Source organism: Sinohyriopsis cumingii, chromosome 15, assembly GCF_028554795.1.
Source record: "Sinohyriopsis cumingii isolate HCF-2022 chromosome 15, ASM2855479v2, whole genome shotgun sequence".
Taxonomy (NCBI): domain Eukaryota; kingdom Metazoa; phylum Mollusca; class Bivalvia; order Unionida; family Unionidae; genus Sinohyriopsis; species Sinohyriopsis cumingii.
This window is the reverse complement of record NC_142975.1, coordinates 17,553,840-17,698,018: the sequence shown is the minus strand read 5'-3', so window position 1 is coordinate 17,698,018 and position 144,179 is coordinate 17,553,840. Positions and strand designations below refer to the sequence as shown.

The following is a 144,179-nucleotide window of genomic DNA, read 5'->3' as shown; positions in this document are numbered from 1 at the left end:
ATAGCAATTACGATTGTGTGGGAAGGGTCCTATATGCTTACCATAACTGGTAGCCAGTTTGGTTTGACCTGTATATATTTTATTATTTTATCTTTAGATCTTTACTTTGGAGTACGGGTGGTTTCCTGTTTCTTTTGACTTCATTAATGATGTTGCAAAGTTTCCTACCTTGGGCACTGTCATTCCATTTTTTGCTGCCATTTTTTTGTCATTAATGATGTTGTTAGGTTGTATATTTCGCTAACACTGTAGTCTAATTGGACGTGGCTGGGTTCGTTAAGTTTTTGTTTAGCTATTGAATCTGCTAGGTCATTGCCAGGTATATTTATATGGAATGGAATCCATAGGAATTATATGTGCTGTTTATTGTTGTTTAAGCTTTTTAGCGTTAAGTTGGTTTGTTTCAGAAAATTTTCTCCGTAGTTGGTATTGTTGTTAAGTATTGAAGAGATGACGCTAAGTGAGTCGCTTATAATTACTGTCATCGGAGTGTTGTTAGTCTCGACCCATTTAAGTGCTTCTTTTATGGCCCAGAATTCTGCCGTATATATTGAGCAGTTGTCGGGTAGTCTATGTCCTACTTTGATATTTAATTCAGGGATGACAAATGCGGCTGCCGTTTTGTCTAGTCCTTTAGTTTTTGATCCATCAGTGTATATCTTAAGGAAATTTGAGTAGTTGGTGTTAATTTCTTCTGTTGCGATGGTGTGTAATTAATGTTCTTGATCCTTTTTATTGCCATATTTGGTGAGGGAGATATTGATTTTTGGCTCTTCGTTGGTCCAAGGATCGGTTCCGAAGTGCTTGTTTGTTTTATGTTTGAGGTTTCCAATGTAGAGTTGTTCTATAAGTTCGTTCACTAATTTCCCTGTAGGGGTTAGGTGTTGCAGTTTATTGCTAAATGGTTTGTCACATTTTTCTATCGCTATTCTAGTGGGGTGGGAATTTGAGCGGGATGTTAATCTGGCTGCGTATCATAGAATCAGTTCTTGTCGTCGGAGAGCGGGAGTTCTCCGGTTAGTACTAGGAGTTCTGCTAGAGATGTTGATGGTAGCGTGCCAGTGATTGTAATGAGGGCTTTTCTTTGTATATTGTCTAGTTTTTTAAGATGCTGTTTAGGTGCTGAGTTGTATATTTGGCATCCGTGGTCTAGTTTGGATCTAATCAGTGCCCTGTATAGGGTTAGCAGTGTTTCTTGATTGGATCCCCAGTCGGTCCCTTTAATGTTGTTGAGGAGGTTGAGGTCCCTATTACATCTTTTAATTAATTCTTTGATTTGGTGTTCCCAGCTTAAGTGCTCATCGTAATACATTCACAGGAATCGTGCAAATGTTTCGTACTTAATTTCATGATTTTGTATTGTCAGTGTAGGGAGATGCTTGTTTATTTTACGTTTTGAGGTAAATATTACGGCTATAGTTTTTTCGTGTGCTAGTTTGAAACCCCGTTTGTCAGCCCACTTTCCTATGTTGTTTAAGCTATCTTGTAAGTATTTAATTATTTTGTGGTTGGAGGGGTTTCCTGCTCTCCATATTCCACTATCGTCCGCAAATTACGATATTTCAGTTAGGTTAGATGCCAAGTTCTTATCTAGGTCATTGATCATGAGGTTGAACAGAGTGGGACTGAGTACACTCCCTTGTGGAGTTCCGTTTTCTAAGGGTTGTAAATCAGAGTGAGTGTCACCGACTCTGGTTATTATCTTGCGGTTCGTTAGGAAGTATTCGATGAAGTTATACATTCGGCCTGTTATGGCGTAGTGATTTAATTTGGCTAATAAGCATATAGTCCACACTAGGTCGAATGCCTTTTCAAAGTCTATGAATACCGCTATGAGGTTTCTGTCTGATTTCCTTTTGGAATGTTGAATAAGTAATTATTAGTAGAAAAAAAGTGAGTGTATCATTTAGGGCCCAGCCTTTGTTTTTTTTTTTTTTTTTTTTTTTTTTTTTTTTTTTTTTTTTTTTTTATAATCATATAGGTAATGTAAGATTTGGGTCTTAGGGGATGTTTTCCTTCACGTCCGTGCTTCAATTATATATACAGAAACACTCGTCAGTCTGGCTACCCACTGTCGACGAGACATCAGTGAAGAATGAGTTGCAGAATAAGCAAACTGTTCGAACTCCAGATGCACCTGTAATATGCCAGGCGCCTCCTGAATGAGCTGGCAGCGGAGGCCATTGTAGAAGAATTAAGAATGAAAGAGGAGGAGGAGCAGAGAAGAAAGAAAGAAGATCAGGAAAAGAAGAGAGGGATCAGGTCTCACCCTATGATGAGACCTAAGTGTGAGGTGAAACCTGAGGCAAGGACGCCTCCACAAACAACAGTAACAGTACCACAACGTCAGCCACAGCCACAGACTCTTCCACCAGTAGCACAATTACCTGTGGTTCGCCCAACTGAAAGCTGGGAAGAAGAAATAAGGAGGCCACAACATCCTAGACTGCGACATAGAAGAATAGAGAGGGATGTTTATATTATCGCAGAGACAGAAGATTGGGATGCTGAGGCTAATCATCAAGCCTCTGCACTCCCATCTGCTACAGTCAACTGGGATAATTACTGGAGCAGAAGATGTGTTTGTGGAAGGTGCCATCACTAACAGGTGTATGTATCTGACTTGTTTAGCCAGTTGAAGGAGAGTTGGTATTGGACGATAGATCCGGAGTATGTAGTGGAAAGACTTGAAAGAGAATGGAAGTTCCCAGGCAGCCCATTTTGGCTTGGTATCCCTCCTAGATCAACTAATCTTACATCTGAATTGATCTGTTTTGGTACCGCTGTTTAAATTCTCACACTTACTCTTTTACCATGCGTTACTCAACTGCTATAAGTCGTTTAGACTTGACCGATTGGTTTTTAATTTCAATAAGTATGTACACTATGTACACTAAATTCAAACTTGTTCGGAAAAATTATTCAAAATTTATAACTCTTATGATTTGATTAATTGCATAGGTGGCTAACACATTATTAGTATATTTTGTCCCTTAGTAAAACTGGACATGATTTGGAATAAGTACGGGCTGGCGTTTTGGGGATTACATGACATCCATGGCTGGCTTTCCGAGTACCTTTCCTCCTTTACCACTTTCGGACAACGTACACGTGGCAGTATGTGGAACGATTTCCACCTGCCACAAGACCAGGTGTCCTAATGTGACGTCATCGCTGCCGACTAATCGTAGTGGGCGTCAGATACTGCTTGGGTTGACACCTGGGGCATTTCAATCCAACTAAAAAACATGAGTGTGTGGTGTGACTATTCCCACTCATGTTTATTAGCTTTTCAGTCAGGTTGTTAAGGACTAGTTAATCCTACACCTGAGTGGCTAAATTAAAAAGTACTCTGTGAATACATAAAAGCCTGGGGGATTACCCTCATTTTCCTTCCCCCAAGAGTAATTAAAAATCACGCAGTGCGTGAATAAACAAGTGGTACATGTTCGAAAGAACGAAAACCACTATAATCCAACTAACCAACCATCCCAGGCAGCTTGGACTTTGCAAAAAATCTGAAAATAGCCAGGGAAAACATTGAAGGGATGCTAGAAGAAGAGGTAAAGAAGTTGAGAGGTTTCATCTCGCCTGAATATGTAAGAGTCGGAACATTGAAGCAGTCTCTTGAAATTGTTATCTAAGTCAGGTGTTTTTGAATGATATCTTCAATTTTACAGAGTGGGCTTTTGTCAAAAGGGGACGGGACCAAGTCCATAAAGCAGAAGAAATTATGAAAAGGGTCTTGGAAGAAGAAGTCAAGAACGTTAAAGACACATGGGCGAAAGATAGGAAAGAACAAGAGAACAGAAAGAAAAAAGAAGCATCTGAGAGAATGAACAAAAACTGGACGAATGTCCAGGAGAAATGTAGAGCGATAGGTTATCCAGACTGGATTCCTGAGTCGGAACACAAAAAGAAAGGAATATTGGGAAAATTTAGGAGATGGATAAAGAAATGGAGAAAGTAGAAGAAAAAGCAGAAGAACCAAATGACTTTCATGCCTAACCCTCCCAAAAAAAATTATTTTTTAAATGTGGTATCAGTGTTTATAATCCACGATATATTCCCATGTTTATTTCCCCTTGACGCTAGGCAGGCCCATGATATATTCCTATGTAAATTTTCCCTTGACGCTATACAGGCCCAGGTTGTACTTCATAGTACTTGTAGCTATATCGTCCCAAGGGACCTTGTAATGGTAATTCCCATTGTCGCTATAACTCTTGTCGCCATATCGTCCCAGGGTGGTTTGTAATGCTAATTCCCATTATCGCCCTTTCGTCCCACTATACTACTCTGATGTCTTTCTTAAAATGTTGGTCTACATCTGAAAGTGCTCTACAGGCGTAGGCAATAATCTTTCCATTATTAGTTAATAATGTGTCTAGACCGACAGGAATTGCATTTACAAGTAATTGCGTTTCCTTATTAGGATCGAATTACGCTGTTATTGCGTTATTTTATTAAATTCTGTTTGAGTTTTTCAAACGCTTTATCGTTTTTCACTCCATTCCCATGGTTGATTTTGTTCCGTTAAGGCTCGAAGAGGGTCATTGATTGTTTGATGGAACGCAGCAGGCGAAGTACAAACAAAATTACATTATATCCATTTCAAATATGGAAGATAAATATATTCATAATTTCATTACTACACGTACTGCATTACATTGCTTTTGTTGATTTTATACATACTAAGCATTTCCTTATTGACGACTCATAAACCCATGTATGCATAACTTAAAACAATATCCGTTAAAAAATGACCCGGAAATCTGATCAAAATTCAACGCTGCGATCAGTTTTCAACAACTGTGAAAATCAAAATTCAACGTTAAGAACTGACCCTGGGTCAACTTTCAACGTTAAAAGCAGACCCGGAGGGTCAAAATTCAACGAGGGTCAAAATTTAACACTACACCGGATTACCAAAGAGGCAAAGCAGGCACCGGCCTAGGGGCCCCGCGACAACGGATCAAAATAATATTGAAAAAACGTATTTGGAGATAATTTGCGAGGGGGACCAAGATTTCGACTGCCTATGGGCCTCCACAGAGTATAAACCGTCATTGGCAGTATGATAGTTATTATAGGTGGGCCGAAATGGTGCTAGAGATGGACTGACCCATTTTTCCAGTTGGGTCTTAACTTTGCTCATTTGCGATGGAGAGTATTGATTCAGGAGGAAATAATCATAAATATGGGAATATGTTGTTTCTATAATTGAATTTCGTTCTTTGTACCAACAAAATTAGATGCGTACCTCTGCCCACCTTTTTATTTTTACTTGTAGTCATTCTTCTGTCATACAGAAATACTGTACACAAGCAGCAGGGAAGTTTAACAGACCAGTGCGTCCAGCCAAAATAAACGTTCCTACGCGAACTTTCTCTGTAGAAGCCTCGGATTTCATTTTTACAGCCTTCTACGGGAGCTAATTTTCATGCATTTCAGACCGAGTGCATCGGGTGGTCGCGCCGTGTGTGTTAGTAAATATAGCGTCCAGGACAGGAAAAATAAAAATCAGGGAATAATTTTTTTTGTTATATTTTTTGTTGCATGGTGGGGCTGCTTTTTCATGAATAAATTTGATCAAGACCAATTCGATACCGACTTCGTGGATCATGAAGATTTATCGTGATGAAACCATGCGGCGTTGCCTGAGCGCGGCTGAATAAATTTTTAAATTTGTTTATATCCATGTCACCGTTACACCAGGTCTGATGGATATTTCTCAGCGTGTGCGTGTCTACGCCATTGAATACCGATAAAATATTGCAATTGTCCCTGATCACCTTTGGAATTTGCGTATATCTCTGTGTTACGTAAATAACATCGGTGTTCTTGTGTCTGCCGCGCGAGAATATCCTAGCCGGGTTGGTCTGCTTGTCCAGCATAACGTCATCGAAAACAACAAGATTATTAATATCGCCGTCCAAATTCTCCACGGATGGAGCTTCATTGATGTCTGTGATGAATTCGATTGTGCCTTCGTCGGTATTGTCGCTAAATTCTTTTAACACTTGATAACAACGTTGATCGTCAACGGATGGTGCAACCAAGTACAATTTGTCCCATTTCAGCCATCGCATAATCAAATTCAGTAACAATTGTGTCTTACCAGATCCAGATGGACCGATGATTATCATTCTGATCGAATTCGGTAATACCGCATGATGTTTCACCTGCTCGCGTCGTTTCGTGGCTGAAAAATCAATTACATTCATGTTAATAAAATACATGGATCTATATTGTGTTAAGTGTCGCAAACACACAGCTACAATAAATCCAACCGAAATCGTCACACGCAACAACAGGAACGCAATTGCAGGAGAATGCGAAGTTTGTAAGACGCGCAAGTTCAGATTCGTAAAAAAAAAACTAGAACCGGAGGAGACATTACCGCCTCCATGAAAAATCTACCTGGGCTGCCCTGGGCGAAATATCCCGGAGAGAAGCATCTACCAGGGTACAATTATTGTGGACCCGGAACGAGACTCGATATCAGACTTGACGATAATAACCAACCATTTCAGGGTGAAGATCCGGTAAACGCAATCGATAAAGCTTGTTACTACCACGACCTCGCATATCGCAGTGGAGATTTACAACAAAGGCATCTCGCTGATATCAAGCTAATTCATGCACTAGACGCGATTCCTGATAAAAGTTTCAAAGAAAAATTGGCAACATGGGTGGTAAAAGGCGCGATGAAAGGTAAATTAGTATTCGGCGCTGGTAAATAATATGGAGCAGATATATTATTCTCCGCGAGGATTTTGGCGAGGAAAATCAGCAATTGCCAAACTCGCCAAAGCCGCTAAAGTAAAACAATCCGTCGCTGAATCGTGGTTATCGAAACAGGCAATTTGGCAAATATATCTTCCTCCGCCTAAAAAAATACCGTACGCGAGTTTCACCGTCAGTGTCCCTAATGAGGTCCATCAGGCGGATCTTATGTTTCTTCCTCACGATACCGTCGACGGAGTCACATATAAATATGTTCTGGCCATCGTCGATATCGCTAGCAGATATAAAGAAGCAGAGCCATTATCGAATAAAACAGCAACGGAAATTGCAAAGGCATTATACGAAATTTATTCACGATCCCCGTTAACATGGCCGAATCTTCTCCAGGTTGATCCAGGTCGAGAATTTCTTGGCGCGGTTACTTCATTGATGAAAAAGAATAATGTTAAAATCCGTCGCGGTATTGTAGGTGTTCATCACAATCAAGCTATCGTCGAAAGATTCAACAAAACGCTCGCAGAACGATTATTCGGATACCAATACGCGCGTGAATTTATTCAGGATAATCGGTCTCACGATTGGGTATCAAGATTGCCTCATGTGATTAACGCGTTAAATAACGAGACAACTCGAACAATAGCAATGAAACCTGCAATTGCAATCACAAAATCGAATATACCCCTAAAACGAGATTCCACAATTCAGCCTATACTAGGTAGCGTCACAGTCAGGTATTTATATAAAGAAGGTGAGGCCGAAGGAGGAAGAAAAAGAGCAACCGACCCAACCTGGAGTGTCACAACACATAAAATATCCGCCGTAACAAGATCGTCAGGAAGACCAGCAATTTATATTCTAGATTCACTAGCTCCACAACGCGGATTCACCAAGGAGGAATTACAGATAATCCCCGAAGATACTCAATTACCACCAGTATCACTAAGGTAATTTACTCGAATTCGTCCTAACTGGGATAATTTTCTAACTCTCGACACGGCCAAATACACCAAATTTGACCAAGAGATTCTATCATCGACGATCCAAACTTGACCATCTACGGTCAATCCCTGCGATGAATGTATCGTTGTTGCGTAACCTAATTTCCACGGTGATTTTTTTGCATTTAGCGCGTCATTGACAAGATTAATATCAACGAATATAATATCATTCAAGACCAAGTTTTTTTCCTCTCCGCTTGGCAGAGTAACTTTGATATTTTGTCGCCGAGTATCAGCGGGCCTATAACACAGCGGTACCTGTAATGTTGGAAATTTCTCACAATGTAGCTTGAATAACATTTCCTGGATAATATCGCGAATAATTTTTCTGCTAGCGATGATCAGATGATCAGGACGCCACAAATTTAGAAAATCACTCATCGGAGTCTCATTGATTATTCTTCTCATGACGTCACACTGAATCTTATTCGGTTGTAATCGAATTAATTTTTTAAATTCGGTTAGTAAATTATCTGTCGATCTATAATCGGCATCGATTTCCTCGTAATAGTCAACGAAACTTCTGAGCCATTCGTGAGGCGATTCACCATCGATAGGATTAGGTTGGCCAAGATCGCCGCACATTATTACGGCGGTATTTTTCCCTCCCAGCCAAGCTAATATCGATTTTAATATATCTAAATTCACCGTGCAAATCTCATCAAATATTATGATCTTGTTGATATATTTATCGCCCATGCGTGCCGAGTCCCATGATCCACCGCTGTATTTGAAATAGCTACGGTACGTGCAAGAATTAACACCGCGCTGCTTTATTTCTCGCGCTAATCTATGTGTCGGAGTCAATACGATCATATCGGAGTTCGCAAATAAGTTTATTACTCGCGTTGTTTTACCGCTACCTCCAGGCCCATTTAGGTAAACAAATTTGCTGCGCGAAATTGGATCGAACGCAGATGCGGCCGCCGAAGATTCTCTAAATTTACCTTGATGAAATTCATCGCAATCTTCAACATCGGCGTCTTCACAATAATCTAGGATATCCTCGTTTTTTATCCTCCAGGTTCCCCATGAGCTATCATCGATGATTAAATTTTCCAACCTATCTTGGTATTTTTTATCGATATAAAACGAATCCGTCGCGACCCTTACTGCGATATCAGAAAATTTATTTATCATCGAGAGTAAATTTATACTTACATAGGCGAGCATCGACGACCGCAAATGCGTATATTGCGCTGATTCTCCGTCAAGGTAGCTAATCACGGTACCTAATTTTGCTCCATCAATTATAATATTCTCTCTGTTACAAAATATTCCTCGTGATACCGTATCGGCGATTATAAAATCCATCTCGGCGTCGTTGATAAATAATCTAGCGTGTCAATATTTGTGATCAACGGATCCACCTTGAGTAAATTTACCGATTATTTTTCTTCCTATATCTTTCGCGTTGTCACAGTCTGTCGGCAACCACACCTCGATCTGTTTTTTGTAAGATATAATCGCCTCACTCACCGTCAACGACACTAACATCGACGAATCTAGCATATATCTCAATAACACCGTAGGAACCCAACGACGCTGGGAGAAATGCTTGCCAAACCAAATGTAGCAAATTTTATGCAAATTTTCGGCAAATTCAAACGACGTGACACAAGCAAATCCGGTCATGACAAAATCAGGCAACGGTCCGTTAATTGCTACCCTTGTCATCTCGCTGGTAGGATGGCCGAATTTAGCAAAATAATCTGCACAATCGCCATATCCAAGAAAACTTCCAGGATAACACGCGCTCATGTCAACGGAAATCATATCTTCGAAATCGTACTTGGTATTCCACAATCCGCCATGGCCATACTCGATACAACTAAGTTGAATATCAGCGAGGAATTCGTTCCTTGTAGGCTTCCACGAGTTTTTCTCTCGAGCGGCCACAGACGGAACTGTAAAGCAATTCGTTAGTAACTGATCGGGATTCGACGAATATTTCACCGCAAGTTTTTTCATTGACTCGTGTAATATTTCGTCTCTGTAAATATCACCGCATGGTAGGATAAATTGATCGTATCTTTCTTCACTCGAAAACAACCATATCGATATTGGATCGGATGCGCTTATTTTTTTGATAAATCTAAACATGGCATCGGAATTATCTTTCGCAACATCCGCCGTGGAAAATTCCACGGGATAAAATTTGACCATACGATCCCGCGGAAATATCATTACCGATGGGAATTGTGATCGACAATCTCGATTGGTGCTCCTCGGGATCTATACGGCGACGAGTATAATATTTCTCCCGATAACGTTTTCACCGTGATTGGAAATTTAAGTTTTTTGCTCAACGCAGCTACGTCGTCCACTGATGCACCATCAGCGACAGTCTTCGCCCACGCGTTAATTTTATCTAGCCTCAATTGAGTCAAACCAGATCCACGTCGAGCGTTTTTCATGTGTTCGATTACGCGCTCAGCCACGCAATTTATCATCGGTGATTCTTTCATCGCGGGTAGATTTTTCACATCCGGGTTGTTATTTAGCCGATAAATTCCATAAACAACAGCGCTGGCCGGGTAAGATCTAGCATAATAAGGGCCATCGATTCCCAGTAACAATCCGGGTTTAGAATTTTTATCAAAAACAACGTTTTTCTTACCACCACGCACAGGATCTCGTTTATCGCGAATAATCCAAGTATCATCAGGCATTTGTGCGATAAATTTTATTCCAAAGATAAATCGCTCTTCTTTGTGTTCGGTTTTTATATGCTCGATTATTTTCTTGGCTCGCTCCAGGTTCATCGTAGCATCGATAGAATTTGTTTTCCAAGTCGACCAAGTGTGAATCGCTCCATCGTCGAAGAACTCTTTCTTGGCTCGATCAACCTCAGGAATAATATATTCTGCGTCATCAAGATCAAATGCGTCCATGATTATATTTTAGACATATGTTTAAATTATAATGCATTGCAAATGGATACTAATCGGTTCAACAAATAATTGTGACAAATCCTGCAGAGGCGATTATTGTGGCGCTCACATACATGCGATTCGACGTGGCAGTAAAGGACCACAACGTTGCTTAGTTTGTCAAGTTGGCACGCGAGGGAAAACTCGATTGTGTCTGGCTTGTGGAGGAAAAAATTACCGAGAATTGCGGAGATATTACGAAAAAAGATCTTCGTCGGTCATAACATGCGAAGAAGATTATATTAATCGATTCAAAGCAAATAACGATTTAGACATATAGATTATCATATATGAATCCAAAATCAACGATTCCAGAATCAACAATTCCAGAGAAAATGATTTCCGAGTTTAAATCTCATCCTACGATCGAGGGATACGAGGCGTCGTCCGATGGTATCGTCAGACATATCAAAACGAAGAATCGTGTTGGTCATTTTAATAAATTTGGTTATCTCAAATTTACAATCAACGCGGGTAAAAGAAGACGTACGAGTTATTTTAATCATAGATTCGTGTACGAGTGTTTCCGCGGACCAATAAAAGTCGGCCTTGTTATCGACCACATTGACGGAGATAAACTAAATAATAAAATAATCAACCTTCGGGCGGTAACTCCGAGTGAAAATTCCAAATTTGGTAACGGCTGCGGATATCAATCAGCTAAGGCGGTCAAATCAGTAAATCAAGAAACAGATGAGGAAATTGTATTTACATCGATGAGTGCCGCGGGAAAATATTTTAGTATTCATCCATCATCGGTGCAATGTGCGGCAGAAAAAATAACTAACGCAGCATTTTCCTACAAAATTGGCGTGTGGATCAAATTTTATTATATTCCGATAATATCCGAAGAAAATTAATTAAATATTACAAAATTTATATAATGAATGAGGAAAACGTAAACAATATCATCGAAGCTATCGAGGATCTAAAAAAAACCATAAATTTATCTTCAGATTTGGACGCGGGTAAAATCCGGTCCGAATTTGAGACTATCGTCCAAGGGAAACTCGGATACAGGTACACGCTACCGTCAGAATACAAGTTTATAAAGAAAACCCATCGAGGATTTCGTTAAATTATCGACGCTGGTAGAAAAAGTTAGGTCGAGTTTGTCCGACGAGTACGAATCAAGAAAAATTACCAGCTCGCGCGTCAGGCAGCTAAAAAAGCTGGTCGATGAAAGCAGAATCAAAGATTCTTGAAGTAGCGTCGAAGATTCTTAAGATTCTTGAATTAAAATCGAAGATTCTTGATTCTTGCCACAAAAAAAAAAAAATTAAAATTTTTATTAATTTTGAAAAATTTCCCTGATTTTTATTTATTTTTTTGGCCATTTTTTTCTGGCGGACAGATTTTTCACGATCTCACAAGTAGATTGATACTCAGCGTTTCCCCGCGTATATCAAGTAAATTTCCGTTTTGATCCGTCAGTTTGAAATTTATCCTTGATAATAATCGATTGTGGCATCGCAGGTAAAACGGATTTACTGGCTCTTTTATTATCAAAAAACCCGGAGAGGCGCTAGGTGAAAACGAATATAAGATAAATCCCTGCTGCACCTGCTCTGACACAGACGCATCTGCGTTATAGCTACCTTCAACGACATCCGCGTGAAGATAAATCGCGATAACCTCCGTTATGTTAACGATACCTGGCGAGATATGCCGCCCTTGCCCGGCAGGATCATTATTATGTTTGAGAATCGATTCTGATTGTATTTTTTTAGTCCACGCGGCATGTAATTTCGGAAATAAATCATCGATGGTATCAGTAACAGATTTTCTCATTTTATCAACATCATAATCGGGAAATTTGAAATTTGGTAGCGTTTCCTCGGTTAATCCAAATACTCTCATGAATTTTTGTTTTCCTCCTGAATTTCTGATCAACGTGAAGCTGCTAATAGGAAGAACATAATCGGCAATTGATATATCATCGATTGTCGCCCGAATGAACATGTTGTGATAATATTCAACATCATTCGCGAGTTGATTTAAAATCTTCACGCGTCCGTTAATTTCGCTGCATGAACCTGATTTATTTAAGATGCATTCATGAAAGGATTCCCGCAATAAATTTAAATGTAATTTATGTTCTTGATTAAATTCGTTGATGGTTCTTCTTATCGAGATGCCTTCTATGGGGAATATTTGCCTGTTAATGTTGGTAGCGTCGAAGATTTTCACACCGGGGGGAATTTTGGGAAGAACCAACCACGAGAGAATTTTTTCGTCCCTAAAAGTAAAAGCGAACATTAACATGTTAAATTTGTGGATGTTCATGAGGCTGATGGCAGTGTGGATTAGAGACTTGTGTTTGATAGTTCCGTACCATCCTTAGTCGGTGATAAAATCTGATTTTTTTGGCTCCGGTAGTTCTGGAGGAGCTTCCTCGTGCCAACCTGGAATAATAAAATCAGATTTTTCTGGTTTTGCCAGAGGTGTGATTTCGGGCCAACCTAGAACTGTCCTGATCGATGACTGGTAAATATCGACGACATATGGCGATTTTACCTCGATTATCGATGACAGCGTTGGTTCGTGTGCTAATATTTTTATTCCTGGCTTAGCATCGCCGGTTATATTCGATATTCTACTGGTTATTTCCTTATCGATTTGCTCAATTTCGTAACTGCCTGTTGGTATGCCAACGACGATCCAATCGGGAGTTCCATCGGGTTTGTTTTTATTGGCAAAAATAAGCGAATTATTCGACGATAATCTACCAAATGATTTCGATCTAACATTGGGTCAGCTGTTATAGACGCGTAACTGTGACAGCGCAATTTCCTTGACGCTAATTGATATTGGAAAATCGATACTAAATTCTGGCCTGGTTGAGCTTGCCGATATCAGCGTTGTTATCGGCGGTGTCGTGTTTGTCACGATTTGAGCTAGTTCCGACATTATTGATATTCATTTGTTCAATCTTAGAATAGATATTTACCATCATGGAAAATTCTAGATCGGATATAACGCCGTCGTTGAGACTCTCAGAAAGCAACGACGATAATTTCGAATACGCCTCGTTGACCTGGGATAGTTTACTCGTGTACAGAGATAATTTTTCGTTTGTACATGAGGATATTTTTTTTGCGATAATATTAAGAACATCAGCGATTGTCGTTGTCGATGATATTATTATCGTTGCTATGATCGGCGCGATTGTTGTTACCGCGGATAAGATTATACCTGCGCCGGCAATTATTGCGCTTACCGCGTACACAGCAACATCGATGGCAACTAATCTGCGCTGATATTTTTTTATTTTTGTTTGATATTCGTCGAGGAGCTTTTTTAGCGAATCCTGCCATAAACGCGCCTGATTGTATCGGTAGTCCGATGCAGTCATTTATTAGTTAACTTGCCCAATCAATTGATTGTGAAAGTTCGGATAAATATTCGAAAATTACAATATATTCAACTGTCATCTGAAACGTTCTATCTGGCGGTTCTAATGTAAACGTTTCTGTATAGTTTTCGTATATCGGAAGAATTAAAAACCCGGGATGATACTCAGAAGAGTCACGAATTCTGGGTTTTACTTTGAATCTTACCGGGGAGATAAAATATATTCTATATACACCAGCAATCGAAAAAGTAAAACTAAATGTGTTATTCTCGGGAAACCATCTGTTTTTTTGTTTCATTAACACAAATGGCACATAACAATCAATTTTTTCTGTTTCTACCTCCGATGGTATAATAATACGCGCTAGTTTTTTAAGATTCACTGACGATATTTTTGTGCTAATATCGCTAATTTTTGTAGCTGCGTCATTAAGTTTCGTGTTAAAATCTCGAATTTCTCCGTCGTACACCGATATGTCGATCTTTTGACGCGCCAATTCACGTACCACGTTAATATCATCGTTGATTTTAGTAATATCCTCGTTAATTTTTTTAGTTTTCTCGCTGAGATCGTCGTGTGATGTTTTATCGACCTTTTGACGCGCCAATTCACGTACCACGTTAATATCCTCGTTAATTTTGGCAATATCCTCGTTGATTTTTTTTGTTTTCTCGTCGAGGTCGTCATGTAATGTTTTATCGCTTTTCTGACTCATTACGGTTTTTATCTCGGTAATATCGACGAGAACGTTAGTGATGTCGCTGTTGATTTTTCCTACCTTTTCGCTAAGATCATCGTGCGATGCTTGATCGACTTTTTTCTTTGCTAATTCGTGTGCTGCGGAGAAATTATCGCCGGATGTTTTTATATCTTCCTCGATTTTTTTTACTAAATTTAGTTAAGGTATCGTCGAGTTTTTTAAGATCGTTATTTAGCCTGTTAAGTCTTTTTGTCATTCTGTCCTGAAGATCGTCGTATAATGTTTTATCGGCCTTCAGAAGCAACGTTGCTGATAGCTCGTTGTCTTTTTTTTCCACATCCGCGATATTGGCCTTCAGTGGCAACTTCGCTACAATATCGGCGATATCAGCGATGGATTTTGATACCGACTCTGATAAGCGAGTAAATTGATCGATACGATCGTTATATTCGTCTCGCTTGATTATATCAGTTATTTTGATGTTGCTTGTTTGTAATCTTCCTTCGCTGTTCTGAAAAATAGCAACTTCGCCAGGATCCACTTCTGACAGCGACAAAAGATTATTAATATCATCCCTCGTGGCGAACTTTGATAGGTCGACGTCAGCTACTTCCTTCTTCCTGTACAGGAACCTTCCGTAAATATCAACCATGATACTTATCTGCGGCGTATTCAAATACGATTCTATGATACGGACCGGATGATTTTGAAATTGCATCGAGGACGTTAATTGATTCAGGACCGCATATCGGTGGATCCATTAACGTCTGCGTCGGAAGTGTCGAATACCAAATCGGAATATTTAACTTTGACACGTAATCGATAAATTCTTTTGGTGGCGCTAGTCCGTACGAGTCAAAGTAAACAACTTCGCGAGGATTAATCGCGTAGGCGACCCAGTGTGTGCCAGGGCCGGTATTTGAATCGAGATTTATTATTCCTGTCTCGGTGGAATTTGGTTTTTCTGGTAGTTGATCCCGCATAAATACGCCTCTGAAAATTTTTTTTTTTTTCTTTGCTTCGCTGAATAAATCTAAATTTGAATAGGGCGTGCTAATCTTAGGCCGGATCCGTATGGGGGGCGTCTTAGATAAAGGCCGCTTCCCTTTTTTTTACCGTATCGCCCTCCCATTATGCTTTTTGCTAGTTTGTCGCCTGAGGCTGGGGCCGCACCTAATTCTATCGCTTTTGCAATTGCCGGAAGAGCCCCGGATAATAATCCAGGAATAGCGGCTAGGAAAGGGAAAATTCCGCCCGTTTTGACCATGTCTCTGATGGCACCTATACTAAGATTCACATGAACGCCGGAATTCGCTGATTTGGCTTTGGTGAAACGTTCACGTTGACTCTTATTTAGCGACAGTTTGTTAGGCCCACCCTGAATTTGATCATTTTTCAGGGTTAATTTCGCACCGCATCGCTTTGCTGTTGCTGTTTGGAGTTTTTTCATCTGACCCGGGGTCAGAGTCACGCTGACGTGTTCGTATGGCATATTAATATTATTTTAATCTAAATTTAGAAAATCTAGATTTTTGTTACATTTTCTCGACAGGAGCGTAGATGATTCTCATTCTGCCACTAATTCCTTCCAGGATCATTGTTCTATCGCTGAGAATCACCGCAATTGCCCTAGCTGGCCCACCTGTGTTAATTCTGGCCTTGAAATGGATATCAACGACAGATTGTTTTACCAAATCGAGATGTTCCAGAGAAAAGTAATAGATAGGATAGTGAGTATTAAAATCCAGCTGCGATATTTGCAATCCGGTATCGATATTTTGATCGCGACCTATGAAACTTAACAAGCGATGATATGCGCGGGCCGTCGAATAATGTTCAAAATCAATCGATATTTCCTCGGATGGCTCCTGTTGCCCGTTTATCCTTAACGACACGTTTGTTGCCTCGAAATTATCGAATATCATGTGACTGTGAGTTTGATCATATCTATTTGCGGCATGAAGAGCAACAAAGATGTGTCTAGGCGCCGGGACACCTTGCTGTGACGCAATTCGCCAGGTAAATATTCCGTTGATATTAACGTCGATAGAGTCGGTCGTGGTTGTTAGCCAGGACATAACAGACTTACCACCCTGATTCATGAATGACAATAATTTTTCTTCCTCAAGCATCGATGGAACTATCGCTGGCATCCACAAGGTAAATTTGGTTAGGACCACCTTACCTTGATCACCTGCACCCGCACCTGCTTCTCGCCAGATGGCTCTGTTATTGCCTATGTCGTCTCGAACAAAAGAAATCGTGTGTTTTGCTCCGTAAATGACTTTCCTGAAATGTCTGCAAAATCCAAAAATGTGAGATAACGGAATTGCACAGGAGAATCTTCGTTCATTCCCGGTCAACATGGCTCTCCGCGTGGCAAATCCGAGGTTGTAATTGTCATTGGTATTAATAATCATATCTTCGATGGCAGCAGGAGCAGCGGGAGCAGCACGATCAGTCGGTCTCCCGACGATATACTGGGTATGATCAGCATTAGTAGTGAAAGGGGTCACCCTACGTACAATGGGAATTAGCATTACAGGGACCCCTGGGTCACTCTACGTACAATGGAAATTTAACATGGCGAAAAATCGTGGGTCACTCTACGTACAAGGGGAATTTAACATGGCAATAAATCGTGGATCACTCTACGTACAAGGGGAATTTAACATGGGATTTTTTTTTTTAAATTTAAAAAAAATTTTTTTAAAAAAGGGGTAGGCAATGGAAAGGCTATCTCTTTTCGAGATATATGGGGGGCCCTGAAAAGGGCCTTTGGGTTTTCTTCTGCTTCTAATTTCTTCTTTTCCTCCACCAACTTCTTATTTTATCTCCAACACTCTTTCTCTTCTTTTTTTTCTCCTCCTCTTCTTTCTTCTCTTCCTCCTCTTCTTCTTTCTTCCTCTTCTCATTTTCTTCTTCTTTTTCAATTTTTTCGTTCCATGTTCTTATTCTTATCTTTTCCTCTTCATCCTCCTTCTCCTCCTTTATTTCCTTCATCACACCACTAATCTTGTCCTTTGCTTTTCTTAAGTTGTTAATTTCCATCTTTACACGATGGGGACTATAGGAATAATGGTCTTCAACCAGTCTTATTAGCATCTGTTCCATTATTCCTAAGTTGTCTAAAACGTCTTGCAAGGTTTGTATTTTGTCCATTTAGTTTGACGCCATCTTCTTTTTATTCTTTGCAGAATGGTTTGAACGACGAACACTGTGGGTTCTTATACTTAAAGCGCGTACGTGAAGGAAAACATCCCCCTAAAAACATAAAATGGATCTTACCTAGATCATGATCAAACAACGCGCGGACGTGAAGGAAAACATCCCCTACTTTTTCATTTCATATAATATAACCCAAACTATACTCTCCACATTTGCTAAGAAACAATAAAGAAACCCATAATCTACTATTCGCACAAACATACCTTTACTCATACAAACACAAACACACAAACACATACCCTCACATTTTTTTAAAAAAGAGTTAGTGTTTATATACACACTACTCTACCTACACACATTGGCAAATTAATAGTTATTTCTTTTCTAGAGTATTGGGTAGCCCTGAAAAGGGCTGTTTTGTTTGGAACTTCATGGGCACCTGGTTAATGGTGGCACCTTCCAGGCCTGGCGCCACATACGCATCTTATCCCCCAGTTACTTTTTACCTTTTGGGGGGAGAGAGCAGAGGCAGGATATGTCGCTTCAGAATCCCAATTTTCGCTCTCTGGGATTTTGAAATTTTTTCTTCTCTCCTTTTCCTCCTCCTCTTCTTTGTTTCTTCTTTCCTCTTTATATCTTCTTTCTTCTTCTTCTTTATATCTTCTCTCCTCCTCTTCTTTGTTTCTTCTTTCCTCCTCTCTTATCCTTCCCTCCTCGACAATGGCTTCCGCGGCCAGTTCATTTAATATGCGCCTGGCATATTCCAGATGCACATGAAGCTCCAACAGTTTCTCAAGTCTCGTGTTCATTTTTTTTTGGTGTTGATCAATCAACAAGGGTAGCTGGACTGCCGAACGAGTTTCAATTTATACTGAAAGCGCGGACGTGATGGAAAACATCCCCCTAATAACATAAAATTGATCTTACCTAGATCATGACCAAAAAACAACAACGCGCGGACCTAAAAGAAACACTCGCTCACTTTTTTATGCTACCCATCACTTCAATGGACTATCCACATACGCAAAGCAATCCAATCTAACCCAAAACAAAAAAACAGACATCATTTTAATCCACTATCCACACCAACCTACTTTATCACTTACAAACACAAACACATACCCTCACATTTTTTAAAAAAGAGTTAGTGTTTATATTCACACTACTTTACCTTCACACATTGGCAAATTAATAGTTATTTCTTTTCTAGAGTATTGGGTAGCCCTGAAAAGGGCTGTTTTTTTTTGTTTTGCTATGGCATTCTTTTTTAGTTTCTAAGAATGCGATGTCCTCTGAGGATAGACTTTCTGGCGATAGGTCTGCTTCTTCGGAAAGAGAAGAAGAATTATTTGGTGTCGATACGACAATCGACAAAGCCTCTGTCAGCTTCAGGTTGCTGCTGCTGCTGCTGTTGCTGTTGTTGTTGCTGTTGCTGCTGTCTCTGAAGTCTGTACTTCTCTGTCCATTCTTCTTTCTCCCTGTTCATTTCTTCTCTGAAGAGCTCTTCTATCAGGTCTTCAGTGATTTTTAACATTCTCACATTCTCTATTTCTTCTGGCTTCGGTATCAGACTGTGTCTGACCCTATGCAAATTCACGTAGGCTTCGTTGAGCTTAGCTAGTTTGGAGCACATCTTCGTAGGAGGATGAGTCGACAATGGATGGTTAGACTTGAAACAACCCCCGGTTCTTAAAGTCAAAGCGCGGACGTGAAGGAAAACATCCCCACACGGTTTTCGAGCCGCAACGTTTAGTGAGTGTCATGAAAGGGATAGTAAGAAATGAAAGAGCATCAATCCAACATTCTTATAGCTAAACAAAAGACAAAGGCATTTTTTCCAAACACAACATTTTTTTATTCAAAAATCACTTAACACTAAACAACAACTCTAACATTTTTAACAATAATCCAACACTATAACATCAAACATTTTTTTTCTCAATCTACAATCTACTTTGAACAGGGCTGACAACGTTGTGAATGAAATTGTGATTTCCACTGTTGGAAATCATTAGGTCGTTGATGGACACTACGTTTCCTAGCTTGAGACAAAAGATAAGCATAATGGTCACAAAACCATCGATCTACTTTCACATCGTTTCTAGCAGAAGAACGAGGATCGAAATGAGTCACTAAATGTTCTAAGGAATAGCCCAGGCTGCGATGATGCAGAAAATACACACAGTACTGTCCACACACCAAGGAATCTGTGCCTTGTAATTTCACATTATTGAATCGGGTGGTTTGAGCATTTCTTCTCATAAAGTCGATGATATCGTCTTCCAAAGGGGGCAATCCGTACGAATCGAAATATTCCACACATCCTTCTTGAGGAAAGTAGACGGCTACCCAGTGGGTTCCTGGGAGATGACTTTCGTCCGTGTTGATCACGTAAGCTTGATGGTCTTTAGGTTTGCGATGAGGGAGTTCATCTTTAGCACAGACGACAGGATTCCAAGAAGCCGTATACGAACTGTGGTTCAAAAGGTAATAAAGTTTCCAGGTATCCATTTGTGTTTGTTTTCTTCTTCTTCTTCTTCACAGGTAATAATAAGTCGTCAATTCGATCCTGACTTTTTGCTTGAAAATGTCTGACGAATAAACGGTTATTCGTTCTGTTTCCTCACTCTGATTCAGGAGAGCTTCGATACGATGGATCTCTTGAGTGGTTAATGGTGGACAAGAATGTTCACGCAAGTCTTTATACCACTGGTGCAACACGTCTTTGTTCGAGATGAGACTCCAAGCTTCGTCCAGATACTCGTCCAATTTTTCTTCTTGACTTAACATCAGGCATTTATCGTGTTGAATTTGACTGGGATGATCGTTTTGACATCCATAGCAGTTTTTCTTGATCAATTCTGTTATTTTGTCGACCAAGTGTTTGGCAAAACAGGAGACTAAATGGGCTTCTTGTTCTGGCCATCTCGATTTCATCATGATCACTTCTTCTTCCACAGTCTCCTCACATTTCATGTCCAAAGTTTCTTAACTAGGTAAAGAGGGATAACAGTCTTCCATGACTTCTAATAATCTAGAATGACTTCTCTCAAACTGTTGATTTCTATGGTATTATCGAATTCTGCATACAGGATGACGTTCACTGTCTTGTCCAGTTTATCTGCAAACTGAAGTTCCACACGAATCTGGCCTGATTTTATAGGGTAGAAATGTCCCTCGTCGCTGCCTTGGTCTGGAGTGAAATCGAAAGCCCACAAAGCATAGCCTCCTGCATAATCCTCGTACTCAATGCCGTGACTGGTGTTGGTTCCTAACTGACCGGTGGCTTCGTACAGGGACAAGTACGATCTCAAGTAATTCATCTTTGTGGGATCAAAGTTAGGTTCGAAAGGTCGGGTACACAAGGTCTTGCCATCGCGACTGACATCGACTTTCTTCACTAAAAAGTGTTGAAAGTTGAAAGGATTTTCTTTGAAGGCTCCGTTGAAGGCTGAATTCAGGACCATACCAAGGATAAACGCTTGGGTAGCTGTCCTTGAAACAGATGATCTTCGATCATGGATTGCTGTCCAGCAGGAATGGTGAACGTTTTCACTTCCACACGTCGTATGGGATACTTGGCGGTCGTTCTGCTCAACGTTTGACTGATGTCGTTACCCACTTTGGGTAACACTTCCACGCGTCGTACGTAGAGTTTGGCCTCCTGGATTATGCTTTTAGGAGCCTTAGCAGGATCAGCAGCTATCAAATGGAAAGCGGCACTGCTGCGATTCAGTCTCAAGCGGACATTGACCCCGTTCAGCAAATATTTCTCTTGCAACCACATGTCCAAATGCAAACGATCCATCAGTTCTAAACTCTTTTTACCTAGGATTTTCTCTTCTCTTGCCTCAAAGCCGGAATTGCTTCCATCTGTTTTGTCGAACTTGTTCGCTTCGTCAGCTACCCACAGCACGCAGGCATTGAGATGACTATCCTTGGCATCTATTCCGTACGTCAAGAGATTTTCCAAGTAGGCACGGTAAGGGTATGTATCCATGCTGCTGCTGACTAGTTTGTTATTCAAGTACAAATCCACTGAGCTGAACAAGGAATGCATGAAATTGTTGACGGGAGCTATTTCGTCAGTGTCATCTACTCCACTATCATCTTTTTCTAGAACTTGGACTTTCAAGTACAAGTAACTGCTATTCAGATCGATGTAATCTTCGGGCTGTCCCTTGATTTCAAACTCGATGGGAGCGGAATCGGTCAGTGAGGAGACGGGATGAAATTCCACCCACTGAGATTCTTGCATCGTCATCATGGTGGGGGGCATGGCAAACAGATCCAGTTCTGTCTTGGAACAAGCGCAAGACTCTCGGTGCATCATTTTGTTCTGTGTTTCAATAATCGAAAACGTCTAAGTCTCGAACGGTTCTTCTTTTCTTGGCCTTTCTAGCTTGAAGTCTGGTGAAAGGGTGTTTTCTTCGTCGTCTCTTTCTGCCTTGTCCTTGCTGAATGCCTGATTCGGTAGCGTGCAGGGCATTTACAGGTGTGTCTCGTCGGCCCAAAATGTCTTTGCCCGTTTGCAGCAAGACATTTTTGCCTGCCCTCATGAAGGCTTCTTTAGGGTTTTGTTTGTCGATGATGACATTTTGGAGAAATTCTTTGCCTTGCGTCAGTGCCGCATCTTTCAAGGCGTGCAATCCGCGTGTCACCATCGGTTTCAACACCGGGGCCACCGAACGAAAGGCCGATTTTAACATGTCTCCTAAACCGTGTCCTCGCTGTCGAGCCACCCCTCGGTACACTGGATACATGACTTACTTACGAGTCGTGAGAGAACCGTTTTCGAAAATGGAGTTTCACCGTGACTTTTCCTTTGGTGAATGGAATATTTTGTCCCAAATCTCCTTTTATAGTAATGTTGACCGTGTCCAAATACGACTTGCTGACAGGTAAATAGTGAGGATGGACAAATTCGCGGTGGACGTGATAAGTGTTTCCACCTTCCTCGTCAGCGTTCGTGGCAGAATCCACTTTGAAAGGAATGACACGCAGTAACGGCACGGAGGTGTGTCCCACCACGTTGTATTCCACCACATCGGAGTACACGAAGATCAAATTCAGTCCTTGGTTCAGTTCTACCGGGAAACGAAAATACTTGGCAAAAGAGTCGTTGTCATAAATGACTGGTAATTCGGGGTTTTTTTTTTTTGTTCTCCTATCTTCCTCATCTCCGTGTCACCGCCCAATATGTCAAACAATTCAGGACAAAATAAGAAAGACATGAATTATTTGGACCCCTCAGAAAATTTCATCAGAAAGCGACGAGCTATTTTGTGGTATTCCAGGGTGACACTTTTTTGGACATTCCCCAAAGCTTTATGGAACACGCCATTAAACTTGGAGGCTATGGCGCTGACCAAATGATGACCACTGAAATAATAGCCTGGGAGAATGGACAAGTTGTAGGTCCACGTTTTAGTTTTGTCATCATAGGTTCTATTGCTATATGTGCCAATCTTATCCAACTCCTCTTGCAATTGTTTGTCATGAACTTCTACCTTAAAATAATTTTGATTGGGAATGACATTGTGGACTTGGGTTGGGTGAATCATTTCCACTAAAGCCACTTCCCAATGGGCTTCGTGATCTAAGGGGATGGCTTGAGGTAATTTGGCCGTGTAACAGCACAACGTGTTGTTGGGAAACACCTCCATGGAACTGTCACTGGGTAAGGTTAAGTAAAATTGGTTTTGGTGACTCATAATTCCAGAGTTCTGTGGCTGTCCGAGGGAATATTAGTGGATGTCAGAGGTGTGTCTCCGCCCAAAATGGGGTTCTGGTTGTGGTTGTTGTTGGAGTGGTGACTGGCACTGGCACTGGACACAACGTTCCCGTTCGAGGAGAATTTCAGGGAGGGATTGGGAAGCAGGTAACCGATGCAACTGCTCAATAAAATGGTCCACAATTGTTTGTCTCCTTGTTGCAAACTCAAATTGGCAATGGCTGCCCCGATGACACAATACACCACGAAGATTTGGCAGAAAAAGACGATTTGCGTTTTAGGCACACGTTCTCCGCACCACACCCACAAGGGTTGTTTTTGTAAATCTTGCACAGAAGAACTAGGGGAAGAAGGAGTGGTCGACGTAGCTGCGTCTGATGTGTGAAAGGGCATGATGGTCACTTCTTCTTTTTATAGTGGATGACTTGCGAAGCGTCGATCCAAGAATCGAAACTGGGTGGATATCCTTTCCAACGTACTTTGACTTCTTTGACACGTCGTTTGCCCACTTTACGGGTTCTGCGTTCGAGAATGCTTTCGATGTCGTACACGTCGTCTTCTTTTTTGGTGACACGTTGTAACTCGGGCAAATAAAACGTTCCTTTGAGCACTTCTTCGTTCATGTCTTCCAATTTATAGACGGCAGGATGACGGCCATGCACTCGTCCAGTGACGCGAAACAATTCGGTCGTCCAGTTAGGTAAGTAACCTTTGTCGAAAGTGCGTTTGGTTTTGCCAATGCGCACCCAATCTCCTACGGTCAACTCTCCACTTTTCTCGGGGACAGCCCTCGTCGGGGACGTACCAAACAGACGCTCAAACACCAGCACTTCGTTGTCGGGAGTCACGTCTTGCGGGGCACGTCCGATGCTTCGATGGTAAGATTGGTTGTACGCTTGCACCAGGTGCGGTAAGATGTCGATGTACTTCAGAGTGTGGTGATGCGTAAAATATTTCCACATGCGTTCTTTCAAAGTACGTTGAAAACGTTCCACGATGCTGGCTTTGGTTTCGGGATTCTCGGTGGTAAAAAAATGAATGTCACGTTTCTTTAATTCTTTTTGGAAAGCTTGGTTCAGAAATTCGGTGCCTTTGTCCGTTTGCCATCGAAGAGGGTGACGACCGCTTTGTTTCAACACCCGTTGCAGGGCTCGCACTAACTCGCTGCTCGATTTGGAAGTCAAGGGCACGACCCAGGCAAATTTGGAAAAGACGTCGATGACACAAAACAAATATTTGTAGCCACGATTGTAGCTGGCCAAATGAGAGACATCGGCTAAATCGGCTTGCCATTGATGATCGATGCCTTCCACTCGGGTGCGACTTCTGGCAAACTTGCGTCGAATGGGTTTGTGTAAAGTGTAGGTAGCTTGTTCTTGTAACCATCGTTGCACTTGAGGTAAACGGAGACTTTTCAGTCGAGTTTTGGCAGCACGATACAATTTTTGAACTCCTGCGTAACCTGCAGGATGCGAGGGATCGTAGTAAATGCTGGCTAAGACTTTTTCCATTTTTTTTTCTGTGTTGGTTGGTGTGTTAATAAGGCACCCACTCTTGGAAGAGGCTACTCTTTTTCTCTTGGGGTATTTTCTTGGATTGCAATGCTTTGCGTGTGCGACCAGCAATAGGTGTCGAAGAGGAGGAGGATGTCTGAGCGGGGGATATCGGGTCTTGTTTCACTTCTGTCTTCACTTCTGTCTTCACTTTCTTTTTCTCTTGTGATGAAGAAGGGGTGGCCATCATCTTTTTAATCCATCCAATTCTGGAGGTAGGTGGTGTTGTTAACTTGCGTACTTTTTCTGGTGGAGTTTGAAACCCTTCCTCTTCTTCTCCTTTTTCTGTCTTGACCACTGGTACTGGTACTGGTACTGGTGATGGTGCTGGACTTTTCATCAAGGTCTTAAAATCTTTCAGAGTGGGTAGAGCTGTTTCGTGTAAAGCTTTCTGGTGAAAGAGTTGCAGTCGTTGCAAGAGTTGACCGTACTTTTGCGATTTTTCTGTTTCGGACAAATCTTGGCGATTCATCAAGGACTGCAATTCGTGTTGTAACTGGGACATCTCGCTCAAATTGGGATTGGGAGGTAAATGCGGGGTGCGTTGTTCTTGCCACCGATGGTATTCCATCCATCGTTTGTAAGGCACTAAAGCTAGTTTTCGTCCTTCCATGGGGTTGTCAGGGGTCGATTCTGAGATCTTGGGACTTTCGAGGGCCTTTTTATCTTGCTCCCACCAGTCCTCCCAACATGGTTCCCAAGACTCCTTTCAGTATGGGACCTAACAAGAGAGGCAAAATACCTCCACGTTGGACCAACATCTTCTTTTTTTGACGAATGGGAATTTTCTTTTGAACCATTTGGCGAAGAACGTGACGATGTTTGCCTAAGCATTGTTTCTGATGTTTGGACAAAGGGATCGTGCCTTTCAAAACGTTCAAACAACATTCGCACACGGTATCGATGACCTCTTTGGAGGCCGTTTGAATGAGTTTTTTTCGTAGGGGTGGAGAAGCTTTGGACAGGACAGATAACAGGTCCCCATGTTTGGCTAAACGTGGTGGCAGTCCTTTCCTTTTCTTTCCTTGGGGTTTTCTGGAGGGTGACATCTTTGAGTCTTTAGGAGCACCTAAAAACACTGATACCCTACTCGGTCACAGGCCTTTTTTATACTGGAACACGTCGCCACTGATTGTCTTTACGTCGTATCAGTTTGAGGATAGGCATGACACGTCGTGCAGGGGTACGTAACGGACTAAATCGAGCCAGTTCTTGCTTGGTCAAATCCAGTAAACTTTGTAACATGCCCGATCTTTCATGGACTTTGATTTTGGGAGAAGGTACTTTGTGAGCAGCAGCCACTGCCGCTAAATAGGAGGGTCCTGCTACTGGGGAAGTTCTTTTGGGGGTCATCAACGGAGAAGTTCTTGGTGTGATCAACGTCTCCAAGTACTCTTCAGTTCTGGGTGTCATTAACGGAGAAGTGGACAAATGTGAGGCTGCCGGAGACGCAGTCACCGCTGTCGCAGGTCGTGGTTTGCGAGTGCAAGGTTGCGTCCTGGCCGAAGTGCCTCTCTTGCGACTAGTTTTATTCTGTGGACTTTTCTTTTTCTGAGGACTTTTTCTCTGTTTCTTTTTCTGGGGGCTTCTTTTCTTTTTCCGGGGTGGTGGTGTCTGGTAAGAGGAGGGTCCTGCAACTGGAGAAGTTATTTTTCTTGGGGACCTGGTCTTTTTCTTTTTCTTCTTGGGGCTTCGTTGGACTTTTGTCTTGGGGATAACTTTGGGGGCATTAGGATCCCATCTTAAGAGTGAGCGAATGATGACCCCTCCTACAGTACCGCTCCCTCCAGGTTTCAAAATGATTTGTTTTTTGGTTTGAGTGTCGATGCGGGGATCGGCCAGTTGGACCAAAGCGACTTTGTTTCGATCGAAAAAGCGTTGGGTTTGATGAGGAATCTGAATGATTCCTTGGAGTAATTGACGTGCCGTCACCGTAAACCATCGTAAGACTTCTTTGAGACTAGCTTCTAAGACACGAGCTCGTGTTTGTGGATCTTTTTCTCGACTGATGCCATACAAGGCACGAATTAATTTGACGGGAAGATGCGACTGAAGGGACGTCATGTTCACACTGTGTGAGACAGACGAAAAAGGGTCTGAGGTTTTTATAGATTTTTTGATGGGGAGTGAAATGAAGTCGAGGACGGAGACGAGTACAGGACAGGCCCTCCGTCTTGGCACCAGTGGTGAAACAAGTGGGTACGAAATCGCAAATCCTCGGGAGTGGTAGGTTTCAAATCGACGAGTAAATAGGCGTGTGGCGTTTGAGTGGCATCGTCGTACGCCTGAGTCAGCCAAGGCGTTCCTAACTGTTTGGCTAAGACTTGCACTTGCGATTTATCTCGAGGGCTTTTAAACAAGACCACGTAATGTGCATTGAGACTGATGGTGCGATGGGCTTTACTTTGTTGAAACAAATTTTGGGTGATGTAAACGACACTGGCATTACGGTGATGCCCTTTGCGCGTGAACCACAATTTAATTTCTTCTTCGTCTTCTCCTAACATGTCGTCGAAAATGACCAAATGGGTTAGACGGGAGTCAGAGACGATGCCGTCGTCTTCTTTAGGAATGCCTTCCACAAACACGATGGAATCGCCTTGACTTTCTCGCAAAAGGCTGTACGCCGATTGCCACTCTTTGTAACACCACACGATCCGTTGAGGGGGCCGATCGATCAAATGATGTTTATGTTCGATCAAACGTTTGACGAATTCGGTTTTGCCTGAACCGCTAGGTCCAGCAATGAGCATGTTAAAGGGATGGCGAAGATACAAAGCCTCCCAACTGGCACGATCTAAGTGTTCGTCGATGACTTTGACAGTAGAGGAAGAGGGAGCAGAGACAGCAGAGGTAGCCATGGTGTGAGAAATGTCACTTGTGACACGAAAAACAAACAAGACAAGAGTTTATATACTTTTTTCAGAACACGTTTATTGAATGTTTCAAATATGAACACGAAAGACAAAAATACATACAACCCAAATAGTGATGTACAGGAATATAAAACACAGCAAAGCGATCAAAGTGGAATATAAACAAGTGTCTGTACAACATGTTTTGGGTAACCAAGATGTCCTAGGGACAGTGTGTAATGTTCTTACAGTCTCTACATGAGGTATTGTCACACAAGTGTCCTCCCGGAATGACCTTTCAGGAATGTCCACGACAGTCCTGTCCTGAAGCGAGTGGTTGTTCTCGGTGACGGGTTCTTCTGGCACCGTCACTAACACAGGTTGAAAAGTAACTTTTTTCCTTGAACAACTCTTGTGCATACTGGGCCACTTCTTGGGTCCAAGCCTCAAAACCCCCCTTTTTCCAATCACGAACATCTGTCCAATGAGGGTGTAAGTCACAAGCTACACACACATCGTCATACACGTCTTGGGTAGCTAAAAGTTGACGAATCTTTTTTTCCTGTTGAGGTCGAGAAGTATCCAGATGAAACCGCAAGGCTTTGAGCAAAAGGAGTTTTTCGTGACCATTTAAGGCCATGGAGGTGGTAAGTACTGATCGTAAAGAGTCCACAAAGAATCGGCTGGTAAACGAAATCCCAGAAAACAAGTCACTAAGACACACACCACTTGTCGTCCCAGATTGATTGGATAAAGTTCTTGTAATAATCGATGGTAATGATCCACGGTTTGAATATGGTCATTGAGTTCCTTCCACGGAATCTGTTGGATTACATACGACATAAGTCGTGGCATAGCTGCCTGTTTTTATAGTCTCTTTGTTTCGAAAAGAATACACGTACTTTCTAGCCAGTGATCTTCGTTCTGCAGTGGGGAATGTAAATCTTGCATACTGTAACCGAAACGTCAGAGTTCGATTAGAAGTTTCCTCTTCCGCTAAGTAGATTCCACGTAACAAATGTTGGTAATCCTTTACCTCGTCTTCCTCAATGGGTTGCTCTAGGTGAATCTCGAAGTAACCAAAATGATCAACACGTGAATCATCGGGGGCCTGGAAGTATTGAACAAGGTCTGACCACTGAAACAATTTCTGACGAATCAGTTCTCTTATACCCTTCAGGTACCAGTGGTTAAAGATCTGGTGACGTAACGGATGCAGTTGTTCTTTACGTTTCACTTGTATTTTCACCAGCTGTCGGTAAATGCGTTCTCTCAACTCCACAGGCAAAGCACGAATGTTCTCTAGCAAAGTATCCATGAATAGGTCATACTAAATCCTCTTTGGTCTGACACAAGAAATGTACTCTTTGCACAAACATGGTTTCACTTCAGTGTCGAATTTAAATCGTTGAGTCACTAATCTACACATTACAATTCGTTCAGAAGTTTCCTCTTTCACTAAGTTGACATTGTGTTCAAGATGTTGGTAATTCGTTAACTCTTCCTCTGGAATTCGATGCAGTACGTTTACAATGATGTAACTACAATCGTCCATACCAAACCAATCCTTTTTAAAACTAGAGGATCGTTGATCAATGTCTGTCCGATGGAACACTTTCAATTGAATCAATCATTGTATAGCCTTCAGGTACCAGTGGTTCAAACACCGGTGACGTAACGGATGCAATTGTTCTTTACGTTTCACTTGTATTTTGACCAGTTCTCGATAAATGCGTTCTCTCAACTCCACAGGCAAAGCACAAATGTTCTCTTGTAAAGTATCCATGAACAGATTATTATGGTAAGAAGTTACTTCAATGTCTCGGTCCCACTAAGGGTAAGTAATGACAATTCGGTGACCATCGAGCATGTTCTACGTAGGCCGAATCTTGCGGTTCCCAGTGGTGAAGTGACACACCACAACTGAAGCACTTGACTTTATCTCCTTCGCCCAAGTAGAAAAATCCGGCTCTGGCTAATTCTTCGGGGGTCGGTCCTCCCAGATACTTTGGCCATTTTCCTTTGAACGATTGAAGACGATTTTCAAAGTCGCAGTATTCCGACAAACGCACAGGGAACGAATATTCGTCTTTCACAGGTTCGTTTCGATGAGGGTTGGGTGACAGGAACAGGAGTTTGCTCAGGGCTGGATGACATCCGTAGGGGGGTAGACGTGAAGGTCGACATTCCCCTTTAAACCCGGTAAAATGTCTAAGAGGACGAGCGGCATCGCTTTCACATCCCTCAGGTTTGACACGCACAGCATCACTTTCCATGACAGGGGCAGTGAGAACAAAGTTCCCATGATGCTTTACGGCATCGCTCAGGTCACAACGTACAGCATCGGTCCCATCGCAAGGCTCACAATCGCACTCGTCTGCAAACTCCGTTACGCAATTACAATGGTAACCACATGGACAATCGCAGTTTCCTTCCGGACATTTTCCGTCGCAATGCCTGGGTCTTATCCATCCAGTATTAGTCACACTAGAGGAAGATACAACTTTTTTACAATCCCCAAACTGAAACGATGTCTTTTTCAAAGTATTCATCTTGTTCGCTCGGTCTTGGTAGTCCCAATGAACTATCGATCTTGACCATAGCCCCCTTTTTATACTAGTCGCAATGCAGTCTCCAGCTTGTACATCTTTCCTTTTTTACGTTTTTTATGTCTTGTTTCGGAAGGTACCGTCTCTAAGGTACCGTCAATATTGTACCGTAGTGTAATGGGTGGAAAGGCCATAGAAAGGTAAGGGCAGTGCGGAGACCATCGAGTATGTTCCAGAATAGCTGAATCTTTATAGATACATAGATCCATTCGTAACTTCAGTCCGCAAGCGAAACACTGTACCTCGTATCCCAATCCTGACTCAGGTCCCAAGCAGACAAATCCTGTTCTAGCTAAAACATGCGAAGAAGGTAATCCTTCCCTATCCGTAGGCCATTTCTGAAACGTGTCCAATCGACGGGCACAATCACAATAGTCAGGTAAGAAGACTGGAAAATGGTAGGGTTTGAACTTGGAGTTCTCATCGGGTTTCTCACTCGATTCTTGCTGTGGCGAAGTCATCTTTCTGGTGGGTGGCTATCCTCTTACAACCAATGTTTTATACCAACGTGTCCATACGGTAAGGTAAAATGATTGGGAAGTCGAACTCGCTTCTGGTACACGATTTGATAAACTTTTTCCAAAGGTCGACTGACGATGTGGTGAGTGGGTAAGCGCACAATCTTGTTCGGCTGGTGAGTGGTCACTTTAAAGTTTCCATCCTCTCCCGATTGCAAGGCTTCTTTCAATACCCCAAAGTTGACCACACGACTGGTACGATAATTCAGAGTCAGTCCTTTCACTTTGCACGTCGTGTGCACTTCTCCTTGTTTGTCACGGTATTCGTAGCCGTAATTTTTGGGACCGCCACTGACGAAACTTAGAATCTTGTCGTCGGGATGCTCGTCTGTCCAGGCTCCTAAACGGTCTCCTTCGATGCTAGGGTGATGTTGAATCGGGTGATGGATGTAAATGCAACTGTCCGTGTCAAAGTACAGGACGCGTTCTTCTAACAGTTCTAAAGCTTCGTACAATTTTAAGCGAGCATGGGCTGTCACGTAAGCCGCAATGATGACATTTCCAAAAGGGTCGTCTTGTACAAAGTCCAGATCTTCTTCGTAATTGACCAAGATCAAATTCTCTCGAACGACGTCCACGTGTTTCATGTATTTGGTTTTGTCGTGAATCATCTGGAAGTAGCGGGAAGGTTCTGTCAAATATTCCGTCTTGGGTAAACACGGTCGTTGTGCCATTTTACCCCACAAGCAATTTAACATCACTTTGGCAAACGATCGCCTGCCTTCGTTTTTTTCGATGTGGTCTAAAGTGATGCCTTCTTGTTCGTAGTATTTCTCTTTGAATTTTATTTGGTCTTCGGGAGTGTGACACCAGGACGGATAGCCGCTGGCTTCTTGCTTCAGTTTCAAAAAGGCATCCACGTAGTCTGCGAAAATGCCTTTCTGAGTAGGGTCACCCTTGTGGTATTGTTGTGTCTTGGGAAAGTGGCAAATTTCGTACACTTCTAACAGTTGGTATCCCATGTCCAGAGCTTTGAACAATTCTACGCTGACCCAGGTTCCCGTCAAGGCCCGTTCTTCCTGGCTGTGCTGACAAGGTTGGTCTTGGTTGCACGTTTCGGCACAAGTACGGCACAAGGGAAACATCAGTTTGCCTTGACAATGGTGAGGTAAGACGGGATGGTATAGGTTCGTGGGAGGCAAAACTTTACACTTGATCAAGCCTTCGTATTGTCGAATGTTTTTCAGGTCAATGTGTTCCGTGAACAATTGCGGGTGCCCTACAGGAAAGCGACAATATTTGCACACGTAGGGATACAGCGAACACACGTCCAAGTATTTGATTTCTTCTCCTTTCTCTTCGTCGGCTTGGTACAGCAAACAGGTGGCATTGGTCCTTCCTCCGTACAAACTATCCCTCGGGTTCAGCGGGTCCATGAACTGGTAACTTTCCACGAGGCGTTTAAACTCGGGATCGGTTTTCATACGGTGATCGTACTCGTGTTCCCACATTTCCACCACTTGGTATCCTTCCTGTTCCAACTTTAGGCGCCGCTGACAAGTGTCCTGGTACAAGTCTTCCATGGTTCGTTGCAAAAACTGATTTTTGGTGCTACAATCAGGGTAACAGACGGGACATCCGTGAAATAAGCAACCGTTAAACTCGTACACGATCTTGGGGTTTTCTAAGTCCCAGCCATCGACCGAATACGTTCCGATGGTCTTTTCTCCCCCTCCGTTGCGGGCATGTTGAATCCACTTGTCTTCCTTGTCGCACAAGTAATGTAACCAACGTAGGGCTTTGACCGAGTATTGACGTTTGACAAAGTGGGTCGTTTGAGGACTGATGACAGCCACGGTGTTTTCAGGCATGAATCGTTGGCGGTACACTAAGGAACACGCTTTGGCAATGGTGCAAGCTTCTTTCAAAGGATCGACCCCTCCGTGTTCCATGAACAGTTCTCGAAATTTTCCACAGCAACGCCGTAAAATGTCCACGTCGGAACGACAATACTTTAGCATTTCTTCCTGAAAGTCGAAAGGGTCCGAGGCGTGAATCTGGTACCAAGTGTAGAAAGCTTCTCGTTGTTCGGTACGCATGTTGTCGGGGTCGTAATAGTGAGCCTCGGGCAAATGGGGTAGAACGGCGTGTTGATTGGCTTCCGTATTGAAAAAGTGTGGAAAATACCCTTTAGCCATTTCTGTCATTCCAAACGTTTTAGGCATTCGACTCAAAGGCATGGCCAAGTAACTCATCGAATCTTTAAACTGTACTTGTCCCACTTGCATGAAAATGATTTTGGCTCCGTTCAAAGTCACTTTAGGACGCTCGGTGCCTTGTTCCGTATAATACCTCAAAAGAAACTGTCCATCGTATCCGGAGAAATTGTGAGCCATCACCGTGGTATGACGATGACAATCTCCGTAACGTTCGATATCCTCTTGACTCCACGTCTTGTCGATGGGGTCTAAGACCCATTGGGCAAAATCGGCTAACGTGTTTGGTCCCCGAAAGATTTTTTCACGCTCTCCGGGAATCTTGCTGCAGTGAGGGCAATGACTGAAGATAGGTTCTTGAATGCACTTTTCGCACGCTCGATGAGCCACGCAGAAATTAGGAATGTGAATGCCAGTCTCTTGCATGCATTCGAAATCGAAAAAGATGAAATTGCCTTTCTTCTTGTGACCGTCCTCTTTCTCTGGTGGGGGTTGGTATTTTTGCACGTAACATTGGTGTTTCAAGTCCACGATGTGGTGACAAATGTGACATTTTTTCTTTCCTGAACATACGTGTGCCTTGGTATTATTGGTACGTATGACTTGTCCACACGCGGGGCACAATCTCAGCAGTTGACAAGCGCATTTCTTCTGTGAACCTTGCGTCTTCAAATGTTGTTGGTAACAGGTAGGGCTGACAAACGTGCGCAGACAAGTGGAACAAGGCACTGGTTCTTCGCTCAGACAGGGTGGAGAGGCCAAACATCCTGAGCATTTCCATCCACAATGTTTGTGTTGCTCTCGATTATTATAACCATAGTCACATTTCTCACAATAATAAACATATCCCAGGAATCCAGTGATACTGGTAATGGTATCGAAATGGTCATCGTGATGATAAAGGTGAATGTATTTTCCGTCCTTAAAATCTTGGCCTCGAAACAATAGAGGCCCGCGCATTTCTTGAGGGTGCACTTTCAAGGTGTATCGTGGAGCTAGGACATCTTGCAATTTTTGCATCTCGGGAATGCCACAGGGTGTGTCTTTGGGCAGTCCGGCTTGTTGTAACAGGAGTTCTGCTTCGTTTCGTTGTTTGGCTCGGTCGGAACGTTGAATAGTGTTCCAGGTTCTTTTCCATTCTACCGTGTCGTTCTTGTTGGCATAGGTTCGTCCCACCACGATGGCACGGGCTAAACACATCTGGTCATGAGGGTTGTTAATTCGGACGAGACTCGTTTTGGTGTTGCGAAGGTCGTCCACCAATAACATCTTTTTGCGTCCTGTCCCTTGAGGAGGAGAGACGTGGGTCATGTCCAGTGTGGCTTTACCATCGGTGATGTCAAACTGATCATTAGATTGTTGTACGTGTTGAATCTTGTCCATGACTTTGGAAGCAGTCAATTCTGCAGGGGTGCTAAACTCGATCCAAACAGGGGATTTCAAACCGTCGTGTTGTATGGAAAGTCTCAAGCGATCGTCTTCTTTGGGTTGACATTGTCGCTTGAGTGCAGTGAGCAAAGAATCCCACACCTCAGTGATGAACACTTCTGCTTTCTCTAACGGCACTTCAGCCTTGAAATCTTTAAACTTCACCGTGTATTTGTAAGCCGTGGTTCTAAATTTTCTAGAGGAGCGCTTTTCCGTCTCTCGAATGGAATAGTACTTTTCAGGGTTGACAAAGGGTGGTGAACTTGGTTTAGAGGGTTCGGATTCTGGTTCACTCATGTCCTCTTCAAAATCACTGGCATGAATTTGTGCCAAGATTTCAGCCCTGGTACGAGGGGATAGATCACGTTTCTGCCTCTTACTTTCTTCTTCTTTCTTCTCGAATGAATGGGATCGTTTCATCTTGAAAGCAAAAAGTCAAATGACTCAAGTTCAAACACCATAAACTACTTTATAGTCATAGCAGACCAGCGTATATAAAAGGGTGTGTGTCTTGTCCTTTCACTATTCATTTCACTCTCAAGCCGAGCACAACGATGGAAGAGACTAACCAGATGGAACGTTTCGTCAGAGCTTTGCGAGGGGTCATTAGAAAATTCTCTTCAGACCAGCCTACGGACTACTCTCCTTCCTTTAGAGATAAAAGTCAAGATACTTGCTATATCTGTCAGAAGAAAGGGCATTGGTCTTCAGAGTGTCCAGACCGTCAAAAAAGAACAAAAACAGGGGCTAAAAAAGACAAAAGTCAAGATACCTGTTATTATTGTAAAGAAAAAGGACATTGGTCTCCAGACTGCCCAAAAAAGAAACAAGAGGAATCAGAAGAAAAGAGGAATTCTTCAGAAGAAGAGAGGGATTCTTCAGAGCAAGAGAGGGATTCTTCTGAGGAAGAAAGAAGACAGGTGAAGAAAAAGAAACAGGAGAAAAAAAGAAAAAGGGAAGAAAGCGAGGAGGAAGAAGAAGAGGAAAAGAGTGTGACGGTGAAAAAATTCAAAAAACAGAGAGACTAAACAAGTAGACAGAAGAAGACAATGAACTTTTAAATTAAAGTGCTGTGTTGTGAATTGTGAATTGGATTGTAAAAAATGGAGAAAAGAATAAATGAATGATATAAGGTAAGAGTCATTGAGTTTTGATTTTAAAATAAGAAGCTACACTCACGCACTCATACACAGACACGTACTATAAGGGTAAAATGGGTGAGTTTTTTTTTTTTTTGAGTTATTGACAAATTGAAATTGTATTTCTTTTCGAGAAATGTGGGTGGCCCTGAAAAGGGCCTTTTTTCTTCATGGTGTAGGGGTGAGTTTAAGCAATCAATTTTAACTGCCTTAAGCCTTTGCCACGGCCAAGGCCTACTTCTGGACTGCGTAATGTTGATGATGATTGGGTTGAAATCACTAAGGGTGGTACGGTAGGCTTAGTCACAGGGTTGACATGTTTGGCTCGGGAAGGTCGTATTCTCTTCGGTCGTGATAAAGAAGTCTGATACATTTGTTTCAGACTTCTTAACTCCGCTAAAATGTCCAACAGTACCGTGACCGTTTGATTTTCACCCTCTTGTTTCTTTGCTGCTACTTCTTCTTGCTGTTGTTTTTTTCTTACCTCTTCTTCTTGTTGCTGTTGCTGTAGGAGAAAAGCCTGTTCCGCTTCCTTTTGTCGTTGTATAAATTTCTCCAATTCTTCTTTCTGTCTCTGTCTAAAATTCTCCACTTGCGGTAATGAAGAAGGTAACGAAGGTTCCGGAACAAATTCTTGCGAGGAGAGAAAATCCACAAAATCCCAATTCACCTCTTCTGAAAGTAAGTCCGGGTTCCCTTGGCCGGTCTCCCCTGCTGGTGCACCCCACTGGATCGTTTTCTGAGTTTCCGTCATGTTGAATCACTATCGCATAGATTGACTGCACACAAGCGCTAGCGAATCTATATTGACTACGTGACGTCACAGACTGCTCTCTTCGGATTGGATGCGGGCTGACTGAATTCTGTAACGCGTGTTCGGATTGGTGAATGAACTCAATCCGTTTCAATCCTTTCTGTCCCTATAAATAAGCGCAGTTCACTGCATTGATTCACCTATTCTCGGAGCCTCAACATGTGGACCGACGTTGAATCTTCAACCCTTGTGTCAACAATGATGTTCAGGACGGACATGCTCATGTATGTCCGATCCAAGTGGACCGTTGTCCACAGGACCAACAGCAGCCTGTGGATAAGAAGAGTCTATATAGAGAGACAAGGTTGCCTCAAGAGGACTCTGATGTATGGCCCTGCTGTAAGACGAAGTTTGAGGAAAAGAAGATGTCGCAAATGCCCTTTATGTTAAGGGCATATTAACATAAACCAAAGGCCCTTTTCAGGGCCAGCCATATATCTCGAAAAGAGATAGCCTTTCCATTGCCTACCCCTTTTTTAAAAAATTTTTTTTAAAATTTAAAAAAAAAAATCCCATGTTAAATTCCCCTTGTACGTAGAGTGACCCACGATTTATTGCCATGTTAAATTCCCCTTGTACGTAGAGTGACCCACGATTTTTCGCCATGTTAAATTTCCATTGTACGTAGAGTGACCCAGGGGTCCCTGTAATGCTAATTCCCATTGTACGTAGGGTGACCCCTTTCACTACTAGCATTGTCGGAATTATCCTTGGCGAACATCATACTAGGGCCAGCTGATCTGGTAAAATCGTCCGAGTATCTAGCTAGGCCTATTATCGTCGTTGCTAAATCAACGTTGCCCGTGATTGATTCGATTTCTCTTCCGTCGATCATATAAGTGGCGCTCTTGAATAATGCCATGATGCCATTGTTGACAAATCCGACCTTAAAATCTGCTCCGTAGTTGACATTATTATCTCTTGTAAGTGTACCAACAAATTCGATATACGCCTCAGATGGAAGAAAATATCTCGTTGTATCGTGAACTTGAATTTCAACGCGATTAGTCGCATTTGGTGTCACTGTGTCGTACGAGAAATACTGGAAATCACGCACGGATGTGTCTCTACCTACAGGCTCGTCCATGTCGAACACTTCGTTTGACACTTGTGCGAACATTTATTATTATGAATTTCATCTAAAACGAAGACCGCTGCCTATGAAGCTTGTGTTCGCTACTTCCTTTGCGAAATTTGTGTTAGCAACTTCCTGTGCTAGGTCATTTATTTTTTTATTTGCTGCGTCGTTTATAGCTTTACTGACCTCGGCAGGCATTTCACTGGTGCTAGGTAATTTGACGGGCTGTTTTTTTTTACGCATCAAATTTGATATTTTACCTTTGACAAAATCGAAGCCTTTACTGGCCAAATTACCAATACCAGAGATGACAGTCTCGCCGATCTTTCCTATTGACTTTGATGCAATTTGTTTGGCTGCGGGTCCTATTTTAGGGACTACCCGCGTGACAAGGCTTTTAACGATGTCGCCGAATCCATTGCCGTGAATATATTTATATACAGGCAATCGAGAGTTAGCTATGCGGACCTGTCTAGGTCTGCGTTGATGTTTGTGAACAATCATGTTATTTCAATTGCATTGTTTTAATCGATGAGTTCGTCAACGAGCTCTTTGTAAATGTGAGAATCAATGACGCCGCCGCGAAATAATCGCCGACAAATATCTGAGGCCTCGTTGATTATTTCATGAGAGTTATTTCCAGCTCGCTTTCCTCCTATTAATATTTCGAGGCGAGATACATCGTTGACAACGCTGTCAGGGCAAATGGTATATCCGCTTCCTATTTTAGGATCTTGCGGTGGTGGCGTGCTTAGTCTAGGATCTTCCGGTGATGGTGTTCTTTTTCTAGGATCTGATGATCTTCTTGCAAGTATTTTTTCATATTCATCGACCTCCTTTTTAAAATTTGAATATCCGATATCAAGTAAATTCATTGGTTTTCTTAAACTACCAAAATAAATTAACTGCGGCCATGTTCCTGGTCCGAATGATTCACGGAACTTTTTTTTCACGTATGTTCTTATATTCGCTGGAGTATAATTCGCAGCGGTGTCTAACCTTTCACCTTCATCTTTGAGCTTATCGATATTGTCTTCCCTCAAATAATAATCAGCAGGTTTATTATAATCAACTTTTTCTCTTAAACGAGATTCAATTTCCTCCTCAGTTAATGCTCGAACTCTCTCATCCCCAGGTGGTTTGTAATCGCTTGGTTGAAATATTGGTTCCTGGTCGCTCTTATCTTTTTTACTTCTGGGTTTTTTCTTTTTTTCCTGAGGTTGACTTCTTTCTTTTGGTCTTGCCCCTAATTCCTGTGGTCGAAATTCAAACTCCTGTGGTTGAATATCTTCTTTCAATTTCTGTGGTCGAAATTCAAACTCCTGTGGTCGAAATTCAAACTCCTGTGGTCGAAATTCTTCTTCAAACTCCTGTGGTTGAATTTTTTCTTTTGGTTTTGCTTTTCTTCGTGAAGATTTAGGCCTTTCTAATGATTCTGCCTCTTCTTCATTATACCGCGATTTTTCAGCCGCACTTGATAAATATAAATTATAAATCGGATCTTTTTTACTTGCCTGCGTTAATCCAAATCTAGCTCTGAATAATGTGTTAATCCAAGTGTCGCGTTTTTTTAATTTTTCTGATCCTACATTTGTTAAAAAAGCGTTTCTTTTACGGTAGGAATCTTCGGCAAACGCACCAAATTTTACAAGATCATCGGAAGATTGAATCGGCATTTTCATTATCACATCCCAACCACCATCGGTAAAATTTTTCCTAATTTCATCGAGAATAAATTTTTTTCTTGCAGTAATATTTCCTGAACTTTGTACCTTCGGTAGTATCCTCGGTATTTGTGCTGGCAAATCCGGTAATATTCGAGTATGTTCCTCAATATCTCTCAACACAGGAAGAATTCCACGTTTCTTGATATCTGGATCTTTCACATCACCAAGAAAAACTTTTTCGGTTGTTTCGGTAACTGGCTTTAACCATTTCGACGATAACTCGGTGATTCCAAATTCTGTGTCTTCGTGTGCTCGGACCTTTTTCTTGAATAATTCTTTTGCTGGGATAAGTTTCTTTAGTGCCGCTAATTGTTCTCGCGCTATTCTGGCAGAATGAGGCTCTCCAACTGTGCTAGTTTTCGAACTCATATTATTTTCAAGTATATTATTTTAATGCGACGTAAAATGGACCAAAGCAGCCCCACGTTGCAACAAAAAATATAACACAAAAATTTATTCCCGAGAATTTATTTTTCCTGTCTCGAACGCTATATTTACTAACACACACGGCGCGACCACCCGATGCACTCGGTCTGAAATGCATGAAAATTAGCTCCCGTAGAAGGCTGTAAAAATGAAATCCGAGGCTTCTACAGAGAAAGTTCGCGTAGGAACGTTTATTTCGGCTGGACGCACTGGTCTGTTAAACTTCCCTGCTGCTGTACACAACTCGATCACTCCACTCTCTCATGGACTATTCCTAAAATAACCCCAATGCTGTATTTTGATTGGCTAGCGTTTACGATATAAGGCTTACACTCATTCGGTATATCCTTTTCAAGTTACAAGCTTGCGGTAAATGGTGAGTTATTATTGTTTGAGCATAGAACTGTCATATTAATGCAGATATTTTATTTTATTAACATACGCTCAGTTAATGGCAACTAAACGGAGTATTGTAAAAAAATTTGATAAAAATCCATTTTAGTTTTTGCAGCTTTTAGCTTACTGCATATTATAGAGAAGGTTACATTCTTTTGGTTCATCAGTTGTTTTTGCGTTGCATCATTTTCTGGGTGAACCAAGGGGTATTTTGGACATTAATTCATTTAATAACAGAAAAATTTAACTCAAGAATAGCAACATATGATATCATCAAATCATCATTGCTTTTGATTCGTCTTCTGTTATTTATGATTGATTGTTGTTGATATTTATTATTATTATTATTATTATTATTTAATGTATATTATAACAACTTTTAAAAAATATGTACTTGCATTAATATTACAGTGAGACTACTATCGTTATACCTGATTTATTAAAAGCACCGTTTGTACTCGCTTGCAAGTCGAGACCAACTTCACCCAATGCACTGGCAGATCTGAGTCTATGCAGTTTATAAGGAGTAATCAATTGTAAGGAGTAATCATGTATAAGGAGTAATCATTTATAAGAAGTAATCATTTATAAGGAGTAATCATGTATAAGGAGTAATCATTTATAAGAAGTAGTCATTTGTAAGGAGTAATCATGTATAAGGAGTAATCATTTATAAGAAGTAATCATTTATAAGGAGTAATCATGTATAAGGAGTAATCATTTATAAGAAGTAGTCATTTGTAAGGAGTAATCATGTATAAGGAGTAATCATTTATAAGAAGTAATCATTTATAAGGAGTAGTCATTTATAAGGAGTAATCATGTATAAGGAGTAATCATTTATAAGGAGTAATCATTTATAAGAAGTAATCATTTATAAGGAGTAATCTCTTGTAAGGAGTAATCATTTATAAGAAGTAATCATTTGTAAGGAATAATCATTTGAACAAATAACAGATTTTGTTTTTGTCTTTATAGAATTTATATGCCATTGTTTTTTTTAAATATTATTTTTATGTATTTTTCTTATTAGTAATATGATTGTTGTTATTTACAGATTGTTACATTGAATTATCAAAATGCCAGCAGATGGGCAAATTATTCCACTTGAAACGGAGAAGGTTGATTGTGAGAGAACTAAAGGGGTTCGCTACAGATGTCTGATTGAAAGAATAAACAAGCGGATTCAGGCAGGTCGACGCTGGTTCTCTTTAGAATTTTTCCCACCCAGGACTGTGAATGGAGCAGTTAATCTGATTGGAAGGTAGCTATCCAATTCTGAATTGGTGAAACATTAACACAGCTATTTGTGGCATCCATTAGCATGTCTCTCTTAATGTTGATATATCTGCACAAGTGAAAATCCTGGACAGCAGTTTTCCTCTGGAGATGAGGGGAGATTTTGGTCGCTTACTGAGACATCCTGTTTACTCAGAATTATTATTTAATGCTAAAATACTACAAGCTGAGCAAACAAAATTTAAGGATGGAAAGGAATGGGATTTCAAGTGGTTGAAATCAAGTTCGAGGATACGAATCTGTCCTTCCCATAAAGCTGATTTTAGTATCTGCTAGAATGGTGTTTGCAAGCAAGGTACAGTGTCTTGGAATACTTTGTTTTGCAAGCAGTGTTCAGTGTCTTTGGAATACTTTGTTTTGCAAGCAGTGTTCAATGTCTGTGCCTTGTATGTGGAACACTTGGTAAAGTTTAGTTATGTTTACACATTTGCACTTGATGAGTGTACCATCTAGTGAATAATACACATACATTATGAATTAATAGGCCCGCTACAATGTGGAGCAGTGATGTCCTCAGGCCACATGTCAGACCAGGGCACTGATTGCTTATCAAGGTATTTTCAAGAGCAATAAGACCTCTGGCAGCCACCTCTTTAAAAATTATAAAGGATTTTTATGCATAAAACTTGTGCATTGAAGAACATGCAGTATTTGCACTGCAGGTAAAAATAGTGGTGACTAATGCCATGTTGATGCACCATCGTCTTGTGTACAAAGTTACTAAAGATAGTTTTAAATTAAGGAAATGTAAGATGAGGCATACTCTAGTATGGGCAGGGCACCACTTCAGGAGCATAGAACATTGCCCAGAGAGGGCAGAGCAGCAACTTGAGAGGGTAGGGTGAAGTGCAGTCCAAAAACTGACTTGAAATAATGCTAAATGAAATCTGTTGGACCATCCATCCAGTCCTTTCTGCACAAATCCTTTACTTGTAGACCGTGACAGAATTTATGGTTCCAGGCTTGCACTTTGGCAAGCAAGAGGCCTATTAATTTTGGTATTGAAAGGTCAGAGGTCAAGGTCACTTTGAAAGCTGAAAATATAGTTCACAAACGTGCATTTGTTTGAAGTAACAGGCCTTTCCCTTTGGAATGGCTGGCACTTGAGATGAGAAGAAGCTTGCTGATTTTGGGGTAAATAGGTCAGAGATCTAGTTCACATTTACCCAATGAAGGAAATGTGTTTCTGCACAATAATTATACAACAAAATTTACAAAGATTTTTTCTTGTTAGACAAGGAATGAACCTAAATGGCATGATGGTTGAAAAGTAAAAATCAAGGTCATGGAGACCCATTGGTCAACTGTCAAGATCATTTGTGTCCTCCTTAGAGTACTTAGGGACTGGGCTATTAACTAGCTGCATTATGTGCCATATGTTGTACACTTATTTTTTTGTGGGGGCGGGGCAAAGAATGGAGCCCATTCTCAGTCTAGATATTATATTTTCCCCAATTTTGACCTGAAATTTTCCAGCTGAGAAGAGTGAAAGGGGACAGTTAATGACACTGATTTTAAGGTTCATCACACCACTTAATTCATTACACCACATATTTAGGGCCATATGACTTGACCTAAGCACATAAAAAACAACAAATTGTAATTCATTCAACTAGTTACATGCATTTATTACATAATTATAACTACAAATTTGAATTTCCACTTAAACATTCAGTTGTTTTCTTTTTAAACTTTGAAAACTTGACCAAAAGATTCAAAATCAGGTTCAAAAACATGGTTATATTTACTTTGAAACAACTCCTGTAAATGTACAGGAAGCTGTGTATAGATGTCTACACTATAGAGGTAATGTTTTCAGTCCATGTGATCACTGATGTTATGGATGAGTAAACTCACATTACAGCTACATTTTAGGGGTCAGTTCAAAGGAATATAATGTTTTAACTTTACCAGTTTTTAGTGTAAATTAGGTCAGTAGGTAGTCATCATTTAGAATTCATACAATGATTTTGATTTGCTTATTTAAAGTCATGTGGCCCTCAGTGTACAATGACCAGTGTGGTATAATGAACTTGAAGATCCTCCTAACTTAAATAAAACTTGTATACTTATGCATGATATACATGTATAGATAATTATTGACAAAATATTTTTCATATATTTTCATTCTTATTTATATAATTCATTTGTGAAAAATATATCCTTAAATTTTACTTGTGAAATTATAAGAATTCCCATGTCATGCCACACTTGATTTTGTTTGTCTTCATAAGTTTTCCTTGCAGCATGAAAAACAAAAACTTTTTGAGCTACAACAGATAAATGGAGACCACATTTCTTATCAGTCAGAAATTTGTTTTTTGCTGAAGAAATTTAACTTTACGCCATTCCTGTCTGCACAAAATTATTTTCTCTCATGTGGAAACAAAATTTAAAAAAAATTGCCAACAATTAAAAATGACTTGTGATGCATTTGCTGACTTGCTTTATGGTGAAATAGTAGTTCACAAAATGACAAATATTTATCAGAATATAGCTGTCATCCCAAGCATACTGCTTTTATCAGTAGCTAATGTTTTTTTATTAGCTGATGAATACAGTTGAAAGTGACGCCACGTTATGAAAAAGGGTCAGTGTGTGCTGAGGAGTGAGTTTAATCTTCTAAACTTCAATTCAAGAGCTGTTATATGATAAAAATAAATTTTATTTTGCTACATTACTACTGGATATATTTTGACTTGTGAGACAAAAACAATGTATTTTCGCTTGTGGCTTTACCAATAAATAAAATATCTTTTTGGTAACACTAGATGAAATATATGTAGTATTAATGTAAGAAAAGAAAATATCCAGCAGGTATTTTTAGTAACCTTGGCTTATTTTTCTGTGTCATTGAATTGCTTTTAAAACATTAGTAAATGATCGAGCTCATCTCTGGCAGTACAGAACAGTTTAAAATTTGAAAATATCTCTACTAAAAGTAAAGTTATGACATTTTAAAGTTGCAGATTTTCAATTGATTTGCTGACTTTTTCCTCTTATAATATTTGGCACACATGATAAATTGATGGCACTGGAAAAAAGAATTTGGACATAAATTGATGTAATACTGTTATTGTTAAAGATAAATTCATATAACTGTCAAAGTTTATAGAAAAGAACATGCTGGACTCATTTATACAATTGTTACTTGTATTTTTACAACAGGGAAAGTTATTGCAAGAAAAATCAAGCCAATATTTAAATTTTATGCTAACACAAACATCAACAACATTCTGTGTATGGTGTTAATTCATAAATGTTATTTTCATGGCTAAACCATTCAAATAAAATTTTAATAAAGCTATGCTGGTAGCTATGTATCAGTTCCAAAGTTTTACTATGCATCAAGTTTAATTATTTTCATGGTAATTGGTGAATTAGATATTGTTGTGTTAATTGATAAATCAGATATTGTCATGGTAATTGGTAAATCAGATATTGTCGTGGTAATTGGTAAATCAGATATTGTCGTGGTAATTGGTAAATCAGATATTTGCTTGCTACTTTAAAATAATGTCACTTTTCTTTTGAAATAATTAAGTTGTAAATTGTTTTCATTGTTTAGGAAATATCTTACAATTGTAAAGTACTTGTTCACACATGATTTAGAAGAAATTGTTATGGTACTGTTTACAAAAGTTTCAAAATAATTTTTTCAACCTGCATTGTTTTGCAGGTGGGTGTTGTATATGTAATTTCCATATTACTTAGGAATAAGCACAGTGATCATGTCATATTTTAATCAAAACAGTTGAATTTGCTATTAAAAGCATAAGAACAAAATATTTTGTAAGATTATGAACAAATAGTTTGTAAATAGAAGGAAAATGTTCTCGGGTCGTACATACAAAATGTCACCCAATCAGTGAGTCAGTAAATTTTGACATGTTTGGGTACATTTGGTGCGAAATGCAGGGTACAAAATATTTACTCAATTTAATTATCCTTACATCATTTAAAGAGTAAATGTCATATATATGCCTTTTTCCTGTATTTAGCTTAGATGGTGCATAAATCCTCACAGGCTTTGACCCATAGTAGCTTTGTTGTTTGAAAACATAAGAAACATGTCAGCATCCAAGTTATAATTCATTTTCCTCATTGGCTAAATTAATTTTTTGAATATCTATAGCCATTTAATGACACGCAAACACGATTGAGAAACCATCATGTATTGTAGGTGAACACATGCCAGAAAGAAAATTACCCGAAAAACCCATTGTGTATAAAGTATAATGTATGATTAAGAAAAACATTTTAAAAATATGAAAATTTAAAGTTGTATCAAATGATAGATAATTTAATGCCTTTTGAAGTATGTATATTTTATAAATTGATTTTGTTTTGTGTGTGACACTTATAAAGTTCCAATATTAGATATTGATTTTAATAGATATTTTTAATATGTGATGCTTATCAGCTGGGGTTGTCAGTATTCGTATTGGCAGCAAACTTAAAATCTACAGTTTACAGATTTAACATTTATCAATATGGCATTGTAATTTTGAATTTGTGCCTTCTACTTTAAAAGATAATGCAAAAAGGCTAAAAAAAATTGACAGAATTACTGGAAAAAACATGTACTGTATGATGAAGACATTTTGTATTGATCTCACCAGATCAAAGAATTGTGATAAAAAAACAATTTATATATAAAGAGTAAATATCATATATATGCCTTTTGCCTGTATTTAGCTTAGATGGTGCAAAAATCCCAATATAGTTTATTTTATTACTTTACCAGATCAAAGAGAGACCTTTTAACCCTTTTAAATGGAAGAAATTGACCATATACCTTTATCAGACTATTTGCCTTTATCAGACCACCATTTGCCTTTATCAGACCACCATTTGCCTTTATCAGACTATTTGCCTTTATCAGACCATTTGCCTTTATCAGACCATATGCTTCTATCAGACCATTTGCCTTTGTCAGACCATATGCCTTTATCAGACCACCATTTGCCTTTATCAAACCATTTGCCTTTATCAGACCACTTGCCTTTATTAGACCATTTGCCTTTATCAGACCATGCAGAATGAAAGCAACATAGAGCATGTCATTATCATATAGACTATAAGTAAAATATAATGGGGAGGTGGCTGGCATTTTGTTCCCATCCAGGATATTTTTTTTACTACAAATCAGAAGAAGAGTTTTTTCTTTTCTTAAAGTCAAATATGTGGGGTCAGAAATTTTTTTCCCCAAAAGAATCTTAGATCCCCACCACTTACCCAAAGAAAATTAAGTGGTCAGTCCCAGATGTTTCCCTTGAAAAAAACAAATTGCATTTTTAAATTTTTTTAATTAAAACCCCCATTGTAAACTAAATTCATTTTAACAATGTTGTTTGTGCTTTCCATGTACATTGTAAATGGTACACCTCAGCAGTATCCATGCTTCTTTCTGAAAGATGTATGCTAATGTACATCATATCTTCCCGACTTTATGGTCTCCTATCCCCCTTTAGAAACAATAAAATGGTTCCTATGAAGTATATCTTTGCACTACCACATATAGTTGAATTGTTGATACCTCAGTGGTGACTGGAACATGTTGATTGATACAAGAACAGTTTTGGCCTTTGGTCTTAAATTGCTTCAAGAAGAAAATGTTTCCTTTTTTAGGTTTGATCGATTTGTGGAAGGAAAGCCATTGTTTTGTGACATCACATGGCATCCAGCCGGTGATCCAGCCAATACAGAGAAACCCACTAGCTCCACGTGTATGGCGGGGGCAGTGCTGAACTACTGTGGAATTGAGACAATCCTTCACATCAGCTGTGCCAGCATTAGCATTGCAGAGCTTAAGAACTGCCTGGAGAAGGCCAAGAATTTGGGAATCAGGAATCTTTTGGCTCTTCGGGGTGGTATGTTTCACTTCAATATTTTTAGGTTCTAGAATCTTCTGGCAATTTGGAATTAAGACTGAAAATCAAGAATCTGGTAATCCAGAAACTTTTGTTTGTTAGTCTCACTTCTGATAGATGCAAGATCTGGAAATTATAAATCTTTTGGCACTTGCTGGAAAAGTCTTCCAGTAATTTGGGTGTGCAGAGCTTTTTCACATTTGGGAGGGAATACTGACTGCCAGGAATTTGTTAATCTGGAATCATCTGGCATATCGATGAGTGTGATATTTATGGATATCTTTATTTGAATCAAGGAATGTATGGAGAAGGCCAGGCATATTTGGAAATATAGTATCTTCAGGCACTCGGAGGATAAGTCTGACAACCAAGAATTATTAAATCTCAAAATCATGGGAATCGGGAATATTCTCCACTCAGGGGAGATAAACACTCTTATGCTGTAAAATATTTTGGTTGTCAGGGGAGGTAAATTTGACACTCTAGAATTGGAATCTTATAGCTCTGAAGAGGTTAGCATATATGCCAGCCATTATGCTTGCCTGTACATGGATTTTACTTTTTTTGGCTACATGAAAAACAAAGCAATAAAAAGATGCTTTTGTCTTTTGTATAATTATTTCTTCAAACTCACACTCAATAAATTTGAGAATATTTGATAAAAAATGTAGACTGCTGCATAAGGATAGATTAAGTGTACATTTGTCCATCATAGATGTACATGTACTTAACATATTTTCTAATCATATGAGTCATTTCCAAGAAAACAGATTTCTACAGTTTTAAAATTATTCTCACATTTTATTATAATTTGATATGGTCAAATAGTGGACTAGTCTATACTTTAAAAAAATGGTGTCAAATGTTAATTTAAACAGGCTTTATTGATGTGATATGTAGATGTTATATGATTGAAAAATATTAGAGGAGAGGGATATTTCTAAACTTCGAAGTATGTCATATCCCAAAAAGGACAATTCACTAGCACATTACAAATCTGGTGCCCCAAGTGGTCGAGTGGTCTAAAGCGCACACTGTTACGGATCACGGCCATCTCACCTCTGTCTGTGTGGGTTCAAGTCACGGGTTCGGCCTATGTTGGTATGTGAGAAAGCTTGCCAGTAGCTTCTTGTGGGTCGGTAGTTCTTTCTGGGGTTTTCCTGGGTTCTTCCTCTACCATTAATACTGGCTGCCATGTATAGCCTATCTTGTGCTGAAAAATGGTGTTAAACACTACAACAACAACAACAACAACAACATTACAAAAATAAAAAGAATGTGAATGATAAAATACGTTGATAATAGATTGAACACATAATCATGCTCATTGCAGAATTTGTGGACTTCTTGATTATTCAATGAAAGTTAGACAAGTAGACTATGTAATGTGAGTGCTATGTAATGTGAGTGCTATATATAAATAATTTGTCATTATGTTTTATGTTTGTATTCTGGTACTAATCCATATGGATTGTCCCATTTGTAACCAGCTGCAGGCAGGCCAGGGTTAGCAGCAAACATAAATGTACGTCTTTTGTACAGTTCCCTTATAATATATACTTTTTATGTTCAGATTACACAATTTTGTAACTTCTTCTAGCAGAAAGTATGCTTACTCCTCTTGGGGTTGGCATGTATGTGGTATGCTTATACCTGTCTAAGGGTTGGCATGTATGTAGTATGCTTATACCTCTCTAGGGGTTGGCATGTATATGGTATGCTTATACCTGTCTAAGGGTTGGCATGTATGTGGTATGCTTATACCTGTCATGGGGTTGGCATGTATGTGGTATGCTTATACCTCTCTGGGGGTTGGCATGTATGTGGTATGCTTATACCTGTCTAAGGGTTGGCATGTATGTGGTATGCTTATACCTCTCTAGGGGTTGGCATGTATGTGGTATGCTTATACCTCTCTAGGGTTTGGCATGTATATGGTATGCTTATACCTGTCATGGGGTTGGCATGTATGTGGTATGCTTATACCTCTCTAGGGGTTGGCATGTATGTGGTATGCTTATACCTCTCTAGGGGTTGGCATGTATATGGTATGCTTATACCTGTCATGGGGTTGGCATGTATGTGGTATGCTTATACCTCTCTAGGGGTTGGCATGTATGTGTTATGCTTATACCTCTGTAGGGGTTGGCATGTATGTGGTATGCTTATACCTCTCTGGGGGTTGGCATGTATGTGGTATGCTTATACCTGTCTAAGGTTGGCATGTATGTGGTATGCTTATACCTCTCTAGGGGTTGGCATGTATGTGGTATGCTTATACCTGTCTAAGGGTTGGCATGTATGTGGTATGCTTACACCTCTCTGGGGGTTGGCATGTATGTGGTATGCTTATACCTCTCTAGGGGTTGGCATGTATGTGGTATGTATGATAGCCATGAATATGAGAATCAGGAATCTTCTGAAAATAAGGGGAAGCAAATCTAACAAGCTTTATGTAAAATCAGTTGGATTTGGAAGAATCTTTATACAATTCTAAAGCTGAGCAGAGAGGCTGTCTAAAATTATGAAAAAATTGTTCATTTAAAACATAGGATTCTGTACATTTCACAAATCTTTAATTGAATCAAAAACGGGAAACATTTTGTGGCATATTATAGTTATTTTTTTGTAGGCGTATTGATGATTTGTTGAAGCAGTTTACTTGGATCTAGGAATTTTGACAAATTTATAAGAAATTGATCAATTAAAAAATGAATGTGACATTACTGTGTGTTTGATCTCCACAGATCCTGCAGATGGTTCTGAGACATGGACATTTGTTGAGGGTGGATTGAATTATGCTGCTGATATGGTGCGTTTCATCAGGAAGGAGTATGGAGATTATTTCAATATTTGTGTAGCAGGTAAATAGACCAAGTTCTACTACCTAAAATGAGTGTTGGAAGGGATATCTTTCCATTTATTTTGCTATTTCATGTATAAAAAAAATTGTCTAGCAGAAAAGATGAAACTTTCAGCCAAAGCTCTAATCGGTTTATTTCCATATTAGAAAAAATTTTGACTTGAATGCATACAAAAAATTGTAAAGGCACCGTTGCTTGAATTCACATCCCATTACAGGAGGCTCAGAGCAGGGCATGGTGATAATGATGACAGCCAGTGGGGTCATCTTTGAATAATTTATGCAATAAATAAATTCACTTTTCCAGTATTATATACTTTGAATCAGTTGTCAACAAGTCAGACTGTTGCAGTTTTTCTACACTTTGTTTAATCCTTAGAATAATCAGGACCTGAGTAGGAGAGGACATGGTTATTTCAGTGGACAAGCTAGTTGTAGAAAATTATGTTTTAGTCTGACTCTGCTATAACCCATGTAAAGGATGTGTTCATGGAAAAGTGAGTATTTATTGCAGAAATAAATAAATCCATGAAGCAGGTACTTGTGATAATGATGTGTTTTTTGAATTTTCATGAATGAACAAGAGACAGGTATTTATGAAGAATATCTGTGATTCCTCTCTTTACCTCATCAGGCTGCAAGGCCATGTGATCTTATAGTATGGCCCAGTTAGAAATTAAATCATATGTGGTGTTTGATCCTTAAAAGTGTGAAAATGAACTGGTGCAAGTTGAAGTTGATTGATTGATAGTGACTAGTTGAAATTGTAACATATTAAACCACTCCTTTGATAACTTCACCCAGAAAACTCATGAACCTGCCTTTAATATGGAGATTCAGTTTCTTTTGTTTAAAAAGAAAATACCAAAAAGATTTGCTCCTATTGTTTGGTTGTAAAGAAAATTGATCAAAATTGGTAAATGAGACTTTGATATAATGATTATTTTATCATTGAAAATGGTGGTTAGTACCTGGAAATTTGAAACAATACCATGCAATTCTCAATTATTAATAAGCAGTTTATTTTGTTACATTTTCTTTCCAAGCAACATTTTTATCATAGTACACTATAAATAACAATATTTTGACAACATTTCAATCAATGAAAATGTCACTAATGCCTTCTGTCATAAATACATACCAATTCAAATGTTTTGTCAAGTGAAATTCGTGTTTTGGTTCCATCTTTTTATTATCGTGTTAATTGGTCTTTTCTGTTAAATAAAGAGGGTGGAAAAAGAAAAAAGTTAAAAGGCATGCAAATTCTGCCAGTGTAAGAGCTAGTGGACATGTGGTCCAGTGGTCATGTGTTGGGTCAACTCATTTCAATTGATTAATTGAGCACATATGATTATCTGTCCTGTCAGGCAGGGAGTTCAAAACGCAGAGGAAGAGAGAAGAATAAAACAAGCTGAAAAGAGAGCTAGAAAGAAGGATAGACAAAAGCTTACTTTGGAGCTACGCCATCGTCTCCTGTAGACAGACGGATGCCAAGAAGAATATGATTATCTTAAATACTATCTTAACTTGGCCTACTCATTCAAAAATGTAATCAAAGGTAGCAAGGCAACCAGACAAAATAAGTACTTGGTGAATAAAAGCTTTGTTTCGCAGATATGGTTCATTATTTAACTTTATATTTCTGAATTGGTATTCAGAGATTTCCTCAAGGATAAGAAGAAGTTCACTATTACTTGCACTGAAATCATGGCAATAGTATTCTACTAATAGATCAAATATTTTAAAAATTAAGTGTTGACATTGATATTTGTTTCACAAAATAAATGTCCCAAGTTTGGGGAAAAAAGGAATCTTCATGTGTGTGTGTGTCATTTGGATTTTAAATGTAGCTGTAACAATGTTTATGCCATATTGCTACGATGTCTGCAGTGTGGCAGTTTATAGTGATGTTTAGCACTGGGGCATCATGCTACATGTAGCATTATGTCCCACCCAGTCACATTATCCTTACACCAGGCCAACCAGTCCTAACACTAACCATTTAATGCTGGGCGCCAAGTGAGGCAGCTGTTAGTACCATTTTTGTAAGTCTTTGATAATGACTCAACCGAGGTTCGAACCCATGACTTCCCAAATCCAAGGCTGGTGCTCAAACCACTTAGGCTACTGGAGCTACTGAATCTTCATTTGTTGTGAATCAATAACATAAAGCAGTGACAAGTGCATTTTTTTCATGTACACATGACAATTGTTGATTCTTCATGGAAATGTGTTCTTGAAAATAAATGTAATTTATTAAAAAAGTGAACAACTTCATTAGACAAGCTCTTGATTGACAGTTATTCCCATTGTAATTATAACCCATTAAATAATTGCATTGCCCTCCCACCTCCTCTCAGTTTTTTGATGTCCTACAATCATGGCATCCTCTTGTTTTGTTTGAAGTTGCTTACTAACTTTCACCCTCACTTTTTTTTTTTTTTTTCTTGAACCTCAGCTAAAACCAAACATCTAGATGAGTTCAACGAATTGTCATTTTTAGTTTTTGGACCATTAATTGGCTTACAAGGAACTGGACAGTGTCATGTCCTACTTATATGGGACCATTAATTGGCTTACGAGGAACTGGACAGTGTCATGTCCTACTTATATGGGACCATTAATTGGCTCATGAGGAACTAGACAGTGTCATGTCCTACTTACATGGGACCATTAATTGGCTTATGAGGAACTGGACAGTGTCATGTCCTACTTATATGGGACCATTAATTGGCTTACGAGGAACTGGACAGTGTCATGTCCTACTTATATGGGACCACTGAGATGGAAATGAATTTTTCAGGCCCAGGATATTACTTTGTGTACAAAATATGAACTTTGGTTTCAATCCCCTCTTTTCAGGAAAAGACAGAAATATTCCAAACACAAGATTCAGTAGCATATTTTAGTTTTCACAGGTAAGTTAATGACACCTCCGTTCTTCAAGCCACCCTTTTGGCCATTTGGAATGATAGAACTACAGAAGGATAGTCAGATTTTATAGAAAAATTGTAGTGTTACATGGTACAGGGCAGTGATGCAACAGGATTAGTCTAATTTTGCTTGTTATATTAGAGTGCGACATTTTGCCCTATGTACCCCTCTGTTTCAGGTTACCCCACTGGTCACCCTGAATGTACCTCCTATGCGGATGATTTGAGGCACCTGAAGGAGAAGGTTGATGCAGGTGCTGATTTTATCATTACCCAACTCTTTTTCAAGGCAGAGACTTTCCTCAAATTCCTTAGGGATTGCAGGGATATTGGCATCACTTGTCCCATAATTCCAGGAATATTACCAATACAGGTGATAGATTTTTATTCCTTCAGTATCTTTTATTTAGGTGCTTATTTTGCACACAATCTGTGGAATTTACCACTTCTAGCCATATCTAAGAAAAACACAAAATATATTGTATAGGATTCAGGTTTTTAGCTTTCCTGGTCATAGACCAGAAGAGCTTCTGGGATGTTCTGTCGTATGACATCCATCATACATCTGTAGGATGGCTTGTTATCGTTGCTTCTAAACTTCTTGGAGGATTATTGTGAAAGTTGACTCACATTCATCGCAATGTCTATTTGGTCCTAAATGAAAATAGTGCCACTTGTACAATATTGCTGCCACATTGGCCATCTTGAAAATCTTGTCACTTCTTATGCTGAATGGATGGTTATATCAGCAATAGGTTTTCACTTGAAAGACTTCTTGTGATGGATATCAGATCCTACATATACTGGTACCAACCTGACATCCAACATGGCAATCTCCTTGACAATATTGTTCTTTCTTTTCCTGGATGGAAGACTTTTTGGTCGCAAATGAAAATGATGCCAGCCTGAGATACCATATGGCCACCATGGCAGCCACCTTGAAAATCTTCTCACTATTTCTTCTGATGGGATTTGTCTTATTGACCAGTAATTTTCAGCAAAAGACTTCTTATATCTAGTTGGTTCTAAATGAAAATGGTGCACATCTTACAGCCAATATGGCCCCCACATTGATCATTTTAAAAACCTTATTTTCACTCCAGAGTATCGGGGATGGTTTGAATGTTTCAGAGTCAAAAGAAAGAAATTCTCTTAGATTCCTGGGACTTATTTTTGGCCAGACAAACAGTTGAGGGACAGTCTAGTTCCATTGACTGAAAATAGCAAATGGTTCCTGCATAATACCTAGAAATCTCCAACATTTACATTTATCAAAACAGTGGATGACCTACACTGAGCAATTAATTCTGTGTTCAAAATCTCAAATGTCAAGGTGACCTTGACAGAAGGAATTGAAATGGTTTCAGTACAATAACATTAGTTTTACATAACATGCTTGGACCAGACTATGTGGATGACTTCCATTTTGGGTAAGAAGAAGCATATTGATTTTGTGCTGACAGATATGCCAATGAATATTGTCAAATACAGTGGTATGTACACTTTAACATTAGTTCTACCTCACATACCTGGAGCAAGGCAGTGGACAATTTACATTGAAGGTAAGGAAAATGACTTGATTTTGAGGTCAAAAAGTCAAAGGTCAAGAAAACTGACTGAAAGATCAGTGTTTTCTGTGCAGAAATTTTAATTGTCAACCATGTACCTTCACTAAAGTTTGCGCATGTTTTGCACTGTAACTGAAAGAAGATCTCTAGTCTGCATTTTAATATTAGTTCTACATCACACATTATGAGTTCTACATCACACATTATAATATTTGTTCTACATCACACATTATGATATGTGTTCTAAATCACACATTATAATATGAATTCAGCATCACACATTATAATATAAGTTCTACATCACACATAATATTAGTTCTACATCAAATACCTGGACCAGGCTTGTGAATGACTTGCACATTGGGTAAGAAAGAAGCCTGATTGATTTGGGAGTCAAAGATCAAGGTCACTGTCTGATAACCTATGTTCTGGACAGTGTACTTTTACCAAAGTTTGTGAAGGGCTTGCATTTAAAGTAATGAAGAAGCTTTTTGATTTTGGACTGAAAAGTCAAGTCCAAGTGAATTTTAGTAATTGTACACAGGACACGCAAAGAACATCTTTGTTATATCAGTATAATTTTGAGAAGAACTGCAGCTTTTATGGATTCTAATTAATTTCCATGTTAGCATCAAAAACCATTTATTCAACAACCAAAAACGATGGTAATGGACAGACAGTAATTTTCTTTTGTCATTTTATAATTTATTTAATGGTTGATGATGAATTGATAAGTAGAGATCAAACATATAAGAAGAAAGAAAAGAAACCTAAATGTTGATTCTTCTGAATATTTTCTTTGAATTTAAAATGTAACAGTTTTTCATCAACCTTTCCATTTAAATTTACCAGGCTTACCAGTCACTCCGCCATATTGTGAAGTTGTCCCGATTAGAAGTTCCCCAGGAAATAATAGATGCAATAAATCCAATTAAGGACAACGATGAAGCCATTCGTAACTTTGGCATTGATCACGCAGTTTCCATGATAAAAGATCTGTTTGCAAGTGGACTTGTTCATGGCATTCATTTCTACACATTAAACAGGGAAGTGGCTACAATAGAAATTCTCAAAAGGCTGGGCATGTGGTGTGAAGACCAAACACGAAGATTGCCATGGAAAACAACAGCCAATCACTCCAGAGCATGTGAAGATATTCGGCCAATATTTTGGAGGTGTCGACCAAAGAGCTATGTGCACCGAACATCAAATTGGGATGAGTTTCCAAATGGCCGCTGGGGAAATTCATCGGCACCAGCATTTCGTGATCTCAAGGACTATTACCTGTTCTACCTTAAGAGTAAATCACCCAAGGAGGATCTACTGAAGATGTGGGGTGAGGAGCTGGTGTCAGAGAGGGATGTGTGGAATGTGTTTGCATGCTACATCAGCAGCATGGCAAACTCTAAAGGTGTCAAGGTCAGTTCCAACCTCCAGTTTGATTTTTTTTTTTTATTGCAGAAGAAGCATAGATGTGGAATGAATATCATTTAGAACAGTCATGTTAAAATTGTTCTTTTAGCTATCATAGAAAATTATGTGTTGAATATTTTCCCAGAAACTTGACTGTTTTGAAATTTGATGGGTACTTTTGTCTTCAGGAATTACTTCTCATTTTTACAGAAGTAGGTCAAAGTGTACTACTTTCCCAAGTGGGTCAAATTTAACTATTTGTCACAATCCAAACATTGTATCAAGTTTTTGCCTCAGATTTCTCATGCACTGTTCCATGTTCAATCATCAGATTTGGTAAATGCATTCATAAATTGTAAGCAAAAAGTCATATCCTGAAAAACATAAGATCATAGAAGTGCTAACTATTTAAATCCAGAATCTCTATTGATTATTAGTCTTGTTGTATTAATAAGTAGTATTCATTTGTTACGGCAGGTGAAGAAAAAAAACTATTGGTGAGGTGAATTTTAATTCCATTAGTAGGCTGGCAAAGTTCACCACAGTATGCTACATTGCCCAATACAATCCTTTTACATCACCATCTGAGAATTCTTACTGCCACTGGCAACCACTAGTTCTGAAATTGATGAAGAAACAAGAAACTGTAATGGACATAATAAAGTCTTAAAGTACACTAGCTTGACCTATTTTAGAAAACGCAACTTGCCAAGTAGCTGTTGTTGTAGGGTTTAATGCCATTTTTCAGCTTAAGATAGGCTATATATGGCAGTCAGCACAAATGGTAGAGGAAGAACCCTGGAAAACCCGGAAAGAACCACTGACCCACAAGAAGCTACTGGCAAGCTTTCTCACATACCTACATTGGCTGAATCCAAGACTAAAACCCACACAGACAGGTGAGATGGCAGTGATCCGTAATGGTGAATGCTTCAGACCACTCAGCCACTTGGGACCTCCCTATAGCTGATATTATTACAGAGGAACAAAGATGGGAACTGTCCATGTCTTTCTTGCAATGTCACATTGTGACACAAGAACGAGAACTCAGTGTAACAATTTTATTGATTTTTTTTTTATATAAGCATCAGATGCCATGTTTGTCAGCTGAAATATTAGGAACATGTCTTGTTTGTAAAATTTCACCTGGATTTTTGTTGACATCTGCTAGTATAATGTATTTTCAAGTTTGTATAAAGGATGTAAGGGATAATATTTTGTTAAAGAAATAAATTTACAGAAATGCCTACATCTGATTCAGCTATAAATTGAAACTTGTATTGAGAACAAGTGAGAAATTGAGAGAAAAAGGAAGGAAATTTTTAATAGGTAATTACTGAAATGGAATAGAATTTAGAGCCAGAATTTTTTTTGTGGTGCCTTTTACTGGTACACTAAATCAGCAGTTACCAACCTGTGGGCCCAGGGGTTATTGAGACCTGCCAGCCTTTACAATTTTGCCACAAGTCTTATGGAAAAGATCCTTAAAATTTGGACTTGTGGAATAAAAACAGAAATTGCAGAAATATGATTTTTTGTGGTAAAATCTGGATACTGACTTGTTCATGTTTGATTTGGATCTGGGTTTCATAATAGGTTCAGTGAACTAGATTAACTTTATCGGAGTGCCACAGGTGCTTTAGACTGCATATTTTGTGATGCAAAACATCTACATGTTCAAAATCTGTTGCTTAATTTTTATTTAAAATGGCATCCAACAATCAACATGTTGGGACAAAAGGTGACAATAAACCTCTTTAAAAGTTTTAATGGTGCACAAAAATAATAGGGAATTCTTGTGGGGAATAAGCAGGAAGAGGAACAGTTAGGTTTAGTGGACATCATGTGTTGATTTGAGTAAGTTACATGGAAGGAAAGATGATTCCAATCACCACTGCCCATGTGTAATTTAATTTTTTGATAGTATTATGCCAAGTTTAGAGATAGAAAGAAGCCATTGAGCTCTGTAGAGTTTGGAACTGCAGTTTGTGAAACTGTACTGGAGTAATTAGGGTTCAAGTAAACATAAACTTTTGAGTTGAACATGATGTTTACTGCTGCTGCATAAGTTTTGAACTTGTAAATGCATGTTATCCAGGTTGACAATAGCAGTTCATTATATATTGTTACACCTTACTGAAAACTGGTACAGCTTATGGACAAATATTGACTGCCTTGCTGAGAAGGTCTTGTTCAGGTTGGCAGTTTTTTTTTTATTCAATGGGAGCCTAAAAGCACAATTATTAGCATGTGGGATTCCAGAAATTTATTTTGAAGTTAAGAAGGCATCCTTGTATTTGAAAGGGTTGGGAACCACTACATTAGATCATGGTACATGTAAGTAGTTTTCAGGGTGACTGTGTTTTTATTGGTGACTACATGGATCATTATAGTTATAGTTTCATAAAAAAGTTGTTGAAAGTCACGTGACTATGCATTAGTTATTGTACTGAATTAAATATTTTGTATTATAGTGCTATGTACCTCCAGTTTGTATGCACTAACACAAAGCTACTTCATCTTATTGTTCTCGGTGAGACAGCATTCGACAGAACATATTTTTAATGCATATTCAGATTAGTGAGGAGTTATTTTGGATCTAGGAGGTTTTTCTGGGATCTAGGAGGTTTTTTGAGGATCCAAGTCCAAGATGTTTTATTGGATCTAGGAGGTTTATCCAGGATCAGAAATTGAATATCAGCACATTATTTTTTGCAAAAGATTAATTATATTGGTTAGTAATTGTTAACTGTGAAATGTTACAAATGGGCATTTTTTAAATGATTTTCAGGTATTTATAATTATGGAAAAGGCACATTATTATACTACCTTCCACCTGCCTCAGATTATTCCACTGGTGTCAGCTATGATGCTGTGCAACTTTCCAGACTTCTTTGGACTGTGTTGGAAATTTTGATCCCAATGACAACATTTTATAATGATTTGTATGGACAAATATTGGTTTTCCAACATTTGAGCAATATAAACTGTATTTGAAATCCCTCTTCTTTTCAGGTGACAAAAATTCCCTGGGATGATGAGGAGCTGTCACCTGAAACTCAGATTATTGCTACAAACTTGCATTCCATCAATAGTCGGGGAGTTCTGACAATCAACTCTCAGCCAAACATCAGTGCTGCACCATCCAGTGATCTAAAAGTGGGATGGGGATATCCAGGTGGATACATATTCCAAAAGGTAGGAGTTGATGTCAAATTGTCAGCGCACACTTGCGAGAAAACCAAATGTGTCTCAAAAAGGATGATTTTTGAATTTGTTCAAGTTAATCCATATATACTTGCAGATAAGTCAGGTGAGATTGCTAAGAATATAAATCCTAATCAACCATCACATAATGCAGTGGCAGATCAGGGTCTGTGTTTTTTGTTCTACTGAGTACTCCTGACAAACTTCATAGAGCCAAATCTGCCAACACATTATTCATTGACAGATCTGTCAGCACATTATTCATTGATGGATCCACCAGCACATCATTCATTGACAGATCTGCCAGCACATCATTCATTGACAGATCTGCCAGCACATTATTCATTGATGGATCCACCAGCACATCATTCATTGACAGATCTGCCAGCACATTATTCATTGATGGATCCACCTGCACATTATTCATCAGCAAATCTGCCAGGATATTGTTCATTGACAGATCTGCCAGCACATTATTCATTGATGGATCCACCTGCACATCATTCATCAGCAGATCTGCCAGCACATTATTCATTGATGGATCCACGTGCACATTATTCATCAGCAGATCTGCCAGCACATCATTCATTGACAGATCTGCCAGCACATTATTTATTGACAGATCCACCTGCACATTATTCATTGACAGATCTGCCAGCACATCATTCATTGACAGATCTGCCAGCACATCATTCATTGATAGATCTGCCAGCACATCATCCATTGACAGATCTGCCAGCACATTATTTATTGACAGATCCACCTGCACATTATTCATTGACAGATCTGCCAACACATTTTTCATTGACAGATCTGTGTATAGTTTGACTCAACTTATAAACGAGTGTTATCAGTAATTCATTTACATTTTTTCTCGTCGTGGGATCTTTAGTTGTTGTTGGAGTGATTGATTATATTTGTGACCAAGGCCATATGAAAGTTGGGGGAAACAGTGTTTGATATTTAGAGATTTTGACAGTGGTAGTACCTCTTGTTCCATTGCTGTTTCCTGATTTCAGGCTTACTTGGAATTCTTCACCAATAAGGAGAATGTGCAAGCCTTGAAGAAGTTGCTCCCAGAGTATCCACTGGTGAACTACCATATCATCAACCATAATGTAAGTCACATTGTTTTTACTCTTCTGGATATACGACATAATGTCAGGTCCACCAGCTATCAGTGATATTAGAATTTTAATAAACAAATCATATACCATAAACATAAAATAATAACACCATAATAGTTAAGTTTGGACAACTGTCATTAGACATCTCAGAAATGTACACAAACTATCAGTCATGTTCGAATTTTAATTGACTGTTGGTACATGTATGTCTTTTACCATAAACATAAAATAATAACCTAACATTAGTTAATTTTGGACATCTGCCATTAGACAAAGTATGTAAAGCATTGCATACTCCTCTTTGATCAGTTGTAGCATTTTTGCTTTAGTGACAAATTGTTTGGTTTGAAATAAAAACTGGTATTGACCATATCATTTTGTAGAAATCAGCTTTTAGAAATACTGGCATTTACAGTATATTCTCCCTTTTAGTCCAGTCCAACTGCAAGCAAATAGACTCTGATCTGCCAATGCATAATGATCCAGCAGATCAGGTTATGTGATTATTCCTAACAAACTGCATAGACTTGGATCTGCCTCTGCATTATATGAGGGAAGATCAGGGTTGTGCATTTTGCAGTTGGTCTTCACTAATAAACCTTTATGTAAAGTAACTCTATATAGTCATTCCAGCAGCCCTATTTTTTTCTCAATTTTCTACTTTTTTCTATTTTTGTCAGACTTTCTACTTTGTCCCTACTTATTCCTGAAAATGGCCCTTCCAATCCCCCTCCCTTTTTGTCAATTTTATGTTGCAACTTGATTAGACATGATATGAATAGCCATATTGAAGCATATTCAGATATGGTCTGTCTGGAGTGGAGCGGGGTGTTTAATGAAGTGGAGGCATATGTGTAATATATAAGCGTATGCTTTTCTTTAAGTTTACAAAGGTAAGTGTGGCCCCAGGTGACAGAGTGTTCTAAAGCACTCACCTTTACCAATCAGTACCGTCTTACCTATGTCCATGTAGGTTAGAGTCTGAGACTCTGCCAATGTGGATATGTGAGAAACTTGCCAATATCTTTCCATGGGTAGATGGTTCTTACCAGGAGTTTTCTGGGTTCTTTCTCCAATCAGTTATACTAGCAATCTTATATAACAATATCTTGTGCTGAAAATGATGTTAAACCCAAAACAGCTACAACAGTAATGAAGGTAAGTCATATCCAGGTCTTATTTTTTTCCCAATAATTGACATAAATTTCATCTCGTCTTTCTTTAAAATATATCCTTATTTTCCACTACTTTTTCCCCACCTTTTTAGGCAGTTGGGCATGGTGGCACAAAATTTACTTAATGGTGAAAGAGGTTGAAGCTTTGAGTTGTGTACATTGCTAAGATGTCAGATTTAGTATGAAATTAAAATTATGATTACCATCAGGTGTATGAAAATGAAGAGTTGTCTTCTTGTTTTTGGTCTTGGTATATAATCTTGTACCTGCACATGTCTTAATAAGCACAACCTGATCTTTTGAGTCAAAGCTTGCCATAAAAATGTCCCTGACAGAGTGCACATTTCTCAATCCCAGCATGCCATGTGACAGGGAAGGAGCTGCTAAATTCTGTTTTGAATTGATTTTCTTGGTCCTTTCCACTGATGTCTAACTGCCTTTTGGTTTTATGGGTTCAGCTTCAGGTTATATTGATCTTAAAAATGAAACTAAGATATACTTATGATGAAATTGGAAGAGATAGTAACCTCTGAAGTGGAGCGATTGCAACATTGAACAGAGACAAAGGGAGATAACTATTCTCATTTGGCCATACATGTGATTGGAACATTCATGATGCCCCTGGAGTGTGTTTATTATGATGTGCTTCAGCATCACAAAATTTACCTGCCCCCCCTCCCCATTCTTTTTAAAGCACACTGTGTGGAGTATCGTGTCAAATATTGTAGGTAAAAAATAAATACGACAACCACTGGCTTCATAGCTGACCTGTTTTGCCCCACCCTTTAATCCACTTGATTATCAGTGTTTACTTTTAACAGCAAACTTTATATTGCATATTGAGCTTCATGTTGTCACCATGTCTGCATTTTATATTTGTATCCCAAAGAAAAAAGCAATCCTCTTATGTATGGAAATGTTGCATGCATTGTCAATGTCTCAGTTTCATTGTATTTTTAACATTTACATATTATAGATAGTTCATTGTACAGATAGTTTGTTAGTATTATAGATAAATCATTAGTACTGTATTATAGTTTGTTAGTATTATAGATAAATCATTAGTACTGTATTATAGTTTGTTAGTATTATAGATAAATCATTAGTACTGTATTATAGTTTGTTAATATTATAGATAAATCATTAGTACTGTATTATAGTTTGTTAGTATTATAGATAAATCATTAGTACTGTATTATAGTTTGTTAGTATTATAGATAAATCATTAGTACTGTATTATAGTTTGTTAGTATTATAGATAAATCATTAGTACTGTATTATAGTTTGTTAGTATTATACATAAATCGTTAGTACTGTATTATAGTTTGTTAGTATTATAGATAAATCATTAGTACTGTATTATAGTTTGTTAATATTATAGATAAATCATTAGTACTGTATTATAGTTTGTTAGTATTATAAATATATCATTAGTACTGTATTATAGTTTGTTAGTATTTTAGATTAATGCTAAGTATTGCTTGTGTTTTTGCTGCTGAAGAAACCAACACTAGACCATAACAATTTAAAGAACTACTGCCCAGTTTCTAATCTCCCATTCATATAAAAATCTTAGAAAAGGTTGTTCTATCCCAGCTTGTATCTCATCTGAATTCAAACAGTCTTTTTAGCAATGTACAATCTGCATATCGCCCTTGCCACAGTACTGAAACTACTCTTCTAAAAGTAGTTAATGACATTCTCTCTGCGTTGGATAGCAGAAAGATTACAGTTCTCACCCTCCTTGATTTGTCTGCAGCATTTGACACAATAGACCATGATATATTACTTCACTGTCTCCAGCATGTATTTGGCATTCATGATACAGCGTTACTCTGGTTCAAGTCCTACTTGGTCAACAGGACACAAATTGTATCTGCAAATGGAATACACTCCAGCCCAGTTGATCTATGTTGTGGTGTTCCACAGGGGTCTGTTCTTGGACCTGTTCTCTTCATTCTGTACACTCAGTCGCTCTCAAGTGTCGTAGATCATCATCCAGTGTCTCCTTTACCTGAAACAATAAATATCAGCAACACCAACATTAAATTCACACAATCAGTATGAAACTTAACTGTTACTCTGGACAGTACTATCACATTGCACCAACATGTCACGAACATATGCAAGGCTGCATATCTTGAGCTGAGACGCATCAGCTCAATTTGCAAATATCTTTCAGTTGATGCCACTAAAACACTTGTGTGTTCATGAGTACTTTCAAGACTGGACTATTGTAATTCAATTCTGTCTGGTTCATCTCAATATCTGCTCCAGAAACTTCAAAAAGTTCAAAACACAGCTGCTCGGATCATACTTAGAGTACCACGATCAGAGCAGACCTCCCTGCAGCTCCGTACCCTACACTGGCTCTCCATTCGATCCAGAAACAGACACAAAATTTGTTCTCTGTGCTATGTTTCACTGTCGGACTCTAGTCCAACATACCTATCTGACCTCATCCATGTGTACACACCAGCAAGATACTTATGCTCCTCTTCTGACAATCGTATACTCATTATTCCAAGTATGAAAACAAAGTCATATGGACAGAGTGTTCTTTTGCATACTAGGGCCCAGCAACGTGGAATGAATTGCCCACTGAACTTAGACACAAAGACAGTGATCACATTTAAGAGGGCTCTCAAAACTCGCTTATTTTGACTGCAAGAACAAACTTAAAGACCTAATAATGTTTCCTTCCTTAAAAATTCTCAGCATGTTTTTTTATGTTTTCTAATTTCATGGTGTTTGTTTTTGTAATCATATATTATCATTATATGTTTTTTATCTTATAGGTGTTATCTAAGGTTGTAAAGCACTTAGAGCTTCTAAAGATTAGGTGCTATACAAAGTCCTCATTATTATTATTATTGTAGATTGATGGTAAAGATAGTTGGTTAGTATTATGGATAGTTGATTCATTGGCCAATATTACATAAACTTGGTTTAGTAACGTGCTTAATTTTCATGTAAATAACAACATGATCCAATATTAAACTGAAAAGTCATTTGTGCTCAGTCCCACAGCTTTGCCAATTTTATGTATTTATTAGCATTTTTTTTTTTTTTGTGTAGGGTGAGGCTGACTACACAAACTGTGATCAGAATGAACCAATTGCTGTCACCTGGGGAGTCTTCCCAGGGAAGGAGATAATACAACCCACAGTGGTTGATCCAATTGCTTTCAAATCCTGGAAGGTAAAAGTTTTTAATATATTTCTCTCAAGCACTGAATAAGCCTGATCCATACTGAAAATGGATGATGTTAAAACGGCTTTCTTATTTCAAAGTAAGGGCATTGACGGAGGTAGGGTTGAAGTTTATTAACTCACAGATTTATTCAAGAAGTATGATAGAGCACACCAAATGTCGTACTATCTTCAGAAGAGGGGTCATTCATTGGGAGGGTTTGAACTTGATCCTTCATTTTTTGTAGAAATGATTTAAAGAGTTGATTATTAATGGACAAGTCTATAAAATATCATTCTGCATTCAAAAGAGGGGTGATTAGAGGTTGAACTCCTTCTCAGATAAAGATCTCTCTGCAACTTACAGAGGTCATGTTAATGTCAATACCTTTAGATGTACTAAAAGATTTGTTGTATCCGTACCAGACATTTGTAATTTGAAACTTCAGAAAGGAAAACTGACCTTCATACATGTTATTGATGTCTTAGTCCTCATTAAATTCCAAGTTCCTGTAACAAAATTTAAAAGTTCATCCAGGTAAGCAAGATAAAAGCTGATGTTTAATTATAACAGGATATGCCCTGTTGTTTTTATACTGGTACTATGAGAACTAAACTAATTTCCTTTCTCTTCTAGTAATATCAAACTGGCACATCACATTGGTTGTAATTGTTGAGATGTACATGTTGAGATGTACATATTTTTATTCAATTCTACATTCCTCACATTGCTTATATAGTTGTGTATTTATTACATTTATGCAGGCTGAATGTATTAAGATGTATATTTATTTAAAAAAATATGTATGCATAAGTATATTTGTAAATCGTTTCTACTTCTCACATATTTATACAAACTCCGTGTGAGAACCACTTTTCTTAATCGGAATTTTATAAATGTTGGCAGCAGTTTAAAAAAAAGATATTTTGAAATAGATCAGTTAATTTATAATTGAATAATACTCAAATACTAATACTGGTATATTTTTTTTGTGTGAGTAGGCCTGTGTTCAATCTCAACAGACTGGTCAAGGACGGAATGTGTTGCTGTCTTGTTATGTCTTTCATAAGCATGATAGATTTAATTTTTTAATGGGTATAGGTACAATGAATTAGATGAAATTTGTGGCTATCAATTCTTCATTCTTTTTATGTTTGTTATTTATAGAACAACATTTCTGATATTTTTTTAAAACTGGTATTTGCAGACTAGAATACACGTTTTCTCTCATGCAGACATGCAGTACAGTCTGGTTATGTTCAGTTAACCTGACGGTGCTAAGAAATGGCAAACCTTGTGTGTCTGAGAACTTAAGGAATTTAAGAATGATTTCGCCTAACTTTTGTGACAAATAAAATGATATCTTTTGATTGAGTACATACCTTAGCTTGGATTTTCCCTTAAAAATTTCTGTAAGTGTCCAGTGATGATCTAAAGATCTTTTTTAATTATAGATTAAAAATGGGATTTATTTTCTTTTCATTTTGAGTTAATTTCTACGTCCACTTTAGAAAAGAACAGTGTCAGACTCGGTAGAAAAATATTCTAAGTGATGATCAGAGGTACAAATACCTTTTTATATTTATATTAAGTACTCTTATTCTTTACTTAACTGACAGGATGAGGCATTTGCCCTGTGGATTGAGGGTTGGGGAAAGCTGTATCCAGAGGGCTCAGAGTCAAGGGACATAATCCAGAACATACATGACAACTACTACTTGGTGAACCTTGTGGACAATGAGTTCCCCAAGATGACTTGCCTTTGGGAGATTATTGAAAGGATGCTAAAACTTGCTGGGCAAATGACGATCAAAGAGGAGGAAAATAAGATGTAAATAGTAATGACTGGAGTAGCTTCAGATCTCAGTTGATATGAAATGTTGCCATTTAATTTAGAGTGCTTTCTTTTCACCATCCTTTAAACCATGGTGATGAAGAGATGGCAGTTTAATAAAGGTAAAGTTTTAGTCTGCAGAGCTAGCTTCCTTTTACCTGTTTTAATTTTCGTCAACCTTGTGCTAGCAAATGATGCATTATACAGTAGCTGCAGCAGCTGTAGCATCTTCTTTAAGTTTTGTGATGGTTTTTGTTCATCAGATGTGTGATATTTAAAAATTCTTCTTTGTTTGGAAAAGAATCCATTACCAGAACAAGAAAGTCCTTAGTTTATAAACTTTCTTCAGAAGCTTAAAGAACTCAAAACTATCATGTATATCTGGCACACTATTGTCAGCTCTTTTGAATAATGTCCCTCTCTGGAAAACCTGTATGAAGAAAATTTGTAAAGGTATGCAGGTTATGCCACTTTTTATCTTGAGTTTTACTTTAATACATTTAATAAAAATTAATTTATTTTGCCAATAATTAGGCATTGATGGAATTTTATAGTATTTCTCATGAAAATCATAGGATGATTCGCACTCTTACAAAAAGTAATAACACATGCCTGACACATTCATATATGCTAGTAAATGACTAAAACATGATATGTTTTTGTTTGGGTTGTTTTGGGGGTTTTAATTCATTTGGTCACTGCATTGGCATATAAGTGACAGGTGTCAAAGATGTGATGAAATATGCTTTTCTAAAGATAAATTTCCAGGTATTTCCAGGATGAAATTAATTTTTTCAAGGTTCACATATGACCGTTACTGAATGGAATTAAAGAACATTTTAGATTATAAAATGTGCATTTTCTAAATCTAAAGATGTTTCTCTTTCAAGGCTCTCCAAAACATATATGTCAGAAAAGGTGATCATGTACAAAACTACAAAATGTATCACATGAAACAAGTTTGATTATATTCCTATAAATTGGCATGTAAAGTCATTTAATGTATAGAATAAAAATTCTAACTTTATTTTGCTGACCTGCATTATGTTGCTAAGTGGGAACAACATAATGACAGACCTGCCAATTCTTACAGTTTTGATGCAAGTCTTATGAAAATTATCCTTAAAATATGAATTTACATCATACTAGCAAAAACTATGGAAAAATGACTGTTGCCGAAAAATCCGGATAATTGGTTCATCTGTGTTCTATTTCAAACCGGGTTTCATCTTAGATGTAGTGAAATTAGTCAGGGAACCAGACTAACTTTACAGCAGCACCCCAGACGCTTGAAACCGCACCTATTTGTTCATGCGAAGCATCTGCATGATCAAGCTGTTGATTGTAGAATATTTTTAAAATGGCATCCAGAAAGTGATGCATTAATACGAAAGGGAAAATAAGCTTCTAGAAAAGTGTTAATAATCAACACAGAAGAATAAAAAGGATTATTTAGATTCTTGTGAATAAAAGTTGGAAAGGACACAATTACGCTTATTGGACATGCCAATTTGAGTATATCTCGTGGCAGTAAATGTGATTGCCTTCTTCATGTGAAATGGAAAAGAATTTCCAAAAATTATGTAAAGTTGAGAAATAGCAACAAGCCATTGAGCTGCATAGCTCTTGGAACTAGAGTTTGTGCAACTGTACCAGTGGTAAATAAAGTATGTGTACTTTACAAACTTTTCAGTTGAACATAATGTTTATCGTTGATACATCAAACTTTTAATTACATTTTCCAGCTTTACAATAGCAGTTATTGATATTTTGTTACACCTTACTGAAAAATGGTCAATCTTACGGAAAACAATCACCTGCCTTACCAAGACGGACTCGTCAGGGTTGGCAGATCTGTAATAGAATAAACTCTGACATTATTTTGACTTGATAAACATGGACTGTGACCAGCATGGACTCGAACCAGATGTCACATCATGTACCATCATACTAGGGTCTATATGCTCTCCACTTTAAATCACAAAAAAAGCCAAAAGAGTAGACTCTTTCCCTCAACTGTGTTATATGACACTTGTGCAAATATACCCAACCAAAAGGGAAATGCGCAGTTATCTTTTTCCAGACTGAGGTAATCACATAGTGAATGTATTTGACCTCTGCCTTTCTGTCAGTTATGTTGTCTTGCCATATTTGCTTTGGATCTTACCAACATTTTGTTCATTTGTAATGTACCTTTGTACCATAGTGCAAAGTTGACTATTTCTTTTTTTGTAGGGTATATAATGGTATATAATGGTTCATTTTGCTGGTGATATAGGAAAAGTTTCATTTTCTTAGGATGTAAACTTGTACCTTTGAAAATAAATTGTAACAGTAATTTTGATTTTCTTTAAGACCCAATAATAAAAAATGTATTCATTCATTTTACTAACTACATTTAAGCTTACCATGCTTTCTTTTATGGAGATAAAACCAGTACATGTCATCAGTATAAAACAGTTTTGAAATCTTTAACTCTCTATTTCTGCAATTGTTCAGAATTAGCTTCTTTTTTTATTTATAAAGTGTTCTCATTTAGTTTCTGCCAACACATTTTCCATTTACACTGGTTATTGGTGCTCACAAATCATCACATCACACCTTCGTCTGCATGGATTCAAGTCTTGGGCTCAGCTGATGTGGGTAATATGAGAAAGCTTGCCCGTACCTTCTCATTTGTCAGTGGTGTTTACTGCGGTTTTCCTTGGTTCTTCCTCCATCAGGTTTCATTTGAAAGTCTAGATAGACACTCCACTCAGTTGGAAAAGGGTAATCAGTTGGGTTTTTGTTTGTTTGTTTATTGTATATTGGCACGATGGTATTCAAATTTTATCTTTTTTTAACAGAAGTGTTTTATTTGTATGCAGTAATCTCGCATGCACTTGTAAGTTCATACGCTTATGAAAAAAATGCCTGCTGAAAAAATTAAATTATTTTTTGGGAACATTCATTCACTATTTGTATTCATATTCAACTGAATAGTTATTCATATTTGGCCGTATAGTTAAAACCACTATTTGGCACAGCCCTAATATATATATATATATATATATATATATATATATATATATATATATATATATATATATATATATATATATGAGAGAGAGAGAGAGAGAGAGAGAAGATGACTGACTTTAATTGCAGTTTTAATATGTTCAGAGTGGCAAAATATCAGACACACTTGAGCCTCTTTGTTTTATATTTACTGGCATAAAATGACTTCTAGTTTATAATTGGCGTTAAACCCTACAACAACAACAACAACTTCTAGTTTATAAAATCCACTCCAGCTGTTTCAATAAAATCATGTTTGACCTTATTTTAGTATTATGATATCTTATTCTTTAGAATGCAAAGTTTGATGAAGCATCAAAACGTCAAGGGGAACATTGCCCATTCCAAACAGGGTGTGGACTTTGAGAAGAAACTCGACATCCTGATTAATTCAAATGATCAGTTACTTGAAAGAGTGGTATGTATTGTGCTAAGTTTACTTTCTTAACCCCACCTCCACCAGTTGCGAATATATATATGTATTTTTACAGTAACACACAGTATATCATCTAGGCAAGACAACTCTCTCTCTCTCTCTCTCTCTATACATACATACATACATACATACATGTGTGTGTGTGTGTATATATCCGTTGTTTTCACGTGATGTCACAAAACATTTGTACTTCCATATCTGCCATTCTGAGTCCCTAGCTTCTCAAACGGGCACCTAAGATAAGAACACCTAATTACTAAGGCACGTCTCATTTTGTGTGTAATAATATAAAATTACATCACATTCGGTTGTGCCTGTCAACCAGACACTTTGAGAAATTGCTATTATACATGAACCATATAATCAATATGCATTAAACTTTCAGCTCCACACCCCCTCCCTCTCCCTGTTTTCTTCCAGACATTGTTAGACTCATTTGAAAATTGTTAATTTTTTTTGTTCTTTTGTTTGACCACATGTTTCAAACCCTTACAGAGTATTAGTAGGATAATTAGGCATGGCCTTTTCAAGTCTTTGCACCCCAACCCTTACTTTGATGGAAAGTTGAGGTCATTTGAAGATATTGGTTAAATTTTTAAATAAAATTAATGTTTTTGTGTATAGTCATTGGTCCCTAAATCTAGAGAGGGATACCTACCATACACTGCTCTCCCTTGATAACTTGTGCCGGATAACTCATGAATCTACTTATAATGCTGGGGCAGGTGTGGATCCCATTTTTTAAAGTATACAATGCCAAAACCCTTATTTGTTGAACATGAAGAAAATTGTGATACAAATTGAATAAGGAGACCCTGATATATTGCTCAATTTATAATTGATAACGTTGGCTAGTGTTCGGAAGTTTGAAACAACATCATGAAATTCTCAACTTATATTATGAAGTCCCATATTTTGTTACATTTTCTTTTTAAAAATATTAAATTCTCAGTACACTGTAAATAACAATCATTGATAAAATTTTGCTTAGTGATATTGTGACTATTGCATACCTGTGGCAACACTTTAAAAAATAAATAGCAATGAAAGTTGTGTTTTAGACACATTTTAATTCGGTTTAGATGTCATAAAGACATTATGTCTTCTTGTATTCAGACATGAAGAATGTCAACCTGCCATCACAGCTGGGTCCACAGGTGTTTCTGTGAGAACCTAATTAACAGCTGATTGTGTTGATATCCAGTTTGCAGATGTATTTGTTGCATTGTTACACTCCAGTTAAAAACAAACCTGCTTTGTATTATCACATTAATTACTCTTTTGATTCAAATCAAATAAAGGGAATAAAATAGAAATTAAAAGGCATGTAAATCCTACATGTGTAAGAGCTAGTGGTCACAGTTATGTGACAGGTCAACTCATTTCAATTGACCAGTCAAACACTGTTATAAATATGATTATGTAAGTAACAATTAAATTACCTTAAATTATCCAGGTCATTCACAGATTTTGGTAAGATAGCGAGCCAATCAAGCAAAAGGAGTACCTGGTGAATTCCATGCTTTGTTTGATAGATATGGATTGTTATGGAGGTGTGAGTTCAAAGTTTGTAGTGTATTTAAAATTCATGAATTGGCACTCAAGATGTGCTCAAGGATGAGCAGAAGTTTCACTTGCTTGCATTGAAATCACAGCATTATTATTTCACTAATAAAACAGTTTTACCAAATTCAGTTTAACTGAGTGTGATGATTTTTTAAAAAAAATGAAACAAATGTCTGCTTTATAAACAAAAGGAATCTTGTTTTATTGTGCACAAAGCAGTGATTATTTAATATCAAAGTTTTGCAGGTAGACAATGTGACACACATTTATGGATGTTTCAAAACCTGTCAGATATATTTGTATACATCTTTGTCACCTCAGTTTACTGTATGGAAGCAACACCTACTCATAGTCGTCATTTCCTAAAATTGTCTAGACTGTGACAGAGAAATTCATAAAACTGTAAGGACGATGAAGGAGAAATTCATAAAACTGTCTAGACTATGACAGAGAAATTCATAAAAGTGTAAGGACGATGAAAGAGAAATTCATAAAACTGTCTAGTCTGTGACAGAGAAATTCATAAAACTGTAAAGACGATGAAAGAGAAATTCATAAAACTGTCTAGACTGTGACAGAGAAATTCATAAAACTGTAAAGACCATGAAAGAGAAATTCATAAAACTGTCTAGTCTGTGTCAGAGAAGTTCATTAAACCGTCAAGAATGAGAAACTTTAAGTATCATAAAATTTTATACTTGCATGAAATTTTAACTTCTACTGATTTTGCTTACATGGGACTTTGATATTTAAAAACTGGATTTTGAGTAAAAGTGAATTTTATACTCGGAAAGAATGTGATGAAATTTAGGACTGGTGTTTTATTTCATTTTGAAGTCCATTCAGTGACAACACTAATATTGTAAAGAGAACTGAATTTAAGTTGTGAGGAATTGTTGTAAATTTTGTTAACGCTAAGATTTGATTGTAAATTTAACCTGGTGTTTCAGAGTCCAGGAAGTCAGGGGACTAGTAGTTCCAGTTACCGTCTTCTGGCAGCCAGGTATACGCAACGACCACAGCTGAAATTCAAAGATAAAGTAAACAACAGTAACCAACCATTTGTACCCATTATCAAGTACAAGCCACATGCATTACAGCCTTTGCAAGGTGAGAATAGTGTTTTGTATAAAGGAATACATACTAATTTGTAGGTATGTTCATTTCTATTATCCCCATCCTTTATCGACTAGCTGAATCTATGGAATGGCATGTTACCTGTCATCTGTCAGCACAAGTTTGTTATTGTTCATCCTTTTATGGTGCTTACAGGATTGCCATAAAAGTTCACACACATATTCATCGCAGGATGAAGTTGATCCAAAATGAAAATGGTCTGCTCAGACAATCATTGCAGGCGTCTTGAAAATCTTATTGTTACTCTACCGGGACAGATGGTTACCGTATTTACCGCATATGTTGGGACATGATAAATTAATTATTTTTTTTTCCTGTCCCAGAACTTATGGTGAAATATTTTTTTCACTTTGGTCATATGTCCCAAGACTTATGAAATGAAATAAATTGGTATTGCATTTGTGCTCCCCCCCCCCAACTGCACGTCGCAATAAAATAGATAAATAAAACGCTTAATTGATAATAAAAAGAAAGAAACTAACCTTGTGTTGTTATCATTTATTCCTGTTTTCAACATGAGCATTAAAGAATAAAACATTTCCACGAAATCCGTATAAATAGCGTAGGCTTCCATACTGTAACGTGTATCATTTATGTCCGATACCACACACCATGTTGTTCATTGACATGAACACTGAGAAACAATTGTGTGTGGTTGTGCTCAAAGGTTTGAACATGTTATCCGACTGAAAACTGGAGCCAACAAAATCGCATACAAGAAGGAAATAGTCAACTGAAATCTTGAAGATGCCATTCACGCATGACACGGTGTTGGGTGCAAAATAATCAAGATTGAATTATGTCCAGGTCTACTGTATGACAATATCTCGCAGAAAAAAAGCATCATTTGAAAACACATTCGCTTGAGTTCAAGTGACAATCTTTTCACCAGCTAGGGTTACATAATTATCCTTACGATAACAAGCACACATAAGCCCTGGTGGTGAATAAACACGACTGGCAGCAAGCAGTTAACTCCTTCTTGGAACCTACCGACAGGACATCAAAGACAGAAGGTTATTTTTTTAACAAAGCAGGCGATCTCAGAAGCCGACCCCGGTTACTTTATTTTGTAAAGGATATCAATACAAAGGTTATTTTATTGCAAAGCAAGCCGACATCGGAAGTTGACTATGGATTCTGTGAAGTGAGCCGATGTTTTTTTTTTTTGAATGTACAAAGACGGCCAAGATATGGAAGCATACTTGAGTTCCTTTTCAACTGTATTCACGGGAATTTTGAAAATAAACTGAAACAATGGAACAAATTTTAAAGTGACACAATATAGTGCTTTGTGCACAGATGCCGATGACCCAGCGTCACCCAGAATATTTGGAGAAATAAAATCATGTGATGAATTTGTTAAGGCCAGAAGAGAACTATACTGTATGCCAGTTATCTCGTAAATAAAAATCATTATTTTAAAACACATTCACTTGAGTGCAAATGGCAATCTTTTCGCCGGCGTGGGTTACATAAATATCATTAATGTTTACCCGCAGACATCAGTGCACCTTTGTATTAATTATTACTAAAGATGCCAAGCACATATAAGCCCTGGTGGTAAATAAAAACAACTGGCAGCCAGCAGTAAACTTCTTTGAACTTGCCAACAGGACATCAAAGACAAAGTTTATTTTTATTACAAAGCAAGCAGACGTTGGAAGCCGACTTTGGACTCGGAAACCGAATTTTTTTAAAGGATATCAATACAAAGGTTATTTTATTGCAAAGCAAGCTGACCTCAGATGCCAACTACTGGATTCTTTTAAGTGTGCCGATTTATTTTTTTTAGCTTTGAATATACAAAGACGGCCGAGATATGGAAGCTAACTTTGGTTCCTTTTCAACAGTATTCACAAAAAGTTTGACAGTAAAGTAAAACAATGGAACACTTTTTAAAGTTGCACAATATAGTCCTTCGTGCGCGAACATTGATGACCCAGCATCATCCAGAAGATTTGGAGAAAATAAAATCACGTGATGAATTCGTGATGGCCAGAAGAGAAACAGATCATTTCACCGACAATATGATCATTAACATGGATGAAACTCTAGTGTACTTTGATCGCATTCCTGGATGGACTGACGATAAGATGGGCATCAAAAGTGTGAGAATTATTAAGACTAGTGCAGATTTGAAAAAAATCTTCCTTTTGTTCTTGCAGTTTCCACTTCAGGTGGTGTGTTGCCTCCAACAATTTTTCACGGTATGAGAAAGTTAAAAAAGTAATTATGTACCAAAATAATAGACCGTACGTGTACAGGAGAAGTGTTGTGTTGATGAGATGCTGCTGCAGAGGATTAAAGAGTTTTATCTCAATTACAGTTTTATATTTAAAAAATAAAATTTAAGTTGGATTGAAATTTCCGACATGTAATTTTCGAATGATTTAAAAGGTGTCCCACAACTTACGACTCGAAAAAAACGATGTGTCCCAGAACATACAGTGCACAAAAAAATTACTTTTAAATTTAATTTATGGTGTCCCAACAAATACGGTGTCCCAACATATGCGGTAAATGCGGTATATCAAAACGTGTTTTTTATTTAAATACTTATGACTTTTGGTTGATCCTAAATGAAAATTAAAATGGTGCTGATCTTGCATCTAATATGGCTGCCACATAAACCAGCTTGAAAATTTTTATTTCTACTTCTCCTGAATGGGAAGTCATATTGACAAGAGGTTTTCACTATAAGACTTTTTGTTTTGTCTAGTTGTTACTAAATGCAAATGGTACCAATATGACATCCAGTATGGCTACCTACTTCAAAATCTTATTTCTGCTCCTCCTTAATGGAAATTTACAGCAACATGGGGTTTTCACCAGGAGGCTTATTATAGTGTTGATTTGGTTAAATGTAAATTACATTCATTACATAAAAAATGACAGCCATTTTGAAAACTTTTTATTGCTACTCCTGAATGGATGTTTATGTAGTTTTCCCATAAAGATTTCTTGTGGTATCTAGTTGGTCTTTAATGAAAAGGGTGCTGATCTTTCATCCAGTATTGCCACCATAATAGTCATCTAGATAATCTAATTGATTTTTGACCTGAATGGATGGCCCTATCACGATGGGGTTTTCACCAAAAAATTCCTTGTAATGTCAGGTTGGACTTGAATGAAAATAGTGCATATCTTTTATCCAGTATTGTTTCCATGGCGAACATCTTGAAAATCATGTTATTGCTTATAAATATCAGAGATAGTTTCAACACTCCTCATTTGAAAAGAAGAAATGGCCTCTCTTGGATTCCTTGAAATTCTATTTGGCCAGTAGAGCTTTTTGCGATGGAAACACATTTTCATAAATATTTGACTGATTTTGATGTAGGGACAATGTGGGATGATCTGCTTGCTGCAGTATTCTTGTTCATTTGCTTATATTACAGTTTGGATAAATTTCACCTTGTACAAGTTTCATACAGTTGATATGAATATACTACCTTTGCAAGCTACTATCAGTCCACATGGTCTTTTTCCTTTTGGCTTGGAAGGATTTCATCAATCCAAGTCTGTGGCATGCTATATACTTTCAGTTACTAAGAATAGTTTATGTTTCTTATAATAGAGCACTTTCTAAATTTAGCTTTTATGACCTTTTGACCTTGAAAGTCAGTATATGTTGAGTGGATTTTAATTATAAACCCAAGAGGAATTAACAAGTGGTTACCTCCCTTGATTTAGTTTGATAGCCTCTGTATCTTTTTTTCAAACAATACTGAAACCTTTCAGTAGAAAATGCTCATCAGAGTTAAGTTTTTAAATATTTTGCTGAAAATATTTATGAATTTGTTTTTGTCAGTTTTCTGTTAAGAGCTAAGGACTAGAAAAGACTTAATTTTTTAATTCAAATTATAGTCCTACTTACTTGTATCAACATTGCTTATGTTGACAAACTGCCTATGGTCTTTTGTTACTGTCAGATTTGTCATGCTTATGTCAACAGTGAGGTAAAACTGTCTATGTCAGCAGAAGCCCTAGGTCTCAACATGAACAAATCCTTTGTTTTCTGATTGTTTATGTTGGCAAGCTGCCAGTGCCAACCCATACTTCATTCTACAAATATGTGATGTTACTGCCTTGTTGTGTTTTTTTGGCAACTTCATTATTTTCTGCACTTGTCATCAAAGCAAGCTGGCTAAAATCTTCAATAAAAATAATGCACCCTTCATCAAAGGAAGTCATAATTGTATGTATTACTATGTATGCATATTCTGGAATTCTTGCATGTTTTACAAGTTCTACATGTGCTTAGTTAAGTCTTTTTTTTGTTGAAAATGTCATAAGATATTTTGCAGTCATCTGACATGAACATTATTACTGCCATTTCAAAAGAATTCAAAACTTGTTGCTATTTTTTTGTTTCCATATGAATAGCATCATCACCATGGTAACCTCTGTAATATGTCTATGTCTGTTGCCTCACTCAGATAAAAATCAACCAAAGTCCAATCTAATTAGTATGTAAATAATAACTTTATAGCCATATGCTACTGACAACAATGAATATTTTTGTGAATTGTTTAGTTATATGTTGGTTAAGAGTGTGCTATAGATCAAACAAGGACTATCATTTTTTTGTACTTATTTTCTAACAATGTGACTGATACATGAATTTTTTTAACATGTGACCTGAACTCCAGTGCATGGATTTTTCATATACTTTTAGTTGATGCATTATGGGGCTTATAACAAATGCATGATGTCAGTATACAAGTGTATTTCACACACTAGTTTTGTCTTAACTTAATCAAAATTTCTATTGTTTCTTTTCTCAAAGCGTAAATCCCACTCACTGAGAACATACATGTCACAGGTGACAGATAAATTTCTTAAAATATCATGTAGCTTGAGATTAAAACATGAAGATTTACTACTGTAGAACTTGTTTATGATTAGTAAGTTAATATTTTGGCCTAATTATATGAAAACAAATCTTTGAAAGACTGCTGATGGCTTCACTCAGTTTAGTTGTGAGAATGCGGTAATCCTGGGTTCTTTATTGTTGTCATTTCAGAGAGCTTGAGATTGCCAGAGAATGTGGGCCCTGATGACATTAGTAAGGCTGACTTTATGTAAGGTTTTTTTCTCACCACTTTTTTAATAAAAGAAGCAGAAACACTGAATTTTGTAGTCATAATGGTGCAGAAGTGATCTGCCTAAATAGACTGTTCATAGTATAAAGCTGTTTGATATGTTTATTCATTGATTAATTACCATGAAATAATTCTTTTGGTCCTGCCATGAGATGTAGAATCTCCATAGTAAACACTTCTTCTGTCTGTCATTATGTGTCAGTCTATTCCTGTAATCAACACTTCTTCTGTCTGTCATTATGTGTCAGTCTATTCCTGTAATCAACACTTCTTCTGTCTGTCATTATGTGTCAGTCTATTCCTGTAATCAACAAAGCCCAGCAGCCTTTACATATAAATGATGCCATTTGGTAGGTAGACATAGATATACATTTTGAAAGTTTTGTATTTGTAAGTCCAGTTTTGAGTTCAGACTCTTTTCTGTGACTTTTATATCTTCCCTACTGCAGATCCATGTAACCAGCTTAATTCAGGAACCATTCAACATATTTTTGATGCAGTTTGGTTGACTCATGAACTGAGATCTGCCTTGTATGGGTTTTTCTCATCAACTCATTGTTTAGATCACATTATGGCCCTTACAAATTGCTTTCACATATTTATGTGGGATGATGCTTATAACCAGCATGAACATTGAATCACAGACCCAATTGTGGCTTTTATGGGTTTTGTCTTGTCCTTGCCATTTTGGATAGAGTTATGTCCCTTGACAGTTAACCTCGTGTCTTTGCAGTGGATTTTGCTTGTAACTGGTGGTAACTCAAGAATCATTCCACATGTTCTGATAAAATTTAAAATGAACGTTGTCTGAAAGGTCTTGCCTGGGTTTAGTCTCATCAATTGACATGTAGAGAGAGTTATGATCCTTGTTTGGAATAATCTTGTCTTCAGATGGAAACCAGATGTTGCTTGAAGTCAGAATAGCTCAAGAACATTCAACATATCTAACTGAATAAGGTAAAAACATTGTTTATTAGCCAAAGAAGTGTATATTATGTCCCTAGACCTAAAATGCATAATATAAAGTTTGTCTTGTCTGCACAGTAGTGGACAGAGTTATGGCCCTTATCAATCAACTTTTTATATTCAAATGGGATATTATTTATAATCAGCAAAACCATTCAGCATATTCTAATGCAGTTTGACGTGAATGTTTTATAGACTTGTGTCTCATACACTCAAATCCAGACAGAGTTATTGTCCTTGTTAATTAGCTTATATCTTTATCTTAAGATGGCATGTTGCTTGTATGGATGAGACCTTGCAGGAGTTGAATTCCACATCATCATTTAGAGAAGTTATCGCTCCTGAATGCCCATCTTCTCATTGTGTTTTCACAACACAAGTTCTTATTTCTAATCCCCTGTGTAGCTTATAGATAGCAGGTCCCTTTGCATTGCAGCCATTGCTAATAGTTCTAGTTTCCATCAGAATCGATTTTATAAAATTAACATTTTAGTTAGTATTTGAATTCTTAGATTTTGAATGGGATCCTAATTTTATTTTAAATTATTGGTTTTTAGCAAGTGCAAAACTGATGCATAAATAATGACCCCCTCCCCTCCACAAACACACACAAAATGATGAGTTTGGAAAATCCATTTTAAGATCCAACAACAAACAGTTATGACTTTTTGCTTGGTAGTTTTTTCAGTATATTTTTTTTTACAGAAAACAGATTTTACAAATAAGTAAACTGTACATTTTCTATCAGACATATGTTTTACAGATAAAAGTATGTGTACATTTTCTGCCATATTTGAATGTATCTTTTTTGGATTATTGTTAGAAATCGCATTTGGAGCAAGAAATGAACAGTAATGCTAAGATATGAAAATTAGTAACCCATGTGATGAAATTAACATGCAGCTGCCAACCTATATATGTTAATGGAAGAAAACTAAAATTTCCATACATGGTGTTCAAGGCGATTGTTGGATGTTTAACACAGTGATCGCTTTTGATGTCCATCCATCAATCCACCTGTGTGCAAGTCCATCCACATCCTAGCTTTTCGTCCATTTTTAAATGTTTTTGTACTTTATTAATTTGTTTAGTTATCAGGTACAGTTGGCCACAGAATTATGTCACTTGGTATCTGGATACATTTTAATGTCTATAGTACCACTTTACCAATTCTCAGAGGCAGGATCAACATGCAGCCCATGGCCAGTTTCTTGTTTTGTACCTTTTAAGTGATTGAGTAGTAGTATTTATTAAGAAGCAAGGTTACCAGATATAAATGTATCAGAGTTAACTATCCTTTTTAGTGAAAATTTTCTTTAAAACTTTGTTATCAGTCTGTTTTATGTACAGCCTTTTTTTTAATTCAGTATTAGTAAACTATGGGTTTGTTTTTGTTTCAGCTATCCACATCCATATCAGTATGAAATAGACAACTTGAAACTGGACCAACATCAACTCACAGCTACAGAACCCATGGTTTGTACAAAAGCAGTGTTGCACCTTAGTAAACCCTGAAAACATCTTCCTACCCCAAAATGACACTGTTCCCCTAAATTGAACAAATTCCCATATCTTGATGACTGTAGGGTGACAGAGGTAAATAAAATGTCCCCTCAGCAACTCAACCAATGTGCAGCTGTAAAAGTGATGACCTTACATTTATTATGGTGCCACAACCATCAGACATTTATCTTTTGTACTATGAATTCACTTTTGTGTTCATCAGTTTTGCATTCTTTTAAAAACAATAAAACTGATAGATATGTCTATCTGATATTGCAGTTATGGCAAAGATATGATGAATATGTCTCTGTTAGAAATTGCAATTATGGCAAAGATATGGATATGCCTCTGTCAGATACTGCAATTATGGCAAAGATATGGATATGCCTGTCAGATACTGCAATTATGACAAAGATATGGTTATGCCCATTCAGATACTGCAATTATGGCAAAGATCTGGATATGCCCATGTCAGATACTGCAATTATGGCAAAGATATGATGGATATAGCTCTGTCAGATACCATAATTATAGCAAAGATATGATGGATATGTCTCTAATTTTTTGCGATTATGGCAAGGACATGATGGCTATGCTTCTGTTAGATATTGCACGTATAGCAGAGACATGATGGCTATGCCTCTGTTAGATATTGCACATATAGCAGAGACATGATGGATATGCCTCAGTTATTTTGCAATTATGGCAAAGACATGATGGATACAGCTTTGTCAGATACTGCAATTATGGCAAGGACATGATGGATATGCCTCTGTCAGATATTGCAATTATGGCAAAGATACGATGGATATGCCTCTAATATTTTGCAGTCATGGCAAAGATATAATGGATATGCCGATGGTAGATATTACAAGTATGGCAAAGACATGATGGATATGCCTCTGCCAGATATTGCAATTATGTCATTTTGCAAGGGATAGTTAAATGTTTGGTTTGCAGCAACCATGAATGCACAAAAAGTGGAACCCCATGAAAAATAGAGAATTAAATGTACACTTAAGGTATTTTTAGTGTGTTTTTCATTGCATGTACAAATATCATGTGGAAAGAGTACACAGTTGTGAATGCTTGAAAGACATTTACCGACTCTGTAAGGTTGTTGAACTTTTTTTACTTTGGTTTCATTGCATAAGGAAGAATATCAATTTTACCAACAGAAATCATAGTTCTAGGAATAACAGGGAGTTTATTTTTATTCATGGGGTATCATAGTTATCGGAATATCTGGGACTTAACTGTTATTCATTGGGTATCATAATTCTAGGAATAACAGGGACTGCTAGTATTCATGGTGCGTCATATTAGAAGGAATAAGTAGAACTTTACTAGTATTCATTGGGTATCATAATCCTAGGAATAAAATAGAGTTTACTGTTCTTGGGGTATCATAATTCTAGGAATAACTGGGACTTTACTATTAGGTATCATAGTTTTGTGAATAACGGATTTTGCTATTATTCATTGGTATCATAGTTCTGTGAATAACAAAGACTTTACTTTTATTCATTGGTATCATAGTTCTGTGAATAACAGAAACTATTATTCATGGGGTATCCGTTTTTGCATATCTTGTGATTTTATGTTTATCTAGAATTTCAAGACCTTACCTTTCTTCTTTCAATCACCAATGCAAGTTTGAGCAAAAAGACAGCATTTTGTAGCACCCAGCACCCAATAAATCGTTACCCAATGAAATCACAGTATAAGATAGTTTTGCATGTATGTGTCTATTTGTAATTTGGTGCTGTGTAAATGAGACCAAAAATAAAACTGTATTGGTTGTATTGTGAAACTCTACAACAGCAAGTCAGGTGATCTGAAAAGTCTGGCCCAGAATGCAATCTGTTTCATTTTAATGGCATGATTAAATAGTTTTCAGGAATTGTAATAAATGAATTATCAAGAATAAGTGGGAAGAATAGGGATTTTTTTATACTGTAGTTGGACTCTCATTTGCCTAGTATTTAGATCATAGTAATGTCAACTTTGACAGAACCACCTGATAAAGCTTGAAGAAAAGCACAGTAGAATGTGTCTAAGGAACTCATTTTAATAATTATTCCACCAGTTTGGAATGTAGGGTGGGGGTGGCTGTCTCTGTGCCCATTTGTCTGTCCGTCTGATTTTGTACATTCTAGAGCATAATTCTACAACAATTCAAGGTATTTCAGCCAAACTTGGTGCACTTTTCATGAAAGTTTCATAGAGGTGTTTTGATATTTAGAATTTTCCGCATTCAGTATTTGTATGACCATGGAGACATAGTGTAGCATAAATAACATGTAAACTGATGGCATTTTTACAATAAATAGTATAAAAATTTAGACATCTGGACCATTCATTACTTTCAGATCTAGTCTTTTCTGTAAGCAGGGGACTTTACATAACTCTTATTGTTTAATATTTCTAATTTTAAATGATTCATGCAAACCCCTATATACCTTCTTAATTTTATACATAAAGAAGATACTATATTACTTGTCTTGAATGTTACTTGTATCAATCAACCATCTTGCCTGACTGACTATACTTATTCCCATAAACCAAATATTGTTGAAATAAACATCCAGAAATCATATGCCCATCCTAAGGGACCATTCTTTTCTGATCACAGATTGGCTTCATGAGATGTGTTTTTTATTTTCTCTTTGCCCCCTTCTTTTCATGGAAATATTTAATAAGTTGGTTCTCTCTATCCTTCCATTGGCCATCTGTCATAGTTTTGTTTCAGCACGGCGACTCCCTTGATTAATTTTGCATTTCAGCTAGATTTGGTATACTGCTTGTAACGGTAGAGATCTTTTCTGAGCTTGATGGTTGGCTTTCAGCATCACTATTTACTGGAGTTGTAGCCCCTGCTTGTTAGACCCACCCACTTTTGTTTCTGCACTATGACGCCCTTGATCATTATTGCTATTAAAAATGTGTTATTAAGGTTGAGTTTGGTGAGACCTTTGAGTTGATTTGTCTGCATACTACATAGTTGTATAGCAGAGTTGTGGCCCCTTATTATCAGTTCCACACACTGTCTTATTAGCACGATAATTCACTTGATTATTTTTGCATTTAATTTTTTTATATACCTTGAGGTGATAATTCTGCTAAACAATAATGCAGAACACTAATAACCAAGCTTAGCTATGCTCCCTCAGTATAAAGCTACTGATTGTTGGATCCACCTGCTCTGCTATCTGTACAATAAGTTCATTACCTCCTATTACATATCAACCAAATTTGCCATTCAGTTTCACATTGATGAGGATTTGAATAAGTCAGATTATCAACCTGATGTCTCATTGTTTAATGAAGTTTTGGCTACCTGATTGTCAGACACAAGTACGGTTTTGTCTGTGCAATAATAACCTTAATTAATGTTGAATTTCAACTCGGTTTTTATAGGCAGGTTGATATCAATATGACCTCAGCTGAGTTCATTTGATTATGCTCTTTGTGATTATTTAATGGATTTATAACCCTGGATTATGAGACCCACCCACTTTAATTTTCACACAGTGACTTATTGATTTATGAATCACATTCATTTCTGCACAATAAAAATAATTCAGTTTTGGCCAAGCATGGTGTGCAGATTATTCAGCTTGATAGTGATGAGACCTTAGCAGAGTTCATTTGTCAGCAATCTGCATCATTGAGCAGAGTTATGGCCCCTAATTGTCCAACCCACCCACTTTCATGCTTACACAAGAACAGCCTTATTGGATTTAAAGGAAATTTAGTACACAGCTTGACATTAATGAGACCTCTTGTAGCATCTTTTAGTTGACTTATGACCTGTACTTGTTGGAATTTCCAACTTTTCTGCACAGTAACTTCCTTGATTCTTATTGAAGTTCAACCAAATTTATTATGTAACTTTATGCTGATGACATCTGGTTGCATTTGATTTTTAGTGTCTTATCTGCTTCATCAGTTTGTCAAGTTAAGGCCTTTGATTGTTGGACCCATCCACCCACCTTTACTTCCACACAGAAATTCCTTTCATTATTACTGGATTTTTAGTCAAAAGAACATTAAAGTTAGTTTGATATCAATAAGACATCCATTGGTTTGATTATTAGCTTTCTACATCATTATTATGTTGGGTTATGGCCACTGAATGTTTGACCCACATATTTTGCTTCAGCGCAGTAATTCTTTTATTCATGCTTTAATTTCAGGCAAAGTTTGTATGCAACATTGTTTCAATGACTCAGTGTTTTTCATCATTAGTGTTTTCCTTTACCAATGTTCTTTAGTTCTTTTACTGTTTCACCATTAACACCTTGACCCTTCCTCCACAAAATTGCACTCTACTTCAGCAAAAAGTAGGTACATCAGTACCTGAAATTTCCTTGTTAATGATTATTTTGACTAATGTCTTATTGTAAAGGTTTTTTTCTTCCATTTTCTACCGACAGAATCCTCTCCCTCTGAATGAGACACCGCTGTCTATGATCAGCACCAAAGCAGACCTTGACAAGTTAGTGGAACAGCTTAAATTGGAGAAAGAAGTTGCTGTGGATCTGGAGGTAAATGACCAAGAAAAAAAATCCAACAAAAAACAATGATCAAAATAAAGGTGTAATTCCTCAAATCACAACTGTATACTTGAAATATTCAGTAATATAATCGTTTTGTTATGAGTAAGTTAATCTAAATCTGTGTTGTAAACTGTTTCAGTGAGATCATGTTTAATTTAAGATGCCAGTCTTCACTGATTTTGTAAGTCCATATATGTGACTGTTTGTTGTCAACTATACATTTGTTCAAGTTCTTTCTGTTTTAAAGGGCAGTGTTTCTTGTTTGCATAATGGGATTAATGTTAGACTTGCCCGCCAAAGTGAATATGCTTTGAGAGGAAAAGCTGATACGGTCAATGATTTGGGGCACAGTGATGGGGTTTAATAGGAGGGTCCACTAATTAAAGTGGTGGCGATGGGTATTATTGGTTCAAGCTTTCATATTTAGCCGTTGTTTCTTCGGAAAACGTCTAATAGGACATTGCAGAGATGTTGCCTTATGGCATTGACTATTGCTGGGGATTTATTAGATGAAAGGACAAGGTCATAATTGGTCATCAGACCTTGCAAGCAAGCAGGTTCATAAGTGTACAAGGAACATTTGTGTGGGTAACAGATCAAAGGGTCAGTGTCAGGTCTTTTCAGTAGTTTAATATTTTTTCATCAAATGTTTCATTGCAAAGAAGTTGTAATATCCAATCTTTCCATGGGCAGATTGATGTTAGATTGTGTACACAAGTTTACAAAAGGAAATGGAACAGCTCTTGGAGTGGAATGTTATAAATGTTACAGATGAAAGTCATGGCTTATTTTTGGAGGGATGAGCAGAAATTAAGATAAACTTCCTGTGTTAAGTAAGTAATGTAGTCATAATTTTTCATTGTTGACCTTCAACAAGCATGCTTTTAGTAGTGTCTGCCTTTGTATTTTTCCAGCATCACTCCTACAGAACGTACCTGGGGATAACCTGCTTGATACAAATTTCTACAAGGAAACAAGACTTCCTGATTGATGCTCTTGAGTTACGCAGCGACCTTCATGTCCTGAATGAGATTTTCGCTGATCCAAAAATAGTAAAGGTAAGGCTTGTTAAGTAGGACATTTGTCTGATTTAGTTTATCCTTCAATTATTTTGCTTCTTATACAAAAGAAACCTAGTATAACTGTAATGTAGATGTATCATTCAGTTAAACACATTTTAGTATCCATTATTATCAGTGGACTGTGATTTTAGTTTTTTGTTGGGTATTAGTTTTGGGAGATGTTTTGGATGAATTTAAAGACCAGTTGAACAATGCTCTTTTTGTTGAAACAGTAAAGATCTCTTTTCTGTTTCACTAATATAAGTTCTAATTGCATTGTCTTTATTTTGCACGACTGCAAAAATTTATACCTTCAGAAAATAAATGATGAATTTATGGTATGTGTGTTTCTGAAGAATAAAATTGAGAAAATATCAAAGCCTGCCTGCAAAATAAATATCAGGAGCATTACATATAATGCTTGACAATTTCACATAATTATTCTTGAACTGTTAACTATTGTCCATAAGTCAGTATTGGCAACAAGCCAATAATGTGCGACCAACACGACCGAGGTCTGTTAGAAAAATGATGTGGTTTAGGATTCCTACTTGGTAGCCAGTAGTAATAATTGAAGGATGTATTATAATTTCAGAGTTTTTATTAGGAGCTAATTTTCAGCAAACAATACCTGCCAACTTCACCTTTTAATCCAGGCTAATTTTGAATTGTTTAGTATCATTTATTGGTAGGGATCATAGATATAGGTCAGAATTAACTATTAACTAAGAATTACCCAGCTTTGGATAAAAATATGGAAGACCCAGCAATATATGTTCTTTTGGCTTGTGTTTGCAGCTATTCAGGCAAACATTGTTTAAGCAGTGATTATACCTGAGATAGCCAGCCAGGACAAAATGCTAGCTAGTACATGGATAGTATAGTTATAATACCCAGGTTCAGTTCCCAGCTCTGATAGGATGATTGGTTGCTCATTTAAGAATGATGACAATCTCCATGGAAGACTGGTAATATTCCCCAGATTCCCTGACCCAAATTTCATCAGTACAAGTCGAGACATAAGACACTTGATTGGTCAGTTTGAAGTTGGATTTAAATTTCAACTAATCATATTGCTTGATTCATAACCCAAGTTTGAGTCCAGACTTATGTTCTGTTGGATGAAGTCCATATCTGGTTTCCTCCACTTGAAAGACCACTCAATTCAACATCTTGAACTGTCAAGAGTACAAGACCTCATAGGACATTCAAAATTATTTGTATGCATCCATGATATGCAGATTCTTTTTGTACTAAATATAAATTCATTGTATCTATTCTTGTACCTAATGTGTTTCATTGTACAATAAAACATGCTTTAAGTGGTCTTGTACAGTAAAACATGCTTTAAATGGTTGGTGTACAGTAAAACATGCTCTAAGTTGTCTGTGTACAGTAAAACATGCTTTAAGTAGTCATTGTACAGTAAAACATGCTTTAAGTGGTCTGTATACAGTAAAACATGCTTTAAGTGGTATGTGTACAGTAAAACTGCTGTAAGTGGTGTGTGTACAGTAAAACATCCTCGAAGTGGTCTGTGTACATTAAAACATGCTCTAAGTGGTCTCTGTACAGTAAAGCATGCTCTAAGTGGTCTGTGTACAGTAAAACATGCTTTAAGTAGTCATTGTACAGTAAAACATGCTTTAAGTGGTCTGTATACAGTAAAACATGCTTTAAGTGGTCTGTGTACAGTAAAACATGCTCTAAGTGGTCTTTGTACAGTAAAACATGCTCTAAGTGGTCTGTGTACAGTAAAACATGCTTTAAGTAGTCATTGTACAGTAAAACATGCTTTAAGTGATCTGTATACAGTAAAACATGCTCGAAGTGATCTGTGTACATTAAAACATGCTCTAAGTGGTCTTTGTACAGTAAAACATGCTCTAAGTGGTCTGTGTACAGTAAAACATGCTCAAAATGGTCTTTATAGAGCAAAAAATGCTCTAAATGGTCTGTCTACAGTAAAATGTGCTCTAAGCCATCTTTGTACAGTAAAATGTGCTTTAAGTGGTCTGTGTACAGCAAAACATGATTTAAGTGAGTTGTGTCCAGTAAAACATGCTGTAAGTGGTCTGTGTACAATAAAACATGCTCTAAGTGGTCTTTGTATAACAAAACATGCTCTAAGTGGTCTGTGTACAGCAAAATGTACTCTAAGTGGTCTGTGTACAGCAAAACATGCTTTAAGTGATCTATGTACAGTAAAACATGCTTTAAGTGGTCTGTGTACAGTAAAATGTGGTCTAAGTGGTCTGTGTATAACAAAACATGCTTTAAGTGGTCTGTGTACAGTAAAACATGCTTTAAGTGGTCTGTGTATAGTAAAACATGCTTTAAGTGGTCTTTGTACAGTAAAATGGGCTTTAAGTTGTCTGTAAGTAAAACATGCTCTAAGTGGTCTGTGTACAGCAAAACATGCTCGAAATGGTCTGTGTACGTTAAAATATGCTCTAAGTGGTCTTTGTACAGTAAAACATGCTGTAAGTGGTCTGTGTAAAGTAAAACATGCTGTAAGTGGTCTGTGTACAGTAAAACATGCTGTAAGTGGTCCGTGTATAGCAAAACATGCTCTAAGTGGTCCGTGTACAGTAAAATGTGCTCTAAGTGGTCTGTGTACAGCAAAACATGCTTTAAGTGATCTATGTACAGTAAAACATGCTTTAAGTGGTGTGTGTGCAGTAAAATGTGCTCTAAGTGGCCTGTGTATAGCAAAACATGCTTTAAGTGGTTTATGTACAGTAAAACATGCTTTAACACATTAACCCCTAGTGACGACTTAATGGGGCAGGAGGTAGTAGCCTACTGCTGAGCTCTGTAGCGTCATGGTCATGCATGATATACCAAAGTGGGTGGTATTATAGAAAGGTTGACAGATGTAGCTCTACAATGATACCAAATAATCTGGAATATCTAGTTGCACTAGAAACTACAGATTTAAAAACAACTAATTTTTTGGACCCGACTTTTTCTAAGGAAAAATTTCGCCCATGGTTAGAATCCGACTTTGTGTCTGGATTTTAGACTTTTTGGTCTCAGATCTAAGGCAAACCAGTTTGAACTGCAAACAGACAGATGAGCCTTTGCAAAAAGTAGGATAAGATGGGCATTTGGAATAAAGAGTGGTCTCCATACAAAAATAATGGGTCCGTTTAGCAAAAAAAAAGAACTCCAACTTTTACCCTTATGCTCATGCGCGAGTCAAATAGCCAATGAAAAACAATGTTTCTAACACAACTAGGCAGTATGCTATTGAAAGATAACCGGGGATTAGGTGTTTTCAGATTTATTCAGAAATAGCTTTCAAAATGTGTTTCCTACTCGATTTTCAGGCGAAAATGACAAAAAGCTCCAGGGGTTAACGTGTTAAACTGCATTATGATGACATCACCAAATTTGAATATTCCTTGCGTATTTAATCACTTGTGCATTGACATTGCACATAAATTGAAAATTTAGCAGTTCCTTGACGATTTGTAAAAAAAAAAATCCTTGTTAACACGTTAACCCCTAGCGACGACTTAATGGGGCTGGAGGTAGTAGCCTACTGCCGATCTCTGTAGTGTCATGGTCATGCATGATATACTAAAGTGGGTGGTATTATAGAAAGGTTGACAGATGTAGCTCTACAATGATACCAAATAATCTGGAATATCTAGTTGCACTACAAAATACAGATTTAAAAAAACACATTTTTTTGGACCCGACTTTTTTCTACCGAAAATTCACCCGTGGTCAGAATCCGACTTTGTTTCTGGATTTTAGACTTTTTGGTCTCAGATCTAAGGCAAACTGGTATGAATTGCAAACAGACAGATGAGCCTTTGCAAAAAGTAGGATAAGATAGGCATTTGGAATAAAGAGTGGTCTCCATACAAAAATAATGGCTCCGTTTAGCAAAAAAAAAAAAAAGAACTCCAACCTTTACTCTTCTGCTCATGCGCAAGTCAAATAGCTAATTAAAAACGATGTTTCTAACACAGCTAGGCAGTATGTTATTGAAAGATCACCGGGGATTAGGTGTTTTCAGATTTATTCAGAAATAGCTCTCAAAATGTGTTTCCTACTCAATTTTCAGGCGAAAATGGCAAAAAGCTCCAGGAGTTAATGTGTTAAGTGGTCTGTGTACAGTAAAACATGCTTTAAGTGGTCTGTGCCAAGCAGGACAAGCTGACATGATTCGTAGGCAAAATGTGTGATTTGGCACTGTTATTAATTAACATTATGTCTTAATGAGAAAATTTCACACCCTACTTTCACTGTATTGCATCTGATACTGCAGTAAACCAGTTATAAAATGACCAGGATAAGTGCAGTCTTTGTCTTGTCTGTGAATAAGTTTTTTTTTCTGGATGAGTTAATTGCATAGTTACTGTAAAGGTTCATATACTTTGTTGTTTTACTGATCTTGCCATGTCATAAAACCAGCACACAATGCATAAAATGTCACATTCACAGATCTTGTCATTAGTTCATCTTAGCACATCAGTTTAATTCTTTTGTTTATCAAGTTTATCCATTTATTATTTATGTCATGGATGATTTATGTTTTGGCTTATGGCTCCAAATAAATTTACTGAATAAGTGTTATCAAAGCAGACTTTACAATTTTCACATGGGATTAGTAAATGTTATCATATAGTCAGCTTTGCAGATTTCAACACTGTAAATTGCTCCATAGACTTGTTGTGAACTAACACCTGTCTTGAGTGGCCACAATTTATTGGCAGAAGGGCTGATCTTTAAAGACCTAGTTTTACTGTAGTTGGTCTGAGTTCAAAGTGCTTGCTGTACACTCAGCTTAATGCTAAGTCCACAGTTTAACAACAGCTTATGACTTCCATGTTGCAGGTGTTTCATGGTGCTGACATGGATATTGATTGGCTACAGCGGGACTTTGGCCTCTATGTGGTTAACATGTTCGATACAGGTCAGGCTTCACGTGTCTTGAATTTCAGCCGCTTTTCTCTGTCACATTTACTTCAGCAGTTCTGTGATGTTGAGGCTAACAAACAGTATCAGCTGGCAGATTGGAGAATACGGTTAGTATATATATATATATATATATATATTTAACTTTGTTGAGTGTTATTGTCTATTTTTAATTCTGAAAATTTTCAAGTAAAGTTTTATGCGTTTTAACCATCATGATCAACCTGTTAAATAATTTCCTACGATTCAAGGTCTGAGATCCTGCTGCCTATTTCTCCAGGCAATAAATATTCAAGGAAATTGAAATAAAAGAAACCTCAGATGCAAACAAAAATATATTGATCAAAATCTGTAACAAGCAAAAACTGTTGTCCAAAATCCATTGTTCTTTCATCATATTTGAACTGCTAAATATCTAACCTGAATTATTCAACCATTATATTTCTTTCTTTGTTAGCTACATTAGCACCTGAGGGAAGAGTCAATAAAAACATGTCAGATTGGAAATTATGGTATTGTTATTATTTCTTAATTGGAATAACTCAGTGTCCTCTATTAGCAAACAGAGAGATGTGAAAAATAATAACTGGTATATTTGGATTAATTATTTTTTTAGAATTTGGTGGAAACAAAAGGCAGAGTTTGAAAAATATTATAAATATGGGCAATGGTACAGGTAAATTGTTTACATTGAAGAAGTTATCTTCCATTTTGAATTTTGATCTGGATATTTGTACTGCAAAGGCTCATTAATTCTGTAATTATTGGACATATTTGATTGGCTGTCTATTTCAGACATGTGATGCACTTTTTAAGACAGAGGGTGTTGAATTATTCAGATTACTATGTATCTGAAATCTGTGCTTTGTGGTGTCATCCTGCTTTGTTTATGGTGTTGGTATTTATAGACAGCACATTCCATTGGTTACCATTGAATTAATTTTTTACATTTTGAGAGGGCAAGACCTGGCCAAAACAGACCTGCCAACCCTTACAATTTTGCCTAAGTCTTAGGGAAATTACCCATAAAATACAGACTTACAGAATAAAAGCACAAAATCTGGATTCTGGCTTTTCTGTGTTTGGTTTGAATCCGGGTTTCATATTAGATTTCAGTGGAATTGGTCAGGGAACTAGACTAACTTTACCAGAGTTTCTCAGATGCTTTAAACTGTAGTAAAGAAGAATAAAATGGAAATATTCAGATTCTTAGGGAAAAAGCAGGAAGGGTAACAATTATGTTTAGTGGACTTCATCTGTTGATTGAGTATGTCACATGGCATGATGGCGAGAAAGATGATTGCCATTGCCACTGCTTTTTTAATAAGGATTACCTCAAGTGAAGAGATATCAAGAAACCATTGAGCAACCACTGAGCACTAGAGTTTGGAACTGTAGTTTGCGAAATTGCACTGGATGTAATTAACTTAAGTTTAACTGTACAACTCTTGAGTTGAACACAGTGTTTACCGTTTGTGCATCAGTCTTGGATCCCACTTCTTGACTTTTAAAAAGCATGTATTCCAGCTTGACAATAGCAGTACTTGATATTTTGTTACACCTTACTGAAAACTTGCCCAACTTATAAAAAAAAAAATTGACTGCCTTATTGAGAAGGTCTTGTTAGGGTTGGCAGGTCTGTAAAAGGCCCATGTTCATGCAGACAAAGTTAAATGATTCTTTGAGCAAACTAGACAACACAGTTCCTTTCAACCCACATGGTTAAAAGAATTCAAGCTGGTGAGGTATGAGGAAAAACAACTAATGGACTGTTCTTCGCGTAAAACAAATTCAATAGCTGAACTGTCACCATTTGTCAAAGGTACAGACAACTTGATTTTTCTGTGGGATATTTAAATTTTTAGTTAAGGTCAGTGCACTTTGAAAGTGGGCCAGTAGCTTAACAAATGAATGCAGAAGAGTGATATATTGTATAAAAGACTACAAGGGACTGCAGCAGGAATTTGTGCAATATTGTTATAAGCAGAGTACACAGTATGTATTAATCTTTTGACAGGCCTCTTCCAACAGAGCTGGAACAGTATGCAAGGGAGGATACTCACTATCTGCTTTACATATATGACAGACTGAAGAACCAGCTGATTGAGAGTGGTAATGACCAGAAGAATCTAATAATGTCTGTACTCCAGAGGAGCAATCAGATTTGTGCAAAAGTAAGAGAACTAGACAGTTAAATCCATGATGGTTAAATCCATGACAGTTAATCCCATGTTAAATCCATGACAGTGTTCAAGCCAGAATTAAACTTTCAACGGTTATAATAGCCCTTGGGTAGAAAAAAAGGACATTCATTTTCTCATCTCAGGGTCTAAGAATTGGATTTTGCAAAAGAAAATACTTGTAAATACCAAATTACATCAATATGGGAATGTATTGTACAAAAATGGGATTCAGATTTGTTAGAATTTATGTTTCCTTATTGTGTAGAATGAATGATGGGTCTCATTTTGTTACAGACAGTAGTGAACAGTTCCGTCAAATAAGGTAGTTGGAATTGCTGAAAAGAAAAAAAGCAAGCAAAACCACTCAGAAGCACAAATACATACTGACAACATAAAAGCAGCCTATTAAAAGTACTAGTACATACTGACAACTTTTGCACTTGATTGAGTCATAGACTTGTAGCTTTGTTGTACCTGTAATTTGTTTTATATGTAACATGGTTACTTACTCATATGTAAGTCAGTGTAATTCCAAAAATCTTAAAGGCATGGTTTTTATTACCTTGAGTAAAAGGATGTATCTATGATGTGTATATATTTTAACACACATTGCTGATATCTGTGCTGGATAAGAAAATTGTGCCGTTAACATAAAAGACCCTCATTGGTGCAAAGCATGGTCTATGCCAAGTATGGCCTTTACCTGTAATAAATCAGATTGAAAGTACTTAACAAATCTTACTTGAAATAGTGTTGGTGTGTATTCTTTTAAATGGATCAATTATTAATATTTTACTACCTAACAGAATGTATGTTAACATGCAGCAGAATTCACTTTTTCAAGGCAGAAAGTTCATAAATTATGGCTGTTTGATGTGTTACACAGTAACAACCCAAGTTTTACAGTACCTGATACATTCATAATACATGCAAACTATTTACCTATGAATTCCTTCAGGTTTACACTCGAGTACATGTAAACAATTTACCTGTGAATTCCTTCAGGTATACCGCAAGCCAGTGTTCCAAGAGGATGATTACCTGGACTTGTTTAGGAAGAGTAAAAAGGTGTTCAACAGTCAGCAATTACATGCCTTGAAAGCTCTGTATGCATGGAGGGACAGTGTGGCACGCATGGAGGATGAGAGTGTCAGGTAATCTCAGTTATAATTAGTATTTGAATGTTTACTGCTGATAGGAATGTAAGACCCATTTTTGAACATTTATGGCCAACCAGCATAACTCACTCTCTTTGCTAAGATTTCACACAGTAAATACAAAAAATACATGCGTAATGTTAGGCGATTTCTCTGTTAAATGCACACTTCAAATACTTTTACATTAGGAAGATAAGTTATGTAACCATTAAAAGCCTGCAGTCCAGGAAAGTAAAAGTTTCATCTTTCCCATGTAGAAAAAGGGAAGAAACTCCTACCCATTACCTTCCGTTAATACTGCTAGGTGAGTTCACAAAGTATATATTTGAAAAGGATCATGGTGTTTGGGGCTTCTTAAATTTGGATGACTTTGTCAGTAAGATTTTTCTTGTAACTATCACATCACTTTGCTGTATGATATAGGGTTGTCTTTTTCCATTCTCTCTTGTACTTTATATGTCATTATTCAAAAGTTCCAAAGAACTTTTGGAGTTTTTTTTTTTCAATTTAAAAAAACAAACATTTCTGATGACATCTTATGTCAAGACATTTTTAAAGTTTGGAAAATGATTGCAATCCACCATCAATGTTTTGTTACTAAAATTAGAGAAATTTCCAATGGCTTATTCAAAATTAGATAAGTTTCGCCAACAGAATGATGATGGCAGGGTCTTATAAGTTGTACAAATAACATAAATCCACCATCAAAAGTGTTTGTGCCCTTACAAGTAGAAAATCGTGAAATGACTTCTGAAAAACTGGTTAGCAAAATTCGAACAAATTATGTTGAGAGCTTTTGGAATTTAGGTCTTTTAAGTTTATGCAAATAAACCAAAGTTACTTGTCAGTTTAGGTACCTTTGCAACCAGATTTGACAAAGAGTCTCTGGGCATAAAGATCATCTATAAGTTCCACATTGAATATGGCTTCTGTCATTAAAAATGAAGAATCTGACAATAATATGTTCAAAAATAGATCAGTTTAGACTGAAGTTTTCAGTCCTCCATATTAAAAATTACAAATTAAATTTTAATAGACAAGTGATTGAACTTTTTGCCCCTATCTGCTTGACCAATTTAAACCAACATTTAGCAGATAGCCTTAAAGCATGGGTACCTGTCAAGGTTCTTCAGATGACTTCAGTTCACCATAAAATATGGTTGCTGTTACTGCAGTTTTAAATGTCATGGGACCAATTTAATCAGTCCTTACTGGTAGCATTATGACATCAGGGTTGATCTGCTCAGATGGCATGGCCCATTGATATTACATTTGCTTTTGAGGCCAATGTAAGACAGGTAAGTGATATTAGGCTTCTTGAGCCTCTTCTTTTAGTGTGATGCTCATCAGCTTTAGAAATGAACATTTACTCTTTCTTTTTTTTTTGTATAGCTATGTGTTGCCAAATCACATGTTGCTGCAGATAGCAGAGATATTACCACGTGAGAGACAGGGAGTGTTTGCCTGCTGTAACCCAATTCCCCCACTTGTGCGTCAGTACCTAGTGGAGATGCACTCCATAGTGATGGAAGCAAAACAGACCCCTCTTGTCAAGGTGGGTTTTTTAGGCTTTGTACCTGGAAGTGCACATAATGCTGTTGTTAGCTGCATTGGCAAAAGACTTATAGGATGTTCAGTTGTCCATCATTTTTCAGTCTGTTGGAACAAGTTTGTTATCACCTCGTCTTCTAAATTACTTGGAGGATTGCCATGAAACTTGACACACACATTCATCCCAGCATATTATGTTCATCCTGTGATCGATTTGATCCTAAATGAAAATTGTGCTGCTATGGAGATCCAATATGGCTGTCACAGTGGTCATCTTAAAAATCTTGTTACCACTAAACCTTCTGAATGTATGGTCATATCAATTTGGGGTTTTCACTTAAAGACTTTTTATGATGTCTCCTTGGTCCTTGATGAAATGTTTGTGATCTGAAATCCAATATGGCCACCTTGGTAGCCATCTTGAAAATCTTGTGGGGTTTTCTATTGCCATTTATCCTGAATGGTTGGTCATATCAACATGGGGTTTTCTTTAAAAGACTTCTATTGGTCCTAAATGAAAAACGACATTGCTCAGACATCCAGTATGGCAACACAGTGCTCAGACATCCAGTATGGCTAACACAGTGAAAATCTTGTTATTGCTACTCCATCTGAATAGATGGTCATACCAACATGGGGTTTTCACTAAAAGACTTCCTGTGGTGTTTAAATGCAAATGGTACCAGCTTAATGTCCAATATAGCTAACTTATAGAAAAACTTTATCTGACTTAATGGAAAATTATTGACTGCCATGCAGAGAAGGTCTTTTTAGGATAGGAGGTCTGGTTGATGGACATGAACAGAAATGCTTATCTTTCTGCAAGATTGGAAATTTATGAATCTAGCTATGACATTAGAAAGGAAGCATTGAACTCTCACAGGGTTTTCCATAGTGGTTGTAGACTTTGAAAGGAAGCATTGAACTCTCGCAGGGTTTTCCATAGTGGGTGTAGACTTTGAAAGGAAGCATTGCACTCTCACAGGGTTTTCCATAGTGGGTGTAGCCTATGGAACCTATTACTGTGATGTTGTGATCCAGTTGTTGCAAATTGAGAAAGGCTTTACAGTCTATATGCATGGACAAAGGTTTCAGTATTACCGGACCCCTGGTGATTTTCTCTAGACAACTGAGACTTCATTATCAAAGACTGGTATGTGTGTTTTGTAGAAAGCAATTTTGAAGTTTGATGGGAGTTGTCATTATGAAAAGAAAGAGTTGTTGAGTCTAGGGTCTTTCTTTACCTTTAAACAATGTAGAATATCCACAACTAAACCAGACTGTGAGCTGTTTAAAGAGGGTTTATCTCTCTTTTAAGAATTCAGTCAATGCAGGAATTCTGTTAGAGGCCACTGGATGTTGTTTTAGAGCATGTCTATTTGAACTTTTGGTGTGATAGCAAAGCCTCCTGCCAAGGTAGCAATAACTGCTCTGGTGATACCAGTTGTTTGGTGTGGTGAATGTAAAGAGGGCTGTGGGAGTGTTTCTGCTTGAACATGGTGATCTGCAGGGATTCACTGTGCAAAGTATCAAAGGTCTGAAATTGCTTTTGGATGTCTGGGAATGATGAGGTAAACCGTTACTGAGTCGAGTCTGTACTGATGATAGACCTGTCCTGTTCCAGTCCACATTGCTTGTATGAGTCTGGTACTGAATTATGTTGGATGGTTGACCAGATTCATTATTGGTTACACTGGGCATCTGTGATAAAGGTGGGTGGCTAGAACTGGCCTGACCAGGTTGCAGATGCTGCCTTTGTCTTAGTATCCAGATGTGATATAATGGGAAATATATAACTGAACCCAGTCCCACATGTTGAAAGCATAGTTCAAGGCTGTGTTGGAGCTGGAGGGAACATGGTCTAGATCATATGATGTCCAGTGCCGAAGTCTGATACTGGCTATCCCAGAAATGATCATTGTAGCCAGAGCCAGGTCCTGTATGTAGTGATGGAATTTTCAAGACTGACCATGGTGGCTGCTGTACCATGTCAGTACTGACCCAGTGGTCTGTGCTGTGATGGTTTGAATTTCATCTGAATGGGTGATCTTCCCACCTGCATCGATTCTGTCATCAGAAAATTGGTGTCAGAGTTAGTTTTGGTAGAAAGACTGATGCCATTCAAATCATTATTTTTATATTTGTAGACACTTATTTGATTGGGTTAACTGCATGGCCATGACTGCTGTCCATCTTTCTTTGGACCAGTAATAATTTGAACTATACTGCATGCTATTAATACAGGTGGAGTGATTATCCGGAAGTAGCTTGAATTGCATGCATACACAACATTTAATCCTCCTAGGATTGTTCTTGATACCTGTGAAAGCAAAACTGGCATATACAGGTGAAAACATTCAATCATCATATTGAGCTTACTGTGAATGCCATGAATTAAGATAAATATGATAGGAAATTACAGAAAATGATTTTATTTTTTGGATTAAATGAATATTTACTTGATAAAGCTTAAAATGGTCAAGTATGGAGATGACTTGTAAGTACTGTCAGCCACTATTAAGAGGTGCCTGTTATTGTATGAAGAAGTTGGGCATTTCAAGTGAAAAATATTCATGTTTAACAAGGAAAGAGTGAGATTTTAACAGAAACAGGTGAGGTTTACCTCCTTGTGGTGAAAAAGCTCGAAAAAATTATATGCACTGCTAAAAGGCACATTGTGAATAATAATTGCAAGGCCATGTGTAAGAGCGTGTATGATAGATTTTTGTGATAACAATGTTATATTTGATAATTTGAGGGTGAAACACCATAAGTCAAAACAAACTATATTATAGTCACCGTATTATCATACATATTTTGAAATCACAATAGGAACAAGCTATTAACATTATGTTAATATATATGTTAGATATTTTATCAGTCAGCTACTGTATTACATTAAGTACAAGAAGTGATTATTTTACCTTCAGGTTGAAGAGCCAAGTAATCCAAAGCTTCCCTCTAGCTTCCAGCATCCCAAGTATGATGTTAACAGTCTGCTGCAGTGTCCACATGATCTGTCCCACCAGGACCAGACAAATGTATTAAAGGAGAGCATGGACACCAGTCCAGGTCAGACAGGACACATTTATATATACAGTAGAAACTGTCATACTCTGATCTAAACTGTATAACAAAGTTTGTTTGCCTTCCCATGGCAGTATTACTCTTTTTGGTTGGTCACACCATTGTTAGGATTTGTATTTATGCAAATTTTTCAGTCATTGTTGTTAGCATCGATGTTTCATGAACTTATATTTAGCTTTTAAACTGCTTACAGAAGTTGTATTTATTGCAGATTGTGCTAAGCTTAATGCTATTTCTATTTGAATAATCATGTATTAGGGAAGTTGACAGGAAAGCATTCAATCACTGAAGTTCTGATTTCTGTATGTGTGCCATTAGCAGACCTGCCAACTCTTACAATTTTGCTGTAAGACTTACGAAAATTACGTTTAAATATGGACTTGTGGCATACTAGCAAAAACTACTGAAAAATGATTGTTGCCACAAAATCCGGATAATTGGTTCATCAGTGTTTTTTGGATCCGGGTTTCATCAGGGAACCATACTAACTTTACAGCAGCACCCCAGATGCTTTAAACTGCATCTGTTTGTTCATGCTAAGCATCTGCATGATCAAACTGTTGATTATGGAGTTTTTACAAATGGCATACAGAAAGTGATGCATGTTTAAGATGAAAGGGTAAAGGGTAAATAAGCTTTCTAGAAAAGTGATAGACACAGAAGAATAAAAAGGAGTATTCAGATTCTTGTGAATAAAAGCTTTATTGGACATCACGTGCCAATTTGAGTATGACTCGTGGCAGGAGATATGATTGCCGTTGGCATGTGAAATGGAAAAGAATTTCCAAGAATTATGTCAAATTGAGAGATAGCAACAAGCCATTGAGCTGCAATCGGGTTTGGAACTAGGGTTTGTGCAACTGTACTAGTGGTAAATAAAGTCTAATCCTTTACAAACTTTTCATTTGAACATAATATTTATCATCAATGAGTGGAATTTTTAATTACGTTTTTCTAGCTTTACAATAGCAGTTATTGATATTTTGTTATCTCTTACTGAAAACTGGTCAATCTTACAGAAAAAAATCAACTACCTTATTGAGACGGTTATATTATTCACTGGTCTATCCACCTGTTCCCCATTTATTTTCTGCACAAAAGTGTTAGTTCTACCATTTCAAAGTTTGTAAATAGCTTGCATTTTGTGTAAGGAAGAAACTGATGAATTTTGGGCTCAAAAGGTCGAGGTAAGGATCGCAGGTATTGAAAATAGACAAACTGTTTCCACACATGAACTTGACTTGTATACCATATATGTTGATCAAACTTATAACTGGCTTACATAATTTTAAATAAGAAAGACACCTTCTGATTTTAGGGTCAAAAGTTCATAAGTCAAGGCCACAGTGACTCAAAGAAGAAAAATGATTACCACATAAAATCTTGAGTTCTTTATCACCTACTTTAATAAGACTTTGTGAATGACCTACATTTTAGACCAGGAAGACATCTATCCATTTTGGGGTCAAAAGTTAAATGGTCAAGATCACTGGGACTGTATGAGGACAAATGTATGAAGGACAAATGATTTCCTTAAACTATGAACTGTATCACATGCCATTGCTAAACTTTTGTAGATGGTTTATAATTTTAGAAAATGAAGACATCTATTGATTTGGGGGTTAAAAGGTTAAGGTCAGGACCATAGTACTCAAAGAAGGAAAACAATTTCCATAAAATAACTCGAGTCCTATGCCACTAACCTCCCCTCTGTAGGTTCAGGGACGTAGAACAGGCCCCATACACCCTGCATGTCAAGAGATCAACATTTATTACTACACTGAGATGCCTTTCATGATGACATTCAAAAGATCTTAGGTTTTTTAAAAGAATGTTTATATAAAAAAAACATTTATTTGTAATTTGAGTATTTTACCCTTTTATTTGCTTATATCTGTGTTTTGTATACCTTTTTTTTGGATAGCTTTTTTGGATAGCTAAACATACTCGGGACTATATAGCCAGGATCGTGCTGTTGTGCCATTATACCCTATGCATGCATACATATGTGTGCCACACACCATGACCAAGCTTTGTGGATTGCTTGCATCAAGACAAAGACACCTGTTGATTTGGGGGTCAAAACATAACTCATGCCCTATCCAGAAACCATGACCAAACTTTATAGATGACTTGCATTTGAGACAAAATGAATGCCTATCAAGTTTGAGTCAATAGGTCCACAGTCAAGGTCACCAAGACTGAAAGAAGGAAATGGTTTCTGCAATATATCTTCATTTCTCTGTCATTTGCCTTTTCCAGATGTTGATGAATTGCATGTATGACAAGGAAGATGGTTATTAATGTTAGTTTCAAAAGGTCAAGTATATGACCAGTGAAAGATTAATACTATGTATCACCTGGTGTTTGTAGGATGTATTGTTTATGGTTCTCTTGTTTAGATCTGAAGTTAACAGCTGGGCAGTCATCTTTATTCCTGGATTCTAAGCATGGGAGAAACTTAATTGTTGTGGTGAAAGACAGTCCCATCTTGACAGCATTTGATTATTCTGTGAGTAGTGCATGAACTGCTAATAACTTTTTCATTTCAGTCATATCAAATCTCTTTACATTTCTTAATTTCCAGGACCATAAATAACATAAAATTAGCATGCACACATGTATTTGTAAAAGACATACATATAGTTTTTCTATTATTCAGTTACTTTTTTTCTTTCTTTCTTTTTTGATAAAGCCCAGTGGGTCAGCCTAAACAGATTCAAATAGCAGGCACTGGGCAGTCAGAAAATTATATCTTGGGCAAGGATTTGCAAAAAATTTGTAAAAGTGGGGGCGGGCTTATCATCGGGCATGGGCCTATCATCAGATCAATATGGCACAAGCAAACACATACATAAAGATATTCAGTTATTTCTTATGTAGCTGCACAAGTCTTAGACTAGAAGCGCCTATGTGATGGCCCTTTGTTTGTCTTTATCCATGTTTTAGCACAAGTTATTACAACTTATCCAGAACAACTTAGAGAATTGGCATGAAACTTTACATCACATTCATTGCAAAGTCTAGTTGGTGTTAAATGAGAATGGTGCTGGTTAGATGTCCAGTATAGTCACCACATTTTGAAACTTTTCTTATCACTACTCCAGAATGGATGGCCATATCATCATGGGATTTTCACTAAAAGATTTCTAGTGATGTCTAGTTAATCCTAAATGAAAATGGTGCTGACATCCAGTATGGTTACCATGGCAGCCATGCTGAAAATCTTTTTATTACTACTCCACTGGAAGGGATGTCTAGTTGGTCCTAAATGAATAAATGGTGCCACTTGTACATCCGGTATGGCTACCAATCTTGTTTTTGCTACACCACCTGAATCGATGGTCATATTAGCATATGGTTTTCACTAAGAAAGACTTATGATGATGGAGCCACAGTGGCTCAGTGATTAGCATACCGTACTCAGTACCAAAAGGGTGCAGGTTTGAATTCTACCATTGGATCAGTCAGGGTCAGCTACCTGTGTGTCCATGGGCAATGCACTTGATTCCAATTGCCTCTGCACTAAATAGGCTACTTCTCTTGCTGTGCTGTAAAACACCAATTGAATCCAAACCCAAACTGCTTGTGATGTGAAGTTTATCCTAAATGAAAAAGGTACTATCTGAGATCCAATATGGCCACCACAGCAACCATCTTGAAAATCTTGTTATTGCTACTCCTCATAAACAGAAAGTCGCCTCAGCATGGGATTTTGGCTGGTCCAGTATGGCAGCCAAAGGTGGCATCTTGAAGATCATATGACTGGAAAGTCTTATCAGCATTGGGTTTTCACGGGATGACTTCTTATGATCTATTTGGTACTTAATGAAAATAGTGCCAAATCTGACCTGACATTGAGTATAGCTACTATAGAAACCATCTTGAAAATTTTATTATTGTTACCCCTATATGTAAAGTCATATCAACACAGGCTTTTCATCAAAAGACTAATTATGATATCTAGTTGGTACTAAATAAAAATGGCGCTGATCTGACTTCAAATAGGTGTGCCCTGGCATCCATCTTGAAAATCTTATACTCCAGAATTGATGGTCATATTGACTTAAGGTTTTCATCAGCAGAATTCTTATCAATATCTTGTTGGTTCTAAATGAAAATGATGCCCAACAACATCCAGTTTGGTTTCCGCAATGAACATATTGAAAAACTTTCACTCTTTTCTCATGAATGGATGGTCATATCAACATGGAGATTTCACGGTAAGTCTTCTGATGGAGTCAGGGGTGTTTGAAATGAATATGTTGCTGATGCTAAATGTAACATGGCTGCCAGAGTGGCTAATTTGAAAATCATACTACTCAAGAATATTGGAGACAGCTATAACACTAGACAATTATGAAGAAGAAATGAATTTGCCTTGATTTCCTGGACAATTTTCGGGACAGTAGAGCATCAGTCTCTATGAGGGATGCTTGTTTATAGTTACAGTTACAAACCTTTTAATTTCACCTCCATTCACTATCAGATTGTCCAAATGAATAAGAAGTCAGTTAAAATTATATTCAGTAATTGAAAATTTAAATCTTTGTCCAGTTTTTCTTCTTGAGCTCATTGGAACTTTTTCTATTACAGAAACATATAAAACAGCAGCAAATGACCAGTGCACAAAAGAAGGCAGCAAAGATAAAGTCCTTATTTACCAGTCCATTTGAAATGGTATGCATTTTTTTCTGTCTTCAACATGTAATTTGCCTGTCTTTGGTAAGTAAATGTGCAACATAGTTATCTCTTTTCCAGTAGTGATAGAATTTTTGTTTACAAGTGTTGAGATTATATGCTTGAATTCTGTGTTTATATCTTTTAAAGGTATTGTAACACTGTTGACAAGCAAGACAAAACCATTGTTTTATCAGCAGATATACACATCAGAATAGAAATGCACACAGTTATATTGATTCATAATTATTTTACTTTTTAAATTAAATTCATAGTAGAGTTCATTGTTGTAGTAAGTCAGCTGAATTCTGTGCGTTATGGCAAATGGAATGTTATACAGCTGCCTTGACCTTAACATTTGACTGAACTTATATTAGGAGTGCACAGGTCAGTTAAAATCAGTTGTGGGTTTATTGCCTTTTGTTTAGTCAAATATGACAGCTTGTTTTGTTGGGGGGGGGGGGATTACGCCTAAAGTTCACATTGATGAAAAGAGAAATGTCACAAGCATTTTGTGTGAATTGAGTCTGTTGTTAAAACTTAGTAGATTGTTGATTTAACTGTTTCATACATGCCAACCATTATGCTTTGGCATAATCATTACGCATTTTTTTCACTAAATTACACCTTATGCGTAAATGTATTCAGATTATGCATTTTCAATATATCCCCTCCCAAAAAAATGATTTAGTTTCATCATTTTTATTAACTGCCATTAATCTTTCAGACCGTATCCTAGAAAAGATGGCTTCTACGTAACTACAACATAAGTGTAGGCTTGTCCATAGACTTGCATACACTTTCCTAACAGTATTATGTTCTATTTATAGCAGCTGCCCTATTTCCAAGAAACATGCTGGTTTCTACTTTCAAACTTTTGACCTTGGTTTCTATTTATAGCAGCTGTATGGCTTAGTTAGGAGAGATCAGACTGGTTTTCTAATTTTTAATCTTTGCTCACAGATTCTTTGTTCTAATTCATAGCTGGTACAGAACAAGTCTATAGGTATTTGGCACTAAAAGGCAAATCAGCCTAATTCTAGTCAATGCATGTTCTAGAGCAAAAATGTTTATCAAATAATTTCACATATGGATTAGAAAAAGACGAAAAACCGATTTAAAGATGAGAATACACAAATTACACAATACAGTTTTCCATTCTAGGGCAGCTTCATGCCCATTTTAGGCTGTGTGGAAAGGATTTTAACATTCATCATGGTGGTAAAACAAAGAAACCTTGAATTAGCTTGTTTTACTAAGTCCAGTACTAAGGCAACTTCTTTTTTACAGCAGAACATAACTGTGGACATGAATTTTATAAATGCAGAGGCGTTATTTACCGAGTTCTTAATAGAACACGGACTACCCCTAGCAGTAGAAGACTATGTTGGTCCTTTGTTCAAACAGATGTTTCCTGATTCCAAACTTGAAGAAAATATACATGTGCAAGAACAAAATTATCAGATATTGTTAGGTGTTTAGCAGATAATTTACTTAAAATTGCAGAAGCCATGAAAATTGGGCCGTTTAGTATTGGAAAAGACAGGAGCAGTGATTATGATGACAAAAAGTTGTACCCAGTCTGTGTAAGAGACTCTGACAACAAAATGGGCAAAGTTAGAGTGCTCTTTTTCATTCATTACCATTATTAACAGTAGATTCCACTGGAGAAAACATTTTTTATTTGCTTGATAATGCTTTGAATAAACATAAGTTGGCAGAACTGTATGGGGTTTTCAGCTGATAAAGCCTCAGTAATGACTGGAATTCATGAAGGAATTGCATACTATATTTTGAAAAATGTCTCCATCAGTGTACATATCAGGTTGTCCACGTCATATGATGCACCTTGCTGCAGGAAAGACTGTTGATAAATTAGAAGACTCCTGAAGTATCAAATTAGCATTCTACCTGACAATGTACTTCATGCGGACAGAGATGATGTGCAATGGCACCTTATTTCCCAGCTAAAAGACCCAATAACTGGAAGATATATATTTCCTCTTCTTTGTCAGGTTATGAAAGGAATATTGGTTCTTTACCATCCTAATGCTGACTGGGGGAGATTGTTCAGTATTGTTAACAAAAATAAAACTGGAATTCAGATCCAGGCTCTGCAACCCAGCACTTAGTGCTCTACTGGTGTGTAAAACATTTATAGTCTCAGCTGGTACAAAGTGTTTTGAAATGCAATATGAGAGTCTGTTGCTTTTTAATGCTCGAAGTGCTGTATATGAAAACTTGAAGCAGTAATTGATGTTAAAAGACCAGAGGGGTAAATAAATCATTTTGTACATGTGCTGATTGAATTTTATTGTGTTATATGTGGATTACTCTTTTTCTGCTCGGAATACTCTTTTTGTCCACTTGTATTACACTTTTTCCTCGCCAGGGGTTGGCATGTATGCTGTTTATGGGTTGTAAATTGTTGAGTTAGCTGTGTATGGGTTGTAAATTATCGAGTTGTTTATGGATTGTAAAGATTTCCATCATATGGATAAAAGCGGTATTGTGACATTATAAAAAAGTCATGTTACATCATTTAAAGTGAAACATGTATGCACTCACACTGTAACGTTCATTTCATTACCCTTTCTCTCTCTCTCTCTCTCCTGTTTGTTACAACTCCAATGAAATATATATTTGGTTTAAATTTCAAAAATGTATACCCTATTTTAAATCTAATAATTGTTACTTCTTAATTTCCAGTTTTTGCTGCCAGAGGACTTCGAGTCGTCTGATGTACAAGGAGATACTAATTTAAATAAGGTTTGTTTTTAATACATTACACCCTCATAAAAACTTGTAAAACACTCACTGAAGTAACTAATCATAAGTGTTCATTGATGAGAAATGTCTGTACCAGTCAGTTGAATGACATCAACAAAATGAGGGGTAGTTTTTATACCAGTCAGTGGTCACTTGAATGACATCAGCGAAATGAGGGATAGTTTTGTATACCACTTAGTGGTCACTTGAATGACATCAACAAAATGAGGGGTAGTTTTATACCAGTCAGTTTTCACTTGAATGACATCAACAAAAATAAGGGGTAGTTTTTATACCAGTCAGTGGTCACTTGAAAGCATCAGCAAGATGAGGGGTAGTTTTTATACCAGTCAGTGGTCACTTGAATGACATCAGTATTGTGAGGGTTAGTTGTATACCTGTCAGTGGTCACTATAATGACATCAACAAAATGAGGGGTAGTTCTATACCAGTCAGTGGTCACTTGAATGACATCAAAAAAAAGAGGGGGACCAGTCAGTGAGTCACTTGAATGACATCAACAAAATGAGGGGTAGTTGTATACCAGTCAGTGGTCACTTGAATGACATCAAAAAAAAGAGGGGGACCAGTCAGTGGTCACTTGAATGACATCAACAAAATGAGGGGTAGTTGTACACCAGTCAGTGGTCACTTGAATGACATCAACAAAATGAGGGGTAGTTGTACACCAGTCAGTGGTCACATTAGTCAAAGAGTGCTACATGTGTACATATGGTATGATCCCCAACATCATCAAGATTTTGGACAAGTTTAAATCTGTTTATTTGGAAAAGATTTGTATTAGATCATAGTAAAATATATAAAATTGGCATGATATAAATGATGGGAGATTGTTTACATTGGGCAGTGTTCTTACAACTATGCAAGTCTGCTGAGTGAAATGGTTAAGTTACATAAGCCAAGTGAGCAATATCAGGTTTACTTGGGTCTCAGGTTTGGAATGGGGAAGATGCAGTGATGTTAAACTATGTATGTGACGTGGTAATAGGTGTCTGCCATCTTTCGGGTAAACTTTCCTTAGTATTGTTAGTGGCAGGAATAGTAATCAGTCTGACCATCCCATATCATGGATATTGGGATTCCGTTGGGTCTTTATTTAATCAGACCAGCTGTTGTGACTAGCTGACATGTAAAACCATAGTCCAGTAGCCCAAAGTATTGCACATGCTAGGGACTTAGGAGATTGGTAATTTGCTAAAGTGCTATATATTATAAAATAGGACCTTAGAAATACAATATTATTTAGTGTGTCAGATATATGCTGGACAATTATGTTACTTTTCTTTAGCATGCATTATCTATCTCTGTCTATCTGTCTATCCATCCATCCATTCATCCATCTAAAATTTAAACATCTTTCACTTGTATCTCGTATTTGATCTTGTAGTAATATATGTTGTTTATGTTTATTTGTAAGGCTTTGTATTCCAAAAGTTGTTTTGTGGTTCTTTTCCTTTACATGTTTAGAAATTACCTTTGTATCAGCACCATATATCCAATATTGTGCTGCACTGTCTTTAACCCCATATGTATGTATGTAAGTATGTATGTACATCCTTTCACACACACACACATAGTTATTTGTGATGGAAGTAATTATGAAAACTATTTCATGTGAAAATTAATAATTTCACATTCATACTTGCAGCAGCAAGAAAGATTCTGGCTGCTTAGAGGTTCAAGTGTCAAAAGAAAAGAAACAGAGGATAAATCAGACAGTTCAGAAACACCATCAGGTAATTTATTTCCATAAAGCATACAAGTTATTCAGGCAGAAATATTTATTAGCTGCTCATCAAAGGTTGTTAGTTTTTTCTTGGTTAGCTTGGTTCTTTGATTTCTTCAATCTTAAAAGCTCAGATCACCAGCTAGTAGAATTGTCACCCACACATCACCAGCTAGTAGAATTGCCACCCACACATCACCAGCTAGTAGAATTGCCACCCGTACATCACCAGCTAGTAGAATTGCCACCCACACATCACCAGCTGGTAGAATTGCCACCTGCATATCACCAGCTAGTAGAATTGCCACCCACACATCACCAGCTAGTAGAATTGCCACCCGCACATCACCAGCAAGTAGAATTGCCACCCGCACATCACCAGCTAGTAGAATCGCCACCCGCACATCCAGCAAGTAGAATTGCCACCCGTACATCACCAGCTAGTAGAATTGCCACCCGCACATCCAGCTAGTAGAATTACCACCCACACATCACCAGCTAGTAGAATTGCCACCCGCACATCACCAGCTAGTAGAATTGCCACCCACACATCACCAGCTAGTAGAATTGCCACCTGCACATCACCAGCTAGTAGAATTGCCACCCACACATCACCAGCTAGTAGAATTGCCACCTGCATATCACCAGCTAGTAGAATTGCCACCCGCACATCACCAGCTAGTAGAATTGCCACCCGCACATCACCAGCTACCCAAAGATTAATAGCATGTTGGGAATATCAATTTTAATCTGTTTGGAGATATTTTCTATGTTCTGCACATGTCTTTTTTTGCACATGGTTATGCCCCCTCCCCACCCCTTCCTGAATGAATTCATTTAATTATCACTGTCACTAAGTTATGTCATAAAAACCCTGGTACTGGTGAGCAACAACCAGGAAGATTATACGTTTGAAATGGTTTATCATTGAAATAAACATGTTCAGTTGCATTTCAGTGAAAATGTTAAAATTAGAGGCATGAAAATAAAATATTTCAAAGAAGAAACCTTTTATCACCTATAATTGTATAAAAACAGCAAATTAATATTTAGATAAAGCTTTTATGGGACTATTTCAATTTCTCCTTCAAATACTTCCCAAATCACATGAACATTTGGAAAATAAACTCTACTACCTCCCAAATCCATCCTTTGTCAAAATTTTATCTTTAGCATTTGTATATATTATAGGGAAGAAACTCTAACTCATTAGTTACCCTTATCACCACTAGGTGGCTTCCCATCAACTGGATGTTTACAAGCTTTAAGGTTTTGCTGATGCTATGAATATAGAACAGGAAGGCCTCCCATAACCCTTGAATATCATTGTGGATCATCATGGATGCACTATCAGTAAGTTCAGAAGGGTTTGGGGCCTATGCCTAACCTCCTAGATATTGAATGTCAAAACTGCAAACTGATTCTAACAGCCCTTTCACGTGTGACAAGTCCTGGGTAAACACACTGCTCAATCTAGTGATAGACATTCCCAGAAAAATCCCGATGATGCAAAACCTGCACAAAAAGTGCAAGTCTCAGGTGGTTCATTCCTGCCCTAGACATCTCCTTAACACCTGGCTGTCTTGTTGGGATAACTTTGCAAAGAAAGGAATTTCATCATTCGGTTGTGGAAAGAATCTCACAACTTGAGGAGGCATTTTGAAGGCTTATGAGGGAAAGTGATTTTTTCAAAGACTTGTGCAAAGGTAAAAATCCTGAGTACAATTCTGCAGTTGGCTAACTTGTTTCTCTGGCATTTTGAAGAGAAAGAATTGGTTCTGATTACTATCCATAATGTCCGACACTTTCAGTCACGATGGTAGAAGAGTTATTGGTCATAACAAAGATCTATCCGACCTGCTACCCAATTTCAAGTTCAACATGCCATAATCTCTCACCCTGTTTCCGGAATGGAATCTTTCATGGGTTATGTTTTCTCTCTTTGATCATGATGCCTGTCCATGCCCTCAAGCATTACTTGAAGGACATGGGAAAAGTTTTGGTGAAGAATGTCTCTTTCTTTTGGTGAAGAACAATATAGAGAATATAACTGCTTAAGCCCTAGCTTGATGTGTACAGCAATGTGCTCTGAAGCCTCATGACCATGAGATTAGAGAAGATTATGCAGGCCTTATATTCAATCTCGATATTTTGATCTGAGACATTATAGAGCTCATGGCTGGCATACACAGTTGACTTTATTGACTTTTTATCTTTTTGACCTAGAATTAAATCTGATAGGCCTGTGGACTAGATGACTGCCAAAACTATTTGATGTTATCACCTTATTTGCACATATTAAGTTCTTTTGCTGGAGTTGCCCAAAAATTTTATTGGTAGGAAGAATTCATTATTTTCTTCATATTTTTGCATGGCTGTCATGGGTTACATGACCATCATTTGTGCTGCTATCATGTGAAGAGAACAGGTTATCCATCATATACAGAATCCAGCCATTCTTTCTCAAAGGGTACCTGAGACAGAAGTAGGATATCAACATTTCATCCTTCAAATACCTGTTCTGCTGATTTTTATGTGATCCTAGCATGTATTCAATAGAGAGAGGAAATATCTTGATCAATTATATTCCTGTTAGAATACTTACAGATCAGATTAAAATAAACCCATCCAGATCTACCCACAGATGCAAGCATTCATGTTGATGTGTCATTTCACCTTCATCTGGATGATGGTTAACCACCTGGTGGTGGTGGTAAGGTGAGGTAATGTGTAAGAGTTTCTTCCCTTTGGCTATATGGTATAGAAGGAGTCGACTTTTAAGGAGGGCTGATTCATGGGATAGTGGAGTTTACTTATCTAACATTGGGTAAGTATTCTTGTAGAAAGTTTTCAAAGTATAAATGGTCTTATCATGAATATCTAGAAATTTCTTTTAGCCAGTAACTTTGGGGAACTCTTTGTTTCCCCCAAAAATGCCACTATTGTCAAATATGCCCACTTATACATTTTTTAAATTAAAAAAGACCTTTAAACAACTTATTTTCAAAATATGCTCAGCATAATTTGGCCAAGTTTGAAGTATCCTTGCGTTGATGACTTTCAAATTTTTACAAATGGTTCTGATTTGCCTTCAGATATGGATGCCATTACTAAAAATATAAAATTAGATTGAAAGAATTATGGCATAAATGGATTTTCAGTTTGTACAAGTGATGCTGAACTACCTTTAAAATATGGCTTCCATTGCAAAAAAATGTAAAGAAAAATGAAACATTATCTCAGTAAGCTGCTCAGCAGAATTTGACAAATTTTGACAGGAAACATCCTGATGTAAAGACCTTTTAAAAATATTCAACAAATGTGATCATTTGCCATCAAACATGGGTGTAGATGAAAAAAGAGAAAACCTTGAAGCAATTGTTTTCATATGAAGTCAGCAACATTGAAAGACATTTCTACCATAAACATTATCATGACCCAGATTTTTTGGTCATCACTGCTTTTGTATTTATCTCTTTGGAAGAGGTCAGGCATGTGAGCAATCTCAGGTTGACATGGGCCTCTTGTAACTTAGTAATATGGTAACAAAATAAAGGACAACACATTGAGAATAGGACATTGTATTGACAATAAACATGTTGCAAGATGTTGCAGTTTGAATATGTCACTGATTTGTTAAATCAATTTGGTCTTGTAGAACTGATCATCTTTTTACTGAGATCTTCACCTTGGATGACATCCTGACCAAAGCTGCTAGAAATATAATTGCTGTTCTATTCCTGTATAATTTGTGCCCCCCCCCCATAAATGATGATTTAGGTGAATAAAGGGCACAAAATCACACTGACAAATATAGTAACTACTTTAATTATTTTTTTTTTTTTAGGAATGATGAATTTATTTTACTTTTGTTCCTTATTAATCAAGCATAACAAACCTTGCATTTTTAAAACCCGTCTTCCTACCATATAATTTTAGCTGAGTATATCCATTTTCAGGGATCAATAAATTCCCATGTCCACTTATTTTTATAAATTGTGGGTAAGGAAGAGTGGATTGCTTGCATCTGCTCATTTTCTTCTGGCAGAATGGTGCTGCTAAAAATCTATACCCTACCTCACATGTGGCTGTTAGCCTACCTCACATGTGGCCGTTAGCCTACCTCACATGTGGCTGTTAGCCTACCTCACATGCAGCTGTTATCTTACCTGGGACCGCTCCAGTGGCCTAGTGGTTAGAACGTCCGCCTCGGATGCGGTTGGTCATGGGTTCGATTCCCAGCAGAGTCATACCAAAGACTTACAAAAGTGGTACTAACAGCCGCCTCGCTTAGCGCTCAGCATTAAGAGGTCAGTGTTAGGACTGGTTACCCTTATGTCAGGATAATGTGACTAGGTGGGACATCATGCTACATGTCTTTCGCATGATGCCCCAGTGCTAGACATCACTATAAACTGTCACATTGCAGACATCTTAGCGATATGACGGAAAAATTGTTAAAGCTGCATTTAAAAAAATCCAAATCCAGAAATCTCACCTGGTGTGTTGCTTTTGTCCTACATGATATATGGCTGTTATCCTACCTCACATGTGGCCATTATCCTTCATTGCCTATGACTGTTATGGCACACATGTCTTTTAAATGATGCCACAATTGCATTTTGGCTTATACATAGCTACACATATTTTTATGAGATCATCACACACGTGTTCATATTGTCTGCTATTTTTTTGTTGGTTCCAGATGTATCCCAGAGTTTTTGCCATAATTTCAAGTTTGCACATAATTTTTAAGTTCGATGTGAACCAAATACTATATGAACCTTACAAAGGTTCAGAAATGTTAAATAGATAATTTGTATTATCAGTGCTTTGGGGGTGCTCACCAGTTATTATGTACTTTTGAGAGAGTAATGTGTGTAAGGTGAAGTTGTTTGCATTTAAAACATGCACAATGGAGAGAATGTTGGCATACCTCTATGCTACATTAATGTAATGTGGATGATATTTCTTTAGATAATGTACTTTTGGAAAGTGTACATGATCTAAGCAAACTGCTAACTAAATTGACTGCTCCCTTGTGCTAAAAAATCGGCCTGAATTAGTCTAAAGTACACTATCCATAGCAGCTATTAAAATAGGGAAAATGAATTTTGCCAGACTAGACAATACCAGCTTCTGAAAATGCAATGAATGAATAAATATATAAAATGTAAAAAAGTTATTGGCTCTTTTTTTATACAATTTACCTCTGAAGTTCAGGAAGTGAAAATGACCAAGTAGAGCTAGCACTTTTTTGAAAGGTGCACATCTGGAGTAAGGCCAAGCTGTATGCTCTATATCCCACATTACACCCATCAATCATACACCAAAATAAAGGGCATTAAAAGTTCTTTGAATTTTACCTAAGATATACAAGGTCTTTCTTAAATAGCCAGTATAACCAGTATAAAATTTCTAACCCTATGCAAAATACGAAACTGTAGAGCGCCACCTTTAACCTCACCACTTTTTCTCCATTTTTTGTTTTAAACCAATAGTTTTCATCATGGTTATTTGAGGAAATGAATGAACCATGTTTACTGATGTATAATATGAAAGTCACACCCTTGGATAAATTATAATCCCGTAAAATAGAATTTTCCTATCCCACATTAATATGTATCATAGATTCTATTATTTCCTAAGCCAATAACACAAAGTTATTGTTGCATTAATGTCCTGGAAGACGAAAAACACTTTGAAAATCATTTAAACCTGATAATTATTTTTTTCCCGCAGAACCTGCTGCCGAAAGACCCAAAGAAGAGCTTCCCACCAATAATGATCATGCAGAAACTCCATTACGATTCCAGGTAGGCATAAATAATAGATGAATAGAAATACCATCCAAAGGTCAGAATTTTCTGCATATGATTCAGTCAAAAGTGTCAGCATTTCTCTTTGGGTATGATTGGTATATCTCACATGACTTTCTCACATGTGCAAACTGTATCAGTTGTAGAAATGAGAAAAAAGGTATTAAATTTCTGCTGGCTGGATCAATAGCCTCATCAGCATTGTAGAAATTATTTGTGAAAATTTATGCTGTTATTCAACACACTTGATACCACTTTTCAATGGAAAAAAAAATAGTTTTATTGGTTCATATATTTCGACCAGCCTTTTAGCACACAACAATTCTAGGTAGAATAAACCTGAGAAAATAATTGCATATTTCAATTAATAAACTTTCTTCCTTTTCAAAACTGCAGTTTTATGGACTAGACATGTACTCAGCATTTCAGCAATCCTGGGTCACTCTTTTGAGTGGTGCCCAGGGATCAAGAAAGTATAGTACACAGCAGAACATTGAAAGACAGAACATAAATTGTTGATGTAATCCATTTGGTGAAAACTGAAATAAACCAAAATGCATGATGCAGCAGGTGGACATTTAATTTGAAAAATGGATAAAATATCTGGTTGCATTTAAGAGTTCTTAAATTAGTGCTTTGTAAATCAGTGAAAAGTTAGTTTTACCCATTTTTATATGCCTGTCTCATGCCAGGTTTATTATGTGATACTGTTGTCCATACATCTGTTAACATTTGCTTTTTGTAACGTTGTGACAGTTGGAGATTTTCAGTCAACTTTGCCAAGTATTTATCATGACACAACAGTTTGTTGTCAACCATAGCCACACACCCTGCCTAAAGATCAAGGTCTCAGCAAGGAAAAATCTAATTCTGTGACTTGCATCTCTGACAACACATTTGAACCACTTGATTGTGTGTCAGGTACCATAGTCTTGCAGGACACTGAAGGTCAATGCAAAGGAAAATGTAATTTTTTGATTTGTATCCTTATGTGGAGCATCATTTTTGAACCACTGAAAATTATTGCGTGAAGATGGTGCATTGCATACCTCAGCCTCAGAGTTAGACTGTGACTCTGACTTCAACATTGTCCTGCATATAACTTTTGAACCAGTCAAAATACTGTAATGAACTTTAACCATTTATATACCATTACTAGACAGATCAAGGTCAAGGTCACAGCAAGTGAAGCTATAAGTCATGCTTCTATAGCTATAAGTATTAAACCATTGGAAGATATTTTAATGAAATTTTCTAATTATCTATATATTTTGGCAGTATCTTTGATATTAGTCATACCCAGTGCATCAAGGTCAAGGTCATGCCAAGCAATAATGTAAGTGGGTGGTCTGTTTTCTTATCCAGGCTGTTACTAGTTAATTCCTCTTGATGAAACTTTACCCATGTCTTCTTATTGTACATTAGCCATATCTCTACCTCAGAGGTCAAGGTCATTAGTGGGGAGAGGCCCTAAGATGAGTGAACCATTTGCGGTGCTCTTTGTACTAAAGGTCTTTTAACCCTACCCCTCATTAGTAAGATCAATAAGAGTTCAAAGTTTTGTCACAATCGTATTCTCTCATGAAACAAAAACTTTCATAAAATAGAATTTAAACAAATGTTACTCACAAAATAATAAAGACTTTATGATCTGACCTTATGTCTTACTGAGATGACCCTTAAATTGTGGATTTACAACAAAATACAAAAGTATGAATGTTGCCATAAAATCTGGCTATTGGTTTGCTTGGGTTTTGGTCTGAATTTTTTTATTTTTTTATTAGATTCATTGGAGTTGGCTAGGGAACCAGACCAACTTTACATTGCCATATCACCGCTCCGGTGGCCTGGTGGTTAGAGCATCTGCCTAGGATGCGGGTGGTTGTGGGTTCGATCCCCGGCCGAGTCATACCAAAGACTTATAAAAATGGTACTAACAGCTGCCTCGCTAGGCGCTCAGCATAAGAGAGGTTAGTGTTTAAACTGGTCGGCCTGGTGTCAGGATAATGTGACTGGGTGGGACATCATGCTATATGTCTGTGGCATGATACCCCAGTGCTAGACATCACTTTAAACTGCCACACTGCAGACATCAGTATGGCTGGAAAATTGTTAAAGCTACGTTAAAAATCTAAGTCACACTCACATTACCATATCAGATGCTTTAATCTGCATGCGTTTTCAAGCAAAACACCTGCATAATCAAGCTTTTACATTTATGCTATGAAAGGGACAATCCTGCCTCAGAAAGGAATATTCAGATATTTGGTTTATGTTTGGAAAAAAATGCAAAAGGCAAGAATTACATTTTTTCTAATATCCAATTGAGTATTGCTAACATTGGGAGAGCTGATTGTCACTGGCATGTTTTTCAGGTTGACCATAGCAGTACATAATTACATTACACCTTACTGAAAATTAGTCAGACTTAAAGAAGACTATCAACTGATGTACTGATATGGTCTACATAGAACTGGCAGTTAAGAACAATATTGAGTTTGATACAAAGTCTTACCAAAGACTTATAAAGATGGCACTAGAAGCTGCCTTGCTTGGCACTCAGCATACAAGGCTGGTGTTAGGACTGGTTGGACATGTATAAGGATGAAGCGACTGGGTGGGACATGATGCCACATGTCTGCAGCATGATGCTTCAGTGCTAGACATCACTATAAACTGCCACACTGCAGTCATTGACTGAATTTTTTTTAAAGCTACATTAAAGATCAAACTCACACATACACATACACAGAATAATATATGGTACAGTTTAATTGATATCTAGTTAATGCACTTGATTTATTATTTTCAGAAAAATTTACTGGTGTTAAAATTTGATTTTTGCAACAGGAAAAATTATCAAAAATGTAATCAAAAAATAATCTGTACAAAAAGACTGAAGCAACAGAAATATTGTCCTTATGGATCATACAGACTGAATACACATCACTTCCATCTCACCTATGTCTACACAGGTTCGGGTCTTGGGCTCTGCCATTGTGCGTATTTGGAAAAGCTTGCCAGTAGCTTCCCACGGGTTGGTGGTTTCTTGCTGGGTTTTCCTGGGTTGTTCCTCCACCAGTTATACTGGCCACCATGTTTAGCTTATCTTGTGCTTAAAAATGGCATTAAACTCACAACAACAACAACAACAAAATATTACAGACAATAACAAAGATTAATATGGATAACCTTGATTATTTTCATATATATCTTGTTCATGGGTTATCATACCAGATAAATATTTTCAGATGCCAAGCAAAAAGAAGATAAAATTGAAACTGAAAAACCAAGTTGCAGAAAATACAACAGAGACCACAACAAAAACAGAGGTATCAGTTGATGAAATGGAGCCAAAGAAAAAGAAGAAAGCAAATGATAATGCTGAGGAAGATGAAACAGGATTTGTTCCCTATGACTACACACAAGCAAAAGAGAAACTAGTTAAAGGTTTGTAGATAATTAAACCATCATGCATAAGGTATTAAAGATTTCCGTTTCACTATTAAATAATCATATTAAATAATTTTGTTTTGTTATGAAATAGAATCTAATTTCATGATTCTGTCTCACCATTAATTAGTCCCATTTCATGATTTTGTCTCACAGTTAATTACAGTCCTATTTAATGATTACTGGCTGTACTCCTAATGTATCATGATTGTGTATTATCAAAGAAAAATATTTTACGTAAAAATTGTTTTTTTCGAGTCTTTAACTTTTTAACTCAAACTGATGTTACCAGAAACACGTTACAATTAACATTTTTGAGGCATACATCAGTAAACAATGTCAAATACAGCATTTAGTCACTCAGCTAAAAAGTCTGTCATAGTTGGGTTAAATGCTTTTTGTAATCCTTTTATGTAGCCCCTTACCTTTTTTTTGGTAGACATTCCCTTTTTTTATTTTAAAACTATGGGAAGAAAATTATGTATCTTCATTATAGTCTCCTTATAAATTTTTAAGTTTTAAAGATTTAGGCTCTTTGAAATCAGCAAATTTTTATTTATAATAAATCTTGAAGTGATTAATTGGATGATTTTGTTTTATTTTTTGCAGCATCAAATGACGAGCCAGTTGTTTACTTTGATCCAATGAAAGAAATGAAGTCTAGAAAGGGCAAGAATGTAAATATCTTTGGATATTATTGCAAAATGAATCCTGTGTGTGTCTAGAGAGGCACAGACTTATAGAAAGAGAGCATGTATTAGAATTATGAGAGTGTGTGCATGTAGACTTGAAAGCAGTTAGACCAAGCCCTGCAATGAATGTGGAGTGTTACCCCTACCTTTCCATCCTTCCATCTATCTGACACACTTTGATCAGTTGTTACATTTAGATCATTGAGGCCAGAGGGTCATGCAGCTGTATGCACATATACATCCAAGCCTTGAGATAAAGGAGGTCTGTAATCTGTGTGCCTTGTTTCTGTCTTTGGACAAGTTCTGTGTTTATTCCAGCTTAAAGTGCACAATTGGCTTGTGGGGTCATGCAACATTTCGTAAGAACAACACTCCCATTAATCATTGGTTATGTTGATTTGTAGCCTTTCGTGAAACTTTTTTTAAAGTCAGTTTGGTATTGAAGTCAGATATTGCAAAAGAAGGAATAGTATGGTATTAGTGTACCATAGAGTCATAGGGTAAATAGGAATCCTCATGTCTGTTCATCTATAGAGGAAAGAGTCAAGGGTATGTCGGAATCCTCATGTATGTCCATCTGTCCTATCCATTTACAGAAGACAGTCAGGGGCATAAGGAATCCTCATTTCTGTCCATCTGTCCTGTATATATAGAGGATAGAGTCATGGGGTATATATGAATCCTCATGTCTATCCATTTGTCCTGTCTATTGATAGAGGATAGAGTCATGGAGTATATAGGAATCCTCATTTCTGCCCATCTGTCCTATCTATATAGAGGATAGAGTCATTTGGTATATATGAATTCTCATATCTGTCCTGTCTGTATAGAGGATAGAGTCATGGGATATATAGGAACAGACATCTGTCCTCTCCGTCTCTTGAGGATAGAGTCAGGGATATATAGGAATTCTCATATGTGTTAGTCTGTTGTGTCTATTGATATAGGATAGAGTCAGTGTATATAGGATGGATTGTCATGAAACTTTTTACAGGTTGTGGTCATCACCTGAAGATACACACACAGACAGATCACTTTTCTTGCACAATATTTAGAATTATTGCTTAGAATCTTGTGTTATCAATGAAACATGGTAAATGTTATGGATCACCATGGAACACGGTAAATGTTATGGATCATCATGAAACATGGTAAATGTTATATTTTCATCTGAAGATGTGCATACAACAAAAATCACTTTGCACCGTCAATTTTCTTGGAAATATTATCCTACTTGTCTGCAGCTGTATTCAGTGTATGACAGAATCTTGTGAATGCAACTGTTCTCAAAATTTCTACACATTATGGGCATCATCTGAAGGTGCGCATTGCAACAAATCACTGTGCCCTAATGGTTTATTTTGGTTAGAGTTATTTCCCTTTCATACTTACTGGTATTACCCTTCATTGTCTTGCAGCTGAATTCAATGTATGGTAAAAACTTGTGAGCACAACTAGTCATACAGATTTCAGTGGATGGTCATGGAACTTAGGAAATGGTATTGAGATCATTTGTTGAGGTGCTTATCAAGAAGTAACTTTGCTCCTGTGATTTTTAACTCTACTAAGCATAGGCCAGAAGAGCGTATTTGCTGGCCTGTTGTCTGTCTATCCATTTGTTTATTTAACTACTGCTCCTGAACTACTTTGAGGATTGCTATGAAACTACACACATTCATCCCATAATTAGTCCTAATAAAAATGGTGCCGCTTAGTTCATATGGCAACTACAATGGCCAGCTTGAAAATCTTGCTGTCTTTATTTCTTTTGAATGGACACACATATTGACATATGATTTTTACCAGAAGACTTCTTGTCATGTAAGGCTGGTCCCAAATAAAAATGGTACTGATCTGACTGCCAGTATGGCTGCCTGTGTGGCCATCTTGAAAATCTTAATATTGCTTCCCTGTATTGATTGATGGTCATATTTACATGGCATTCTCACCAAAAGACTTCTTATGATGTCTAGTTGGTTCAGGATGAAAATGATGCCAATCTAACATATAATAATGTCACGTTGATGGTCATCTTGATAATCTTGTTGCTGCATGTCCTTTGTCATATCGACTTAATATTTTCTCTGGAAGACTTCTTATGACATCTGGTTGGTCATAAATGAAAATGGTGCCAGTCTAACATTAAAAAAGGGCCATTTTGATGGTCACATGAAAATTTTGTTATCACAGTTTGTACCAGAATATGGTTTTCCCTAAAAGACTGTTCATGAAGTCTAGTTGATCCTAAATAAGTATATGTTAAACAATGTTAACCAACGGTCAACAGGAAGAAATTTCAAGACTAAATTTACAACTGTCGTTGGGACTAGAGAAAGAACGGAAAAGATATTTGTGACCTCTGAAAGCTTGAATATATAATGTATGTCTTTATTTACATCCTTTTAGAACTAATTTGGTTATAATTTGAGACATTTATAATTAGGACTTATGGAAGGGGATGTGGACACCAAAACAAGAAAGAGTTACTCCAGATAATCAGTTTATAACCTTAATAATCAATCCTCCAATTTTCCAATATACTGTTTTGATTGTTATACTACCCACCACAATAAAATGTTACAATAATACCCAGTAACAATACGGTTTTCAAATGATACTATGTTTGCTGGTTACAATACCATATTCAAATCTTATGTTGTTAATTAGTTACTGTATGATATTCAGCTGCTATATCTTGGACTCTATTTACTTATGAAAATTAATATATGAAAGTATCACACTGAGAATGACTTAACCATACCAAAACCTAGTCACTTTGGCGTTGTTTTCATGCTTTTGCGACTTGTTTTTTTCACTGTTTGTTTGTTATGCCCTCTGTCTTTTAGACCCCTATTTCACCAACACACATGACAACTGGTATAAACTTAAAAACAGTAATATAATATTACAAAAACTTGGTCAGAGTGACCTAATTTTAATTCTTGAGTCACTGGGATTTTAGCCACATGTTCATTACAACCTCAATATCTTGGTCCCATTCTCACATAAACTTTTGAAAACTGGAATATGAATGCATCTCAAGGAGAGTAAGTCAGTCATACCAAAACTAGTTCACTATAATTTAATTTTCAAGCTTGAGTGACTGGTATTTTCTTGCATACTAGTCTGTATATTGTCATCTACTCCATGTGTGATGCTGTTCACAAGATGATTTATGTTTACAAATTCATACCAAGGTCAGATGTTCTTTTGTGTGTATATACCCAACAAGTGCCTACACAAAGAAGTATTAACCCTTTTGACACTACAGACCGGTAAAGTGGTCCAGGAACAATAATTCATTTGCATACTGTTTAGATACATTCGGACTTTAAAGTAGGTTCTTTACAAGAAATGGCAGTTTTCCGATCTATAAATGGAAATCTTCAAGTCGCCTAAGTACATCCAAAATGGCAGACTCATCTGACGATGAATCAGAGTTATCTGGGAACTGAATAATTGAAAATATTGGCAATTTTGATCTTGTAAAGATAAATCAAGAAAAGAGGGAATGTATGCAATAAGAATGGTGTGATAGTGTTGGTGATAGTGATGACGATGAGGAATTTGAAGGTTTTGAACTCTCCGATGTGTATGAGACACCTTAATTTTGTGATTTGACAAAATCTCCATCGGAACATAATATTCACACATTTTTCGAACATGTAGGTCCAACACAAGTATTTGATGGCTCATATTTCTAATATTCAGGTAACTCAGTCATTTTTTTTGTTCTTTTCCTTTTGTTTCATTCTAAAATTATGATTTAATTGTGCCTTTTCAAACCTAGGGCATGTCTTGGCTACTGGGGAAAAATCAGTTTCTCTCATTGTGACAACAGTCCTGGGTTGTAGCAACACCAATTTTGGCAACAGCTTGCATATTTTTGGTGACTCGGTAGCAGTGTTACAAGCTTTGCTGCTCTCTCTCTCTCTTTCTCTCTCTCTCTCTCTCTCACCTCCCCATATCATCATTCAGTCATTATTTTACTTTGTTTACACTGTTGTGTTCAGAACCAGCCTTATGTTTAAACACTTTGTATGCAAGGGAAGGGCTAGAGCTAAGTGTTTAGAACTTACAACCCAACTACTTTAAAACCAAATGTTATGTGCATAAAATATTGTATGTTCAAAGAAAAAGTCCACATAAGTTTATATGAAAGGAAACTAAGGCTTTATTCTGTTATCTTTCCAGGTTTCCAGACCAAATTTTGGTGGAAAGAGAGGCAAAAAAAGTTACACTTTTGGAAAAGGAGAGAAAAAAGACAAAACACAATGGCCTAAAACTTGTGTAATAAAGCGATTTTATTGAATGGATCCGAACTCTCTTAAACAATGACAAGAACCCACAATACACCGAACATCTATTATTTACATTGCAGCAGTGCATAGCAATCTTTTTAGAGAAAACATATTCTGTGATGCTTGCAAATGAATATTGAGTGCTGAATATCAAGCTTACTTAAATACACATTTTTTATTGAGTCTTTTGTCTAGCTTATCACAGTCCAATGTATCTAGACCAGTTCATATTCCCACAAATATATTTAGGTACAAGACCTAGAATAGTGCAGTGACAACAATCCTCTTTTCACTTCTGCAATCCATTCCTTGTAATGACATTTATAAAGGTGGGGCCCTGGCTATCAGAGTGGTATAAAGCTGCCATCTCACCTCTGTCTGCATAGGTTCAGGTCTTGGGCTAAGCAAATGTGGGTATATGAGAAAGCTTGCCAATAACTTCCCATGGGTCAGAGGTTCTTGCTAAGGTTTTTCAGGTTTCTTTAGAGTTATAATGTCTGCCATTTGTAGCCTAGCATGCAAACCTAGGGCATGTCTTGGCTACTGGGGAAAAATCAGTTTCTCTCATTGTGACAACAGTCCTGGGTTGTAGCAACACCAATTTTGGCAACAGCTTGCATATTTTTGGTGACTTGGTAGAAGTGTTACAAGCTTTGCTGCTCTCTCTCTCTCTTTCTCTCTCTCTCTCTCTCTCACCTCCCCATATCATCATTCAGTCATTATTTTACTTTGTTTACACTGTTGTGTTCAGAACCAGCCTTATGTTTAAACACTTTGTATGCAAGGGAAGGGCTAGAGCTAAGTGTTTAGAACTTACAACCCAACTACTTTAAAACCAAATGTTATGTGCATAAAATATTGTATGTTCAAAGAAAAAGTCCACATAAGTTTATATGAAAGGAAACTAAGGCTTTATTCTGTTATCTTTCCAGGTTTCCAGACCAAATTTTGGTGGAAAGAGAGGCAAAAGAAGTTACACTTTTGGAAAAGGAGAGAAAAAAGACAAAACACAATGGCCTAAAACTTGTGTAATAAAGCGATTTTATTGAATGGATCCGAACTCTCTTAAACAATGACAAGAACCCACAATACACCGAACATCTATTATTTACATTGCAGCAGTGCATAGCAATCTTTTTAGAGAAAAAATATTCTGTGATGCTTGCAAATGAATATTGAGTGCTGAATATCAAGCTTACTTAAATACACATTTTTTATTGAGTCTTTTGTCTAGCTTATCACAGTTCAATGTATCTAGACCAGTTCATATTCCCACAAATATATTTAGGTACAAGACCTAGAATAGTGCAGTGACAACAATCCTCTTTTCACTTCTGCAATCCATTCCTTGTAATGACATTTATAAAGGTGGGGCCCTGGCTATCAGAGTGGTATAAAGCTGCCATCTCACCTCTGTCTGCATAGGTTCAGGTCTTGGGCTAAACAAATGTGGGTATATGAGAAAGCCTGCCAATAACTTCCAATGGGTCAGAGGTTCTTGCTAAGGTTTTTCTGGTTTCTTTAGAGTTATAATGTCTGCCATTTGTAGCCTAGCATGCAGAAAAAGGGTGATACACACACAACAATAACAATAGTTGTAGAGGTACATGTTCAGTCCAGGAGGTTGGTAGCAACACAGAAATTTTAATATCGCTGTGCCACCTAGGGTCCTGAAATATTTTTAGATATTGGTTGCTGCCTTGGGTGCCATAAAGATACCAAGCTGTGCTCATAGTCATTTTAAATTCCAATACCTATTTATGTAACGGTAACAGTCATATGCTTACTGTAGATAACAGTACATGATAAACCTGACTGATGATAAAGAACCAGTCAGTTTAATACTATGCCTGAAACTTGCATTCAAGTAGCGTTACTTGTCATTATGAGATACTGACGTACACTAGGCTTGAAACCTGCATTCAAATTCAGATGCAACATTAATGTATATGCATATCAGAGATTGGTGATTTTGTATATTTTCTCAAGTTTCCTCCAGTAATGATGGCACCTCATTCCAGTGTTATGAAATGAAGTCATTATAATTGATGCAGATGCAAAAAATATTAAAGTTTAGGCCATGAAAGTTTGGGTTCATAATTTTATGAACTATTTGGACACCAGCATTAATAGACAAGGTGCCCGCTATGTGCATCAAGCTTTTCTAAGTCAACCCACCAATATAGCTTCAATATTTGTGTAAATTTGCATTCACAATTGACATCCGTCATCAATGTTAAGGTGAACAATGTCAGTCTTAATTGTGTCTCATTGATTTAAGTATTTTTCATTTCCTTATATTTCTAAAATCACTTCATGGATTTTCTTTACATGAAAATCACACAAAAATCATGAAGCTATTAAAGACAATTCATTCTGTAACTTGTTGGCAAAACCAAGGTCACACTTCAAAACCAAGGTCACACTTTTAATATCACTGCTTTGATTGTATTCTTGTCACACAGGCCCAGGTTTTTTTGTTCTAAAATAGTAATGAATTTCCTGAAAGAAGTCCAACCTGAGATTTCATTTTGTTCTCGAAGCAGACTGAAATAATTCATACATTTAGCAGAACCAAGCGAATAAATTTGAAAATAAAAGCCTGTTCTGTTTCTATTCCTATATGCAGATAATATTTACTAAATGTATGGTATATGCACACTTTTATGTCGAGTCCAACTGCAAACAGCATAGACCCTGATCTGCCATTGTATAATGTGCCAGAAGCTTAGGATATGTGTTCTACTGATTACTCCTAACAGTGTGTACATTATGTGACAGCAGATCTCAGTCTGTGCTGTTTGTAGTAGACTTACAAGTATACATGTTAAATATGACTAACATATTGACTGCTCCAGTGGCATAGTGGTTAGAATGGCTACCTTGGAAGCAGGAGGTCATGGGTTCGAACCCCGTCTGAATCATACCAAAGACTTACAAAAATGATACTAACAGCTGCCTCACTAGGTACTCGGCATTAAGAGGTTAGTGTTAAGACTGGTTGGCTTGGTATCAGGATAATGTAACTGGGTGTGACATCATGCTGCAGATGTACTGCCACACTGCAGACATCTTAGCGATATAACTGAAACATTGTTAAAGCTACATTAAAAATGCTGATCACACACACACACTAACGTATTACCAAACAGCAAACCTTTGTGTTAAAAGAACTACCAACTGGAGGCAATTTGGTGAATGAATGTGATTCATAGGCTGAATTCTTAAATAAACAAGATCCCTATGGCAAAATTTTATGTATTATTAGTCATTTTTATTTACTGTAACCAAATAAAGGTGTCATCGGTTAGGTTTCAATAAAGATAGGATAATAATTTAGTTAATTTAATATAGATAAAATTATAAAAAAATACTTTTGAACTTTATTGCAGACCTGTTTACCCATCCGTATTTTACTGTATTTGTATGGGATAAAGTCCATCGGTACGGTCATATGGTCATTGATCTGAAAATACGATTTGAGGATGCATTTATTTGTTAATTTGTTTAATTAATTTTTAAATGGTTTTTACTCCATTTTGTTTTGTTTTATTGTCCCTTCAATCTGCGCCCGTGTCCGCAGTCTGCGCCACATCACTGATTTTAACATTTTCAACACTGGGTTGTTTAAACAGAGAAAATTGTTGCTGATAAGAAAGTTTCAGCATCAAACTCATGATGATAATGGAAAGTCTAAAAATAGAAAGCAGCATTTTCTACCAGTTTCTACCAGTCTATAATACTCTGGCCATGCCTTAAACCATCGTCTAAAGGAGAACTTAGACTTTTCCTGTGCACATGGTAGAAGGAAATAAGTTCACAACATGTGGAATCAGAAAATTACGCAAAATTGGAATCATTAGTGAAGGGAAATAGAAATATTTTGTCAGTGAGGAAGGGAAAGCAAGTCGGTGATCAACACATATCTCAAAGGCAAATAACACGTGCTGAGGCAGTTCTATGCGAGTTGATTGTAAATATGAATTTATCATTGAGCATAGCTGACAAGTTAACAGAAGCAATGAAAAATACGTTCCCAAATTCCAAAATTGCACAAGGTATTTTTGAAGCAGTCCGTTACTGTAAATGTTAACAAATATGATACAAGATTGTATGAAATAAATGAGATTGCCTTCACCTATCTAGATGAACTTATTATTTTCTGAGAGGATGGGTGGTGGTAACAATTTCTATCATAATGTTTTGTATTAAGTCTTCCTTAACCATGTAAAATATAGAGATTTTGGCTTTATTTTAAATGTTATTGGATATGTATGAAGCTGAGAAAACAGATTTTCTAGAGAAAGTAACAGAAGTAAATAACAGAAAGAAGTTGGATGTGTGGTGGTATTCCTTTGTGGGTTTTTATCACTGTAATATAAACATGTTTAAGTCAATGGTCAATATCTGCAGATTCTGCCTAGAACACAGAGTTGCCTGAATATCAGCGTCTTTACAAACTAGGAATTATTTACAGAATGTTGTATCATCAGTATGTCATGCAGTACTACATAATGGTAATTATGGAGTATTTATAGTGTCTACTATTTGTGCCCTGTTTCACAGGTGATGTGTGCTGTGTTAAGATGCTAGAAACACTGAATGAAAATACTAACTGCCTTCTAAAAATACTGACAAGAAAATGTATGGGTAAACAGGTCTGTTATTGGATATTGATTGATTGCAAATACATTTGAAATTCAACCATTAATAAACAAGTGGAGTGTTTAAATAGATTTCTTTCTGAGACAGGGCACAGAGGATTACTTGTAGCTTTTATAGCATCTGCAAAGGAGTGTTGTTGTGAAATGCAAAAACCTAATAGCTGTGAAGAATATGGCGTGAAAGGACAACGTTCATATGCTTGTGTATAGGACATTGTAGGTGTACCTCATAATGTATTATCTATTACTCTTTACTTAAATATAGTTTAAGAGAAAATCGGGGGGTTTTTTTATTCCTCTTTTTTTTAAATTCATTGTCAACCCTTTTAACCTGTTGGATTTAAATTTTATTACTTTTATACAATACATGTATTCTTTTAATGCTGAGAGAAACATATTTCCTTCTTTTCCTAGACTATCTGATGGATAAAGTCAGCTTGCCTGGGTCAGTGAGAATGAAGGAGTGATTTGCAACAAATAAAGTACATTGTGATCTTATAGGGAATAGAATGTGCCCTTAAAGTACTGATCATCAGTTTGGCATTATTTCATATCAGCACACAGTTTTACCAATGTAGTAATCAGTATTACCATATTTTTTTGATAATGCTTAATAATAAACTCACCACATACTTTCTTTTGCAGATTTATTTGGCTAGTCCTATACGTATCATGGGAGTTACAATCATTGGATCCGATCAGGGTCAATGCTCTTCATAAACTGGATGATTAGATTGCACTTTATTTGATGACAGATGGGGCTACATCCTTTACAACTGGATAATATAATGGCAGGTTGTCAGGGTCTGTACCATTTACAGCTGGATAATCTGTCAGAACATTATGTGATGGCAGATAAGGGGCTATATCCTTTACAACTGGATAATATGATGGCAGGTTGTCAGGGTCTGTACCATTTACAGCTGGATAATCTGTCAGTACATTATGTGATGGCAGATAAGGGGCTATATCCTTTACAACCGGATAATATGATGGCAGGTTGTCAGGGTCTGTACAATTTACAGCTGGATAATCTGTCAGTACATTATGTGATGATATAAAGGGCTATATCCTTTACAACTGGATAATCTGTCAGTATATTACCGTAATTCATGTATTTTTTCGTACCCTTTAATTTTTCATACATAATCCAGTTTTCATAATCATAATTATTTAAATGTATCATAATTTTTGTACATATCACGTATTTTTCGAAAAATCGAATAAAATTATCAGACATAAAATTTCTACTAAGAAGATTTACATTTGCAAAAAAAGATCGATAATACCGTACTGCCATTTTGTTTTTACAAAAATTAAAAATTAATTGGTGAGAAAATACAATGATTTATGCATAAGCTATCTTATTGTCATTACAATATCTAATGGTATTTATTAACAAATGGACAAAGGACTTTACAGACCATGCCTTTAAAAAATATCGTTAAATAGTTCCCCTTATAAAGTCCATCACCATAACAAAATACCATGTGCATTTTAAAATGAGTTCAGAAGCCTTTTGAATAATAAAGAATAATTGACTTGGATATCTAAATTTCCATACACCGTTGATCCTTTTATTCTGTTCTGTTCGTATGAGGTGAAAAGTAGCATTCTTCACATCTATTTACTCATACCCCTTCACCTCCCCCCAAAAATAAGTGTATGAATAATTATAGACTATCAGTATTCTTTTTTTTTTAATCACTTTATATCATTATCATATGGATTATTGCTTTAATGGTCAGAACTTTTATGGTTGGTCTTAAAGTAAGTAACAGAAAAGAGCAAAAACCAACAAGTTGTATAAAACTCACGAAATAATTTATTTTCATAGAATAGAAAGTGAAAATTTTAGAAGAACTGAAAGTATTGTGAGTTAAATTACAAGTAGTCCAAAACGTTCTATCACAAGTGTAGAGCATTGAAGTTCCAATTCAGTTCCAGTAGTGTTCCAAATACATTCCAAAATTGAATGTGTTGATGTGCCTGTAGTCTGATGTGTGCTAATGTGCCAGTGGCCTGGCTTGTGGCAATGTGTTAATGGTCTTTTCACGTTTCACAATATTATATTCCAAAATGTTTTTGACTGTATTCACTATAATTCCAAATCTTTTAGTCCAAGAATATAATTGAGCACTTTGTAAATCCAGTAAATAATGTTTTGAATAAATAAATCCACCCAAACTAAAAGCTGAGAACAACAATAAGACTGATTCTCCTTCTGATGTTAAGACAAGACCTAGGTCGCAATTACAATTTTTTGAAAATTTTGTGTGTATGTATGTGTTTTGGGGGATTTTTACATAGCATGAACACGTTTGGTCATATCGCAATTTATATTGATATCTATCAATGGGGAAACATGCTGCAGATATGTAGCAGCGAGTCCCACCCAGTCATCTTATCCTCACGCCAGGCCGACAAGTCCTTGAACTAACCTCTTGATGTTGAGCACCCAGCGAGGCACCTGCAAGTACCATTTGTTATGACTCGACCGGGGTTCGAACCCGTGACCTCTCTCATCCAAGGCGGACGCTGTAATCAGGGGTAAATGTTTTATTTTTTTAAACTTTCTATGATCAGAATCATGACTTTTTCTTAACTCAAACTGAAGTAAACATGTTTACAGTTAATAATGACCATTTAATCTATAATCAGAGAGACATTGTAGCTATGCATTATGTTTACAAAACAATGTCACTGGTCAGGTAGACCATTGGCTTGATTTTGAACTAAAGTCATTTACAAAATACAGATATAAATAAGATATTATCATTTTTTTAAAAAGACCACACAAAAAACACTAGTACAAATTAAATATACACAATAGAAGGCAATTTCAGTACTTTACAAATGTCCGATTCACTGGAGAGGAACTAACTTGTTTTTAAGCCATTTATAGGGCTTTCATGATTGAGGTGACATCACCGCACCTGGTGGCAAACAATATGATCTCGGTGAGGTTCAGTGATGGATAAAGCTTAATTTCATAAATTTGCCAATTGAGGGTATATTAGCTTTATTTCAGTCCATTTGAGAATTGAAAGATGTTATTAGTTTTGCTAGATTTTAGCAGATATTTCACCCGTCTTTGTATTTCTGCGATTCGGACTTCGTTCGAAATGACCGGTCACATGATCATTTTACATATGCATGAAATATATTTGAGATGTCAGACCTAATGTGCAGCACAGGACTGTTTGGCAAAAGTGACTGACAAATTCACAGGGCCGTGTTTATGGAGAACATTCTCCATAAATTTAGTTTAAGAAATAAATCTACTCTAACACAAAACATCAGGATAACAATCGGAGCGTTCTCTGCCATTTCCATAAAAAAAAGAAGCTAGAATGTGTCAGCCATAGAAATTTTATTCTTGGGAACGGACCGATCATGTGAAGAAAAGTACATCACTATGAAAAATAATGGTTTTTATTTCTTTAATAAAAGTTCAGAAGCTACGTCAGTTAACAATGTAATTTCATAGCCGAAAGTGTTTAATTGTTGTTTAGTTCAGGAAACGGCACGTAGACTGCGTACTTGTTCACCACACAAAAATCCCCCCCCCCCCCCAGGAGAAATCAGTTCATCTTAAAAATTGAGTTATATAATTTAAAACCTTTCTCTGGCTCTGGGCCCTACATAGCGGAGATGTTGAAGACATTCACCTTTACAGACCACTCGTATCTCCCCTCTGTCCGCGTGAGTTCAATTCTAAGCTTGGCCAACATCGGTATGTGAGAAAGCTTGCTAGTAGCTTCCCGTGGGTCAGTCGTCCTTGCTTTGATCTTCCCGGGTTCTTCCTCCATCTAATGTTCTGGCAGCCATGCATAACCTATATATCGCTGTAAAACAGCATTCAGGCCACAACAACAACAGAAAATAAATAAAATGCAAAACTTGCTCCGATTGATAAATTCATTCAGCAACAGTTAAAGCCTAAATGTGTTTCAGCACTACGTTTACACAATGGTCCGAAAATAGAATCAAATACAAAAGTATAAAATTTCCATCACGGACTCCCCTCAGGCAGAGGAAGTGTACCTTAAAAATCCACTAAACCCTGACTATTTTCTAATCATTAAGTCAACTCATTTTAAGTTAAAACTGATTCATATCTATTTATTCATCTGCAATATGTCCATTTTTCCATCAATTCACCACCAAAAAAAATCAACATGTGGTCTTTGAAAGTGAAATTTGCAAAACCTAGAAACATGCTTTGCGTTCTATTCCCCAATGCCAGCACGTATCACCGGGGCGGGGGGGAGGTTATACACCGTTTCTACTAAGCAGATCATATTTTGCACATTTTACCAGGATGTTGGGTAACTTAGCCCTTTCTCCCATATAAGGCTAATTTTGTCATTTTCAGCAAGGTAACATGAGGCTAAATCAGCGCTAGTGAAACCATATAACGCACTGAGAATGTTTTGTAATTTATGTATGTACATTTTGTAATGTATTTGTGTTTTGTAATTTATATGTGTATTTTGTGTAATGTATGTATGCACGTTTATAATTTATGTATAGGCCTATACGTTGTGTAATGTATGTATGTACGTTTAATTTATGTATGTATGTTTTGGTGGTATTCTCGTGAGATTCAGATGAATTTATTTCAGCTTACAGGTGCAATATTAACTTAAGCATACGACCGGGAAAGAAGGGGGTTGGGCTGTGTGGTATAAGGCGTACGTCTTAACCATCTCAGCTCTGTCTGTGAGTTACAGTCTCGGGCTCGGCCAGTGTGGTTATGAGAGAAAGTTGGCCAGTAGCTTCCTGTGGGTAGGTGTTTCTTCTCAGGATTTCCCGGGTTCTTTCCTCACCATATCATTAGACCAGCAAGTTGTTCTCCACCTTCTTTTTTTGTTTGTTTGTTTGACTGGCGGCGCCGCCAGTCAAACAAAAAAAAGAAGGTGGAGAACAACTTGCTGGTCTACCATATCATGTGCTGAAAAATGGCATTAAGCCCACAAACCACACCACATGTATGGCTGCTGATGATACATAAATGAATTGTAAATACGCTGCTACATATAAATAACCCAAAAGCCAATGTCCGCATACATCCAGAATGTAAATAAACTGTTAAATATATATATATATATATATATTATCAACAGTGAAAACATATTTACAGTATGCAGGCTTACGTGAGAGTTAACACCCTTTTTATCTGTTTTATATGAAAACAAATCATTGTCCAGCGAAATCAAGTTGGTTACTTATTCCTTATTCTTTATTCCCGATTCAGTAAGGAATAAGTAACCAGTTACTTATTCCCGATTCAACTATTTTCACATACATTTTAATACTTATTCCTTATTCACACGGGTTTTTAAAATTTTTTATTCATTATTCCCAATTCAGTGTGTAATTGGTTACCACGTAGTTAATGCAGATGAAAGCTTTTTGGGGCATGCGGTGGTGTAATTCTAACCTGATTGGAGAGTGCTATATGGTATCACGGTACCAATTGTTTTTCAATATACCTCAATGCTAATGTTTTGTGAAATAAATATACTTTCTGTCCTACTTGGGCATGCATGTCACACACTGTCATATAGAACAATGCTAAATTGTCAATTTGACAATGACATAACCAGGTACTCCATTGCATTTAAGAGAGATAACTCTACTGGAACTAGACAGGGGTAAGAGTTATCTAGTCACAACAAGCACATTTTCAGCCATGTGTACCATATTTTAAAAAAATCATAAAAAATACAAAATATGATCTAGATAGAAATTAACACAAACTCACATGTTGCCAAGAGGCTCAACATTTTTTTAAGCTAAACAGAAAGTTCAACTCCTACATAATGCACCAATCACAGCTAGTGTTGTTCTTTAATTCTGAATACAATGTTCCATACACCTTAAGCTCCGCCCACCTGGACTTGCGCAATTGGTACCGTTATGCCTATAGCAAACCTTAATTTTTCCAATAATCTGTGAAATAGTTCGGGACTGTATAAGTAACAAATATACTTAGTCTCACTTGTGAAAAACAATTTGATGAGGTACTAGCCTATGTCTTATATGAATGTGTAAGGAAATGTCATTGAGCTGTTTGAACTATTGTTTTCATACTTTTGCTTCACCATCAGAATCATCTTTTGAAATAAAATGAATTCTTTCAACTATGAGTTTTATCTTATTCATATCAGCACTTATTGAACTTCATATAGGTGATATGGGATAAATCACATTATGTCATATTATGTAATAACTAGGTCAAAGGTCAATGTACCAAATAGTATGTACCTGTCCTACTTCAAAATGTACAATTCACCTAAAAGAAAGGAATTTATATTTGTTTGGTAGGTGCAGAACTTAACATCAGAGACCGGTGGACATGACCCAATCTTATTATAAAGTATAAGTTTTGACCACTTTACACTATCTGCAGATACAAGAGGTCACTAACCACCAGTCCTCACACAAAGGTCCACCTACCCATCCTCTTTGTAACACAAATAGTAAGCTTTCCTCCTTTGTAATGTGAATAAAATTGTTTCAATAAGCCAATCAGTCACCAGATATAGTAAATAACAGCTTATAAGTGGTTATGTTGGATTGGGGGGTGAAATTAGGGGAATAAAATACAGAAAAATGCCAAATATAAACACTACGTATAGCACATCAAATGGAGTTAAAAACAGGAGGAAAGAGTTTATCTAAAAGGGAGAGGTAGCTTATGATAAATGAATTAAAGGAGGCAAAATCAGCAATGCGAGAAATGAGAAGTGAAAGTTTGATGACCTTACCTTGGACAAATATATGGGGCAGGGCCCAACAGGTCCAAGGACAGCCCAAAGGCAACTGTGCTATAACATCCCTTACAGGTACCCAAATTTCAAGTGAAGTTGTGTTCATTTCCATCTAATATAAAAGGGTGAATAATTAGATAATATAGATACATATAAAGTATATTTCTTCTACATCAGAATTTAATAATAATTGGCATAAGAGAGAGAAACTTATCTCAGATCCAAGCAGAACATACCTTATCAGTTTTTAAACTTGTAAACTTTACAGTGAGAAATTATTAAATTGCTTCTACTTACATTTGCATCAAGATTGAGGGCTAATATAATACTTCACAAATCTTCTCTTTATTTTCATAACCAGTCACTGAAAATGTGAGATTTTATTTCCTTGAAATGTTATGACTAGTGTAAGGGAGATAACTGACTGATATACATAAGGTGTGGTAACCTCTAATACAGTATCAATGTAATATAGATGAGTTCATCAAAAACCTGTATTAACTTCATTGCAATTAAATTATCTCAAAATACATTACTGATAAAGTGAGAACCTAACATTTAGACTCCTAAATTTCGAGAAATTTGCAACTAAATAAAGGAAGTCGAGCAGATCACATGTCGTAGGATTATATACATGTGAGCCATTAGTCCCCTCTTCATAAATCTTCACATGAGTCCTCCATGGATTATTTTATCTCTAGAAGATAGAGTCCACCGATGAAGAAAGTCCTGACGAATTTCGTGCAGACGAAACAGCAAAATAAGGGGCGCCATACGGGTTACCGGCTATGAAAAACACGCAAATGTTAATAAACGGTATCAATAGTTTGTACTCGTGGAAACCTTACTTCGAGGATTTTGATTTCGATGCCGCTTATACTGTTTTGAAATAGGACCCCTATCTAACAGCAGAAAAAATTTGAAGAAAATTCGTCGAGCCGATTTCGAGAAATTTGCGACTAAATAAAGGAAGTCGAGCAGATCACATGCCGTAAGATTATATACATGTGAGCCATTAGTCCCCTCTTTATAAATCTTTACATGAGTCCTCCATGGATTATTTTATCTCTAGAAGATAGAGTCCACCGATGAAGAAAGTCCTGACGAATTTCGTGCAGATGAAACAGCAAAATAAGGGGCGCCATAGGGGTTACGGGCTATGAAAAGCACGCAAATGTTAATAAACGGTATCAATAGTTTGTACTCATGGAAACCTTACTTCGAGGATTTTGATTTCGATGCCGCTTATACTGTTTTCAAACAGGACCCCTATCTAACAGCAGAAAAAATTTAAAGAAAATTCGTCGAGCCGATTTCGAGAAATTTGCGACTAAATAAAGGAAGTCGAGCAGATCACATGCCGTAAGATTATATACATGTGAGCCATTAGTCCCCTCTTTATAAATCTTCACATGAGTCCTCCATGGATTATGTTATCTCTAGAAGATAGAGTCCACCTATGAAGAAAGTCCTGACTAATTTCGTGCAGACGAAACAGCAAAATAAGGGGCGCCATAGGGGTTACCGGCTATGAAAAACACGCAAATGTTAATAAACGGTATCAATAGTTTGTACTCATGGAAACCTTACTTCGAGGATTTTGATTTCGATGCCGCTTATACTGTTTTGAAATAGGACCCCTATCTAACAGCAGAAAAAATTTGAAGAAAATTCGTTGAGCCGATTTCGAGAAATTTGCGACTAAATAAAGGAAGTCGAGCAGATCACATGCCGTAAGATTATATACATGTGAGCCATTAGTCCCCTCTTTATAAATCTTCACATGAGTCCTCCATGGATTATTTTATCTCTAGATGATAGAGTCCACCGATGAAGAAAGTCCTGACGAATTTCGTGCAGACGAAACAGCAAACTAAGGGGCGCTATAGGGGTTACCGGCTTTGAAAAACACGCAAATGTTAATAAACGGTATCAATAGTTTGTACTCATGGAAACCTTACTTCGAGGATTTTGATTTCGATGCCGCTTATGTTGTTTTGAAATAGGGCCCCTATCTAACAGCAGAAAAAATTTATAGAAAATTCGTTGAGCCGATTTCGGGAAATTTGCGACTAAATAAAGGAAGTCGAGCAGATCACATGCCGTAAGATTATATACATGTGAGCCATTAGTCCCCTCTTTATAAATCTTCACATGAGTCCTCCATGGATTATTTTATCTCTAGAAGATAGAGTCCACCTATGAAGAAAGTCCTGACGATTTTCGTGCAGACGAAACAGCAAAATAAGGGGCGCCATAGGGGTTACCGGCTATGAAAAACACGCAAATGTTAATAAACGGTATCAATAGTTTGTACTCATGGAAACCTTACTTCGAGGATTTTGATTTCGATGCTGCTTATACTGTTTTGAAATAGGACCCCTATCTAACAGCAGAAAAATTTGAAAGAAAATTCGTCGAGCCGATTTCGAGAAATTTGCGACTAAATAAAGGAAGTCGAGCAGATCACATGCCGTAAGATTATATACATGTGAGCCATTAGTCCCCTCTTTATAAATCTTCACATGAGTCCTCCATGGATTATTTTATCTCTGGAAGATAGAGTCCACCTATGAAGAAAGTCCTGACGATTTTCGTGCAGACGAAACAGCAAAATAAGGGGCGCCATAGGGGTTACCGGCTATGAAAGACACGCAAATGTTAATAAACGGTATCAATAGTTTGTACTCATGGAAACCTTACTTCGAGGATTTTGATTTCCATGCCGCTTATGTTGTTTTGAAATAGGACCCCTATCTAACAGCAGAAAAAATTTATAGAAAATTCGTCGAGCCGATTTCGAGAAATTTGCGACTAAATAAAGGAAGTCGAGCAGATCACATGCCGTAAGATTATATACATGTGAGCCATTAGTCCCCTCTTTATAAATCTTCACATGAGTCCTCCATGGATTATTTTATCTCTAGAAGATAGAGTCCACCTATGAAGAAAGTCCTGACGAATTTCGTGCAGACGAAACAGCAAAATAAGGGGCGCCATAGGGGTTACCGGCTATGAAAAACACGCAAATGTTAATAAACGGTATCAATAATTTGTACTCATAGAAACCTTACTTCGAGGATTTTGATTTCGATGCCGCTTATACTGTTTTGAGATAGGACCCCTATCTAACAGCAGAAAAAATTTGAAGAAAATTCGTTGAGCCGATTTCGAGAAATTTGCGACTAAATAAAGGAAGTCGAGCAGATCACATGCCGTAAGATTATATACATGTGAGCCATTAGTCCCCTCTTTATAAATCTTCACATGAGTCCTCCATGGATTATTTTATCTCTAGAAGATAGAGTCCACCTATGAAGAAAGTCCTGACGAATTTCGTGCAGACGAAACAGCAAAATAAGGGGCGCCATAGGGGTTACCGGCTATGAAAAACACGCAAATGTTAATAAACGGTATCAATAGTTTGTACTCATGGAAACCTTACTTCGAGAACTTTGAGTTCGATGCCGCTTATACTGTTTCGAAATAAGACCCCTTTCTAACAGCAGAAAAAATTTGAAGAAAATTCGTGGAGCCGATTTCGAGAAACTCCCGACTAAACAAAGGAAGTCGAGCAGATCACATGCCGTAAGATTATATACATGTGAGCCATTGTGTCCCCACATTATACTGTCCTGGCTAAACCATTTCGTTACTCCTCAGTTTTGTTGAAAGCGGCGGTGATATTGAACACGTAATGTCATTCAGGTATATGACGCAGTCATTTTTTTTTTGCAATTCAGTAGCTCGACATTTCTCACGTACTGGTTTATGTTCGCCAATGCGCTTAGGAGGTCGTTGTGTGTATCTCTCGTGGCGTTGAAGCTTGTCACCGGAATGGCCTACATTCCTTAATCCTACCTGTGTCAATAAACAGCCTCGCAGAAACAAATCCGTCGTCATCAAGGCACCTGACTTCAGGTCGGTATCCAGCGCATTTGCTATCCTTATCGGCTCTTCAGAATTTTCTGAATAAAGTGTAGTAGCCGACTTCGCGGGCAAGGCGGTGGTACGCGACTATCCCTAAGATCCATAACCATCCTTTATGTCACGCAATTTTGCGAGTTGACAAGGTTGACAGTGCCGATCTTTGTACACCTCAGCATGGCAGATGTTCCAGTTCGTTACTCACGAAGTGGCTGGATAGGTGTTTTCCGGACGTGAGTTTCGGAGCCCTTTAAAGCTGGTAATGGTGCTCGCCGTCTCCCCAGGCGGTTGATGAACTTTAGGGCCACACCAGCTAAAACGCCTAGTGGCGGACATGATTGTAGCTAATTGCACCGCGTTCACCGCCGCCCTGGCAGCAATAGCCAATGACGTGAGACAAGCAAATTTGGAAATCGAAAAAGATACCGACTTCTTTGTGATTTAAGATGGCAAGGAAGTTTGCTTTGTTGGACACCCGTATGCGAATATCCGTGGCCAATTTTCTAGGTTGCGAGTTTCTCCATATGTTAGAGGATGAGGACTTCAAAATTTATTTTTGTTGGGCATCTCATGCATGTATGTGTCTTGGGTTGACATCAATTCATTTTTGCTGCGGTAGATTGAAACATACTTTTTAGTTCTCCACCGCAAAAGAAGGACTGAAGTTGTGATCTCCATTTGTTCTTTGTTATACATAACATATATTGAAATCCATATATCTAGAAATCGGCCCCCTAAATTTTCAATAAATTTTTCAAGTGATGGAGCAGATCCATAGACAGAAATTCTCCAAGAGGCGCTGATATCAAACTTCTCGCTGTACAGTATTTGTAGGCACAAAATATTCATACAATCGACAGCCATAGAACGTGTTTTTCATATCTGATACACAGAAATACCCCCCCCCCCCGCCCATTTCAGTGATTTCTCTCACTTCGTCAAGATTTATTTCGTGTTTTCTACATATTACCAGACATAAAAACTCAAGAATGGCCAATGTAAAACTCTGTAAAGAGGTATTAATGGGACTATGTATGTATATTCGATTTAATCAGACACCTTTTTCGAAAAGTGTTACTAAAATCTGCTAAAGGGCTGTAACACTCCACTACTGTGGTATCCATAACGACTTTCCCAGTAATCACTTTGTTCAAGATTAATGCAGTTAATATATATTGTAGGAGTCAAACACATCCATATGTACAATCTTTCAAAAGAAAGATCGATCACCGGGTCATTTAGGCGAGAACCGTAGGATCTAGATAAGGATAGAAGAGGCAATATCCTAGTGCTCATCGTTATAACGATCGTATAATGAGCTCCTTGGGTTTGAAGGGTTTTCATCGCCTGGGGCGGATGTAGGAGATAAGCACCCACTTCCTTTAGAAATCTCCCAATGCTTGCATCTGATAGAGCCTCTGACAACCAAATCCACCTCCAGGCCTTCACGAGTGGCGAAACCTGTTTAAACTGACTGGAGAAGGGATGACAAGCGAACTTCTAGCGCCTCAAAACCAGATGCTTCGGGCAGATGGGGCTCGTTAACCTTGGGTGGTCGCCCATCTAGGAGAAGGTAAACTCCGATTTCAAATCTTCGCTGCCTTGCGACTATACCCTCTCATGGGAAAGGCTAAGGGAGTAACCCCAACAGAAAATCCAGAGACGGAGTCCCTAAGGCGACTTGACATTGATTTCAGTGTCATCTCGGCAACTCCTGCGACGCAGCTGGTGCCATGACGTATCGGCTTGTCCTTTCCCTTGGATCCATCAGCTGCGTGGAGAGGGGGGATCAGCTGCATGGGCAACAGTTGATTCTCCATATCACCCTCCCCAGGCTTCCGCCCTGGAGAGGACACTTTAACTTCGCTCCACAGCGTCGACACAACACGGGAATCAGCATTTTACCGGTTATAAGTCACCGCTCGATTGGCTTAGAGCCAGACGCCAGGGGTTGCTTCTGACGGTGGAAGAGACCAACATGTTTTACTGGACAGCTACCGCCCGCCTCAAACTGGGCAGCCCCCAGCCAATAAGGTGCCATCCCGCCACAGTTTGCTTGCCTTGCTGGGTGCGTAAGGCTTAAGGTACGCGAGTACCTGACAAGCGGACTGCAACTATTGCACCAAGAAATAACAAAATAAAAATAAAAAAGAAGACTTCAGTCCTCAAGCAAGGTACCTGGAATGTCCGGACGATGCTGACTGGGTTTTCAGATGATCTCCAGACAATCAGTGATGTTCGTAAGACTTAAGTCATCAACGACGAACTTGCAAGGCTCCAGGTCGACATTGCCTCACTACACGAGACACGACTACCAGATTATGGGTCCCTCAGAGAAAAGAACTACACATTCTTCTGGCAAGGAAAGAGCGCAGATGAAGCCAGAGAGTTTGGTGTTGGATTCGCTGTCAGGAACCCTCTGCTGTGTATGATAGAACCCTGCCAACAAGAAAATGGAAGGCTGCTATCCTTCCGCCTCCATACCACAAATGGGCCTGTCAACCTGACCAGTGTTTACGCTCCCACACTAAGATCCTCCACAAATACCAAGGATGAGTTTTATGATGAGTTAAACTCGCTCATCGACAAAATACCCAAGGAAGAGAACTTGATTTTGCTGAGCGACTTCAATGTTAGGATGGGTGCCGATCATGACTCTTCGCCCTCCTGTCTTGGCAAGTTTGGCGTTGGGAAGATGAATGAGAAAGGGCAGCGCCTTCTAGAGATGTGCGCGTCCCACGAATCAGCATCACCAATTCATTCTTTCAGACAAAGCCACAGCACAAAGTGTCTTGGAGGCATCCCCGGTCTAAACACTGGCACCAGCTGGACTTGATCATTACAAGACGGTCAGCCATGAAGGGTATGCTTCTTACCCGTACCTTCTACAGTGCTGACTGCGACACCGACCACTCCCTGGTGTGCTGCAAAATGAAGCTTCAGCCAAAGAAGATCCACCGCTCTAGGCAAGAGGGTCAACCAAGCATTGATGTCAGCAAGACATCAAATCCAGACAAGGCTGAGGAATTCACCTATGCTCTTTCCAAGACGTTTGACTCAGAACCCCCCAACGGCAGTGCCAAAAAAAGATGGGATCACATCAGAGAGACTGTATACATCACAGCCACACGGATCTTTGGTAAGAAGAAATCAAAGAACAATGACTGGTTTGAGACTAACTCTGCCACACTCATGCCAGCCATAGAAGAGCGTCGCAGTGCTCACCTGCAATACAAGCGATCCCCCTGACAGAAGAGACTACAGGCATACAGGTCTACCAGAAGCAAAGTGCAGAGATTAGCACGGCAGTGTGCCAATGAATATTGGCTTCAGCTCTGTCAGAGTATCCAGTCAGCAGCATATATTGGAAACATCAGAGGCATGTACGATGGCATAAAGAAAGCAATGGGTCCCACGAAGAAACTGACAGCACCACTGAAGTCTGCCACGGGCGGTATCATCCACAACAAGGGCAAGCAGATGGAGCGTTGGGTGGATTACTACTCCGAACTGTACTCCAAAGAGAACCACGTAACCAATGATGCCCTCAACGCCATTGAAAATGTCCCTCTCATGGCCGAACTGGACGAGAAATCATCTGTAGACGAACTAAAGAAGGCCTTAGAGAAACTGTCCCTAGGTAAAGCCCCAGTGAAGGATGACATCACAGCAGAACTCATCAAGTGCGGATGTAGCGTGCTGCTCACACACCTGCACGACCTCCTCTGCCAGTGCTGAGACGAAGATGCAGTGCCTCAGGACATTTGAGACGCTAACATCATAACCCTGAACAAGAACAAGGGCGACAGAAGCGACTGAAACAACTACAGGGGCATATCACTTCTCAGCATCGTGGGTAAAGTTTTCGCACGCGTGATCCTGAACAGACTGCAGACGCTTGCTAACACAGTTTACCCAGAGTCGCAGTGTGGATTCCGCGCAGAGAGGTCCACAATCTACATGATGTTCTCTGTCAGGCTACTGCAGGAAAAATGCAGAGAACAACACAGACCCCTCTTCCTGGCCTTTATAGACGGACTCTTCACAATTCTGGCGAGAATTGGTTGCCCTCCAAAGCTGCTAAGCATGATCAAGTCCTTCCACGATGACATGAAAGGCACAGTGCAGTATGATGGCTCAACATCCGACCCCTTTGACATCCGCAGTGGAGTTAAAAAGGGCTGTGTCCTTGCCCCACGCTCTTCGTCATCTTCTTCGTAGTTCTGCCCAAGCACGCCCTTCGGACCTTCACAGAAGGGATTTACCTGCACACACGATCAGACGGCAGATTGTTCAACCTTGCACGACTGAAGGCAAAGAGCAAAGTGCGTGAAGTAACCATCAGGGACATACTCTTATTAGACGATGCTGCTCTAGTCACCCACACAGAAACTGAGCTTCAGCGCCTGATGACCCGCTTTGCTAAAGCATGCGATGAGTTTGGGTTAACCATAAACCTAAAGAAAACTAACGTGATGGTTCAGGACGCGAACCCCCCAAGCATCATCATCAACAACTACGAACTTGAGGTGGTGAGACAGTTCATGTACCTCGGCTCTACCATCACCAATAGCCTCTCGCTCCAGGTTGTCGCAGAGAGTGTGGAACAACAGCATGCTGACCATGAACACTAAGATCACCGTGTACCGTGCGTGCGTGCTAAGCACTCTCATGTATCCCAGTGAAACCTGGACTCTGTACGCCTCACAAGAGAAAAGACTGAGCGCCTTTCACATGCGATGCCTCCGACGCATACTCGGGATCACCTGGAGCGATCGAGTAACAAACAACGAGGTGCTCGAGCGTGCCAAGATTCTCAGCATGATCACACTCCTCTGCCAACGCCGCATCAGATGGCTGGGCCATGTACGTCGGATGGATGACGGACGGATCCCCAAAGACAGTCTTTATTCGGAACTCGCCTCTAGCAAAAGGTCGATCGGACGGCCACATCGCCGCTTCAAGGATGTCTGTAAGCATGACATAAAACCCCTTGATATCGATGTCAACACCTGGGAAGAGCTCGCTCTAGACAGATCAAGCTGGCGACATGCTCTGATCACTGGTCTGAAAGCCGGAGAAGAAAGCAACGCTTGCTAGCTGATGAAATCTGATAACAGAGGAAGTTGAAGCAGCTCCAACCAACACCAGACGCAACCTTCAAGTGGAGCAAGTGCATCAGGGACTGCCACTCCCGCATTGGACTACTTAGCCACAGCAGACGCTGCACAACCACCAACCTGGACATCTCTCATGGTCGCAGTTGCATCGTCTCTCGAGACTAACGGATGCCAACAACAACAATGAGCTCCTTATTTATCGTAATCAGCTCGAAAATCCTCATTTAAATGTTTTCTACTGTTAAAATGGGTCCCTAACTAGATACTGTCCAACAGACACCGAAACCAAAATCCTCTAAGTAAGGGTACAATTAGTACAGTATTGAGATAATCTATGCTCAAGGTGGGTGTTTCATCTTTAGTACCGAAAAAGCGCCTCTTATTTCTCTGATTCGCCTCAAAGAAATTTGTTAATGCATACTTCGTGGGTCGATTCTACATCTATCTATCTATCTATCCATCTATATATGTGCGTGTGTGTCAAAGAAGGGCCCATGTCAAAGATGCTTAAAGAGGGGACGTAAGGGCCCATTTTGATACGTAAAATAAGACATTCTAACGGCATGTGCTGTACCGGCCAGATTTCTCTAGCCGAGAATTTCTTGACAGCTGCTCGACAAAATATTTGTATGTTTTCCTACTGTTGGAACAGATCCCGAGCTAGATACTGTCCAAGAGGCGTTGAAATCAAAATCCCCTAAGTAGTCGTCAAAGTACTACAAATTATAGATATATTAGATCAGGGTTGTCAAACACGCGACCAGCAAGGCCGTATCCTGTGCCCCGCAAAATGATTGGTATCACAAGGTGTCATGAAAGATAACAAAAATGGTGCGGCCCTTGGGCCATCAAAAATCCCCTAATGCGGCCATCATGGTGGTTAGAGTTTGAGATCGAGATGTACATTGAGCGTGTTTTTCAAACCAGGTGTTCACAGGGTGCCCCTTAATTTGCTGATTCCTCTCAAACAAATTCGTCGTGGGTCGACGCTGACCCATAGAGAATAAGTGTCAAAGAAGTGTCTATGTAAAAAATTTTTAAAAAAATCTTCTTAATAAATGCATTGTATCCAACCCCTTGATCTAGCGGACAATTTCGTGA

General features: G+C 37.6%; 1 protein-coding gene across 4 annotated transcripts; it reads left to right on the top strand.

The window, feature by feature from the left end:
- The first annotated feature begins 40,297 nt into the window (after positions 1 to 40,297).
- Positions 40,298 to 133,402, top strand: LOC149781349 (uncharacterized). Of its 4 annotated transcripts, none has more exons than XM_089935437.1 (32): positions 40,301 to 40,317; positions 40,749 to 40,873; positions 41,395 to 41,601; positions 47,268 to 47,509; positions 50,257 to 50,373; positions 53,485 to 53,678; positions 55,726 to 56,292; positions 59,302 to 59,484; positions 60,513 to 60,611; positions 64,874 to 64,996; positions 66,607 to 66,818; positions 70,173 to 70,296; positions 72,831 to 72,990; positions 78,047 to 78,104; positions 80,492 to 80,567; positions 85,034 to 85,144; positions 86,071 to 86,214; positions 91,069 to 91,259; positions 93,167 to 93,323; positions 94,338 to 94,486; positions 95,882 to 96,044; positions 98,971 to 99,112; positions 101,530 to 101,639; positions 103,724 to 103,807; positions 106,517 to 106,576; positions 108,246 to 108,333; positions 114,066 to 114,139; positions 117,394 to 117,592; positions 118,205 to 118,272; positions 122,482 to 122,577; positions 123,521 to 123,616; positions 127,898 to 133,402. In XM_089935437.1, the coding sequence occupies exons 3-32, from the start codon at positions 41,417 to 41,419 to the stop codon at positions 127,970 to 127,972; spliced, it is 4,347 nt and encodes a 1,448-aa protein (XP_089791563.1). In that variant the 5' UTR covers positions 40,301 to 40,317; positions 40,749 to 40,873; positions 41,395 to 41,416; the 3' UTR covers positions 127,973 to 133,402. The 4 variants fall into 4 exon arrangements, with proteins under 4 accessions (XP_089791564.1, XP_089791563.1, XP_089791565.1 ...); XM_089935439.1 differs by lacking the exon at positions 127,898 to 133,402 and adding an exon at positions 127,667 to 127,889; XM_089935438.1 differs by lacking the exon at positions 40,749 to 40,873 and having other exon boundaries at positions 40,298 to 40,317.
- The last annotated feature ends 10,777 nt before the right edge of the window (positions 133,403 to 144,179 follow it).

What these genes read in the sequence shown, in the direction of transcription:
- LOC149781349 (XM_089935438.1), top strand. Translation starts at nt 41,417, where the DNA reads ATGCCAGCAGATGGGCAAATTATTCCACTTGAAACGGAGAAGGTTGAT. An exon ending in ATCAGTTACTTGAAAGAGTG is followed by an intron (nt 70,297 to 72,830) that starts GTATGTATTGTG and finishes CTGGTGTTTCAG; the next exon opens with AGTCCAGGAAGTCAGGGGAC. An exon ending in AAACTCCATTACGATTCCAG is followed by an intron (nt 114,140 to 117,393) that starts GTAGGCATAAAT and finishes AAATATTTTCAG; the next exon opens with ATGCCAAGCAAAAAGAAGAT.